At 36.3% G+C, this 144,179-nt stretch overlaps 1 pseudogene; it reads left to right on the forward strand.

Moving 5' to 3' along the window:
- Nucleotides 1-59,240: 59,240 nt before the first annotated feature.
- Nucleotides 59,241-94,859, forward strand: LOC122918617 (annotated as a pseudogene).
- The last annotated feature ends 49,320 nt before the right edge of the window (nt 94,860-144,179 follow it).

The following is a 144,179-nucleotide window of genomic DNA, read 5'->3' on the forward strand; positions in this document are numbered from 1 at the left end:
TTAAGCCTCTACCTTTGGTTCAGGTTATGATCTTGGGGTCCTAAGATCGAACCCCACATTGGGATCTCTGCTCAGTGGGGAGCCTGCTTCCCCCATCTCTCTCTGTCTGCCTCTCGGCCTACTGGTGATCTCTGTCAAATAAATAAGTAAAAATCTTTAAAAAAAATTTTTTTAAAAGTCATATGTGAGTGTAAAAAAAAATCTATCATCATTAGGCTATCATTAGGGTTAATTATATAACACCATTAAGATATCCAAAATAAAGCTATTCATTTTTATGGTGTTTACTGTATCTTGTCCAATTTCACAATAAAAAGATGCTTGCTTGAATCGTTAACACATTGCATAGAGTGAAAAACCTATCAATAATTTGTATCAGAGTAACAATATTAGATTCTTGAGAAGATCTTCAAGATCATCTCCTATGATCCCTTCTTTCACTGAGGTCCAAAAGGTGATACAGAATGGATTGGTTAATAAAAAACTAAGTTAGCAATATATTTATATAAATTTATTTACCAAATCCTATTATGTCTCACTCATCTGAGCTCTGGGGTATACTTAAACATATAAACCTTCTCCAAATGTCTTCCTAGACCATATTATCTAGCTCCTTTCTCCTAAACTTTTCTTAAATCCTCCTTTGCTTTGTTTCAGTGAGGAAAGTCTAGCTTACCACTTTGTCCTAAGTGAATGCAATATACTCATTACAAGTGTTTCAGCATAGGTAAGAATGTATAAAGACTTTCTACGGTATATTCTCTATATTGTTGAAGAAGTATTAACTATCTTCACAAGATTTTGGCAAGTTCATAGTTTTCTTAAACTCAAGACTCATCTGTTACAAAGAACTAGAATCATACGTAAGAGTTTTGAGAAATGAATGCATTGAGATTTTTTTGTTTCTGGCAGTGTGCATGTAGGGTGTGGGTTTGTGTGTATTTTCAATCTTTGAGTTAGAAGTATTTACGATTCACAATTTTTTTTAAAGATTTTTTAAAATTTATTTGTCAGAGAGAGGGAGAGAGAGTGAGCACAGGCAGACAGAATGGCAGGCAGAGGAAGAGGGAAAAGCAGGCTCCCTGCTGAGCAAGGAGCCCGATGTGGGACTCGATCCCAGGACGCTGGGATCATGACCTGAGCCAAAGGCAGCTGCTTAACCAACTGAGCCACCCAGGCGTCCCACGATTCACAATTTTTAAGATGCAGAATGCAGTACGTCTTCTGGCCTCCAGTCTACTCTGCCCCCATTCTCAGAAGGAAATACATACTTAGGTTTCAACTAGGGATATTCTTCCAGAGATCTTGTGAATATTTACGCATGCATACAATAAACACATATTTTCATTATCAGTGTTAATATACTACAGTGCCATTCTTCACTTTGCTATTTTTACTTAATATATCTTGGTGGTCTTTACAGAATAGTAAAGAGTCATTTTATTTATTTTATACTGTTGCATGGTACTCCATACAATCTGGCAATACCAGGACTTATTTAAAGCAGTCCCTAACTTATAAACAATTGGGTTTATAATCTTTCATTATTGCAATGAATAAACTTGTTTACTTTCATACCATGGATATATGAGTATGTCTACAAGATAAATTTTCAGACACTGATTTACTAATTTAAAGGATATAAGCAGTAATAATTTTGATAATGCCAAACTTTCTTCTGTGGGAGTTGCACAGTCTTATATTACCATATAGGTGAAAATGCTAGGTTCCTCATGTGCTCTTAAAACATCTTGTTATCAAATTTATATGATTTTGCCTACTTTATATATGAACATATGTTAATTTAGTCTTCTTAGATGGCCTTTACTTTATCGGGAATAAAGTTGAATAATTTCAGCTTTTTAAGAAATCTTTTTCTAGGAACTATCAATGCATACCCTTTACCCAATTTGCAATGGCTAGCTGGGTAGCTGTTTTCTTATTTTTAATACTGCTGAGCTGTTGACATTAAGGAAATTAATACTATTTCTGCTAATATGACTTGCAAATGACTTCTTTTTGAAGTCATTCTTTTTGCATATTTTGAATTTTCAGTTTCTATACCAGGCAAAAAAAAATTTTTTTTATATGATAGAATTTATCAGTGTTGTGGAACATAACAAATAGCATGGAGGACAAGGGGAGATGGAGAGGAGAAGGGAGTTGAGGGAAATTGGAAGGGGAGGTGAACCATGAGAGACTATGGACTCTGAAAAACAATCTGAGGGTTTTGAAGGGGTGGGGGATGGGAGGTTTGGGGATCCAGGTGGTGGGTATTGGAGAGGGCACGGATGGCATGGAGTACTGGGTGTGGTGCAAAAATAATGAATACTGCTATGCTGAAAAAATAAAAAATAAAAAAACAAAAAAAAAATGTTAAAAAAAAAGAATTTATCAGTGTTTTTTTGTATTCTGAATTTTGTATTTTTAAAGAAGCTTTTCCTAAGTCAAATACACTTACTCTATGGCTTCTTGTGTATTTTTATGGTGTCATATTTTAAAGTAAATATCTGATCCATTTAAAATTTATTCTGATGTAAGGTATGGGACAATTTTTTTTTCCTAGATGGCCACTGGCCAATCCCAATACGACTACTCTTTCATACTGATATGACTGTTCCTGTGGGAGATTTAAGAATGGAAATAGGTATTATTTCCAATATTTACCAATCTGTAGACTAATGTTACTTGTAAGGATTTGTCTTTTCCAGTTCTCTCATGCTAGAAAATCAACAAGAGACTACTTAATAGAAATGCAGGAAAAATGCTGTTTATGTGGGTGCACTGTCCTTTAGATCTAAGCAGCCATATCCAGGTCTATATCCACTTTTGGGAGCACTAGCGTACTCTGTAGCCATTTAAAAAAAAAAAAAAAAAGGAAATCAACAAAATACACCAAAAACATTCCACAACATCAGTTTTGTGTTAGTATTGTCATTTAAATTTTGTTTTATTCTCAAAGGCATGGTCTAAATGTTTCCATAAACCCAAACATTAAAAAAAGGTAAACTGTCCAATTATCATCTCTAACTGTTCAGGACCTGTAACTGCCAAAACCACCATATTAGTGAATTATAAAACTAATCTTGAAGCAATAAGTCTTTTGGAAAGCAGAGGACTTATATTATGCTGAAATAAAACCAACAACAACAAAAAAAATTCAGTGTTTGCAAGCAACTACAACTAAAATAATTGCTGAAAGGTTAATGGAGTAACAATGAAAGGTGCTTCTTGATTAGAGGAAGACATTTTCATTCCCTGCAAAAAATAAGGGTAAAAACACAATGTGTAAGCTATGCAAGCCAGCTATTTTGATAGCAAGCAAGGGAATTAAAATGCTTCCTGTGTTTAGACTCTTACAATACAGAACTCACAATGCCAAAATCATGGAGCGGGAAAGGCTTTTGTAGATTTTTTTACCCCTTTGAATCATTTCAAGATTCAGGCAGCATGATCTGGCAACTGGTGACAGAAATGTGCAATTAGCAAAGATCAGTCTACCATCATAATGAATAAAAGGACAAAGAACAGAAATTTTAGAAGTTAATACATTACTGCTAAAGTAAGTTCTGTTGAAGAAAATGTGTACAGCAGCATATTATCCATGGACTCAAGCAAGGTATGCTGTCATTTGAAATCATTAAGCATTTCTTCTTTTAACTAAAGAGAAAGGATAATAAAGCAGAATTTCTATAACTGATGTCTTACTACAGAGATCACTTTGGAAATTGGTTTCTAGCAGAAATACACATTTATATATTCCTGAACAACAGCTTAAGTGAAGACAAGTAGCTTTCTTCTGATGGCTACTTCATCAATAGAATCAGAGGAACTAGAAAGGTGAAGATGTGGTCCATATACACTATGGAATATTACGCCTCCATCAGAAAGGACGAATATCCAACTTTTGTAGCAACATGGACGGGACTGGAAGAGATTATGCTGAGTGAAATCAGTCAAGCAGAGAGAGTCAATTATCATATGGTTTCACTCATTTGTGGAGCATAACCAATAGCATGGAGGACAAGGGGCGTTAGAGAGGAGTAGGGAATTTGGGTAAATTGGAAGGGGAGGTGAACCATGAGAGACTATGGACTCTGAAAAACAGTCTGAGGGGTTTGAAGTGGCGGGGGGGTGGGAGGTTGGGGGTACTAGGTGGTGGGTATTATAGAGGGCACAGCTTGCATGGAGCACTGGGTGTGGTGAAAAAATAATGAATAATGTTTTTCTGAAAATAAATAAATTGGGGAGAAAAAAAAAAAAGAAAGGTGATTTTTCATCCTGCAGCATTTCACATTAAACAAGTAAATTGGTACCTTTGTGCTGCTGATTCTCTGATGGGTTCAAATTGATTTTTAAAATAAAAATATTTTCACCAGGACCATCTGAAGCTTGCACTTTAAGGTTTCCATACCAGAAAAGAACATCTGCAGGAGTTGGAGAAAAACACTCTCCAGAGAATAAGTCTGTGACTGACAGTGGAGCACTACTAAAACACAGAAAATATTTAGTTTTGTGAGGCTTTAAGAGAGCTCAGATGTAAATGAGTTTGCTTGTCTGGGTGTAGAAGTAATGAAGCATGGCTTTATCTTGTTTGGTATTCTTCCTTTTAAGAAAAAGATTATTCAGCTGGGAAATATCAGATACTGCTTTCTAAATTAATGATGTACTATCAGTATTTGATATTTGAATATCAAAATGAAATATCTTCATTTGGCAGTAAGTAAAATATCTGACACATAATAAGCTCTTAAGTTTTTAAAATTCAAGAAAATACATTACTATGAGATTTAATTTTATAGATTTTATTGTCACTCATTTTAAATATGGTCCTCATAGAAGCCAGGTTTTTTAAAGAAAGTCTTGCTGGCTTAAATATGGTATAATCACATACTTCCAGTCACTGAAGAGAAGCAAAGAACTAAAATTCTCTACAGACCATTTATAATCTGATCCCCCCCCTTTTTTTTAGAAGATCATAGAAGAAATCAAGTTGCTAAAATTCTTAAGGTTGTGAAGCCTACACATAATAGCAATCATGCAATAACATGACTAAATAAAGACCTATATAAAAAGTACAGCAGGTGTAATTTATCTACCTGCCACTGATTTTGCCTTTTAGGTGCTGGCAGCTTGGAGGGAGATTATAGAAGAAAAAGGCAGTCAGAGGGAAGAACGTCTGGCACAATAGGGGACTCAGCCACACTGATTTTCAGTTGAAGAAACAGACCTAGTATAAGAATAAGCAGTATATTGGCCAAAAAACTTCTATGACAGAAACAAAGCATGGGAATAAAGACAAATGACAAAGCAGTAACTGTTCAGGAAAGGATACCAGTTAGAGAGCCCCTCCTCTTGGACTCATGCCAGCTGGCATGGACAGTGTTTTCTTCTTATATGTGTATGTATGTGACATACATAAGGGCAAGCTGAAAGGTTGTGACCAAGAGATGGTATGCTAAGTGGAGGCAGCAAGAAGAACTGTTCAGGCAAGCTCTATGAACACATCTAAAACCAGGTGATAATCAAAGTGCCTTGGGCCTCTTCACTACCACTAGGAACCCTTCTGGGAAGCAGATGGAATTCACAGTCTGAACTATTTTCCATTGTGCTTAAGCTCCATATGTGTCCCTTTCCTCAAAGATAAAATATACACAGTTAAGAGAAAATGAAACCCCTAAAAAAATCCTTTGATCAGAGTCTCATTGTTGGGAGACTGTAACAACTTGCTTTCTATGTTTCCATGAGATAATAATACCCTGCCACTTAGGCTCCACCTGAGGCAAGAAGATAATGATTTCATGTCATATAAAACCAGATTCCTTGAGCTTCATGATGTCACCCAGCCTCACCAATTCAGAAGTTCTAAAAAAGTGGTTCCAATATGGTATTCCCAAAAGCTGTTGCCTCAAGGCTTTGCAGAGGGCCATAGAAAACCCTTTTATCTACCCATAAAATCAAATGAACTGTATAAGAACCTTCTAAGGAATTTCACTTCTACAGAGTTGAAAGCATCATGCAGGATATCCTAATGGTGCTTAATAGTGCTTTGGACTGGGAATACAACAAAATTGGACCTACACTGGAGAACAAAGAAAATCTTATTTTTAGAAGGCTCTATATCAATAGTTCTCCACTGTGGAAGCCACTGGAATCACACCCTGATGATCCCTCTCCCTCTATTTGCCTTTCTTTTCATGTTCACTTTTAGAACCACTACCCAAAACCATTATAATAAGAGACAAGAAAGCATCCAGAAAAAAAAAAAAAAAAGTCATTTTTAAAATCCTGGTCAGTGAGCAAGTACAGATTTACAACATGGATTTCAATTGTGAGGAACACTCCTTCGTATATATTCTTCAAGCAGGGATTCAAATTGCCTCCCCAAATTTAAAAGCATATAATGTTTTCAGTTGGTGATCAGTGGTGGGAAAGAGTGTGACAAGTTAAGGATTACTGAGTAATGAATACAGACATGTATCCACACCATCTCCATCTTCTCTCTAGACCACGGGGTAAAAGGTCCTTCCCAGCCCAAGATTCAGCCTTCCTCAGCTGATCTGATATTCTGTTCTTCCTTTTCCTTTCCTAATCTTTTCAAGATTTCTACTGGCTTTCGTTAGAGATTAGAATCATCTCCAAATCTCTTCCATCCTTAAATAAATAAATTCCTAGTTACTGTGTGTCACTGTAGCTCCTTAAAGTTTCCTCTTCTTTCCTTCACTTGTAAGTCTACTGAGAGACATTGACCCTCCATCTGCTCTTTTTTGCCTCTCCCTTATTGTTCAAACTATCAGAATCTGCCTTCTATTCGCAAAACCCTGTTTAAAATACAACAGACATTTCCCTACTGTCAGTACCAATAAACTCATTGACTCCCTTTCTTATTTGACCCCTTTGCTACATTTAATACTATCTCCCACTTATTCTTCATAAATTTCTCTTCTATTATCTTCTCCTAAAATCTCCTACCGATGACTCCCTACACATTGAGTTTATAAAATACCGACTATGAAATACAAGAGTGAGATTAAAAATACAAATTTTATCTCAGTCAGACCTTCAACCTGTAGTCATGTTAAAGAATGGACAGGTCAAAATCTGGCAAAACACCCAAATATGCCAAGCCATTTAATACCTGTGTCTGGAATACCCTTTCTCACTTGTCAGATGCACAGGTTTGGGAAGGTAAGTATGTGACCTCCCTTATTCCTGTTTGAATTGGGAAATTCAAATTTTTCAATTGAATTGAAAAATAGATACAATAGCAAGGCAGGTGATTATTCCTGATGATGTTTATTCTAGGCAAGCAGGTTAGGTCGACAGCAGTGGCAGGCTTACTTCCCCTGTATTAGTTATATTACTGGTACAGGAGAGTTATCTCAGCCCACGCTCTCAGAAGAAGCATGCAACATCCTAAACCTCCATCATAGAAAGAAGTATCTATAGCTCTTAGCACACTGTGTATTCAGTTATTTATTGGATTAATGAATATATTAATCTTAAATGGTCTACAACTCCCTTTATGGTACAGTACACAGATTAAAGATACCATTTTCTTAGAAGGATTGATAAATTTCCTTTACACCTTCAAAAAGTTCTTCAGTTATATCAAATTTGTAAATTGTGTTTGCTCTTATGGAAATTAAGTTCTGCTGACAGAAAAAAGAGTTTTAAAACAAAGTCACAGTAAGATGCTCTGTCATTCAAATTGCAAGGCCAACTAGATGGCACAGTCAAATTAGTGTCCCTCAAGGAAAGTTTATTTACAAGAGGACTTTTCACTAAGGGAACAGAGGATAAATTCAGGGCTACGAGCAAAGTGTTAACCACCTCTAGGCCTATACAGATGACTAGAAGGGAGAAAGGTTCCCAGGACCAGGCAGGATAGTCATAGAACATTTGGAGAATGTTCTCCAATTGTTCCAAATTTGGAACACATTTGGAGAAAAGCAGTAGCCTGCAGATGCATGACTAGGGGACCTCCAAAAAGCAACCAAGAGAATAAATACCCCAACCTGACTTTTCACCCTCACTTTGGTCTCCTGCCACCCCATGAACCAAATCCAAAGAGAGCTAAAAGCCTTGTTGATGTGTTCCCTTCAGTTCAACCTTCCAGAGCAGTGAGTAAGATGAAGGGTGGAAAGTACAACTAGCAGAGCAAAAAGATATCCAGCATAGCACAATGTAAAAAATTCCCAAGAAAAATGATGAAAACCACACAGTTAACTTTGTTCTTCCCTAGAAATATGCTATAACAAATAAGTAATTCATAACTCATCCAAATTAATGTCACCTCTTTTCAACTATTTCTTGAGTATTTATTGTGTAAAAGAAAAATACTGTCAGGGACAGAAAAATGAATGAGATGGGATCCCTCCTTCCAAGTAACTTACTACAGAACAATGTTGTTACATTGTAACAGTATAGCAAATGTTGTAACAAGTTAATGGATAAATCATTCCATGCCCAAACTGTTAAAATCCACTTGAATTTATTATGTTATCTGCCGAAACTAATGCATATACTTCCAATTTATAGCACCCATTCCTGTGCACCAGAATATTTTGATTAAATTCTGAAAAAATTTGGTCATATTTAAACAGTATACAATATTTCATAAGTAGCAAAACTAATTACCAATCAACTGGCAGAACTAGAGAAAAAAAGCCAAGAAAAAAAATCAAACTTAATTTACTAGTAGGAAGATACAAAGAAACATTATAATTTGTTTTATCACCATTTCCATAAATATCACATATACATGAAATAAAGAAAATTTAAACATTTTAATGTCTGTTAGCTTATAAACATAAAATAGCAACAAAACTCATTAAAAATTGCTGCTGTCCCTCGGAACAATTTGTTACTTAAACTGTAACCCCTGGAGGATTTTACTAGTTGCCAAGCACATTTAGATATGGCCTTAAAAAATACTGATACTGACAACAGGTGTTTGGGGAGAAGAACGATGTACGACCATGAAGCTGGGCAGCTGGGGATGCCTGGCTCACTCAGGGCGGAAGGCTGCCCCTTCATCGAAGCCAGGCTGCTGGGAACGCCCGGCCGCCCAGGGCAGAACGCCGCCTGCTTCAGGGAAGCCGAGCCCCCGGGGAACACCTGGTCAGCTCAGGGTGGAAAGAAAACTGAAAACCGCCTGCTTCCCTTTTTTTTTAACGCTCCTTTCTCTTCCCAGAAGTGCTCCTTGTTAGTTAGATGAGTCCTTTGAATGTGCTTGGTTAACTATAAACTTTATCCTCCTTCTTCCTTGCCTGTAAGACGGGATTAACGTTTGACCTTCATCAGTCCTTCTGTTGGCTATTGTTTTCTATCTAATAAAAGTGAGACTGTGGAGTTGCTCGTGGCAGCAGTCCTTTTCCACTGTTGGCCCCTGCTCCCAGTCTTTTGCAGCTGACTTGTTTGTGCCTAATTCTTCTCTCGTCGCCGACTGGAAGTGGCAAAAAATGTTTAATGTACTCATGTACACATTCTGTTATATCTAGTAAAAAAATACCCCAAAAAAGTAAATAAAACAAAACATTAAATAAAGCTTTACATGAAGACATAAAGCATATTGTCTGAGTACTTCGTATGTTAAAATAATATTATCAATAACCTGTTCCATTTTCTCAAAATGCAATTAATTTAAGGAAACCACTGTCTGGTTCTCAGAAATAGCCTGTAAATTATATCCACCCCTGCTAATGTCAAAGGAGGAGGCCTTATGTAAGTATTTCAGTTTCAACTTTGCTTTCATAAAAAAGTAATAAAGCCAACAAAATGAATTCTGGTGACAAAAATGAGTTTCAACAGTAAGTTTAAACTACAGAGGATCAAGAAAAGTTATCTGGACAGAGAAGTATGAACAAAATTCTGAGCATTGCCATTGATTTCCTGTCTTTCACAAACCCTTAAGCTAAGTGTTTTTAAGATTCTAAGATCAGACAAGGAAGAGCAGACATTCATAGGACCTTGAGTTCTATATCAATGTTATAAATTGCTAATTCAGAGTATATTCTCCCTCAAAAAATATGTTAGTAAGCGTTAGTCTAGTAATATTGTGGTGCTTAACCTTTCTATAACCAACAACTTCCACCATAGCAACCCACCTCAGATCCTTGCTGTCCTCCTGAATTAAACTAACTCCTGAGAATTAAAGGTACTTGAGAAGATGTGAGACAAACATATCAGTTTTAGAACAATTTCTATATTGTTTATGCTGATATTTGAAATTCCTTATGCTTCCGGACATTAAAATTCTTTCAAGAAAGTATGTAATAGCCATAGTTACAGTAATCTAATAAATGACTTGTCGAGTAACAATGTTTACTGAAGATTTAAGATCGTGACATGGAGAGGGGTTCATTAGTACATGATCTTGAATAAAAGAAATTTTATTTGATTCAGAAATTGAAAATATTATGCATAAAGGTAAAGGGTCAGAAAATACTTAGACCTGTAATGTGTGCATGCATGTTTGTATGTACACATATATACAGGTATAAGGTAATAATAATATGAACATGAATTCATTCATTTAATAATCATTTCATGGAACCCCTTTTCATACTACACTCTATGCTAGATAGGTACTAGCATACTGAACAGTAAATTCAATGGACAAGGTTCTTGACTTCTTGGAGCTTTGACTCCAGTGGGGAATACTTATAAATAAAAAGTAATTATGTCAGCATTACCTGCTAAGTGCTATGATGTGATATATTTGGGTCCTATAGCAGCAGCAGTTGGGACAGTCAGCAACACTGGGCTGGGATGTCCAGGTAAAACTTCTTGGGGAAGTGCAGTGGTGCTCATCCCTAAAGCTCCCAAAGGAACTAAATGAAAAGCAATGAAGGATAGTTTTTGAGGCTGAGGAAACAGAAAATATCAAGGACCTAGGATATAAGAACAGTATTTGTTTGGATTTCAAAGCATTTTAGCCTGACTAGTGCTTTGATTTAGCAGCATTGGTAGTAGGAAATATGAGAGTGGAAGGAGAAGCAGGTAAACTGGGCCAGGTCTGGTAGGCCTTGTGTCTGTTGAGGCTCCATGTATAGTAAAGAAAAGAAAGTGGAAAAAGCTTGCAACAGAGATAGTGGTAAGATATGTGAGAAAGCCATGCTCTCTGGAGTGCCATCGCCTCCCCTATAAGCTGATAGTGGGAGTCAATGATGTCTAGGAACATTATCCACTCTGACACTGAATCCATGAACCACTAAGATCTGGCAATAAAACCAATCTGTGAGGCAAAGAGATATCCCTACAAGGACAAGAATCTGATTATTGAATGAGCTCTTCACAGATATGTCAAATCAAATTTCCAAACATAGCAATCAACATCCTTTACCCACATGAGGTCCTCCTCCTAAACAAATGCATCAAGAACAGAAATCCAAGGGGAGAATTTTCAGCCCCATACAAATTAAGATATACATGAACAAACACAAGCTCCAGACAATCACTTCAGCCTTAGCCACTGAGGTAAAGAAATAAAGAGCTTAGATGACTGCATTTTTATCGTTATTTTTGTAGCAATGCCTTATAAATTATTTCTAGGGTTAAACTGGATACTAAGACTTTCAAGAAATGATTTAGGGAATGGCTTTAAGTTGAGAAAAAAAAAATCACATGAGGTGTGCAATTCTATTGCCAAGTTTAATCCCTTTGCTATCACATGGTTTGGGTATTTACTAAGCGTAGAGAATAAAGGGATAAAATGGCTTTTATGGCAAATGCATTCAGATACCATGTTGCAAATATATTTCTGTTATAATGGAAAAGGCCCCAAAACTCCCTCCTGTGGAAAAACAATGGGTTTGAGAATCAGGAAATACTAGTACTAGTTGTAATTTTGCAGCATGCAGGATGTGTGATGCTGGACGAGTCACTTGATTTGAGGATTAGTAGTCTCTTCAGCTATAAAAGAATGAAAATGCATCCAGCACTGGCATCAAGTTCATCATAGCCATGTTAATGAGCTTCCCTTAGGAGCATGGATGCTAAAGCTGTTTATAAAGTCTTAAGTGCTTTAGAAATCCAAGAAATCATTATAGACACTCTACACTTACATCTGAACAAATACTGAAGGTGTTTCTATTTCTGGTTGAACCATAGCTTAAGAATGCATGTGTTATCACAGGGAATATATAGGAAGAAAACACTAAAACTGAGTACAGGCTTCATAGTTCCTAGAATAATCAGAGAAAAATTGTTTCCTTTTTACGTACTTGAGCATGGTGACACACTCAATTCCAAATAGTAACCCTGAAAGGTACAACTGACCTTGTGGGGATGCTCTGAGCGCACCTCCCCATTTTATACTATGACTGGCATCTGTCTCAGCTAATAGCCCTGGGTACACTAGCCTACTGAAATCAGCACCCAGAAGCCTTTGAAAATTGTAAATGGTATAAAGGGAATTTTGGACCACATGCACTTGGAAAAATATCAAGTCATTTCAAGACTCAGTAATGTCTAAATACTTTAACCCAAAGCTCTTGTGTAGGTAGCAGAATAGTTTTTTGTATCTCTGAATAACCCCTCAAAAATATAACAAAAATAGATAACAAGATATCGAAACCAAAAAACTCATGGATAAATTTATACTTGGTAACAAAGTATCCCAACCTCCAAAATAAAAGCAAATAACCAACTCCTGACAGCCACAAAACCTACCTGGTACCATTGACATAGAAGGGAAAAAAAAGTCAAATCCAAGAGCCTGGAAAATCACCTGAGAACAGGAGGATACCATAATGTCAACCAGATTGGTATTTGCTGGAAAGCTCAGTGGCTAATGTGAGAACAACAGCTGACAATGGGGGTGATTAGATCTAAACCAGTAACAGATGAACATAGAGCCAAAGCTAAGTCTAAAAATGGCTCAAGCAGGATAAGCACTTCTGAACTCTCACCACTAACCATCCAAGAGCTCTCTTCCAAACAGGATCGTGCAAAAGAAGCAATTGGGAGTAGATTCAGAAATTAACTGGATAGGGACGGCAGAACATAAAAGCAGAAAAGGCCAAAAGCCAAGAAATATCAGAAAGATAACCCCCATATTTTAAAATATGCCACAAAAACAACAGAGCTGCAGACTCAGTAAAATTTTAAAAAACTGTATTGAACTAAATATACTTCTTTCTTAAAGTTCATGGAAGTCAGTTTTGCAGTAATATGATGGATAGGAAAAGATCGTGGTCACATCCTGGAAAAATTAAAAAGGGACAAGATTAAGTAACTGCCTTAAGACAACAAAAGCACCGTAGAAAGAAAAGTCCACAAAACCATTAAAACTATTTAAAAACAAGCTAAAGTATCAAGTGAATGATTCGAGACATAAACAAATTACAATTAGAAAGAAACACTACAGGGGCACCTGGGTGGTTCAATCCTTAAGCATCTGCCTTTGGCTGGGGTCATGATCACAGGGTCCTGGGATTGAGCCCCACATGGAGCTCCCTGCTAAGCAGGAAGCCTGCTTCTCCCTCTCCCACCTCCCTGCTTCTGTTCCCTCTCTTGCTGTCTCTTTCTCTGTCAAATAAATAAAATCTGAAAGAAAGAGAAAAAAAAGAGAAAGAACGAGACTACAGTAAGATGAGGGAACTCAGAATACACTGATTCAAAAGAACAATAATTTAAGAAACAGATTAAACTAAAAAGACAAAAACAAAAACATTTGTCTTAAAGGCTAAAAAGGAAGAAAATTTTTCAATAAAAGAAGTAGAAGAGTTAAAGGCTATGAAACAAGTGACAAAAATTGAAGACAAAAAATATGCATATAAAAATAGTTAAGTGTTTCTGAAGAGGAAAACTAAAGTAAAATAGGAGAAATACTAAAAATTGTAGCTCAAGAAAAAATTCCTAAAAGTATAAATGATCTAAAATTACATATTGAACAAGTGTTCCAAATAACTGACCAACAAGATCAACATCAAAATGTATACTAGTAGAACTGTTCAACTTTAAATATAAAGAAAAAGTCTGCAAATAATCTAGACAGAACAAGTAATTTAAAAGGGAAAGAAAAATAATCATCATTTTTCAGCATCTATGTTTCTATACCCTAAGAAAAAAGGGTAATATATTTAAGATAAACAAAGAAAGAGATAATATATCAAAGATTTTATAACCAGGAAAACTGAATTTCAATTACAAAGGCCACAGAAATAATCTTACCAATAGGCAAAGACTCACATACTATTCTTCCCATCAACTTCTTCTGAGGACTCTATTACAGAATAAAATTGTCACCCAAAATAACTACATAGCTTTCCAAACAAATTCTCATGGTCAACTGTAGAACTAATGCTAAATGGGGATTAAGAGGAAGGGACTATAATAAGAATGTGTGCTCTGACGATGTGGATATGGTACAACTATTTTTATAAGGAGGGAAGGATAGGGGAGAATAATGCAAAAATGATATTGAAAGTAGTTGTATAGTTATTATTCTGAATCTGTTTTATGTATAATAAGGGATAAAGAACTGATTTCTTAATGTGAATTGTGATTTTTGGACCACTATTAAATAATTCACTAAGCTATATATTAGTTTTATATCATTTTATCTACTTTATAACTTAAAAAGATTTTCAAAAATTCAACCCAATCATTTATATCTTCATGATTAATGATACACTGATAACTTAATTATAGAGAAAAAAATTTAAGATATTTCAATTATTTAATAAATGCAAGATAATTAGCCACTGACAAAAATATTCCTTCATATGTAACTAGAAAGTAAATTTATTTAAAATGAAAACTGTCTACTTCTTTTTTTCCTGAGTACAGTATTTTGCACATATGAAAAGAAAATCATGTGATTTTTAACAAAGTTCAAAGTTCAACAAAAGCAAAATTACATTTTTGGTTTCAAACTTCCAGGCCTTGTACTTGTGAAAACTTTCAACAAACTGCTTAATTCTTTTAAGGGATTAACTTCTCATTCAGAGTTAGTAAACTCAGTAAGTGACAACGCATCCACTAATTCAATTATTATTTAAGTGTTTGAAAACTTCTATTGGTATTTTACACTGGAAGTAGATTTTGAGACACAATCACAGGAAGAAGATATCACATAAGCTCTCATGAGGATTTAATTTAAAAAACAAAACAAACAAACAAAAACCTGCTGTACTTTTCACCAGGGTAGTAAGTGCACAACAGTATTTTCTTATCTCAAAATACTTCGAAGAAGTACAATGATATATCTAAATGGCCTAAAGTTTCCAAACATTCTTTGTGTGTGGTATATCAAAATCCAATAATGCAGACTTCTCGCCAAACTAAGCTTACTCTTCATACAATCCAGCAACCATGCTCGTTGGTATTTACCTGAAGGAGCTGAAAAACTAAATCTACACAGACACCTGCTCATGGGTATTTACAGCAGCTTTATTCACAATTGCCAAAACTTGGGAGCAACAAACATGTATTTCAGTAGGTAAATGGATAAACTCTGGTACATCTATAAAGTAGATTATTCATCACTAAAAAGAAATGAGCTATCAAGCCATGAAGACATTGAAGAATCTTAAATGCCTATTACTAAGCAAAAAAAGCCAACCCGAAAAGGCTATACACTATAGGATTCCAGCTCTATGACATTTTGGAAAAGGCAAAACTATGAAGACATTAAAAAGATCAGTCATTGCCAGTAGGTGGGAGTTATAGGGAGGAAGATAAATAGGGAGAACATGAAGTACTTTTAGAGTAGTAAAAATTCCCTGTATGATATTATAAGGATGAATCCAAGTCATTACACATTTGTCCAAACCAAATAAAACACCTAACAGCAACAGTGAACCATACTGTAAACTAGGGACTTTGGGTGGTTATAACACCAACAGTGAACCATACTGTAAACTAGGGACTTTGGGTGGTTACATGTCAGTGTGTAGGTCCATCCACTATAACAGATCTACAATTCTACTGAGGACTGTTGATAATAGGGGAGGCTATGTTATGTTTGGGGGCAGGGGATAAAGGAAAATAACTGTAGTGTCCTCTCAATTTTGCCATGACCTTTAAGAAAAAAAAATTTTTTAAATTGAATAATGTGACTTAGCAAAAATTTGAGTACAAGATTTGAGTCAATAGACTCTCAACTAAATTCTGTTTTTTTCCATTTGTATAACCCAGACCTGTTTCCTTATATATAAAATAAGGAGGTTTCCATTTATTTAAAGATCATAATACGGATTAAAGGAAATAATGAAATGTGAAGCATGTATCACAGCAAATAATATGTAGACATTAAAGTATTTTGAAACCATTAATAATGGCAGACATCACATTTTAAAGGATGGAAATGAGTTGTAATAGAAAGCTGGAAGACAAGGAAGTCTGGGTCCTTTTTCAGTATAGAAAAACCCTAAACAAGGTTAATGATCAAACATCTTAATAATATGATTAAGTTTACTAAAATAAAAATATTCAAAATGCTTTCATCAGTAAAATACAGTTTTTTTTCAATTCACTATTTTTATCATTAAAAAAACAGTCCTCTTTACAAAGATTTAACATCTTATTTGCAGTGACTCAGAAAAATCATGGTAAATTTTGACATGAGGACAGAACAGAGACAAAGTAAACATTGAATGTACATTAACCAAATTCTATGTTCTACAGAGAGAAATATCTATAGATCGTGTTAAATATATTTAACCTCACTTTAAAAAAAAATAAGCTGGGTAAAGTACTAAACTATAGAGTAGAAATAAGATGTCCAACAGAGTCTTAACCTGCCAATAACAAAAGAGCTATAAGAACTGTAATAAAAAGGAAAATACCAACAGACCCATAAAAAACAGGTAACTATCAAGACAGCTATGTAGAAAAAGTGGTACAGGTTTGGAGGGCAGATCAGTCCTTGTTTTTTTTTTTTTTTTTAAGATGTATTTATTTATTTATTTGACAGACAGAGATCACAAGTAGGCAGAGAGGCAGGCAGAGAGAGATGACGAAGCAGGCTCCCCGCTGAGTAGAGAGCCCGATGTAGGGCTCGACCCAGTACCCTGGGATCATGACCTGAGCCAAAGGCAGAGGCTTAACCCACTGAGCCACCCAGGCACCCCTCAGTCCTTGTTTTGAATCCTGTTTCCACCACTTTCTGTGTGACTTTAAGGAAACGATTTCAGTTCGAGATTTGGCTTCCTCACACATAAAATGAAAATTATAGGATATAAGCTTTACAACATTGCTATTAAGGTCTACTTGTAAAACTAATATTATATGTCAACTAATTAGAATTTAAATAAAAACTTGAAACAAAAAATAGTAATAAAAAACAGATTTATCAACATTCAAATAAAAGAACAAATGGGCTTGATTGAATACATCTGCACATTACAGGGGTTCAATAAACTGTAACTAAAATTGCCATTGTACTAAATAATGTTATCTTTCCAAAGAGGCATGAATGAATCACTCAGGTAATTCTAGGTACTTATGTAACTTCACAGTATGTTGCACATGGAGCAATTCATTCTAAAGGCCTGAATCCACAAAGAATGTTGTAAGAATTCTAGATGGGTTTTGTTCATTTCCTCAGTTGTTTTTTATTTCACTGATTTATGCCCCTATCTTTATTTTCTTCTATTCACTTTGGGTTTCAATTGCTTTCTTTCTCCAGTTTCTCAGATGGAGATTTACACCATTGCTTTCATACCCTTCTTTTTTGAATACAAGCTTTTAAAGCTTACCTTTTCTTCTAATCACTGTTGTAGTAGCATTCTACAAATTTTGGTATTTTGTCTCTCAATTAGAATTTAGTTGTATATATTTTAAGTTTCCTTTGTGATTTCTTCCTTGACCTATTTGTCGATTAGACTTTTTATTTAGAAAAACCCAAATGTTTTGTTAATTTGTTTTTATTACTAAGTTAATTTTCTTCTAAGTTAATTTTGTTATAGTCAGAGAACATATTCCACATGATTTCAATCTTTTCAAATGTATTGAGGCTGATTTGATGATCCAGTTTATGGCCTATATTGTTAAATACTCAGTGAGTTTGTAAGAAGAATGTGTACTCTGTAGTTGTCGAAGGTCGTGTTTTGTAAATTAGAAGTTAAGGTAGCTGACAGTGTTATTCAAATATTTTATAGACTGACTAATGTATTTGTTCAATTAATTATTAAGAGAGTCTCCAACTATTAAAGTCTCCAACTATTTTTTTTTTTTTAAAGTAGGCTCCATGCCCAGTATGGAACCCAGTGTGGGGCTTGACTTCACCACCCTGAAATCAAGACCTGAGCTGAAATCAAGAGTCAGATGCTTCAACAACTGAGTCCCCTAGGTGTCCCAGGTCTCCAACTACTTAATACTTCTCGCATCAGGTTGATTTTTTTTTTTTTTTTTTGGCTCCTTACTTTGGAAACTCTGTTAAGTACACATGTATGTACAGTTCAAATAAAAATAAAAGATAATCAGGAAGACCTCTGTCCTTCATTTGTCCCTTAAATTGTTTCAATAATTTTAAAGCAAATCTATTATGATGTAGCTCCCTTTATCTCGGGCAGTATACCTGGCTTAAGTCAACAGTCTGATTTAATCAAAGCACACAAGTACCTTTGCTTATTATTTATACAGCATGTATTTTCCATTCTTTTACTTTCCATTTGTCTGAGTCTTTGTATGTAAAAAACACAGACAACATAACCCTTTTTAGCCATTAATTAGAGTGTTTATTCCATTTACATTTGATATATTTTATAGGAAGCAAATAGGAAGATGCTTATTTGTCCATTGTGTTCTTTGGTCCCTTGTTGTCCCTCTTTTACTATTTTGTTTTGTTTTTTTAAGATTTTATTTATTTATTTGACAGAGAGAGATCACAAGTAGGCAGAGAGGCAGGCGGAGGGGGGGAAGGCAGGCTCCTTGGTGAGCAGAGAGCCCGATGTGGGGCTCGATTCCAGGACCTTAGGATCATGACCCGAGCTAAAGGCAGAGGCTTAACCCACTGAGCCACCCAGGTGCCCCCTGTTTTGTGTGTGTGTGTGTTTTATTTTGTTTTGTTGTCTTTTTAGATTAAGCAAAAATTTTAGTCTTCTATTTTACAATTTCAATTGGGTTTTTACCTATACTTAATTTTATTTACTTGTGTTTGCTTTCAGAATCATGGTATGTATCCCAAACTTAATAATTTTCGTAGAATTAAGAATACTATCACTTTATATAAAATGAAAACCTTAAAAATAGTCTATTTCTATTTAATGGCCTTCATTTGTGTTTCAGTACAAGGTTCTTGTGTAATTACCCCTAATTTACCATTTCTAGTTCTTCTCATTTTTTATGTACATTAAATTTTCAATCTAGTATCATTTCTTCTCATCCTGAAAAATTGTGTTCAGCATTTCTTTTATTACAGGTCTGTTGGTGAGGAATGATTTTAAAAATATTATCTAAGTAATTACCTTTTCATCCAAAAAAGTAACTATTTTACTATCATTTTTGGAGGATCTGTTCAGTAGATACAGGATTCAAAAGGGATGCTCTTTACTTTCCTCTCAGCACTTAAAAAATGTTAAATGTGCTCTGTTCTGTTCCTGTTTGGATGTCCTTCTTTTCATTGTAATCCTGCACATGATTCATAGCTCTTTCCCTCTGGGTGCTTTTAAGATTTTTCTCATGTATCAAATCATCACATTATACACTTTTAACTTATATAATGTTATATGTCAATTTGTATTTCAATAAAGCTGAAACGGGGGGAGATTTTTCTCCTTATATTTAGTCTTCAGCTGTTTGCTATCATATGCTTAGGTATGATTTTTCTTGTACTGATCATGCTTATATAGTTCCCAACCTGTGGCTTCTTTCTCAGTTAGAGGAATAAAGAATAAGCACTCTAAATATTCTTCATAACTTTTAGCCAACTCTTTAGTGCCAACCAGACCTGTCTGAAGTAAGTGAGAGGGACCATACTTAGCAGTGTCCAGGAACACATGAATTCAGTTTGTGTAACACCCATACACTCTCAGGTTTAAGCTAAGATGGGTTGAATGAAGTGTCAGGTAATACAAATAAGCTGTATGGTTTTACTTTTGAACTTTGCTTGTATCTTTCCATGCCCCAGTGGGGAGGAGGCGGCCCAGATGAAAAATCTGTTATAGAATTTACTATAAAGAAACACCTTAGTCTCTCTTGGATAATCGTTTTATTACTCACTAATAAGGCAGCCTGAAAGTTAATCCTCACAGCTAGATTATGTGTGTTATCAGTCTTGCCTTGGTAACAATTTTATTTTCATTTTTATTTTTCTTTAAAGATTTTATTTGCTTATTTGAGGGGGAGAAAGAGAGACAGACAGAGGGACAGGGACAGAGACAGAGAAAGAGGGGGAAGAGAAAGAGAAAAAGGAAGGAAGGAAGGAAAAGAAAGAAAGGAAAAATGAAAGGAAAAAAGAGAGGAAGGGAGGAAGGGAGACCCATCAAGATTCAGGAAAGACCATCCAGTCTACGGCCATACCACCCTGAACGCGCCCGATCTCGTCTGATCTCGGAAGCTAAGCAGGGTCGGGCCTGGTTAGTACTTGGATGGGAGGAAAGACCATCCATCCCAATATGTGGTATTTTTCCCAAGATAGTGACATTCAACCAGGAGTGAGTTTGCTCCCTAGGTAATACTTGGTAGTGTTTGGAGACATTTTTTATTGTCACAATTGAGAAGGCACTACTGGCATCTAACAGGAATGCTGATTAATATCCTACAGTGCACAGGACAGCCAAACAAAAGTTATTCATCCCAAAGTATCAAGAGCATCACTGTGGAAGAATGCTGTTTTAGGCTATTTCCATTATCTACTTGTCAGGCTATTTTGTTTTTATATCTGTAGACATAAATAGAATATCACCAGTCAGTACACAAATTGATAGCTGAAGGAATTAAGAGGCTGATTACTCTCCATTTTAGAAGCTAGGCCTATGTTTAAAATAATCAAATGTATACAGTTGCTGCTTTTTATTCTCTAAATATAGGACCCAACCTTTCTCTTTGTTTTGTTTTGTTTCGGGGCCGGGGAGGGGGGGGTTTGTTTTGGTTTGTTTCACCACGCTGTTAAGGGAGTTGTATTCAGTTTATGTGTGTTGAATAATATTACTGGACTGACTTGAATTCTGTCACTCCAAAACACAATGAATAATTCACTGAAGAAAAAACTTACAAGATATGAATTATGGTTAAAAATATCTAGGTACAGGGGCACCTGCATGGCTCAAATAGTTTAGCATCTGCCTTTGGCTCGGGTCATGATCTCCAGGTTCTGGGATGGAGCCCTATATCAGGCTCCTAGACCAGCAGAGAGTCTCCTTCTCCTTCTGATCCTCCTCCTACTTGAGCTTTCTCTCCTTCATATGAATAAACAAAATCTTTTTTAAAAATATGCAGGTACAACTGACTTCCAGGTATATATATTTGCATTCCTCTGATTGATCTTAACAGAATGGAAACATCTCATGCAAGTACAACAGGTGTTAATTTCCTTTACTGGTAACTCATTTGTGAGGGTTTGAGTACTTCTGGTTCAGAACCAAGAAACATTATCCAACTTACCAAAAGAAAATTGAAATCATTTCACTTGATCTTAGCCAAAAGGCCGAGAAGCAATATAATTGAAATCATTTCAGATTATTTTTATCATTTACATTTTTTGTGGTTATTATTTCCTTTAAACAAACCAAAAAAAAAAAAAAAAAGACTACTGACTCTAACTTCTTTAATTAACACATTCTTAAAAGGACGCAGAGTCGGGCTTTGAGCACTCCAGTGAGCTCAAGTTTAAGTGAATAACTAAATATATTTGCTCACACTATGTTTGGTCCTCTAGATAAATACACCTTATGAAAAATGTGTTTAATTTCATATGTTACTTCCAGAAGACTTGGCTAACGTCCTTACATAGTTGCGGTGGAAATAGGGTCCTGCTGAGAAATCATTCTTGAAGACAGAATGTGCTACTTCAGAATACTGGCTTGAAAACACCACTCATTTTTTAATTAACTTCTTAGAACAACATTTTATATAAATGGTTCAGTACATTTTCTCCCCAAATGGTAAAATAAACTGACTAGTGTTCTAATCACATGGTGCTAACAAGTCACAAGTTAAATCGAGTAACATCATCTTAATGCTGATCACAGAACCTCCATGAAATCTGGCTAATTAGGGAGTCTTGAACTTCTGAAGGCCATAGATTGAGTAAATAACAAAGGTTTAATTAATGCTACCCTCCTCAGACATTAAGTTAAAGAGAATTGACAGCTAGAAAATGTTGACCTCCTGATGGGCTTGAAATCTGGTAAGGTGCTAATTTATAAGTTTAAACTTTTCAAAGATTTTTCTTTGTGTTTACATTTATATTGCACACCTAAATAGACATTCAGCAATTTTAACATTGAACTATGTTCAATGTTCCCAGAAAAATTAGATTGCCTTTCAATACTGTACATGTAGCTCAAGCAAACTTGCTTCAAACTCTGCATCAAGGTTTTTTGTTTTAGGTTTTTAAAAGAACAAGTTGCTTGACAATTCTACCATAATGCTTCTTACAGAGCTTCTAGGTTGAAAGTGTTACCATGGTTTTAATGTATCACAATTATAGTCACCAACAGACCAGAACCATTAATGTCTTTTTTTTTTTTTTTTTTGCTTCAGTAATTCAAAGAAAGGTAAATATGGGTCTTTGTCAGTCAGCTACTCATTAACTGTGTGTGGGACATAATGATTCTTTGTCTGTAATATTAATATAAAATACCAAAATCTAAGCATGGTAACTTGAATAAAGGAAGGCCATAGAACCTCTGCTATAAGAATAGTGATGAAAACCTAAAACATTTGCGGTTCTATTTAGCTTGGGATATGTGGAAAGAGAAATGAGTATGTATGTATGTGTGCTTGAATAAAACAAAAAAATATGCTCTTTAAGCAGAATATAATAGCTATCCCCATCATCATAGCCTGAAATGATCTATTTTCCAAACACCTATTCTATTTAAAGGTAAATAAGTAATCCTATACCATTCTATATGGTTGCCTTGGAATTGCTACTAAAACCTTGCGCAATATTGTTAGTTAATATAATGTGGATTTTTCCCCCTATTACCTTGTAGGTCATTAAAGTTAAGCCTTATTTCTCCCCTATAAATTATTCCACACTTACAATATACATCCAATACATATATGATGACTGGTTCAATAAAACAAATAAACTGACTAACAGGCCATTTTTAAAGTGGTCCACATCTCAAAATGCTTTCATGCCTTTTTTCACTTTCCAGTAGCTGTTGTAGAGCTTTCTGTGAAGAACTAGGATGCTCCTAGAATCTAGGCTCTGGTAATGGTCCGGTTTATTCTACTTCCAGTATCATGTGACTTTGTACCACCACATCACTCAGGGTAATTGCCCCGTTCCAAAGATGATGCCATTTCACTGATTATGAGTAAGGATTTCAGTGTTTCTAATGCAATTTGGCAATGGCAGATGGATTTGAGACTTGAATATGCTGGCTTTCAAAAATCAATAAAGAGGATTTGATCGATCAGATATAGCCTTTATTTGGATTTCTATTATTCATGGGATGGGTATCCTCCAATTGCTTATTTCATGGCAAATATTGTTTTGATAAATATTGGATACTAATTAAGATATATTAGCTTGCTTAGTATTGGTTATAAGCCAGGGCATCTGGGAGGCTCAGCTGGTTAAGCATCTGCCTTTGGCTCAGATCATGATCCCAGGGTCCTGGGATGGAGCCCAGCATCAGGCTCCTTGCTCAGCAGGGAGCCTGCTTCTGCCTCTGCCTGCAGGTCCCCCTGCTTGTTCACTCTCTTGCTCACCCTCACATGCTCTCTTCTCTGTCAAATAAATAAAATCTTTAAAAGTACATATTGACTGTAACCCAATGGGGAAAGCCTTATTATTGTATCCATATCACAAATGAATTAACTGAGATAGAAAGAGGTATTCAGGTCACACAATTAGAAAGGGGTCGAAGCCAGTGGTTTTTGGTTTTATTTAACTCTGAGATGTGGGCATAGGTTTCCCTGAAAGTAAGTTACACATACTACCATTGCAGAAGAAAGTAAGCAATGCCTGCCAAATACCCCCAAGAAATATCTCCCTATCCCAAAAGTTTTATTTGTTCACTGTTTAAAATATTTATAGCATTTTAAAAATCCTGCTGACCCCAGTGAGTTATTGAAGGAAATCACTAAAACTGAGCATACCTGTTTGGAGGGAGGTAACAAGAGAGCTCTGATCACCTCTCCCCATTCTCAGTCACCCACCTGTGCCTTCAGATTTTGCCTCTAGATAGCAAACAAACCTTTCTAGGTCAGCACCCTCAAATAAAGTTAGCTCTGCAATATTAGGCAATATTATCAATACATAATATATGCCATGCAGTGCTTTGCATTCTTTTCATATTAAAGCAACTCAAAAGGTGATGATTAACAGTTCATGATGTATATGAATTCCTGCAATTCTTACAACAATCCTATAAAATGGCTATTAGCCACATATTCAGATGAAGATGCTAAGGCACAGAGAGGTCAAGCAAAGTTAGGCAGTCGGCAGGTTGACAGAACAGAAATTCAATCCCAAGGATTATGGTATCAAGACAGGCCTTTAACCAGTATGATAAACTGCCTCTCCTAAGCCCATTTTAGGCAGATGACTGAAAAATAGTGGTAGAAAATCTGACTAATAGTGTTGGGTAGAGAATGAAAGTGTGAACAGAATGATCCTTTAACTTAGTTTATTTCCAACCATTCCCATCCCTTCACCAATTTAAAGCAGTGCTAAGGTTTACCCAACCCAGAGTAGAGTACCATCCTTGACATGATTTTGCTCCACCACTGGAGCTCTTATGAACCTTCCACGTCTTTGTTTCTTCCTATTGACAGGTTCTTCAAGATTTAGCCTCCCTCTGGCTATTGTGTTTAGAATATGAGGTTCTAGGATGTAGTTATATAAGTCACAAGCCACTCATTGCAGATAAAATTGTGTGATGTAAGTCACTTGCAGTCATGGAACAAATCAATGTATTTAATGCTCACTCTGTAAAATCACTTGCATTTTTCTTATGTGTATATTGTACCTAATTTTTAGTACCCTACATAGTAGGATATTTGATTTAATCAAATATATTTTATTTAGGTTAAATATATTTGATTTTGGTTAAAACTATTTTACTTTAACTAACATACACGGATATTGGTTTAGAATTTTAATTAATTTTTCCTCTCAATAAACAAAAAGATTGGTTAAAACAAACAAAAAAAAATCTGTTTTTGTTTCTAATGTAGTTACCATTCTCCTCCTTGCCAGGCAACAAAGTGCAGTGGAAACAACAATGGAATTGGAAGTAAAAGTTTGGGACCTGGTGTTTCCAATTACCCAACAAATAATGAGAATCTATTATGGATGAAGGCACTATTAAAATTGCTAAAATCATAGCTAGGTTTAATAGGATAACCTTCCTGCTCTCTTGGAGCTTACATTTGAGGAATCACTACAATACACTAGCAAATAAGGAATAAGTAGTAAATGCTAGGAGAAAATAAACAGTATTGAGATTATTGATATAAGTGAGTGATAGGGAGGTTTTAGATTGTGTATCTCAGAAAGGCTCTCTGAATAACCAACAGTTGAACTGAGATCTGAACGCCAGGCAGGAGGTAGGAATTTAACATCTTCAGGAAAGAATTTCAGGGGAAGGATCTTTTATTCTATCAGAAAAAGGAAAAAAAAAAAAGACTACTTTAAACAAAAGACGGGTAGATGTTGGCTCAGATGAGCAGAGGTCAAAGAGGAATATAGTTCATGGCTGCCTATTCACTGTAGCTCTACAACCTTCTCAACTTGGTCTTCCTCTGTGAGACTACCTCAACTCTGAACTTGAGGCAAGAGAGCTAACAAAATCCTAGGCTTTGCATGGAATATCCAACAAAGAGATGGTCTCTTGACATTGCTTTATTTTAAGAGCAAGAATACGTTTCGAAGAAACTCCTGGCAAGCTTTTCCCACGTGCAACTGGACTGAATAAAGTCACTTGCTCATTCCTGACTCTGTCTCTATAACTGGAAATTTTTTCATTGCCTGGCATGGGCATGGCCACCTAGTTCAATGCCTTAACAAAAAATTGAGAACATCATCATTGGCTTTGACTACTCTGAATTTCCCCTACAGCAGGAGTTAATCCCAGAAACTGTGTGGCTAAAATGTAACCAGGCAGAGGTAAACACCTGAACAAGAAATAGGAAGCTATCATGGAAAGGCTAAAAATGAATGGAGACTACCCAGGAGGTCAACAGTATCCAGTATGAACAATTTGTGAAAAACTGTGGATGCATTAGAGGACAGAAAGATGGTTCAAAGTGTCAAGAGTGGTCAATAGGGAATGGAGAGTGATAGGAAGTGGGGTCTGGAGTAGACAAAAGCCAGTTCCTAAAAGGCAGTCAAAGATCATGGAGCAGAGTTCAAATTTTATTTAAAGTGTGGTGGACAGCCATCAGGATGTTTTAACAGCTGTAGAAGGATGGAGCTACAGTGTGATAGAAATAACGCTGGTACATCCTTGGGTCACTTAAGTGCAAATTTAGTTCCTCTTTTTAAATTCCATTTACCTTGTTTTAAAGCAATGATAACAAATACATCACCATTCCTTCAGAATCCTGATCCCATGTCCTCTCAGAGCCTTACCTCTCCAGACCAGAGCTACCATGAACTGCTCTTTCCCAAGGACTCCTGTGATGTTTCAGGTCCATAAAAAAAATCACTTCACTTTTCAAGTTTATAATTTTATCAAACTGGTATATGCATGTTTACTACATTACAATTTAAATGCATTAGCGTAGATGTTCAACCAGATATTAAGTGCAAGGCATACATGAAAGTTCCTAGCATGGTGTCTAGCACAAAGTAAATATTCATTGAATGTAAGTTTTCTTTCTTTGGGGTCCAGCCCTCTGCTTATACTTGCATTGTGCCTCTTTGCTTCCCTAAGAACTTTCCCTAGTAGGGAAAACAAGAAAGAGGCACTTAATCAGTCATTATCCAAAGAGCTGTATGCCTACTTAAATTATAGAAACTGGACAATTAGTAATGTTAAAAGAGGAAAAAGGAAAGGAAAGAAACTGTAAATGAAAAAATTTTCTGTTGTGTCATCATCTTGAAATCACTAGATTAGTAAACTCTTCACTATCACTTTGATTTTTTCCTGCAAGATCCTAGTAGAAAAGCTGAAAGAGCGAGCATATTGTCCAAAGTTTTCAGCATGAAGACGACAAAATAATCCACAGCAAAGAGTCACTATTTTAGCTTATTATTCAGAAATGCAATGCAAGTCAAAAAAAAAAAAAAAAAAAGGAGGGCAGAACAAAGTTCATGTGCTAAGGTATCTATCATCCAAACACAATACTGCACCTACTGTACATGGTCAGGGAGTTTAACATCTGACTTTGTCATACACTCCAGCAGAAACATCAGTAACCTAAACATTCTAGATTAAACAGTTCAGAGCCTGAATCACTTTAAGCCATGTAAAGCAATAAACCTTGAAGATAAAAGAGAAATAAAATGGCAGAGTTCGCTGAAAAGCTATGTGCAGACCATGTTTATCTTTGATTTACTGAACAAAGGGTAAATGCTAAAAGCCCCTTTTGTTACCCTTCTTTGGAAATATTAACACAGAGTTAGTAAGATCATAAACTGCCTGGTGTCAAGAAATAAACATTATCAATTTTCCTGACATTGCTGAATGCAATCTAAACTCAACTTAGGACAAATTTCAGGAGAAAATCTAACAATCACCACAGGGGGGAAAAAAAATCAGAATGTAATACAAATATGGCTTTATTGCTTTACAAGTTCAGGCAAGACTGAATACTCACAATTATGTAATATTTAAGCTTACTTTTATTTTCTGGGGTACCTCTACAAGCCATCAGTCATGAAAAATATTAAAGAGCACACATTTCAATACCACATAATTAAAATAAATGTGGGTTGTTATATTTTGCTTACTTTGCATTTGTGATTTATACATTTTCCTGAATACATAGTTAAGGGAATATATGCTCAGCAGGAGAAATAATATCACCACTGCATGCTCAACAAATCATCTACAGAAGTGTTGGATGCACTACCATTTACTTAGAGCAAATGGTTGTTTTTCTATAAACATATTATTTATGAGAGCATCAGATGCAATCTGCATGCTAATGTACCCTTGTATTTCACAGAACTACCCACATTTGTTTAGTGATTTTCTCTCTCTCCACAATAACAACCTCCCTCCACCCCCAATTAGTTCCATCCCCACATGGATCTCCACCATGCAAGCATCGGTCTTCGATATATCAAAAATATTTGAAAAACAGACATGGAGAAATAATTCAAATCACAAAGACAGAATATTCTAAGTCCTAAAAATCCCTTTCATTATTCAATCACTGAATTTCTACAAATAAATAGATCACCACTTTGTCATAATCTTAAAGGGCTCCAGTAGAGATCTATATTAAATAAGCAATTAAAACAGACCATACAAAGTATGCTGACAAACTTACACAATCAAGTTCAAAATAGTGAAAAGCTAAGTACAAGGATCCAGACTTTCTTACCTCAGAAAAAAAAAATCAAGATTCTGTTATTTATATTTGCCACTATTTGTATGAATATTATACCATCATATTTAGGTTTTCTCTTCACTCAAAGACATTTAACTCCTTTTTTCTTAAAAAATACATTTTTTCCTTCTTAGACTTGTCTTTAAGAAGAATGGCAGTGAGTACAGAGGTTGGCATTGTCACAAATCAATGGCTTCGTGCCACATTCGTGCCACTTATTACAAAGAGCACAACAATGTAATGGTGGTTTGAGGAAAGCAAGGCTTAACAAAAATTTACATAAAATAAATGACTTTGTAAAGGGCAAATATTCATTGCCTTAATACACTATTCTGAAATCCATTAAAGATTTTCATAAGCCAATGAAAATGTAAATGCAATATAACTTGAATTCTGATTACTAGAAAGCCTTTCATTGTCTGATAGCTTTGTGGATTTTATGTACAGTCATCTTTGTGTTTTAGTCCATCAAAACTGTTCCAATATGCTCATACATAAGCATACTAAAATTTATTTCCATAAATGTTTTAGTGATTACTCAGAATTGAGACCCTTAAGCAGTTTATTATCTAAGCTAAATTAACTGCAATAAATCATCAGTTTCTTGTGGTTTGTATACTTCCATGAGATCTGCTATGAACGGAATTTTGTGCTCCCCAAAATTCTTAGGTTAAAGCCTTAAATTTCAAGGTGACAGAATTGGGATATTGGCCTTTGGAAGACACTCAGGTTTAGTTAAGCCATGAGGGTGGGGTCCTCACAGTGCTATTAGTGCCTGTACAGAAGAGATATCAGAGAGGATGTGGTTTCTCTTTCTCTGATATGTGAGGACACAATGAAAAGGCCTTACGTAAAGCCCAGGAGGAGAGCTCTCACCAGAAACCAACCATGCTGGCATCCTAACCTTGGACTTCAAGTCTCCAGAACTGCTGTTTAAGCCATGCAGCTTATGTGTGGTATATTTGTTATAGCAGACCAAAAAGACTAACTCAAGAGCCCTATGGAACATAACTTCTCGAGAATACATAGGATTATCATAAAAAATATCAGTATTGGCTTCAACTCCTGTTCATTTTCACCCTTCAAAAGTTACCATTTTTAAGATGATTATAATTTATATGTATATGTACTATTTATACTTTCATAAGATTCGATAGAATTATGAAAAAATGTTTCTCACCTATTTCTAAACTAATAAGACATTTTAAACTATTATAAATCAAATATTGAACACTGTTATTTACCTTTAACATCAAAATTTATTTGATCCTATAAATCTCTCTCCTTTCCTTGGAAATTTTGTGATTACAAATTTTCCAAGGAAAGGAGTAATTTTTAAAGTTGATTTTAAAGACTTAAACAGAAATGTCCATATCTTTAGGTATAAACAAATTGACATTTTAAAACTACTTTAAAGAAACCACCCAACCAGATCGAATCAATAACCATCCTGGTTTACCTAGAATCCTCCTAGGTTTAGCACTTTAAAATCCCCATCCCAGAACACACTTCAGTCCAAGGCAAACCAGGATAGATGGTTAACCTAACAGTACATTACCTTGTCATTTTTACTGTTATGTCATTAAGTATCTGATTCTCATTTCCTAAGGACCCAAAGTAAATAGAAACTATCATAGTGTACAAATGTATATGTATGTGTGTATACATATGTGTATACATATGTATGTATACATATACATATATGTAAAAACCTGCAAAAGACTATAATTAACCTTTCTTCTACATAAATTTTATAATCCTACTACTAAAAAGGGACATTAGAAATGATTTCTGCTAGTACTCAAATTACAAGTAAGCTAACTATAGTTTAGAGAGATCAAAATCTGTGAATCATTTTAGTCCTCAAGGAACTTCCTAAAGATAGTCTAATTAAAAAAAAAAATTACAAAATTCTTGACAGCTAAAAGGTGATGAGAAAATTAAAAGGTAAGACACGATCATGTAAAAATTCAGTGTGATTATGAGTAGAATCTGACCAGGAATTATCTTTAACTTGGATAAACCTTATACTTCATACAGGGTAAATGACCAACAATTGCTAAGACATGAAAAAGAATAAAGAATGAATTGCAGGGGTGCCTGGGTGGCTCAGTGGGTTAAGCCGCTGCCTTCGGCCCAGGTCATGATCTCAGAGTCCTGGGATCGAGTCCCGCATCGGGCTCTCTGCTCAGCAGGGAGCCTGCTTCCCCCTTCTCTCTCTCTCTGCCTGCCTCTCTGCCTGCTTGTGATTTCTCTGTCTAATAAATAAATAAAATCTTTAAAAAAAAAAAAAGAATGAATTGCAAATTACATACCATAGAGTAAAGACAAGCAATTCAATAAGCCATAATTGCTTTAGGAACAAATAGTTTAATGGATTATCAATTTACGAGCTTGGAAAAAATGGAAGGACATACCCAAGGTCATTAACATGACTAAAATGGATACGAGTTGTAGAGGTTGGAGGAAATGTAAAGGAGGAGAAGAAAGTGTCTATTGATAAAAATGATGTAGGATATAATTCCCTTTATAAAAGATTCCATTTATGAGAGAGAAAGATGCCTCAAAGAATATGATCACCAAAATTTTAATGATCCCTATCTCAGGATAAAGAGATTACCTATGATCTTTATTTTCTTTCATACAGTATTTTAAAAATACACACAGAAGATGTGTTCTATACCCACTGATTTCTACACTTCAGAAAATTAAGGACTAGTGGATAAATTCTGTCTTGTTTTATATTATCTTAGGCAGAGTTTAAGGCATTAAAAAAATCCAGATTGGGGCGCCTGGGTGGCTCAGTGGGTTAAGCCGCTGCCTTCGGCTCAGGTCATGATCTCAGGGTCCTGGGATCGAGTCCCGCTTCGGGCTCTCTGCTCAGCAGGGAGCCTGCCTCCTCCTCTCTCTGCCTGCCTCTCTGCCTACTTGTGATCTCTCTCTGTCAAATAAATAAATAAAATCTTTTAAAAAAATAAAAAATAAAATAAAATAAATCCAGATTGGCTTTCATTAAAAATTTCCAGTTTGACAACTGGTTTATAAATTGGCATATTTGAAATAGAATCAACGTCAGTAATATTTTAAACACAAATCCTGGACATAAGGTATAAAAAATACGTTTAACAATTTTTTGCCTGAATTTGGAATTAACACACTACAATATTCTTATAAAATAATTAAAGAGGGGCACCTGGGTAGCTCAGTCAGTTAAACATCCAACTCTTGATTTCAGCTCAGGGCATGATCTCAGGATCCTGGGTCAAGCCCCACGTAGGACTCTGTGCTGAGGAGTCTCTCTCCCTTTCCCTCTGCCCTTCTTCCTGCCCATGCTCTCTCTCCCCCCTCTCTGAAATAAGAATCTTAAAAACTAATAACTGAAGAAAAAGTGACAAACACTTTAGTTTATACCCTCTAGTACATGTATGTAAAATACATATATGGAAGTATGTATGTATATATATAAATATATATATACACATATGTGTACACACAGAAATAAATGCATATTCTGTCTACTCTTGAAGAATGAGGGGGTTAAGGGCCCAACCCTCTGCATAGTCAAACCCTCACACCCAGTCAAAAATCTGTGCATAACTTTAACTTCCCCAAAGCTACTAATGCTCTACTGTTGACTGGAACCCCACCAACAACAAATAGTTAACTACCACAGATTTTTTAGGCCATATGTATTATATATTATAAGTAATATTATAATACAGTAAGCTAAAGACAAGTAAATGCTAAGAAAATCCAAAAAGAATGTACATTTACAGTATTATATGATATTTTTTTAATCCACATATAGGAGGATCCATGCAGTTTTCAAAATCTTGTTGTCTGAGGATCAACTGTATTTCCAATATCAAGTTACCTTAATTAAATGCATTCTATCTTTCAGGGATGGATAAAATGAAATTCTTCTACCTAAACTCTCTATGCCCAACAAACCAATTTGGTAATTAAACCATTTTATTTATGTCATGTTTATAGAGTCAAACAATTTTGACTTAGACTTTTAAATGCCATAATTTGCATGGCTGATTACTTCTTAAAAATATGCTCTATTTCCATAGAGATTTATAAAATTATTTAAGCCCTCAATAGTCACCATGGAGTTTAGCTGTCTTTACCACGGTGAGAATGGGACTGAGTCAAGCAAGCATTTGGACTGCAAAAGACCTAATTGGCTTTTTACTGAGCCTGCAAGGTAAATTTCTCCAACAGGATGCCATCTTCAAATTTATGAGGTTAAACTCAAACATTTGGAATTTGAAATCTGTCTTCTATGCCTTCCAGCACCACCTATTAAGTAGGAGTCGATGAATCAATCAGTGGAAAGAGCACCTGGGCAGCAGAGCAACATTCTATGCAATGCTTCAGTCCTTGAATAGCTCTGTTCTGCAGAGGGTGTTGAAGAGGCTGGAATCCAAACAGGCCCTATCAGTGCCATCTTTTTCCCCTGAGTTCTGAGCCAACTGAAAAATGTACATGGCAAACTAGAGTTGAAAATACCATCTGTGTCACTGGTAAAGGCTGAGTTGAAAAATATAACTTAATGCGAAAATTGACCAGGCCTGAGACTCCTTCCCCTCCAGGGACATACTACACAAGCAAAGCTTGAGTCTATAGAGCAAAACATTGTTTCCTCTTACCCAGAGTGGAGAGAGAAAAAATTTTTTTCGAAATCCCAATTCCTTTAAGACTATTGATAAGTTAGCTTCTGATAATTGATAAATGCCAATCAATGTTATTGCCTGCCAGCCAGATAATTCCATTAACTCCAACTGGAAAGAGTAGGGAGTATGTATAATAAAAGTCCAAGTATGTTTAGGAGAAATTCCTTCTCAGAGAAACCAAGAAAGTAGTACCTCATGACTCAATTCACAATTCATACACAGTGGAATTATGTCCTTCAAGGAAGATCCCATGATTCTACAGCACCACACACGAGCTTTACCAGGGAAATTTAGACGACAAGGAAAGGAAAGACCCCAGACCCCAATCCTACTACCACCTCACAGAGAATTGAACGAGGACCAGGGTTCTCTGCTGCACGGGCAGCATGCATTCACACTCCAGGGCAAGGAGCTCCACACACTGATCTCTCTTCTTATAGAGCAAACACTATGACAATCTTTCTGCAGTGCCAGCTATTTATAGGAGTTGACTGAGGAAAGCAGGCTGCCCACCACCTACAGACCATGTCTTCAGGTACAGCCTATACTGACAAGGAAACCACCAAGACTGTGGGATACTAAGTTTAGGTGCACGTTCTCCTGCAGGGTGCCCAATGTCCAAACTACCCAAAGTGGATTCACAGGTCATCACTTAAGAATGTCACTTGTCCTATCACAATTTCTCTTATTAAAATGGAAAAGAAAATTATCAAGTTTTCCTGCTATAATTTCCAGATAATCTGAAATAGAGGTGAGCACATGTGAATGTTTAAAACACACTGAAGGAACAACATTTAAAAGGAATGCTTCTTTAACAACTGCAGAAAGGAAAGGTAATGCCTTCTTTACATTGTATTTAGTTTCTGAATTTTTTACAAGGAATTTTCATAATATGTGAAGATAACTTAAGAACAATGAATTGGTAGATTCAATTCAGCTCTAACTCAATCAGCTGACAACTAACTAGGGGAAATGGGATAGTATGAGAGTACTCAAAAAGAAAGGAAACCAAGTTTAAAACACAAACCTTGAGCCTTTATGACAATCCTGAAATGGGAAGAGAAAAAGTTGGCACCTCTCCAAATAAAGTTCTAAAATGTACTCTAACAGGTGCTTCAAAAACAATGTATCTAACTCTAGAAGAGAAATCTCAAATAAATGGTGGACACTCATTGACTAACAATGAAGTCTCATTATTACTGTTCCATGGAAATACATTTTTATAGTGCTCTTCAATTAATTCTGTGGTCATTTATCACAGTGTAACAGCTGCCAAAGCAGGGTAACAGTTCAGTAAAATGTAGTCCTCATTCACTTTCACACAACAGTGAACTGTTTAGACTGTTACATAATCATAGTAATGCCATTCATACATCCTGTCAATTCCATCCGTTCAATTATGAAAACCAGAAAACCACAGAGCAGGGTGGCCCAGAAATAACAGTGCCACAGAGAGGAAATTAAAAGCAACTTCCGATGTCATTCTACCAACCCTTATTTTCGGTTTTTATTTTCCTTTTTCATTTTACTTTCATTGTCAGACATTTTCCTTCACTTTTTCTTCTCCCTCTTCCCTATTCATTTTATCTGTCAAGGACTCCAGAAGCACTGTTTGTGTTACAATGGTGAATTAGTAAGAAAAAGTGGATGGTATCAACATCCCTTTCACTACAACAAAAAAGAAGGCCTATAGGAGGGAACATGGAATAGTCACCAAGAGGGAGGATACAATAAAGTCTCAGAGTGGTAGACGATGACCCTGGGTCCATGGGTCAGTCCCTTCACTTCTACCAAGACTCTCTAATTCTATCGGCAGAGACAGGAGTTTAAAAAAAAAAGATCAAGCAAATATTGTGTAAACATTTTTAGCAGTCTTTCCTTACTTTAAACAAATAAATAAAACCAGGGCCCAAGGGTGCTCTATGGCTCAACCTACCTCTGCTCTGGGACAGGGTAATGTTTCAGAAGGAAGAGGGGCACAACATACAGGATTTTTTAACATTCTGGGTATGTAGACAAAAATCTCAAAACATAACCACTAATTTACTTTCTTATATCCTTGAAAAATGAGGACTTAGTATCTGAGTTCTTTTAACAACATGACCATGATAATTCTCAAAGAATTCTTAGTAAAATTTATATTTCTCGAACCAAAGATAATCATTAGTACTAAATTTGTTAAATGCTTCCTGATGTCATAAGAATTATGTACTCAATGATCTCTGTCCTGAGATTTAATTCAAGAATATTAAAAAGTTTCATATGGTTTATAACCATAAATTTACTAGTTACCAAAAGATAAATAAAACCAACAGCCTATACAGTGCATGCAGGAGCATTAGACAGCATTCAAGTGTTGACAGATTACTTGAACAATCTTAATTCAGTGAAATCCAACTATGGAATGATTTTATTGCCTTCAATAACCACCCTTTTGAATCTCCCTTTCCCACATCTTAAAATAACCTGAGCCAAAATCTACAAGGTTCCAATCCTACACAAATTTAAAACCAATTTCATCTCCATTACACTCCCCTCTCCTAACTCAAGCTCTTCGTACTTCTTCCTGCCTCCCTTTTCTGGTTCTAGCTTTTTCTTTGTTAAAGCAGAATGTAGAGCTTACAGAAAAATGCCAAAAACATCGTTACCTATCTTGTTCGGTCCTACTCCCCTTCCAGACGAAAACGTTCTCCCAGTCACGGGTGGGTGTCGAAACCCTCCTTTTATTAAAGAGAGCACAGGTGAATTCTATCGAGTGTCTCTTCAAGGATACCTCCCCACTGCATAGCCTTCTGAGATGAAACATCTACCCTGTTCAGTGCTTCCAATCCTGCCCTAAATGCCAGCAGCAGTGATCAAGCACACGTGGTTCCTTTGCATCAATAGCTTTGCGTATAATTCCACCACCTGGTGCCCTATACAATACAAGCACAGCTCCTCCCCGCAGCTCCCTGTCTCCTGGTAGTTGTTCTGTTTGCCCTGTTTACGTAACTTTAGAGTAGATCTGCAAGGCTGCCACAGGAACAGATATTGAATTTAAGATTGAGATACCAATGTCATCCTCCTCTGGGCACCACCAAGGTATTCCCTTTGACGCCATTTTTCCGAGTTTGTGAAGAGTTTTCTTAGTTTCTTGACAATGACGACAGAAAAGACACAGCACTCCTTGCTAGCTGGAGAACTCAACACCACAGTGAATATCCCTGAAGCCTATAACTTTTGCGGATATCTCCTGGGGATGATGATTGGAGTAGCAGGGCCAATTCAGCGGTCTCTTTTCACATGATTTTTAAATTGAGGCATAATTGAAGCATATTAGTTTTAGTTTTATACAAGATTTATACATTTAGTTTTATACAAGATTTGATACTTGTATATATTGTGAAATGATCGCCACCATAAGTCTAATTAATGTCCATCACCACACAGTTAAAAAAATATTTTTTCTTGTAATGAGAACTTTTTTTTTCAATTTATTTATTTTCAGAAAAACATTATTCATTATCTTTTCACCACACCCAGTGCTCCATGCAAGCCGTGCCCTCTATAATACCCACCACCTGGTACCCCAACCTCCCACCCACCCCCGCCACTTCAAACCCCTCAGATTGTTTTTCAGAGTCCATAGTCTCTCATGGTTCACCTCCCCTTCCAATTTACCCAAATTCCCTACTCCTCTCTAACGCCCCTTTTCCTCCATGCTATTTGTTATGCTCCACAAATAAGTGAAACCATATGATAATTGACTCTCTCTGTAATGAGAACTTTTAAGACCAACTCCCTTAGTGATCTTCAATTATGCAATACATTATTATTTAATTATAGTCACTATGCTATAGATTACATCTCCATCACTTTATTTTAAAATTGGGAGCTTGGGGGAGCCTGGGTGGCTCAGTGGGTTAAAGTCTCTGCCTTCGGCTCAGGTCATGATCCCAGAGTCCTGGGATCAAGCCCCACATGGGTCTCTCAGCTCAGCAGGGAGCCTGCCTCTCTGCCTACTTGTGATCTCAATCTCTCTCTGCCAAATAAATAAATAAATAAAATCTTTAAAAAAAAAATAAAACCTGGAAGTTTGTACCTTTTGGACACCTTCATCCATTTGTGTGATTTCATGTACAGTTAACCCTTGAACGATGGGTTCTAGGGGAACTGAGCTCTGCACAGTCAAAAATTCACACAGTTGTGGGTTTTTTTATTCATTTGACAGACATAGATCACAAGTGGGCAGAGAGGTAGGCAGAGAGAGAGAGGAGGAAGCAGGCTCCCCGCTGAGCAGAGAGCCCAATTCAGGGCTCAATCCCAGGACCCTGGGATCATGACCTGAGCCAAAGGCAGAGACTTAACCCACTGAGCCACCCAGGCGCCCCAAATTCACAGTTTTTGACTCCTCCAAAACTTAACTACTAACAGCCTACCATTTACCAGAAGCCTTATCAATAATACACATAGTCGATTAATACATATTTTGTTAGTTACATTTACTACATACTATATTCTTGCAATAAAGTGAGATAGAGAAAAGAAAATCTTAAGGAAAATATACTTACAATATTGTATACTGCACAGTATATTTATTGAAAAAAGTGCATCAATAAATGAACCTGCACATTTCAAATCTGTTGTTCAAGGGACAACTGCATATGTTTACAACTTGTATTTTGTCACTTGGTATTGTATGATAACGTCTCATGCCTTTAATGATTCTTACTCAACATTATTTGGCAAGGCTACATAGTACCACATGGAATGATTAATAAGGTAATTTATTTTTCTGTAATACAACTTGGGTATATGTAATATAATTTTTCCCACTTTTTTACTATTATGAATACCATAGTAATAAATATCCTGATAACTATATGAACACATCTTTGGACATTTTATGTGACCAAATAATTTTTGCTACTTTGATTTTATCAAAAGGTATGAATTTGGGGGAACTTCTAAGTATATTATGTCAGATTATGTTCAATGGTTATATACTCAGAAATACTGGGAATTACCAGTTTTTTAAAATATCTTGGGCAACTCATAACTCTGTACAATTATTCTCATAGGTAAAAATACTTTTACTAAGAAATAACCTGCATGAGGCCTGGGTAGCTCAGTCGGTTAAGTGACTGACTTTTGGTGTCAGCTGGGATTAGGATCTCATGGTTGTGAGATGGAGCCCCATGTCGTGCTCCAAGCTCAATGCAGAGTCGACTTGAGAGTCCCTCTGCCCCGCCCCTACTTGTGCCTGTGCACTCTCACTCTGTCTCACCTTTAGTTATCTTTTCAGTATTTGTATAGAAATATATCTGAAACAGTGTTTATCTCATTTTGAGGACGGTTATTTCTAAGTAGACATTCAAGTGATATTTTACTTTCCCATTTATTCTTATTGCTCTTCTAAATTATTTATGAAGAACATGTAGTGGGATTTTTTTTATAATGACCATTAGTCTTTTATGCATTTTTGCATATTACCAGTTTTTTAAATAGTTCATTGAAAATATCCCCACCATATGAAACCAGAGATTAAAATAATTAACAATAATTACAGCAATCATAGTAATAATTGGAGGGGGTACCCTGGGATAATTAAATAGCATTCAACTAAAAGTATCAACTCATTTTATTGTGAGTTACAACCAAATTGTCGGTTTCTAAGTACAGAGTTCCCTTAAGTACAAAATCTGTGCACATATAAAAACCCAGTCCAATTGCATTCAACAAGACAAAATAAAAACAGTTGAATTAATTGAAACAGCTATTTAATAAGGAAAAGAATGTTTATAGAGGTAAAACAAATCTCTCTTGGCCCTTTATGCTTTGAATAACCTAGCCAGCTTCAACTGTCCTCTTTGCCATTTGGCATTATATTTAGATTACTGTCAAAACATGGTACATTCTGAAACTGGGCTGTATATCCATGCCCTCTGTCAAGTAGCATGCTCATATCAAATGTTTGATTTCCAACTTCTCCTTGACTCACCCTTCTTTCTCCATAACATATATATCAAAAAGATAACCTGGAGGCAAGAAGATACCAGCCTAATCAACAGTTCCTCTTTTTAGCTGATGAATCAATTAAAGTTCCTATTTGCCAGCAACAGAACTTAATTCTAATTAAATTCTAATTCATTCTAATTAATTCTAGTTAAATTAAGCAAAAAAAAAATACACTAAAGCAAAAACTACAGTATTACAAGCATTTGGTGGATTGCGCCACTTCACTGATCAATAAAATAAAATACTCACTGGGGCCCAAGTCTGGAAGGCTAGATACAATTGGCCAGAACCCAGGGAGGCACAAGAGGCAGGAAAACAGGACATTGGAACAGCCTGATCCAGGATGATGTGGATTTTGCTGTTGAGATCAGTCATTTCTGACCATTTCCTCAGTCACTCTCCCAGCACTTATCCCTGGAGAGACAGATCCCTACGGGCCAAGCTTAAGTCATCTGACTGCCCCTTTGCTATCAGGATGAGAGCCTGCCACCTAGAAATAATTGACCACCACAAACAACCATAGTGGAAGAGGGGCAGTCTCCAAAAGAAAATGAGGGCACAATTAAAGATAGAAATAGCTGTTGAACAACCAACAACACAAATATTCACTGCATCTGACTGAATTTAGTGCCTATCATGCCTTCTTCCCTTGCCTCATACCGTAACTCTGAGACTAGATTTTTTCAAACTAAAGATTGCAACATATTTGTAAGTAATTAAATCAGTTTAGTGGATCATATCCATATGTTAAAAAGTAAAATTGAATGGAGCAGGAAATATCAGAAGGAATTGCATATAGAAAGTTTGTGAAACTTCTTTCAAATGTCAAAAACATTTGAAAAACTTTGTCCTAGTTCTTACCAGCATTCTATTTTTTATTACGTTCAGTTAGTCAACATATCATCATAACATCATTAGTTTTCGATGTAGTTTTCAATGATTCATTAGTTGCATATAATACCCAGTGCCACTGGGTATTTACATAGTGATCCGAAGGGGCACGTGCACCCAAATGTTTATAGCAGCAATGTCCACAATAGCCAAACTATGGAAAGAACCTAGATGTCCATCAACAGATGAATGGATAAAGAAGATGTGGTATACATATACAATGGAATACTATGCAGCCATCAAAAGAAATGAAATCTTGCCATTTGTGACAATGTGGATGGAACTAGAAGGTATTATGCTTAGCAAAATAAGTCAATCGGAGAAAGACAACTATCATATGATCTCCCTGATATGAGCAAGTGGAGATGCAACATGGGAGGCTTGGGGGGTAGGAAAAGACTAAATGAAACAATATGGGATCAGGAGGGAGACAAACCATAAGAGACTCTTAATGTCACAGAACAAACTGAGGGTGGCTGGGAGTGGGAGAGGGAGAGGGTGGTGGGGTTATGGACGTTGGGGAGGGTATGTGCTATAGTGAGTGCTGTGAGGTGTGTAAACCTGGCGATTCACAGACCTGTACCCCTGGGGCTAATAATACATTCTATGTTTATAAAAAAATTTTTTTTAATTATAAAAAAATAAAATAAAATAAAATTTAAAAATTAATAATAATACCCAGTGCCTATCACCACACATGCCCTCTTTAATACCCATCATCCAGCTACACCATCCCCCAACACCTTCCTTCTGTAACCCTCAGTTTGTTTCTAAAATCAGAGAGGAAGACAAACCATGGTAAGTGTACTTTCTTCTTAGATGCCTTCAAAACAAACAAAAAAAAATTCTCCATGTGAGCACATAGAACTGATAAAATTGACAAAGATATAAAATAGATATTTTATAAAATATGTAAAATTGCTTCTGATATTATTTCACTTATAAAAGCCATGGGCATGTTTTCCATAAGAGTCTTTCACTAAGCATGAAGTCATACAAAATAGTTTATCACAAAAATGAGGAAATGCTAATCTAGTGACAGCAACAATCCCCAAGGGGACAAGTAGCCAAAATGATGCCTCCAGGTGACACTGGAAAAGAACCAGAAATGGCACACTTGACAGCAAAAAGACAACTTTAATAAACCAATTTTATTTTGCTTTACCTCCATAATAAAATCAGAAGGCAATATTAACAGTTGAATTATTATAAACTGAACATATCAGTGCATTGCTACCCACAGCATTGCTCAATTTTTGTCACAGATGGCACATGTAGAAAACAATGCTATTTGTATCACACAGGGAGATAACCCAGTGAGATAACTGACTCCATAACCCCTATCACTGTAGGCTGCCCAGGACTGAGGAAACAAGTACTCTCGTCCATCCATAAAGAATTCTCAAACACAGAGATTAGAAATTTTTGTGCTAATTTAATGAAAATAGAACTGTTCTTTAGCAGTATCCCAAGTTGACACACATTAGCTTCCATGTGCCAAACAAAATTAATAAATTTTAGTTGAATATCTACTATGTGCAAGTCTCTATGTTTAATGATTAAATCAAATGTTATCTCAGTAAACCTAAAAAGAAAAAAAAGTCAGTAAGTAGATTTGAATACCAGGCTAAATATGAACATTCTCGTAAAGGATCAAAGTGCAGAAACTTCCAAGACAATTTTGGAAGATGATATTAGGAAAGTGGTTCAGTCTAAATTCATTTTTTCTTTGCATGGGGTGGAAGGAATGAGTTGATCTAAAGAATTTATTGAGTGACTTCCATAATTTTTTACTAAAGGGTAAAAAAAAAAAGGACAGAAAATTAGTTGATCATGGTGCTTCAGGCGATGAAATTTCCAGAGCTTTGGGAAGGAGAGAAAGTGAAGAGAAGGGAACAAGGCTATGGTAGGTGTGAAAAAGTAAGGGCTTCAAAGACAGTAATGAAAAAGGAATGAAGATGCAAAAGATATAACAAGGGACAGAACAATACAACTTTATGACTAATTAGGTATAGTTATGGACAGATAAAAGAAGCAAAAAGAAAAATGTTAAGATGTGTATAGTTTTCTGATCAAGATCTTAGAAATATGTGACAAAATTATCAAAGTAAATTTGAAAAATAAATGACAAATCAGATTTTAGACATTCTGAGTTTAGGTGACAGGATAGTCAAGAGTAATTAAAAAATGTTCTAAAATTTGAGAGAGAGTTTATTTGCAAATATATATATGAATTACATATTTGAATATATGAGTTATATATTTGAAATTATAAATATGAATGAGAGTTCCAAGAGAAACAATGTTTAGAAAGTCAAATTATACAAAGTCCTAAAGACAATATATTAAAATGGAAAAGTATGGGGGCACCTGGGTAACTCAGTCAGTTAAGCATCTGCCTTCTATTCAGGTGATGATTCCAAGGTCCTGGGATCCAGTGTCTGTCAGGCTCTCTGCCCTCTCCCTCCATCCCCCTCCACTTGTTGCTTGGTCTTTCTGTCTCTCTTTGTCTCTCTGCCTCTCTCACTCTTTCAAATAAGTAAATAAAACTTTGAAAAAAATAAAATCTTTAATAAAATAAAATAGAAAACTATATATGGGTTCAACAACATGCTATATAAAAATGTTTTTCCTACATATCTCTTCCAACTGACCACAGATTATGTAATAAAAACAACATTTAGCAAATATTTAAATGCCTACTGTGGCAACATTGGAACATACTGTAGAAAACAAGTTTAGCGTGGTTCAGGGCCTCATGGAGATTACAACATACCAAGGAAAACTGGTATAAACAAAATCACAGGCAAATAAATATATAATTGTTAACTAGGAATAAATACTGTAAATGCAAAATTAATATGTTATAAAATATTGTCAAGTAAGTCATAAACCTGCTTTGTACTAAATTCATGATCTTAAAATATTCACGGAACTATATTACATATTTAATATTCAATATTGACCTTAATTAAAGAGTTAATTTACATTCAAAATTTTAGCTGCACAACTATTTTATTATACTAAGAAATTTACAATTCACATGCACAGATAAGCAAGGCTGGGTTCGGGGTTCCTTTCTAGAGTACTATAACTGTCTTATCTCCCATTCTTAAAGCCTATCTGTTCCACAATATATGCCAGTTTCCTCTCAAAACATTCCTTTAAAAAATAAAAGCCAATTCCATATATATATATATAAATAATATAGATCTTCACAAATACATAAGATTCTCATATTCCATTTTATCAAGATGAGGCAGGAATGAGTTATCTTCCTTTCAAAATTTGTTATTTATTGATTAGGGAACAGAAGGAAAAAAGACCTCTCTAATCTTACAGAATTGACATAATTCTTTCAGAAACAAATAGTAGATTAGATATAGTGGGTAAGATCTTGGAGTTTAATAAAACCAAATTTCTAAACTAATTAAAATTTTAATAGAACAATCTAGGAAATCATATGCCTAAGACAGACTTTTTTAAAGATTTATTTATTTATTTATTTATTTGACACAGAGAGACGATCACAAGTAGGCAGAGGCAGGCAGAGGGAGAGGGGAAGCAGGCTCCCTACTGAGCAGAGAGCCTGATGCTAGGCTTGATACCAGGACCCTGAGACCATGACTTGAGCAGAAGGCAGAGGCTTTAACCCACCAACCCACCCTGGCACCCCCTAAGACAGATTTCTTTTCATAAATAGGGTCACCCCTCATCAATATTAGCCTCAATTAAAAGGGGGTACATGACACAATAGTGCCATGTTTGACTTTTATATTAGGTTACAATTTCCATAACACACTATTTTTTTTTAAGATTTTATTTATTTGTTTGACAAAGAGATAGAGACCGTGAGAGAGGGAACACGAGCAGGGGGAGTGGGAGATAGAGAAGCAGGCTTCCTGCTGAGTAGGAAGCCCAATGTGGGGCTCGATCCCAGGACCCTGGGATCTTGGCCCTAGCTGAAGGCAGACACTTAACAACTGAGCCACCTGAGCGCCCCGTAACACACTAATTAAATGGTGTCATAAAGCAACCATTGTTGCTGAACACAGTTCATTGTAGATTCTGAGAGAATAATTCTACCTTCTCAAGTTGCTCTTCTGAAGTCCTGGATGAACCACTTTTGACAGACGGACGTTACATGTGTTAAAGTCATAAAGAAGGTGACAAAGAGGGACGCCTGGGTGGCGCAGTTGGTTGGACGACTGCCTTTGGCTCAGGGCGTGATCCTGGAGTCCCGGGATCGAGTCCCACATCAGGCTCCCAGCTCCATGGGGAGTCTGCTTCGCTCTCTGACCTTCTCCTCGCTCATGCTCTGTCTCACTGTCTCTCTCTCTCAAATAAATAAATAAAAAAATCTTTAAAAAAAAACAAATAAAAAAAGAAGGTGACAAAGAGTTGGAAACACTGAAGGATAGGCAAGTCTATTAAAATCATTCATTTTTGACTGTTCTAATCAAGATAGCCATGTGTTTTATTTGATTCGGTGGCCTGTCAAGTTTCTATAAAATAAATGTTATTCAATTTATTAAGTAATAGGGATCTCTGCATTATTCAGTAGTTTCTATTTTTCTCATTGATTTTAAGTATTATGTTTTAAGTTTTTTAAATGTGAGTTTTTAGTCTGTTAAAGTTTTCAGGTTCAGTATTTGAGGGATGAAATTGTTTCTTCCCCTATAGATTTTTTTTTTTTTTTAGCTAACATCTTCTGTGATAGCCTTCAATATATGTGTCTATGAAGTCTTTCTAAAAGCACACTGACACTGATACCACCATACCACCATTTCTTGGTTAGTTCTGATGGTAGATTTACAATCGATAACATCTCTTTTCTGAAAATAACCCAGTGGAGACATAAGCCAAAAAAGTTAAAACATTTGGGTAATTTCTCTATTTAACTCAGAAGATTTAAAAAAAACTCAGCTAACAATATACTTACATGCTGAATAACAGAGGTATTAGGTTTGCAGTAGCAGAAATTTTAAATCTCCTGGTATATCACTTTTCGGCAAAATTTAATACTAACCCTATAAAAAAATTTAGTGTGACATATTTGAATTTACTTTATCTTAAGATAAAAAGGGACTGGGAAAGTTTTCTTTGTTGAAAAAACAGAAATGTTTCAATATCTTCACTTCTCACAAAAGTAGTGTACAAATGAATGAAAAAATTTTCTCCTGCAACATACCTTCCTTAAAATGAACTATATTCAGGCCGCCTGGGTGGCTCAGTGGGTTAAGCCTCTGCGTTCGGCTCAGGTCATGATCTCAGGGTCCTGGGATGGAGGCCTGCCCTGCATCAGGCTCTCTGCTCAGCAGCGAGCCTACTTCCCCTTCCCTCTCTCTGCCTGCCTCTATGCCTACTTGTGATCTCTGTTAAATAAATAAATAAAATCTTTAAAAAAAAATTGAACTACATTTTAAAGCACCCTCTTGTTATCCCATAGCTAACTGGTTTGCATGAAAATGACAAATAAAAGATCTAGAATTACTATGGCAATTTATATTCTGGAATGTTAACCTCATTATGAAAATTAAAACTATCTCAAATAATATCATTTTATATCTCATCTTTTTTTTAAAGATTTTATTTATTTATTTGACAGACAGAGATCACAAGTAGTCAGAGAGGTAGGCAGAGAGAGAGAGAGAGAAAGGAGGAAGCAGGCTCCCTGCTGAGCAGAGAGCCCGATGCGGGGCTCGATCCCAGGACCCTGGGATCATGACCTGAGCCGAAGGCAGAGGCTTTAACCCACTGAGCCACCCAGGTGCCCCTATATCTCATCTTTTTAATCATCAAAGGAACAGTCTTTTAATCAGAACAGCATGAAAATCCCAACTCATCATCTTCCTCCAAACACAAAGTGTTTTTCTTTATGTCTGAAAATAAAGTCTATTTGCATCCACATCTTATAAATCATTTTCACATAATATATATTGTCATATATTCATCTTTAACACAAATAACAGTTCAAATACTAACTGGACAAAGTAACCATTTTTCTGGGAAAAAAAGGGTCCAAATTCAATCTATGTTTGAATTTATATTAATCTTTAATCAAAACTAAGCGTCTCTGACCCCTTGCAATTTGAATTTAAGAAGTTAAGATAAAAAATATCCATCACTGGGGTGCCTGGGTGGCTCAGTCATTAAGAGTCTGCCTTTGGCTCGGGTTGTGGTTCCAGGGTCTTGGGATCGAGTCCCACATCTGGCTCCCTGCTCTGGGGGAACACTGCTTCTCCTCCCACTCCCCCTGCTTGTGTTCCCTCTCTCGCTGTGTCTCTCTGTCAAATAAATAGATAAAATCTTTTAAAAAAATATCCATCACTGACTTCAAAAATATAAACCATTGCAATCACTCATTTTTATCCTCTTGAGCAAATGTACCATCTCAGATCTAATTTTCTGCAAATCTGTGAGAAGGAACTAAATATGGTATTATCTGTCTTGGGACTATTTATCTATCTATTAGAATTTTTTCATTAGAGGTAAGGCTGGGGTAGCATTTCACCAATGCAATGGTAATTCTATTTAGGAGGAATGCCCAGTCTGGTCTGTCAGCAGAAAAATAATATGGGAGACTTAAAAATTTAAACCCAAAACTTCCCAGTTCATCTTCACAGGTAGCAAAGGTGAAGATCATGGGTTCTCTTTCTTTGTTTTACCCCCAAATTCCTTGAAACTGCTCTGGTTGTTCTGAATATATCTATGCCTTTGAACAGCAGCCAGACTCTTCTCTGCAGGTTAAAAAGAAGCTTTATTTGAGACAAAGAAGTGTACCTACGGATTCCCCTTCCCTCTGTCCCTAGCTGTACTCCAAAAACACACACAGATGCCAGCGTGTTCAAACAGGGGATTCAAAATTACTATGAACAAGAAAGGAGAAAAATCTAATTTCCTGTCCAGGCCACACACTACTCAGAAATCCTAAGGTTACTCCATCTATCAGAATGAAGAGGAATCAAATACCAAAAGAGCCTTAATGTTAGACGTGAAGACCAACTGCTTCGTATTACTGAAGAATACTTAAGCTCAAAAGTGTAAAGTGATGTGTCCAAGGTCGCCAAAGTTCCTGTCCAGTGTTAACTTCTTTCACTGACATGACACTGGGACCATTAACCAAGTAAATTCTTTCTGAGTCAGTGTTCTGCCCATGCCCAGCTGAAAGCTGCAGCCTACCTTGTTCTTTTTCACTTTGGGCCTTAGTGCCTGCCATTCTTTTTCCTGCCATGGGCTCTTCCTAAGGCTCCTCCTCAGTCCCATTATTTCTCCTCAGGGACATCTTGCCAGACCACCCTAACTAAAACCACCCCCCCCTTCCTCCTGGCATACAGTTATCAAAATAGAAAATTATCTTATTCACTTCTTTGCTCAGTTACTGTCTCTCTTCTCCACTAGAACATAAGTTCTATGAGCCAGAGACCATAATTATTTTTCTTTACTACACTAGAGGGTATAGAGTTCGTCAAGACAAAAACAAAGACAAATGAGCCAAATTTCTACATACCATGAACCCATGATCTAATGAGAGAAACAACTATTTGAGTAAATAAATCTTTAAAAAGGCAGAACTTAATAAAAATGAGTAAAAAAATACATATATCATGTAAAAGAAGGGATAAAGTAAATAATTACAGAGCCAACGTTTCCTGTGAGGAGGTGGAATTTTTTTAGCTTGGGTAGGGCTTGGCTTTAACAGTTTCCAAAAAAAGAAAACTTTCCAGGAAAGGGAGTATCTTGACCAAAACTTTGGAAGAGTCAGGTGTTACATTTGGGAAACAGACGGCTGAAGCATGAGAAATGGAGAGAATTGAGGGTAAGCACAGAATAAGATAAGGACATTTCAAATCCCTTAACTATGTTCCTTTCTCCAGTTCATTCTACCATTCCCTTCAGTTTCACTTCCTCACCAGCACAGATATCAAGACATCACTTCAAGCCCTCGCTCTCAAAGAATTTCACATTCGGCTTTCTATTTTGCCTCCTCTTTGAAACCAAAATTTTAGTCCAACCTTATGTCTACTCTTTTTATACCTGAGGTGGCAAAAATCAGCTGCCAAGCAGATCTGTACCCCTGCCTAAGTATTCCATGCTTTCCCGTATGCCTTCTCACACCCTTTAAGATATTTACCTAGAACATTTCTTTCTTTTTTTTTTTTAAAGATTTTATGTATTTATTTGACAGGCAGAGATCACAAGTAGGCAGAGAGAGAGGAGGAAGCAGGCTCCCCACCAAGCAGAGAGCCCGTCGCAGGGCTCGATCCCAGGACCCTGAGATCACGATCTCAGGTCGTGATCTCAGGGTCTTGAGATCAAGCTCTGCATTGGGCTCTCTGCTCAATATGGAGCCCCCTTCCCTCTCTCTGCCTACTTGTGATCTCTCTGTGTCAAATAAATAAATAAAATCTTAAACACACACACACACACACACACACACACACACAAAACAGGTGTTTCCTGAAGGAACATTTTACTCTGTTTGCCTCAAGTATTTGTCAACAGGCTGCAGGTTATAAGGATATTTAATTTTATCTATGTTTCCTTCTGCCTTTGTTCCCCACATCAGTGAAAGATAGATTCAGTTTAAATATGGGGTATAAAAGCCTCAGTAGAATGTTCGGTATATGGTTCTGGATATCAGAAGATATACAAATTCACAAAATTTGTATGATTAGAACTTGTCTAATACCCCTTCCTCACCTCTATTTTAGCTTTTGAAACTGATATGAAGGCAAATATTTCAGCCCAACACAACTGGCTCCAATTTCAGAATCATCTACTTCTGTTGACGTCATGGGAATAATAACATTTCTAGCGAAGAGACTATACAATGAAATTTTGCAAGGCGCTCTGGGTTTAATTCCTCTATTTATTTCTATAATCTTTTTATAACACCTACTCAATGCTAGGGACCATGTTGGACTCAGAGGTGACAAAGACTAATGATAATACTATAAATATTCACACATTTACTATTAGCCAGGAATTCATATAGCATCCTGTACATATTAACCCATATAGTTTTCACAAACACACTTTGAGGTTGAGAGACAGAGTGGCGAAGTAGCTTGTGTAAGGTCACCAAGCAAGGTAGCAGTAGATGAGAATCTAAACCCAAGCAGTCTGCCTTTGGACAGACTCTTGACTACTATGCTGCATTGCCTATTCAGACACGGTTCCTCTTCTAAGAAACGTTAGAGTCTAGAATATGGAAGTACATGCATCAGTTTAAATAAAATTAAGTCAGTGAGGAAATAAAAGCTTGGAGTACGAATGAGGAAAGAGAGGGAGAGAGGAGAGATCAAATCCTTTGGAATTCTCAAGTTTTTGTCTCATTATTATGGTTTTCCTTATAACACTGACAGTCTGGTTGTGGAGGGAGTTCAAGGAATTCACTGAGTCTTCTGAATCCACACCTTCCAATGGCTTTCTACAGGCGTCAGTCACGGCACCAAAATACACTTCATAATCAGCGAGTAGTCAGTGCCGAGCCCACCACCAGATTCCAAAATGTTTACACATAGAAGCAACGAGAAAAATTTCTGAGAGAGACAGAAAATGGATCGGAGATAAAGAATTTGTTAAGAGAATGCCAAAGACAAAAATTAAATTTCCCTAGCTTTTCATTAGGCAGTTTGTAGCACAACATCCACTTACTCACTTTGCATCTCTTCCAAAGGTTATTAGGTACTGAGCACTTCATTATATTGTATTATATACATTAATTATATATATGTAATATATTAATATATTTTATCTATTGTATATATAGTCTGAGCTTTGCTATCACATTACTAAATAAATTTAGTTGTTTTCAGTCTTTAGTCTAAAAAGTAAGGATAAGAGATAAGGTGGGAGTTTTCTATAAAAGAAGATATGACCAAACAATAGAATATTCAATAGAATTTTCTCCTTTGGGTATGCAAGGAAGGGACTGCAAGGCCTTCACAGTGCTCTGTCATTTCTTCTCTGCTTGCCCTATCTAAAGGAAACGTCCTTGCATTATATTCGGAGAGAAAGAAACCAAGCATGATTTAATGCTTTGGGTTTGACAACAATATTCAATGAAGCAATTTGTATGATTTAGAGAGATAGGATTTCTTCTCACAGAAATTGCATATGCTTAAAAATAATTTTATGATATAGTATAGTTGTTTAAAAACTGGCATAGATATCATGCTTAAACAAATCATCATTGCTTCCAGAAAGGAAAGGAGTAGTTTAAGCATCATAAATATTAAAAGAACAAAATGATATTTTTTTAAAATCAGGGAAAAATTTACTGAGGCTTGAATATGAATAGAAAACCACCTGCATTTTCAGTAAATTATAAAAAATCAATCTATTCAATTTTAGGTTTAAATATTTGAAATAATCATTATGCATATAACACATGCTAATACAATTCAATCCAGTTATGACATTATAAATCCAATATACATTCATAACATTTAAATTATATATACAAATATTTTGAATAAGAATCAGGTTTATCCAAATATCCTTCAAATGCCTAGAATTCTATGAGCAACACTGGTACAGGCATCATTGCAAATAGTGTGTATCTTGAATATATGCCATCCATGGTTCTTGCTTTTTTTTCTTTAATAAAAGTCAGTCAGTCTAATTTTAGGTTTAAATATTTGAAATAATCACTAAAATCACTATGTAATTTGTAGGCTAATGTAATTCCCTATCAATCGGTCTAAAATACTGTGTAATATGGGGCCCCTCAGTGGTGCAATTGGTTGGGCATGTAACTCTTGGTTTCCACTCAGGTTGAGATCAGGGTCCTAGGATTGAGCCCTGCACTGGGGTCTGCACTCAGCACAAAGTCAGACCCTCTCCCTCTGCCCTTATCCCTTCATGTGTTTGCTCTCTCTCTCTCTCTCTCTCCCTCTCAAATAAAATAAATGAATCTTTCAAAATAAATAAATAAAATACTGTATAATATGAAACACTAAAATAATTTCCAAGATTCAACAGAAAAAGAAACAAAACTACATATCATTATTTTTTAAAGTTGACAGTTCAAAAATTGTTCATTGATTTTTAGAGGGAAGGCACCTTTGAGACTTACAGATGTCTCTGTATCTAAACAGCTATACTTTTCTGAAAATCTTAATTGTTTTAGAAACTATTTACAGAGAGGAAATGTAATAGCCCTGTTTACAGAGGTGAAATGAAGCTACAGATCTTCATTCACAGGAAATAGGAAATAGGAAAATACAAAAACCAATCACCTCACTATCATGTTATTCTACATACTAAGTAAAAAAAAAAAATCAAAAGCACAACATCTGTAAACAATGAGTTACTGAAAATGGCACCTATGTCTGTTAATTTATATACTAGTCAATGAGTTATGCCAATCATTTCACACATCACCAGAGAAAAGACCTTGCTCTAAAAAGGAGGAGGGGGGGTACAAGCTATTTTAGCCTCTGTAGTGACCTATAAAACAAAAAGGGTGTTTATGACAGCCAAAAACATTTCACATACTTCCAGACATAGCAACTTCCTGCATTTATAATACCTTCCTTCTTTTAATACTATACTACTTTAAGAATTATTGTATCTAATGTTCTTAAATGTATTATGAGATTACAGTCTACCAGTACATGGCAAAGCACCTCATTTGGTTTGAGGTAAAAAGAGAAAACACCCATCCTCCAGCACCACAATGGTGATTCCTCAACCATCTTCAAGAAAATTCTCTTCCAATACCTCAAAAACTTCACTCTCTTGGAGGGTGGAAAAATGTGATCACTAAACACGGGGGGAAATTCATAATCTTTAATATATTCAGAATAGGTGGTTTAACAATTCAATTTGAGTTATTTAAGTATTTGGTAGCTCTTGTTTTGCTCTTGAAATCTGTAACCTCAGTGAAAAACTGAGAATTTTATTTTAACTTGTATCATGTTTACATGCTTTTTATATCTGGGTGTGAATGCACAAACAGTAAGAAATAAGAAGTTCCAGGATGAAACTCAGAGAAATCAACGCTTCAGGCTCAAATGGCAAGAGAAAGTAGATAAGATAAAAGGAACCAGAGGGATTTACTCCATGAAAATCAAGAGTGGAGAGAAATTTGGGGGGAAAGCATTGAGAGTGTTTTGATTCCGAGTGGAATAGGGTAAAGAATGGGAAGATCTGATACAAGATCATTGCTTGGGAAAGTAGGAGACCAGGTCATCTTTGAGAGTTAAGGTGATGAGACACTCACTAGACAGGGTCAATTGCTGATGCATTTATAGTAGCATTTCATGGTTCATGTATTCAGCCATTGGTCTTACATTCCCTCTCTGCTTCTCCTTCTGACGTAGGTGATATTCATCTATTGAAAAATTTCCATTTCTAACTCATACATCCCATTAGGAAGCAAACTCAAAAACTAAGTGGGTTTTTTTTTTAATTGTGTTATGTTAGTCACCATACAATATATCCTTAGTTTTTGATGTAGTGAAAAACTAAGCTTTGATCATCCCTTCAGAACTGCTTTCTTCCCAGCCTTCCCTGTGGCAGTAACTGATATCTCCACAATTCTAGCTGCTCATGCCAGAAACCCAAAGTGATCCTCAGAAATTGCCCTTCTATCAGCTCCCCATGGCCAATCAGTTATCAGTTCCTATGGATTCTACCCCCAAGGGGCAACTCAAATACACCTATCTCTCCCTCCCGCTGGTGTCACTCTTTCTCTAACGTACCTTGAACTCCTTACCACATGATCCACTTCCGGCCTGGGCTCTTTTCAGTCCTTTTTTTACACTACAGTTAGATGATATTTTAAAGTATTGAACTTAAAATCATGACTCTGCATCAAGCCCTTAATCATTCCTCACTGCACTTGGAATAAAACCCAAATGCTTTCACAAAGCTTATGAACCCTGCAAGATTTGACTCCTGCCTAGCTCTTCAGTACACTCCCTTTGCCTTTTTCCTTTATTCTAGCAAAACAGGACTTCTCAGTTCCTTTGAAAGTACAAAGTCTCTCCTGTCTCAGCACCTTCACACTTGCCCTTTACCTTGCCTGGGTGTTCATCCCCCCTCTTCAACTAACTTTAATTTACCACTCAGGATTAATCACCACTTCTTCAAAAGAGCTGGCTCTGCCCCAACACTCTTCAATGTAAATTCCCTAGTAATAATCTCTACTGATATGTTTTAATTTTCCTTTATGGGACTTACCATGATTCATATCTGTGCATTTATTTGGATGTTCATGTGTTTTGTAACTAACACGCATACTAGATTGTAAATTCTTTTAAGGTCAGGGAATACATTACTCTGTTCAGTGCTTTATCTTCAGTGCCTAGGACACTACCTGACATAGGCATTAAAAGGAACTCACAACTGTTTTATTGTCTAAGGTTGAATTAAGTAAATAAACTTTAAAAATAAAATAAAAACCTTAGAAGAAAATTTTTTTTTTTAATTTGACAGAAAGAGAGATCACAAGTAGACAGGGAGACAGGCAGAGAGAAGGGAGAAGCAGGCCCCCTGCTGAGCAGAGAGCCCAATGTGGGGCTCGATCCCAGGACCCTGAGATCACGACCTGAGCTGAAGGCAGAGGCTTAACCCACTGAGCCACCCAGGTGCCCCCCTTAGAAGAAACTTTTAACTCAAGTTATGCCATAGCATTTGTCATGAGAGCCAAGTGGGATAATTACCTAGTGAAGAGCTTCATAGTGGCACAGCCTTAGGGCAAGGAATTCATTTAATTAGTCTCCATAAGCCGCTCTTACCAGCACCTTCTCCTTAATCTGAAAAGACCAGTTTTCTCTTATTAAATACTGTAATAAATTCTCTCACATTGGGAAGCTGCCTGTGTTGGGGACCCCCTGTGGCCAAGGAAGTTCCCACCATTGCAAGATGGTGCCTGGCCAGGTGCCAAAACAGACCTCCACGTAAACAAGTCAATATCAGCGGCAGCCCATGTGGGGGAGGAAAAGCAGACCCTGGATAGACTAACTAGGGGAAGCCTAGCAGCAGGTCTGTGATTGGATGTCTTGAGAATATGTCTTCTGATAGGGTGCCCTACTGCATATAAGCAAGCGTGGTATGAGAATAGAAAAAGAAAGCAACATTAACAAGAGACCAGGCTACTTGTCGTTCTTGCGGGTCGAGAGCGACAAATGGTGCCGAAACCCGGGAGATATTAAGAAAAATAGGAAAACCTTGCAAGGGAGAAGTCCGCAGGTAAGCGGGGTAAAACCACGACAAAGGTGGTGGGAAACTTGTACAAGTCCGCAATAAGAAGCGGGGCGGCCATAGAGCTGGGATTTCACAAGTCCGCAATAAGAAGCGGGCAGCCACAGAGCCGGGATTTTACAAGTCCGCAATAAGAAGCGGGGCGGCCATAGAGCCGGGATTTCACAAGTCTGCAATAAGAAGCGGGGCGGCCTTAGAGCCGGGATTTAGGGGCGAGTATACGCTGAACAACCATTAGGTTGGGATTCTAATTATGGGATCTGAACTGTCAAAGTCGAGGTTAGAGGGTGCCCTAAAGGACCTTCTAAAGGCCAATGGCATGCCGTTAAAAACGAGAACTGCTAGGATATTCTTGAATACAGTTGAGACCCTGGCGCCTTGGTTTCTGGACGAGGGCTTGCTAAATATTCCCCAATGGGACCATTTAGGCGAAGATTTTTTTTTTTTTTTAAAGATTTTATTTTTTTTTGACAGAGAGAAATCACAAGTAGGCAGAGAGGCAGGCAGAGAGAGAGAGGGGAGGAAGCAGGCTCCCCGTGGAGCAGAGAGCCCGATGCGGGGCTCGATCCCAGGACCCTGGGATCATGACTGGAGCCAAAGGCAGAGGCTTTAACCCACTGATAGGCGAGGATTTTAAGAAGAGGGATAAGAACAAACCATTGCCGCCGGGAACGTTAGTTATATGGACTCTAGTCAGAGGGTGCCTGGGAGGACGTAAGCCGAGATGTAACTCAGCTATTCAGGAGGGCGCTGAGGCACTTGAGGAAGTGAAAGAAGAACGCTCATTTCGAGCTTCGGAAAGTAGCAGTTCTAGCGAAGGGGAAGAAGAAATATCGGGGGGGGGGAGCTAGAGCGGAAGTTCAAAGTAAAACTAGGCCCTCCCTGTTCAGCAGTGACCCCTAATGCTCCGCCTCCCTACAATCCCCTGACGGAGGAGATGACATGTAAATGTCATCCCTCTGCCAATGAGGATTGGAAGACCGCATGGAGGGGGGCCAATAGCAGTTCAATGTTCCCAGTTCAAGAGGACCAAAATCATCAACGATATCACCAGCCCTTGGACTTTAAATTAGTTAAACAATTAAAGGAAGCGGTCATGCAGCATGGCCCTCAGACAGCATTTACTATTTCTCTAGTGGAGTCCATAGCAGGCATGAATTTAATCCCCGAAGATTGGGGGAATTTAGCAAGGGCAGCCCTCTCTGGAGGGCAATATTTGGTCTGGAAGACAGCATGGCAAGAGTATTCCCAGGATGTTGCACAGCATAATGCCACGGCAGGCAATCCACAATGGAATCTGGATATGCTTATGGGCATGGCGCCATACGCTGGTAAACATAACCAACTGCAATACAACACTGCTGTATATATGCAGATTGCAGCTGCCGCTACTAAAGCATGGAAGACCCTCCAGGGCAGTGGGGACTTGCAGGGTCAACTATCTAAGGTGATACAAGGACCAAATGAAGCATATGCTGATTTTGTTGCAAGATTGATGCAAACAGCTGGGAGAATATTTGGGGATGTTGACACAGCCATGCCTTTAATTAAACAACTGGCCTATGAGCAAGCCAATAAATGGTATAAATGGGCCATTAGGCCATGGAAAGCTAAAGATTTAAGCACATACATCAAGGTATGCAGGGATATTAATGACAGCATTATTCAAGGACAAGTACTTGCTTCAGCCCTTACTCAAGGCCCCGATCCTGTATTAATCTGGAGCAGAGGCTCCGTTTGTGTTTTCCCACAGGACAAAGAAGTGCCGATTTGGATTCCAGAGAGATTGGTCCAGAAAGCCCCTGAGAACGAAGATGAGGACAGAGGAAGCTGTAATCCTCCTACTGTCGTGAGGGACTCTGATATTCCTAATTCCCCTGACGGCGACACATGAATTATGGGCTATTCTGAAAGCTTGGCCCTATCCTTTACCCTTAACTAATTCTTCCTTTATTTTCCGCCTGTTCTTTACCACCAATCAAACCCTAGGCTTAGCTGAAATACTGAGTGTTGGTTGTATTGTTCCTTTTTCTGCGCTCTGTGTTACCCCTGTAAAATTCTCTAGCCTTAGTCCGATTAGCAATTCCTCCCGACTGCTCTTCTGATATTTACAAGGCACCTGGTCTGAAGACTTTCAAAATTTTACACAGAGCCTTCTTGCTGAGATCACTAAGGTTAATAGTACTTGTGTATGGCCCGAATCATTTCCAGACATACTAAATGCACTCGGCAATGTTTCTAACTTTACTAAACAATGGGCTGGAACAATTGGTCTGCTTGTCCTTCTCCTCATTGGCATGCTACTTCTCACTAAGAAAATATATCAGTGGAGACGACAACATCAGGAGCAAAAGCGAGCCCTAGTACAAGCTCTGCTGGCGATCGAAGCTGGAACATCCCCCCAAATATAGTTAAGCATGCTGGATTGGTAGTCAAAGACGGGTAAGATCAGTAGAGAAACATACCAACATAAGACAGGACAGAGATCATCGATATCTTGTGTCTGATGACGGGTAAGGATGTTTTCTGCTACTGACAACCTAAGACAGGCACGATCCCTGCCATAAAACAAAAAAGGGGGAGATGTTGGGGACCCCTGTGGCCAAGGAAGTTCCCACCATTGCAAGATGGTGCCTGGCCAGGTGCCAAAACAGACCTCCACGTAAACAAGTCAATATCAGCGGCAGCCTATGTGGGGGAGGAAAAGCAGACCCTGGATAGACTAACTAGGGGAAGCCTAGCAGCAGGTCTGTGATTGGATGTCTTGAGAATATGTCTTCTGATAGGGTGCCCTACTGCATATAAGCATGCGTGGTATGAGAATAGAAAAAGAAAGCAACATTAACAAGAGACCAGGCTACTTGTCGTTCTTGCGGGTCGAGAGCAACATGCCTGCTAAGAAGATATCAATTCTCTTAGTAATTATTACAATCTCTATTTGTACCTATAGTTAGAATGGATATTTGTACCTATAATTAGAGTGGACACCAGCAAACGTCAGGAAAGGCTGGTTGTATATATTCTGAAAGAGTTGCAAGAATTTTCTAGCATATTTGGGTAGAAAACCAAAAAACATGTTCGAATATGGATTCTCAATATTTTAGACTAAGGTAAATAGAATATAACACTGTGTTAAATTTGAGTTTCTTATATATTTAAACATGCAATGAACATATAACCTTGCAGTTCCACATCTAAAATAATTTATCAAAAGAAATAAAAATTTATGTTTGTGAATATTCCCAATTTGGGAAATTCCCATATTTCTTACACGAATCTAGCACCTGGTACACAGCTACTGATTTGACAATTCTTTTTTCTCTACCAATTTTAGAGTAAGATTAGACATAGTTCATTCTCACCCAAAATGGGCAAATAATATAATATTGAAACAGACCCACATACTTATAAATGAATGTTTACAACATTATTCAGAAAATCCAAAAGCTAGGGGCACCTGGGTGGCTCAGTGGGTTAAGCCTCTGCTTTCGGCTTGGGTCATGATCTCGGGGTCCTGGGATCGAGCCCCGCATCGGGCTCTCTGCTCAGCAGTAAGCCTGCTTCCCTCTCTCTCTCTGCCTGCCTCTCTACCTACTTGTGATCTCTCTCTCTCTCTCTGTCAAATGAATGAATAAAATCTTTAAAAAAAAAAAAAAAAAGAAAGAAAGAAAGAAAAAGAAAATCCAAAAGCTAGAAATAATTCAAATGTCCACCAACTAGTGAATGGCTACACCAGTTCTGGTATATTCACACAGTGGAACATTACTCAGCAATAAGAAGGAAAAAACAAAATAAAAACACAAAATTATGCTGAGTGAGAGAAGCCTAACCAAAAAACAAAACACAACATAAACAAAAAATATATTATATGATTCCATTTAAATCGAATCTGAGAACAGGAAAAACTAACCTGTAGTGATAGAAATACTACCTGTAGTTGTCTAGGGCAGGGAGTTGGGGAGATTAACTACAAAGGGCACAAGAGAAATTTCCTGATTGGGCTGGTTGCATAGTCATAGACATTTGTCAAAAGTCATTTATTTGTAGATTAAAACGAGGGAATTTTGTTGTTTATAAACTATAACTTAATAGAATTACTTTTTTAAATTAAATTGGTTCATTTTATTGATATAGATCCACTTACTAGAGATTCTGGATTTTAATGTGTTAGCTCAAATAGCTGAGAAATGGCTTTAACAACTTTCTTGGTTGATTGATGAAAATAAGTAAAAATTAATCATGGCCTATAAATTAAGTCAAAATGCCAGATATTCTAGCATAATGTCACTTATTCCTCAGTTTCTGGATATATCATTGAAATATACATACTCATCAATTGGCTGAAATCACCCCTCACATGGAAACTGGAGAAAGAGTTATTATGTCAGAAAAAGCAAAATGGAAGCTCCTGGAACTTCCTTTTCCCATCAGGCTTGAAAACAAAACACGATACCCCATATCTGAATAAGCTGATTATATTAGTGCCACCATCAAAGACTTGAAAAATGCAAAGTGGTGACTTTTGTTACTTAATTTGCTATTTTGTCTGTGCAGACGGCAGACAGATCTGGGAGACTAAAACTTGATCAGGCGTTAACTCCAGTTGTAGCTCTAAGATACTACTGGAATTTCTTACACAAATCTAGCACCTGGTACACAGCTACTGATTTGACAATTCTTCTTTCTCTACCAATTTTAGAGTAAGATTAGATGCAGTTCATTCTCACCCCAAATGGGCAAATAAAATAATATTGAAACAGACGCACAAATACAGAGAAAAAAACTGATGGTTGCCAGAGGGGTAGGGATGGGGACATGAGCAAAATGGATGAAGGGGAGTGGGAGGTATAGGCTTGCAGTTATGGAATGAATTAAGTCACAGGGATTAAAGGCATACCACCGGGAATAGAGGCAATGGTGTTATAACAGTGTCACACGGTAACAATGGTAGCCCAACTTGTGGGGAGCATAGCATAAGGTATAGACTTGTTGAATCACTGTGTTTTACACCTGAAAGTAATGTTACACTGTATGTCAACTATACTTCAGTTAAAAATTTTTTTCAAATACACTTGTATTGTCTCATCTCAAGGCTATCTCACTTCTCATGCTCTCTAATTTAGTCTTCAGAGATCTTAATCACATTGGCATCTCACCGAAAATCTGGTCCATTAATTGATGATATCATGCTGATTGGAACAGATAAGCAAAAAGTAGCAAGTAAGACACAAACATGCCACAAGACGGGAAATAAGCCCATGAAAACTCAGAGTGTCACTATGAAGTTTCTAGGGGTCTGCTGGTCTGAGGCATGCCTGGAAATCAAGTAAAAGACCAGTTGTTGCCCTGCACTGATTATTGCTATAAATGAGTCAACCAGGATCTACAGTACTCGTTTGATTTTATAATCATGTAACATATTAGAGTGTCCAGCTCCAATCCATGGGCTGAGTAACCCACAGGCTGCCACATTTCAGTGACGCTCAGAGAAAGGGAAGATTCTATAGCAGGTGCAGGGCCCTGTACAAGATGTCCTGCTACTTGGGCCTTATGACTCTGAAGATTTAACGGTACTCAGAGTGGCAAAAATACACTATGTAGAAATTCTGACAGGACTGAAAAGCATAAGATTTTTAGAGCAAAGACATATCTTCTTCTGTAATGAGTCCTCCACTTTTGAGATGGATTTTACAACTATTGCCCTGAGATGGATCATGCGATTGTAGGAATCAGTAGCTCCCTTTCTGAAAACACCAAGAGACTTTTACCCTCTGTTACTCCAACTCTGATACTTAAGCTATGACTTTGCAAACTACTTTTTCAAGATTGCCTCATTAGCAGCCTTCCCACTGCATTATCTCAATAGGACACTGCTGGGGGAAAATACTGAGTGTGAAGTTCAAACATTTATATGTCATTTACAATGGGAAAATATTTAGGAATGCAATTTTAATTCAAAGTTTGGGTTCACAAAAGTTACTCCTTCATCAGTGTTCCCATGAGCATACCTTGGGAGACAAGGTATAGTAATTTTTAATGAGAAGATATTAAATTAAAATTTAAAATTAAATATTTTAAATCCAGATAATGTTGTGCTTTCTTGCGGGTGATAAGTGTATGCTCAAGAAATAAACCAGTGTCACTGGCTTTGCATACTTTAAACATAAACTTTGTTTGTCTCCCTGACACAAACCTTCAAAAGATTTGTCATAATTCAGCCCACATTCTGTTAAAGATCTACCAGATTCCAGAGACAACTAAAATATGTGCCCTAGACAACCACATACACAGAGTGTTTCATAACCAAATTTAAAAGCATAAGCTTGAATTATTAAGTCACCCAAGGTACTAATGTTTCTGTGAGAGTGTCAAAATTAGCAAATCATTGTAACATTCCTTTTGAGACTGATTACATAGCCTCACATAATTCATCACACTAGCGCTTTAGAGAATCTGTAGAGTCAGTCTGTGGGACCTTTGTTCTGGGTCTAGATTGAAGTTTGGTGTTTGCCTTGTGGCATGCAGGTGTCTCTACAACTTACTAGGTTTGGTCCTAAGGGCATTCCTGTGAAAAAAAACAAAGGTTAGGAAAAGATATGGTAAACACTGAGTAATAAAAGGAAGTTAATTACACCAGGTGAAAGGCCACTGAATTCTATTTTAGCACCTGCAAAAGTATGCCAATATTTATACAACATTCTCCTGGGATTTATGGGAGATGTCAGTTTTTAAGACACTCTACCTTTCCTTTATTTTTACTTCCAGCCATCTGTAGGCAATATATATAGAAAGGGGATGATCTGGCAAAGTATGAAACACAAAAACTGTAAGACTTTGAGCCTTGTATAACAAAATATAAAAACAAAGATCAAAGCCACAAAGGCACACTGGATGATTGTTTGGTTTTTTTAAAAGAACAGCCCAAAGCAAGGAAAAAAATTCCCCAACTTCTAAACAATCAGAGAGTATCAGCAAAACATAAACAAGAGCATGTTTATCTTATACCTACCACAGAATCTCCTTGAGTCTTTCCTGTTTAAGCCTTTAGCCAGCTGGACACACAGTAAACTGGGCAGCCTGCTTTAATTTACTTAGAATGAGAGATTATTTTGAAGATCTGTTAGTACTTTTTATGAAGTCAAATCCAAGAAAACAAACTCACATGTGTAAATGTATAAATCTAGAAAAATTAGATATACAATATGATGAAAATGAGTTCCACAGGAAAACAAAAAAATTTTTTCTAACCAAGATAGATCCTAATACTGATAATTGAACTTATCTTTGAAGAGAAAAACCTCACTGTATAATGATACTTTTATATTATTGCTGGGCTTTTTCTTCCCTGAACTAAATGGGTACCAGATATGATACATATTGTTACTGAGTAGCAAGGTAGGGTTCTCACTTCTACACAGCCAGATGTGAAAACAGCTAATTTTCTACTTTTTCTGCACTATCTTGTAAAAGTAAGTAATATTTTTATCTTATATTCTTAGATGAAATTTATAAATCTAGCTTGAAAAAGCCTCTTTCCTTTAATTCTGTAACAGAAACTTTGAAAGGTTGCTTGGTAGCCCCAGAAGCCCAAAGTGATTAATATATCTTTATCATACTAACCATGGTGCTCACTCTATTCCAAACTGTTTAATAAAAAGAAAATTTGAACAGAAAACATACAAATGTGACTTAAGGACAGAAAAGTAAACAATTTAATATATCATTTTAAAATTCAATGATCATTGCTTTTTGTTGCTGGCCACGACTAAAGACACTTTGAAGCCCAAGTTCATCTTTAAATAAATCTAAGATTGATAGTAAAATGCATCCTTAAAGGTATATGTTATGTGCTATGGAGAGAGAGAATAAATTTTTTAAAAAGTGACTTTTAGGTTCTTTTCCTTTCCATTGTAACTGCTATAATCTAACTTGAGCTTATATCATTACACAAATCTGTTGATTTTATTAGGTCTGTTGCTAAAATTTGTGAAGCCTGAACCAAGAATACAAATAAAACCCATACACTATCTATGTAAGTATATAATAGTCATATATCAAGCTAACATATTATTAAATAAAATATGTACTTTACTGCTACCTTGAAAAATATATTTGATAACGATCAGATAAGCCACACTTGAATTTAGAATTTTTGGATTCCTCAAAGTTCTGCACCAGAAATTGAAGGCATAGAAAGAGCTCATTCCAAACACCTGGTTTCCAGCACACAGCCTCATCCAGCAACCCCCTATCAGCAGCTCCAAACTGCACCATAAAGTGCCCTGTGTAGACACGTTAGCCTGTGTGTCTTCGTTCTGTCCCTTCATGCCAACAGCAAATAGCATCACTCTTTAGACATACGAATGTGAATAAAGCAACAAGGCCCACCCTCGGAAAAAGGTGGACCCATTTTTACCCTCCGACAAGTTGGAATAATATGTGAGGGTCTCTTAAAAGACTATGAAGATAAAATTCAGGAGGAGTATGAGCAAATCCTCAATACCAAACTAGCAGAACAATATGAATCTTTTGTGAAATTCACACATGATCAGATTATGCGACGATATGGGACAAGGCCAACAAGCTATGTGTTCTGAAGCTTTCTTGCATATCTGGTACCAGGTTTGACCTCAAGAGATGGCTGCTGTACACTTTTTGCAACTGGTTTGATATCACATTTCAGCTCCAACTTTGCATCCTGAGAACACTTAAACATTTCTGCAGGTCCATTTTATACAATTTGAAAGACCTTAAAACTTTCCAGCGTCCTGGGATCGAGTCCCACATCGGGCTCCTTGCTCGGCAGGGAGCCTGCTTCTCCTTCTGCCTCTGACTGCCATTCTGTCTGCCTGTGCTTGCTCTCTCACCCTCTCTCTCTCATAAATAAATAAAATCTTTAAAAAAAAAAAAAACTTTCTGGTTGCCACAAGCATATCTTTCTTTTCTGCTCATCCTTGTCCCCTTGAGTTAAAGGTCGTGGCAGGCCTTAAAATGTGTTTGGGGCCATTTGAACAGAGAAGTTGGGGTTCTAGGCACCCAAAGGCAAGGGATTAGGCTGTAGATGGATCCAACCCCTGGCCCAATGGAGGGATCACAGATGGAGGACAGTCTAAAGCACAGGACCCAGGGATAGGGAACTTCTTTGCCCTGGTCTGTTGGTGATAATGGATTTCCCCCACACACTGTTATCTTTAATTTACTCTACCTGTATATGTCACACTCAAAATTGCATTCATTACCAGTTCATGATTACATCTTCACTTTTTTCTGAATTCCCTAACATGGCAATAGAAGTGTTACAATACACCCATTTGTTTAAACTAGAAACCTTAGGGTCATCTTAAACTCTTCTTTCAACACTTTGTTCCAATCCTCTATTTTTTTAGCTAAAACATCTCTAACATCCATAAGCTCCTTTCCACTCAAATTGCCATTGTACCAGATTAAAATGTCATTATTTTGCCACATTATACCAATACCCTCCTAAATGGTTTTCCTGCCCATTATTTTGCCACATTATACCAATACCCTCCTAAATGGTTTTCCTGCCCACGTCATGTCCTAGCCCAGTTCATTCCCTGCTTTTTAAAAAGAATTTTCATTTATCTGACAGAGGAAGACACAGCAAGAGAGAGAACACAGGTAGGGAGAGTGGGAGAAGGAGAAGCAGGCTTCCCACCAAGCAAGGAGCCCGATGCAGGGCTCTGACGCCAGGACCCTGGGATCATGACCTGACCAGAAGACAGACACTTAACAACTGCCCCTGCTCTTTTTAAAGCACAACTGTAATCATCATTGTTATCTTCAAAAACTTTCATGCTTTTTTCAATACGGCCCCAACCTCATCAGCAATCATTCTTCCTGGACCCATCTTGCCTTTCTCTTTAGTCACACCAGGACGCTCATCATTCTCAGAATATTATATGCCTCTTCACTTCTTATTCTTTTCTCATGTTATTTCTTGTTATCTGGGATGCCTTTCTCCAGTTCCGATGCTTATGAACTCTTCCTCATCCTCCAAACAATTCAAATGTCCCTACAGATATTATAGATCTCTTTGAGCCTCAGGCAAATTTAATAATTAATTTTACCCTCATCTGTGTCCTGATTAAATTTTGTCTACCTTTCTTACAGCATTTATCAAATTAGCATAATGCATTTTGAGCTTAGCTGAATGGCAGAAGTGATTGTTCAATTTATATTAATTGCTCTTGGTTTGGATATCCTCAAAAACAAACCCTGATATAAGGGTTTGTGCGCACATAGCTCATTTGAAAAGCACAGAAATCACAGATACAGAGTACAGAAGTGAAACAAGAAAAGCAAAAGAAAACAGCAAATAAAATTCACATCGTGGAGCCAGATAACCCTGGAGAAACTTGAACTTAGGACATGAGTCCTCCCAAACCATGGGACAGCTATAGTACCCTAGTTCCCATTGGCAATGCCTAAACGCCTGGCCCAGAAGTGTTAATTCCCCCTGTATTTTGACCAGCTTTAGAATCAGAGTTGCTTTCCCTTTTTGAAAAAAATTCTCAGCCAAAGAAACACAGACACTAGCAGTTGGAAGTTGTGGTCCTTGTCAAATACTCTGAAAGTCCAAATCTACAATCTTATTGTCTTTGTGCCATGGTATGTAATAAATAGGGTCCTTCTACCATCACCAATCTGTTCATAATCTCCAGCTACACTAACATTGCCTGAAAGCCACCAACACATTAATCACTATAAAATTTCTACTTTATTTAATCTTCACAGCACTAAGAGGAACCTATTTTTAGAACCATTTTATAGGAGAAATGAATGATCATAGAATTTAATTTATAGACTTTGAGTCAGAAAATTTGGACCATAGAGTTAAGGAGATCCAGAAAAGGCATTTGAATCCAACTATTTTTCAAATGCTTTTCAAATACTTAATAAAAAGATCTGGAAGAACTAAACTGACTATTCCAGCTTTTGTATGTCATCTGTTTAGATTTAATTTAGAGTCAAAATGCTGATTAAAATTGGCATATTTTATTATTTCTCTTATTTTTAAAAAGAAATTTTACATTTAATCCAAATTTGTCGGGGCACCTGGGTGGCTCAGTGGTTTAAGCCTCTGCCTTCGGCTCGGGTCATGATCTCAGGGTCCTGGGATCAAGCCCCACATCGGGCTCTCTGATCAGCAGGGAGCCTGTTTCCCCCTCTGTCTCTGCCTGCCTCTCTGCCTACTTGTGATCTCTCTCTGTCTATCAAATAAATAAATAAAAATATTTTAAAAAATAAAAAAATAAAAAATAAATCAATGTTAGGGACACCTGGGTGACTTAGTTGGTTAAGTGTCTGCCTTTGGCTCAGGTCATGATCCCAGGGTCCTGGGATCAAGCCCCACATTGGGCTCCCTCCTCCTCGGGGAGTCTGCTTCTCTCTCTCCCTGTGCCTGACACTCTCCCTGCTTGTACTCTCTCAATCTCTCTCTTTCTCTCTCTCTCTCTCTCTGTAATAAATAAATAAAATCTTTAAAAAACTAAAATTAAAATTAATAAAAATCAATGATAAAAGGAATATAGTGCCATACTAAAGCAAAAATACCAAATTTTTATTATGAAATACTATAAAAGTTCTAAATATATGTCATCATTAGAAATATTAATGGAGGGTGCCTGAGTGGCTCAGTTGGTTAAATGACTGCTTTTACCTCAGGTCATGATCTTAGAGTCCCAGGATTAAGCCCCACATGGGACTCCCTGCTCAGCAGGGAGTCTACTTCTCCCTCTGACCCTTCCTGCTCTCGTGCTCTTTCTCTCTCTCTCTCAAATAAATAAAATCTTTAAAAAAGAAAGGAAGAAAGAGAGAAATATTAACGGTTATTTAACTCTAAAAACTGTAACTTAATGAATTCTCTCTCTTTTTTTTAAGATTTTATTTATTTGACAGAGAGAGACACAGCGAGAGAGGGAACACAAGCAGGGGGAGTGGGAGAGGGAGAAGTAGGCTTCCCACTGAGCAGCGATGCTGATATGGGGCTTGATCCCAGGACCCTGGATCATGACATGAACCAAAGGCAGACACTTGAGAACTGAGCCACCCAGGCACCCCAATGAATTCTTTAAAAAAAAATAAAATAAATAAACATAAATAAATAAATGCATACTTTTGCAGAGTTTATCCATGAAAACTATCTAAAAGTTTGGAACAAATATTTTTTTCAATTGTAATAAAAATTCTGGTCACCGTACATTTGAGTGATACTTTCCATTCCTCCAAATTTTACAATTTGCCTCCAAACTTTTTGAAAGCAGGTAGAATATAAAACTTTAAAATAAGGATTTCAATGTCTACAGTACAAGCACAGTAGCATTCCCATATTATACTATAATCATTAGGTCAATCCAGTTAATCAATCCCCCCCAAAAAGGAGAGGAATTCTTTAAAGTATTTAGATATAGTATTTTGTTTCATCAATCAAAATGTTCTATAAATATTATTAAGAGCTGATATGCAGTGGAACAAATGGGAAATCATCTTAATGATCTAAAAAAAATCAACTGTTTTGCTGAAAAGTTTAGCAGAAAATTAGTGTCAATTCAGTTTTCATTTAAAATAATGCAAAGTAAGTTTTTGTGATTCTTAGAGATTCCTGTAAAAAGCTTACATTATGGGATTTTTTCCAATTTTTTAAAGAAAATTTTAAGATAAAACCAGAAATGGTCTTATTTCAATATTTACTCATCAGGGTGGGTTTAGAATTTATACTGAGTGATTTCTTCCTTATCAACCTCAATAAATATCTTAGCCCTGATTTCTCTAAAACAAAACAAAACAATATCAAAACCAAAAACAAAACCAAGAACAACAATAAAAAAATGTGACTTTGTCACCTAGCAAAGACCACCAAACAGAATATATTTTTTTAAGATTTTATTTATTTATTTGACAGAGAGAGATCACAAGTAGGCAGAGAGGTGGGCAGAGAGAGAGGAGGAAGCAGGCTCCCTGCTGAGCAGACAGCCTGATGCGGGGCTCCATCCCAGGACTCGGAGACCATGACCCGAGCCAAAGGCAGAGGCCTAACCCACGGAGCCACACAGATGCCCCCAAACATAATATTAAACCAAAAGCTCTATATGTTTAGAAATACCTGGAAAAGGTTAATTTGTGTTATCCTCCAACAGGAGAAAAAATGTAATTACTCTTGGTTTCAGCTCAGGTCATCATCTCAGGGTCGTGAGCTTGAGCCCCACATCGGGCTCCATGCTGAGCCCAGAGTCTGCTAAGACTCCTCTCTCTCTGCCCCTTTCCCTGCTCACTTTCTTTCTCTCTCTCTAAAAATAAATAAATAAATCTTTTTTAAAAATTAAAAAAATATATATGGGAAAGAATAACTTTTTGAAAAAAAGGAAAGGGAGAAGACCAGTGAAAGTTAAATCATATATTTCCAATTAAATTATATATGTTTTTTAAGGATTTTTTTATTTATATATCTGATAGAGAGAGAGATAGCAACAGAGGGAACACAAGCAGGAGGAGTGGGAGAGGGAGAAGCAGGCTTCCCGCCGAACAGGGAGCCCGATGTGGGGATCAATCCCAGGACCTGGGATCATGACCTGAGCTAAAAGCAGATCCCCAAAGACTGAGCCACCCAGGTGCCCAGCAACTAAATTATATTTTAAAGGCTTTCTCATTGTATAGCTATGTAAGCTGTGGTACATTCTAAAACATCCATAAAATGACTTCTATCTCATTTGTATTCTGCATTTGTAAATTCTGTCTCAAGTAAAATAAGCAATTGGGTGCAACATTTGCAAACTTTCATAAACACTGTCTTAATTACTCTGCACTCCTGAATCCTTCTGTTTGGATTCAAGGCAGTGATGTCAAACATTATGAGAGTGTTTATTACTTTGGAGTGGGATGGGACACTTATGTGGTACATCTGTGTATTTTAGGAGACTGCACAATATAATCCAAACACACACAAGATTAAGGTAATTTCAATTTTAGACTAGATTAACACAAAATGAATGTTGGGTTTCAGTAAGTCTAACACTTCACAGCATTTTAGCTTAATTAAAAAATATTTTATAATTAAAAATATATATATTTTATAATTCCAAATAGCCTCTGAACTTACCCTGTTTCCAACCATGATAACAAACCAAAAAATATGTTAGCAATACTATTCAACCCTTTATGAGGACGAATTCTTAGAATAGAATGAATTGATATTAATCAGTTTTAGTTCTAGCCTTTTTTTTACTCTCTAATCTGTTCATTTATTCAACAAATGTTTATAAAGTTTCTTCTATTGGCAGCCCTTAGACTAGGTACTCATAACACAAAATATAATTATAAATAAGTACCTCCTCATAAGGAATGCCAGCTGGTGAATTTATCCCCCTTTCCTTTATATATTTGATTGATTGATTGATTGAGCATATATATCCATACATACATATGTATATATATGATTTACTAGTTTTATGCATAGAATGGAGTCCAACACTGGGCTTCAATTCAGGACCCTGAGATCCAGACCTGAGCTGATATCAAGAAGTATCCGCTTCACTGACTGAGCCATCCAGGAGCCCCTATCCTCCTGTCTTTGAAAAGAAATACCCAACTAGTTTGAAATAGGAAAGAGTTAATATATAGCACAAAATCCTGCAAGTAAATCCTCTTTAACTTTCATGGGACTCTTCCTCTCAGACATTAAATTTCATGCCAATTTACCGAATTTTGACTTCATTTCATTTCAGTACATCTCACTCACATTACCACATCCAAAACAGTCCCATTTCTAGAATTACAAGGATAATTTTTTCTGGTTCAAATATCACATTATTTCAAAAAAAATATATCACATTATTTCATTCTCTCACTACCTTTTTTTCATTACAAGTGTCATTTCACATCCTCAAAATCTTCCAGTCCTTTAATCTCTTTGTTTTTTTACACCATCATTGTTTTTTGGTTTTGTTTTTGTTTTTTAATTTCCTTCCCTGACAAGCCTGGTGTCTATGATCTATCAATTCCCATTACTACCTTCCACTCCATCCTAACCTAAGTAAATTCAAAGGCCTGTACTTTCTATTCCCTATAGCTAGGGTCCTGGGTATTGCATGACAAAAATCACACTACCCTATTGATTTGTTTCATGAGAAGTCAGGGTCTCCAAAGTCATCAATCAGGGATAACAAATTTTGTAACTGTCCCTGGTCAGACACCTGTCATTTTCCTCAGATTAAGATATTTATAAATGTATTTAAATCCCATAATGCAAGGTCATTATCACTTACCACCTTACCATTTAAAAAAAATTAATCACCTCGGCAAGTATCCTTCACTTGAAATTTCTTACCTTTATCTATATTTCAGCCCATCTTCTATTCAAGCTAAGTAAATCTTCAACCTCTCCTTACAGATTGTGCTTCACTAATTTCATACTTTCTCTGCTATCTTTTACTTTTCTATTCTTTACCTCATATCAAATCCCATTTTACAAAACTTTTTCTTGACTTATAGCTGACTCTTTTCCTCTCACTTTCTGTAGTCTTTTCAGATCATTCTACTAGTAGTTTTCTCTATTGTTTCCATTCCCAATCCATGCCCACATGCTTTCAGCCGATTTCCAATGGCACTACTTACTAATGGCCTTCTAGTCTCCGAATTAAAGTGAGATATTCTGTCAGTACACAATTTGATATTTCTGTCATAACTGAGGTTAGTAACCACTGCTGAAACTCTCCTCTTCCCTGATATTTATGAACCCAACTACTTTCTGATTTTTCATCCTTCTTTTTAGACCGCTCCTCAAAAGAGTCCTTCTGGGGTCCATCTCCTTCACCCACTTTGCTGTAAGTCTGTGCTCCTTTTGGTTCTTTCCACTCATCTCAGGCTAGATATTCCATGTGGTGGATTTCAATCACATCCGTGGTTTCATCTGGCACATAAATTCTGATGACCCCCAAACCACATAACCATTTCAGATCCCCATTTTCCTGTTAAGCAGCAGACTTATATATGTTATGCCTAATGGCTAAATAAGCTTCAAATACTGAATATTATCTATTAAGTACTCATCATGCAATTACTGCTTAGCATAGGCACTGTTCTAAATGTTTTAATACATAAATTTATTTATTCTTCACAATAATTCTAAGCAAGTACCATCATTATCTCTGTTTATAGATGAGAAAACTGAGACTAAATGCGTTCACCCAAGGTCATAAAGCTTATAAATGAGAAAGCAATCTTAACTACTATACTACATTGTCTCTAGAGGTCCTGCAGATACTCAGAGCCAAAAATATTTAAACTTTAGGGAGACTTCCTTACTTATCTCCATCTGTTTGGATACCCTGCTTCTGTGTTTCCATGACCCCCTACTAGTACACTTCTGTCATTGTTTTTGTTTTCTACTTTTCTATCCATTTTACCAGATTATTAGTTGCTTAAGATCATGCCTTTTATTCCTGAACACATAAAACCTAGCTTCACATACAATATGATTTAATTTTGTTAGTTGAATAAATTAGTTAAAAATATGTACCATGATATGTTTTCATCATTTGTTTCACCAGCCTCTATAAAAATTTTTTTAAAGATTTTATTTATTTATTTGAGAAACAGAGAGCATGAGGAGGTGGAGGGCAGAGGGAGAGGAAGAAGCAGACTCCCACTGAGCAGAGAGCCCAATGTGGGACTTGATTCCAAGACCCTGGGATCATGACCTGAGCTGAAGGCAGATGCTTAACTGACTGAGCCACCCAGGTGCCCCAGAAATTTTCGTATTATAATATGAAAAAGAACCAAAATAGCTCTCTTTTTCATTTTCCTCCTCAAGATAAACCCCTAGAAAATAAGACAGGTTTTGCTTGTTTGTTTTGGCCATAGATTAAAATCTACCTTTCAGTTCAATTGATTTAAAACTTTTGATATGCCAAATTTCAAAACTGTATTTCCAACACCCCCATGTTTTAGTTTAAAAAGTTATGTGATGATGCAACATGGGGGCTTAAGTGGGTAGGAGAAGAATCCATGAAACAAGATGGGATAGGGAGGGAGACAAACCATAAGTGACTCTTAATCTCACGAAACAAACTGTGGGTTGCTGGGGGTGGGGGGTTGGGAGAAGGGGGGTAGGGTTATGGACATTGGGGAGGGTATGTGCTTTTGGGTAAATTGGAAGGGGAGATGAACCATGAGAGACTATGGACTCTGAAAAACAATCTGAGGGGTTTGAAGTGGCGGGGGGGTGGGAGGCTGGGGTACCAGGTGGTGGGTATTATAGAGGGCACAGCTTGCATGGAGCACTGGGTGTGGTGAAAAAATAATGAATACTGTTTTTCTGAAAATAAATAAATTGGGGAAAAAAAAAGTTATGTGAGTGTAAGGACACATATATTGCACATGTAGGAAAGAAAGTTGAATGGCAATTCATCTAATTGGCAATGGTAATGATTTCTGGGGAGTAGGACTGGAAGAAGTTTATTTCCTACATTATAAATATTCATGCCATTTTTATTTTCCATAAGGCACATATATTCCTCCTATTTTAAATTTATGAATATTTTTGTATCAAAAATAAATCTTAATGAAAAGCAGAATGCCTATTTGTAGAAAGCAAAAGTATTTCATAGTAGAATCTCACCATAACATTATGAGTATAATGAGATTCTCCTCTTAATAAGCAATTAAACTTGCTAACAGAGGTCCAAGACGAATCCACTGTATATCAAATTCTATGAAAATGCCATAGGCTTCAAATGCATTTATTAAATTTCTGAAAAGATTACTTCTTTTGACCCATTGCTCAAACACATGAACACTCAAACAATAACTGAAGCTAATGTTATAATCCTTTTTTGAGGGGGGGGGGATCATTTAAAAACTCTTAGGGAAAAGCCTCCTGAGAGTTCTTCCCAGCAATTTCCAGAGAACTTATTTTTAAATCCAAACAGTGGTTTAGGATTTCAAATCAGTAACAATATATGCTTAGGTGGAAAAAATAAAATATATTTCAAACTAAATATTTCGAAATCAGTTTCATGTTTACTCATCAATTCTTCAGTTTTGAACTCTATGTTTTCCATGAAACAGTTGACAGTTTTGCTTTTGGCATTAAATAACATGGGATTAGTCTGCCTAAGGGACCATCTGTTGCTCTATGCCCTGTCATGACAATTCTGGGGTCTTCAGAACTTCACCCCATGGTTAAGGGGGAAAGAAGGGCATTTTCTGTCAGGAGCCTAAGCCTCAAAATGTTATCCATTCCAGACAAATCAACAGATGGCTCTGACATATGCCAAACTAGATAGGATGGTTTTGTTTCACTATCTGTGATCATTACTTGATGTTTTAGCTAATGGGAATGTAAGGTTTTTTTCTTTGTTTACTTGTTTTTATTTCATTTGGCTGTGTCCTACAATATAGATACATTATTAAATGCCTCAAGGGCTTTTCTCCATTTTATTTTATGAGTTACTGCTGATATTCCTAATCAAGCTATAAGTAAAAATGAAGTCCAATTTATTATTTATTAACTAATTTTAGCAATCCGCAATATTTATATCATTTTAGAGTCACCAAAAAAAAAAGTTATCTTCCATCTCAACTTCAAAGTCCTTTTGTTAAAGCTCTCAAAAAGCTCGAGATAATATGGTAAGTATACGCAATGAGGTTGTTACAAGTAAGGATAAACAAATTCATGCTGAGTTAGTAAGGGAAGGTTAAAGAAACCTTTCCAACAGTCAAGAGTGTTCCACTAAATTGCAAAATAATTTTGTGACATATATGGCAGAAAGGAATGCGCTGAAAGCTATTCCTGGGTCTACCCCAGAATTCCTTCTCTTTTAAGAAAAATCAAATATAGTTAGTTAAACTAAGAGTACGTTTTTTGTTTTATACTAATTTTTTATCTATGTGTAATTACTTCATTGCTTCAGAATATAAACCAACTAGTAGTACTTTATTGATCAGACTCCTAATTATCCATGGTGTGTAAGACACAACTCATAGATCATTGGCCATGGTGGTATGGAAAGGGAACCATGGTCTAAAACTTCACAGAAGGAACGACCAAGAAGAAGGGATCACCTTCTAAGATGCAAAAGAAGACCCAATATGAAAGAGATAAATATACTCATCTCCAAATGTGGCAAGCTTTAAAGATTTCCTATAAACATATTTACAGATGAGATCAAAATGACCCCAGACCTTGAGGGAGTAGCCCAGGCTGTCTCTAGGAATCTATCACCTTAACAAATATGCCTTTCAACTTCAACTTAAGCCAACTGATCAATGCAAAGAGGGAATTAAGCAGTTACTAATATTACTATAATGTGTCTGAGATCATTGTTGTCTTGTTAAAATAGAAAAGCTGCAGAATCTAGGGAAAAAATGAGTAAAGAAAAAAAAAGTTTATGTCTACCATGGTCCATATATCTAAGAGATACATACTTGCTTTCCCCAGAGAAACTGTTCAGCTACTAAATAGCTATATTCAATACCATAAATCACTTCTTTCAAGCTCTCCCCTAGGGTGAATGAAACATCCCCCTAAATCGTAACAAACCTTTTGCTCTTATTTTTCAGAGCATCCTTCCAATTGCCAATTTTGTTTTCCAACTTCCTTCACATCTAGAAGGTCATGTCTTAGTTATAAGATACAAGTGTATCTCCATAACAAATTAATGTTAGCCCTGCAACTTATAAAACCTTCTCCGATGAGTTCAGGTAATATGAATTGACTGATTCAACCAGGCCCATGGAGAAACAACATTATTTTCTGATTTTCTGAACTTGAAATCTTACATCATGAAAGGTAGCCCAAAAGACCCTTCCTCCACTCCAGGATCTGTGTTTTCATGTTATTTCTTATTGCCATTGTGCATCCAAAAGTCACCAATGCAGAGGTCACCTCTCTGCAAGCTCAAACATTATTAGAGGACTTAAAATGTTAGTTATTTGTGCTGTAACAGAATGATTAGTCTATCATGGATATTCAAGCACCATGAAAACATCAACAAGAAAAAGATATATTTTACTGAAGGAATAAGAGACGCTTCATAAAGGAATCAGCTAGTCAGTCAAAGAATTTTTTTCAGGTAATGTAGCATTGAACTGAGATTTGAATTTTGACAGAGTGGCAGGAAAAAAAATAATGCCAAGCTAAAATAAAAAGAAAACCATGAGTGAAGCGTTGCCTATGCTTAAGTAATTCAGAGATTCAAACTTAACTGATACTATGATGCATAACAGGAGAAGAGGCTATAAAGATAAGTTGGGTTTGAATCCTAGTCCAGACCTGGCTTTCTTTGTATACCAAGCTGAGGACTTTATTTTTTAAGTACCTGGAAGAGGAATCTGAGCAGAGATACTACATGCTGGGTCTTCTCTATGCAAAGATCACTCTAGCGGTCAGTAGGAAGAACAGATTTTGTATAGATAAGATAAGACAGAAAGCAGTACAATCAGTGATGAACCTACTTTAAGAATTGAAATGAAAAGAAAAAAAAAGAATTGAAATGAAAGTTAATAAGTACCTGGACTAGCAGAATGACAATATAATAAAAAAGAGGGCAAGAGATAGGTCATTATTAAATCTAATTAATAACTCAATTGTTTTTACTTTGATGTGTCTTGTGTATTCAAATCTTGATATTAATTACAACATTGAAGACTGGTCACAAAGAACTAGAAGAGAATATCAATCTGAGATAATTTGATAGTGTGTGTATATTTCATAAAATCCATTTATTGCAAAACTTAGAAGTAAAAGAAAAACTTGCCATTGTGGGTTCAACCATGTAGCAGGTCAGTAATATCACCTGGTTTATAGAGATGTAACTTCAACAACATTGATTTGATTCCATCTCTTGATTGAGAAAGTTAGCGACATAATTGAATTTCTAGTCATCTGGAACGGAGGGACAGGAAGAACTAAATGTGGTCAATATAAAGACTGTACTGCTGTTTAATTATCATCCAGGTTGCCTTCTCAGGGATGTTGAAGAATCTTTCTTTAACAGAGGAGGTGAAATGAGAGCGCCACAGCTTCCTAGGAAGATCCAGGAAGATCCACTCATTCACTTACTCCTTCACTCACCTGGCCAATATTTAGTGAGCATTCACTATATGCCAGATAGAGTATTAGACAAATAGAAATAAATAAAACAGAAATAAAATAGAAATAAAGGAGATAAAGTTGTTCCCTTCACGGGAGCTCATATTCTAATAAGGGCACTGGCCAAGAGAGGTTAAAGCAACTGGATAATGTGTTACAACAGAATACAGGGCAGTCACCTGGATGTCAGAAAAGGGAGGACGGGAGAGGGTAGTCAGAAATTTTGCCCAGAAAAAGGAATATCTAAGTCCTAATGAATGAGAAGTGATAATTAAAGAATAATAATATGTACTCACATTTAAATATTAGGACTTTATATTTCTTATACTTGAGCTGTTTTCTCTAAAAGTTTAATACAAGTATATAGTTAAAGATATCTTAATTTTTCTTTTAATGTTTTAGCAAAGAAATACCTCATTATTTCTAAATTTCTAAATTTACTGTTTAATCAAAATTTGGTAAAACTAAATACTATTGTAACATTGCATTCTTTTTTAAAATTTAATTTCATTTTATTTTTTTCAGTGTTCCAAAATTCATTGTTTATGCACCACACCAGTGCTCCATACAATACATGCCCTCCATAATACCCACCACCAGGCTCACCCCACCCCGTTACCCCCTCCAAAACCCTCGGTTTGTTTCTGGGATAAAGATGAAAACATCAGCCTTTTCTAGAATATACTGGTAAATTATAAGAAAAGACTACCATACAGAAAGCCACATACTCCCTAGCCCTCTCGTCTTGGCTCCTAAAGTTTATCATGGGCCATTGTTTTCTGGATGGCTATTCAGGAACAAAGGTGTATTTAATTGAGACTGTTGATATGGAAATTTTCCATAATCAAAATTCTAGTGTTAAAATACTTCTATAGACCCTATGGACCATGTAACCAAACCTCCCATTTTTTTGCATCTGAAGGTAAATTGAGGCTCTGAGCATTTAAGTGGCCCACAAGTTTATGCATTAAGCTTTTTCAAGAAATAGAAATAAAATCCAAATCTCCTCAAAATATAATTTTCTTTGCACTTTTGTAATTTGCTGATATAATTAGCTTTTATTTTTTGATACAACTGTTGACCAAAATTTGGCATAGTTCAGATATTGCCTGAATTGCCTCATTCTATAGATCCCATCTTGAAGGAAATTATCACCTAACTTGCCAAATACCTGTCATTCCAGCATCCTCTGTCCTACAAATCCAGTTTGTTATCATGCCCTGTTAATTACTTTTAAATACGTTTCAGTATGTTCCCTCCTCATTATCCTTCCTGCTGTTGATCTAACTGGAGCAGTTACCATGTCCAACTCTGATTACTTTAATAATTTTCCAACCTTTATTCTCTCCTTAAATCTAACATGTACTTGCACTAGAAAAAACTTTTAAGACAGTAGTTCTGATCATTATCTGTCAGTTTGAAGTCCTCCAATGGCTGACTGCTGCCATGGGACAAAGTCCAATAGTACCAGATACTACATGATCTGGCCCCCAACCATATTTCCCACCATAACCCCCTGGCACCCTGTAAGCAGTTTCTTATAGGTGAAATGCTGTGTCTTGCCTTTTTGCATATTTTATCTCCTTAGAATGCCTTCCTCCTCCTTACCATGTAGCTAACTTAGTCTCACCTTTCAAGATATCCTCAAGTGCAGTCTTCTCTGGGGAGTCTTTACTGACTTTCCTCCAACACCTGGAGGTGTTAGATGCCTCATTTTTAAGTTCTCAAAACATTTGGGGCATAAATCAATCACAGCATTTACCCAACTGCAGTATAACTGTAAATATACATGTCTATTGAACTTCTTAAGGGTAAGAGCCAACTTTCATCTCTGCACCACTGAAGCCTAGCACAATAATTAAAACAAAACTTGTACACAATAAATACTTGTTGAATAAAAGAAGCAATGATTAAAACTGAATAAATGAAAGAATGAATAAGTGAATGAACATCTATAATGCAAATGTAACAGAAAACATATTTTTAAATATAATTTTAGAGACAGGGACCAAAGAATTGATTTTGTTACACAAGCCTGATAAAAGAAATATGCAATTTTTTTAAAGATTTTATTTATTATTTGACAGACAGAGATCACAAATAGGCAGAGAGGCAGGCAGAGAGAGAGGAGGAAGCAGGCTCCCTGCTGAGCAGAGAGCCTCATTCCGGGCTCAATGCCAGGACCCTGGGATCATGACCTGAGCCGAAGGCAGAGCCACCACGCACCCCAAGAAATATGCAATTTTTGAGTCTATGTATTACCTACTGCAAAATGGAAGTATATTTATAGATTAGAAATATCTTGTGGGAACATGTTTTGTAGTAAAACTTCACCTGCATTTTAACTGCTTTGATTTTTAAGCTAAAAGGTCTTTTGAGGATGCCTAAGTTTTCTGTACAAAATTGTTGAGGTTTTTTTTTTTTATTTTTTTAAGTGGAAGGATTCCAATCATTTTATTTTTTATTTTTTTAATTTTATTTCATTTTCTCAGTGTTCCAAGATTCATTGCTTATGCACCATACCCAGTGCTCCATGAATACGTGCCCTCCTTAATTCCCACCACCAGGTTCACACATCTCCTCACCCCCTCCCCTCCAAAACCCTCAGTTTATTTCTCAGAATCCACAGTCTCTCATGTTTCATCCCCCCCTCCGATTTCCCCCAATTCACTTTTCCTTTCCTTCTCCTAATGTCCTCCATGTTATTGTTGAGTTTTTAAATTCCTGGTCATGAGATTTTTCTTCTGCCTTTTTGATCAACTAATGAGGTAGTCTTCCTGTCTTCTGTGATAGCTTCTGTTGGTCGTCATCAGTATAAGTGCTGCAAAATTTGGGTGCAGTGGTCTGAACTAAATCTAAATACTATTAAGAGTACAAATGCAATGGACAAGAGTACATATCAAAAGAAAAAGGTATGTCCCTCCCCATTTCAAACTCTGGTTAAATGCCACCACAAGTCTTCCTTTGATCTTTTCTGTGACCTTTTCAAACACTAATTATTTTTTTAATGATCTATGAATTCAAATACATGTTTGTCTTGCTCTTCCTATGATGCATTACTGGGTATTAGCAAAGCAAAATAAATCTGATATTGAAGGTTTAATTGCACAGCTTTTGCATACACTTTTAATAGGCAATGTAAAACCTTCTCAGCAGGTGCACTATGAGATGAAGTGATTTTTCATGAATAATTCATTATTTTTTTTAAAAGCACTTCTGCTAAGATACAATTTGCAATAATGTTTTTCAAGAGAGATCAGTGAAAATCTGAAGCTGTCATTGCCAATTTGTTTTAGTTCAGATTAAAAGGTCACCCAGTTGACACAATGGAAACTAGAAATGCCCTTTTGTGTTTTTTTATGTCAACATGGTACACCTCATATTTTCTATCTAAAATATTTTTGAGACCTGAAACATAAGGAATTTTATACTACTCAACAAAAATTACTTAGAAAAAATAAAATTTTATAAAAATTCCCAATAAATTAATTTCATTAGGATTCTCTAACAAGGTGATCATCTCAGAATCCCCTGCTGTAAAATATCTGGGAGAATTTATTAAAAATGCCATCTTACTCTATTGTGGACCAGAAAGTCTATGACTCAAATTATGGCCCTATACAGACTTTCATTTAAAATGTCATTTTTTTTTTCCTCAGAGATAGATGAAAGCATCCTATAATACTATTTTTAATCCAAGATTATTGTATATGGTATATGGAAGACAGGAAGATAACCTCATTTTTTAAGATAAAAAACTGGGGGCACCTGGGTGGCTCAGTGGGTTAAGCCTCTGCCTTTGGCTCAGGTCATGATCTCAGGGTCCTGGGATCAAGCCCCACATCTGGCTCTCTGCGCAGCAGGGAGCCTGCTCCCCTCTCTCTCTGCTTGCTTCCCCCTCTCTCTGCCTGCTTTTCTGCCTACTTGTGATCTCTCTCTCTGTCAAATAAATAAATAAAATCTTTTAAAAAAATAAGATAAAAAACTGATAACATGAAAGGTTAAAAGTCAGAGAAAACTAAGCTAAGAGATAAGACCAAAATTCAGGAATAAAACAACTTTATTAAGTGTTATTATTGCCCAGGACAATAAAAACACTATTCCTATGGGCATTTTTTTCTTCATACAAAGTACATTTGCATTATAGGTAATAGATATTATGCTACAGGTCTATATGCAATAAGGAATATAGCTTATTTTAGAGTTAAGAGACAAAATAGAGCAGAATAGAAGACATGTTATGGATACATATATTCTGACATATTTATCCCCCCAAATAAAATTTGGATATACCATATTCCTTATTGCATATAGCATATATCATGGGATCAGTTACTTATAATTTATATATGCTTTGTATGATGAAAACACCCAAAAAAATAAAATTTGGATAGACTATATTCTTTATAAATATTACACTGTATTTCTTATCCAACACAAGAATATTTTTTCTTAAAAATATTTTATATTGGCACCTTTCATCTTGACCATTATTTAAAAACATTTAAAACATTATCTAAACCTTAATGGTTTTTGGCTCAGCATAACATTTCGATATAGGTGACAGATCCAAAAAGGTGAAGAGCATTTTCTAGGTTTTCAAGAGAGAAACAACAGACCTTTGCTTTTGACAGGATTTAAAAAAAAGAAGAAGAAGAAGTAAACTGTTAGAACTGGTTCAGAAATGATGTTTGCTGCAACTTCACCTGATTGGCTTGATTAGGCAAGAAATCCTATGACTTGGAAAAGTTCTCAGAAGTTCTGCTGTTCTAGGGGTTGGGAGGTTGAAGTGGTTGCTGACCCTGATACTGGTGGAAGCAGCAGGGATTAAAACCAGATGTTTGGGGGCACCTGGGTGGCTCAGTGGGTTAAGCCGCTGCCTTCGGCTCGGGTCATGATCTCAGGGTCCTGGGATCAAGTCCCGCATTGGGCTCTCTGCTCAGCGGGGAGCCTGCTTCCTCTTCTCTCCCTCCCTCTGCCTGCCTCTCTGCCTACTTGTGATCTCTCTGTCTGTCAAATAAATAAATAAAATCTAAAAAAAAAAAAAAAAACAGATGTTTTAACCCAAGTTCTGAATTAATTTCCTGTCATCAGCAACCTCAGATTGTTGTGGTTATCTCTGTCCTCCAGGAAGCATTTCCTCCTCAGCTACCTTTGTCACCAGCTAGACCCCAAAACCTGTCCTTTACTGTCCACCTTCTTCTACTCACTAATCTTTGTATTATATTTTTCCTTAAGCTCTTATTTTCTGGTTTACTTCTTAATTCAGACAAGTGACACCTGAAACCACCCCTCAGGTGAAAGTGACTGCCCTGACGAGACCTCCTTCTGGCACAGACCACCCAGACCATTTGAGCTAAACCTCCCACTCGTGCCTGTACTGATGGACAATGGCGTGCATGACCTCTGGAATGATCAACAATTACCTTTACCTCATTCTAATACTAAACCCTGCCCAAGGAGGATCCTTGTCCTCATTTACATAGCACACATTGTACATCTAGGTCTGTTTCCTTAAGGTACATGTGTGACCTTATGCCCGCCTCTACGTATCATGCCAAGGCTTCCCTATCTAAAAATTTATCTTTACCCTACACAAAAGGTACTCATTCATCCTCCCCCAGGGAGTCACTGTGTTGAAAGCTATTCCCAGTGATCACCTTATTTGCCTTATTCAATGTAGTTGACTTTGTGGGACAACTCTACCCAGTGTATCTCTTTCACCAAGAAGCAAACTGATGTTGGCTTGGTTATACCTTCAGTATCAGGTTCTCTATTTGATTACTTTGCTTTACCATTCACTTCTCTTATAACCTCAGAAAGAGAGGGTGCTTTTCCAACACTGACTCCCAACCTCTCTGTCCCACTTTTGGGGTACATGAAAGGTGACAAAAATAAACTATGATTTGGAAGCAGGAGCTAAAGAAGGCCCCATGCCTTGTTTTCTAATATCTTCTATTCTGCTCCAGGGTACTTTCTCCTATGTTTGATTCTTAAGATGCATACAAGAAAACAAAACCAACCACTCAAAAAAATATTTGTTAGATCCTCAACTTCCTGTTCATTTACTTCTCTTTTTACCCTTCCTACATTCAGACTCCTTGTTAAGAAAGCTTTAAGGCTGAGCAAAAGACATAAAACTCAACAATAAGTAAATAACCCAATTAAAAAATTATGCAGAGGATCTAACTAGAGAAAATATACAGATGGCAGATAGGCATATGAAAAGAAACTCAACTATGGTCAATGGTCAACGCTCAAAGTCCAGAATCTCATCATTAAAATCAGGTCTATATATGGATGGACCCCTCAGATGCAGTAACTTTTTTTTTTCCATTTTGAGAATTAAACATGCTTAATTTCCAAATCTGAAAGATGAAAATATATTATTAACTTCAAGGTAAAACCTCCTTTCTTTCTGTCATTAGCAAATCTCTGTACATGGTAGATGATGTGAGATAGATAGATAAACAAATATGTATATGTTTATTTATATAAAAAATATAGATTTTTTTTTAAGAGAGAAGGAGATATTTCAGGATAGCTTAATAGATAATCACCAGGTTCACTGACTAAATTTGACAAATTTCTTTATTAAATGTTTACTTGAATCCAAAAGACTGAACACCCCCTCCCCCCAAAAAAAATCAGGTTAGCTGGTAGTTTAGAACTCAGATGCTTGATTAATATAATTTTTCTCTGTCCTATTTTTGTGTGTAAAGGTGATAACTGTGGCCATTTTCAACTAATATTAAGGAATTTTTTAAAAGATATTTTATCATGCTCCCTAAAGTAGTTGAAACTCTTTAATCCACAAATGGTAGAAGCTTACTTTAAACTAGTATAAGTACAAATGCAATGTCCATGTAACTGGGAACTGTAAGAGTAGATCTGGATTCATATGAAATGGGACCTCAAATAACACTATCAGACCCTCTAGCTACCCTCTCTCCCTGGGCTCAGAACCACTTCTGTGAGTGTTAGTAAACTCTCTTTTCTAGGTACATACCAACTCATCAAATGACCACAAGCAAGGAGAGATCTCTGCCCTTTGAAAGGGAAAATACAAAACTCCAGAGAAGGCCTCTGGTCCATCTTGGCCACTACCTGTTCCTGGGCTGATCCTCGAGCAAGAGGTAGTGTACTGTCATCACAAACTCACCAGAAAGGGAATGGAGAAGGGTCAGTCCCCTAAAGGAAATCCTGTGGTTACCATGTTACAAGAGAAGGAAGGAAAGAACTTTGGGACAGACTGAAAAAATGGTTTCACTATAATGTCTAATTTTACATCTAAATCAATTAACGTGAGTTATCTAGCCATTCCTAAAAAGGTACAAAGAAATCAGTATCTGAATTCAGGCCACTAGTCTACTCTTGAAAATTAATAATCTTTTTTTAATTTTTTTATTTTTTATAAACATATATTTTTTATCCCCAGGTTTACACACTTCGCAGCACTCACCATAGCACATACCCTCCCCAATGTCCATAACCCCACTCCCCTTCTCCCATCCCCCCTCCCCACAGCAACCCTCAGTCTGTTTTTTGAGATTGAGTCTTTTATGGTTTGTCTCCCTCCCAATCCCATCTTCTTTCATTTTTTCTTTTCCTACCCCCCAACCCTCCCCCTACATTGCATCTCCACTTCCTCATATCAGGGAGATCATATAATAGTTACCTTTCTCTAATTGACTTATTTCATTAAGCATAATACCCTCTAGTTCCATTCACGTCTTCGCAAATGGCAAGATTTCATTTCTTTTGATGGCTGCATAGGATTCCATTGTGTATATATACCACCTCTTCTTTATCCATTCATCTGTTGATGGACATCTAGGTTCTTTCCATAGTTTGGCTATTGTAGACATTGCTGCTATAAACATTCGGGTGCACGTGCCCCTTCGGATCACTACGTTTGTACCTTTAGGGTAAATACCCAGTAGTGCAATTGCTGGGTCGTAGGGTAGTTCTATTTTCAACATCTTGAGGAACCTCCATGCTGTTTTCCAGAGTGGTTGCACCAGCTTGCATTCCCACCAACAGTGTAGGAGGGTTCCCCTTTCTCCGCATCCTCGCCAGCATCTGTCATTTCCTGACTTGTTAATTTAATTTAATTTAATTTAATTTAATTTATTTATTTTTTTTTATTTGTCAGAGAGAGAGGGAGAGAGAGCGAGCACAGGCAGACAGAGAGGCAGGCAGAGGCAGAGGGAGAAGTAGGCTCCCTGCCGAGCAAGGAGCCCGATGTGGGACTCGATCCCAGAACGCTGGGATCATGACCCGAGCTGAAGGCAGCTGCTTAACCAACTGAGCCACCCAGGCATCCCCTGACTTGTTAATTTTAACCATTCTGACTGGTGTGAGGTGGTATCTCATTGTGGTTTTGATTTGTATTTCCCTGATGCTGAGTGATATGGAGCACTTTTTCATGTGTCTGTTGGCCATCTGGATGTCTTCCTTGCAGAAAAGTCTATTCATGTCTTCTTCTTACTTCTTGATTGGATTATTTGTTCTTTGGGTGTTGAGTTTGCTAAGTTCTTTAAAGATTTTGGACACTAGTCCTTTATCTGATATGTCATTTGCAAATATCTTCTCCCATTCTGTCAGTTGTCTTTTGGCTTTGTTAACTGTTTCCTTTGGTGTGAAAAAGCTTTTGATCTTGATAAAATCCCAATAGTTCATTTTTGCCCTTGCTTCCCTTGCCTTTGACGATGTTCCTAGGAAGATGTTGCTGCGGCTGAGGTCAAAGAGGTTGCTGCCTGTGTTCTCCTCAAGGATTTTGATGGATTCCTTTCTCACATTGAGGTCCTTCATCCATTTTGAGTCTATTTTAATAATCTTGATAGTCAATCATATTCATTACGTATTTTAACTTTCAATACTTGGGTATTCAATGATTCAAACTTGACTAGAAGAATATATGTATTTGCTTTTTGTCTGAACAGATTTGTACATTATATTTGAGTACATTGGTGTATACAATAATGTTAAAATGTTTTTTAGGTACAAATCAAATTTAAAAGTTCTTCAGTATAACTTTGCCAATGAAAACATAATATATGCAAACATAGCATGTTTAAATAAGTAATCTTTGTCCAGTAAGAAGTTTATACTACTGACATGTTGACATGTTTTTTTATTTTGAATTCTATTTTTTTAACTTTTCTTTTTAAATTCAATTAATTAACATATGCTATCTTATTAGTTTGAGGAGTACAGGTCAGTGATTCATCAGTCTTATACAATACCCAGTGCTCATTACATCATGTACCCTCCTTCATGCCCATCACCCAGTTACCCCATCCCTCCACCAACCCTCAGTTTGTTTTCTAAGATTAAGAGTTTTTTATGGGGGGCGCCTAGGTGGCTCAGTGGGTTAAAGCCTCTGCCTTCAGCTCAGGTCATGGTCCCAGGGTCCTGGGATCGAGCCCCACATCAGACTCTCTGCTCAATGGGGAGCCTGCTTCCTCTTCTCTCTCTGCCTATCTCCTATGCCTATTTGTAATCTCTGTCTGTCAAAAAAATAAAAATCTTTAAAAAATAAGAGTTTTTTTGGTTTGTCTCCCTCTCTGATTTCATCTTGTTTTATTTTTTTCCTCTCTTCCCCTATGAGCCTCTGTTTTGTTTCTTAAATCCCACACAGATCACATGGTAATTGTCTTCCTCTGATTGACTTATTTCGCTTAGCAAATACCCTTTAATTCTATTCACATTTTTTTTGTTTTCAAATTACACACAGATATGAGAAAAGAGGAAAAACTGAATAACATTTAAGATAAACTCACTTGTAACTACCACCCAGATCATAAAAATAGAATTTTGCAAGCCACTCAGAAGCCCCTTCATGTGACGCATCACCATAACAAGTCCCTCTTTCCCCTAAATATTATCATTATCCTGACATTTATAACAATTACTTCCTTCAATTTCATTGTATTTTTATCATCTAAGTATTAATTAATTAAATAAGGAAACCATCAGATCAAAATGACTCTAATGCTAAGACCTATGAAACCAAAACGCCTAACCATGCAAATGTCTCACAGTTATGAAATTGAAACCTAAAGACAGCCAGTCACAAACAACCAACTAGACTTTAAGCTATAGCCATTCAATAATTTTCTCACTTTGCTTCCACCTTTTCTCTATAAAAGGTGCTCATCCCAACACCTATTGATGGATTTTTCCTAACCACTTCCAGTTAGGCGCTGCCCAATTGGAATGGATTTTTGATCAAATAAACTCTTAAAATTTTTAATATGCCTCAATTTATCTTTTAACAGTAGGTATCCCTAGACACCATAGTTTAATCTTAGCCCCCTTTTAAAATTTTGCTTTGTCTTTTAAGTATTTTTTTTAATTTATAGGTTCATCCTTCACCCTTTCTGCCCTTAGTTTATCTATCAAAAAACCTGGGGCATTTAGCCTGTAGAATATCCCAGCAGTTTCCCTTAGCAGTTTACTTCTCTTAAGACTATTCTTTCAGCTCCCTCAGTGATCCCACAAGGTATCTAACAACCTGAATAAATCCTTTTCTGTTTAAACTAGCTAGAGTGAGTTCAAGTGCCTATAGCTAAGAACCCTGAACACAATGAGAATAACATTTTTATTACAAAGTTAATTTCACATATATAATTTTATACATAATTGAAGTCAAATGTAGGATGAAGATAAAAGTTACCTGTGAAAGAATGCTTATTGAAATTTTTATTGCCCTAGGCAAAAAAACAAACCCATATCATGAGGAATAGTGTTTCAGCTTCTTAAAGCCATGTATACATTAAGATGGTAAATATTTCTAAAGGCTTTTATCACTTATTACAACTTCATATGGAAATCTCTGTCACTGGGATTCAAATAGGTAAATATGTGTGTTAATGTAAATGAAAACTTCTAGGCAGAGAAACATGTCTTGAGAGACTTGTGGAAAAATTTAGGTATATTTCCAACAAAATCCAAATTAGCTATATCATTTTTTAAATTTTTTATTTATTATTAACATATATTATTAGCCCCTGGGGTACAGGTCTGTGAATCGGTAGGATTTTATCCTTAATAAGCATAAACAATGCACATGATACTCCTAAAAACAAGAGGTAATCATTTATCTTCACATTCAGGTTGAAATTCTTATATAATTTAAATAGAACAAAAACAAAAAACTCAAAACATGGACAACATCCTTAACAAAAAGCGAAGTCTATAAGTAAAAGTGACTTTAAGTGTAACTACTATTAGACGGAGGGTAGGAAAGACTAACCAAGCTGTAGAATTATGATTTAAAGGGACCCAGGAAACAGCAGCTAAGATTATTTACAAACATTGACTGTCATCACTATAACCCAATACCTTTACTGACTACCTTATTCTCTAAGTACAAAAGAAAAAATCTGAGAGGAGAAAAGCTGGATAATAATTTAATAAACTTACCACATATTTTATATGTTTTCCATTTTACCAGGCAAAGGTCCAGCAAGAAGCATAATTACTGTTTTAGTGAAATGTATCTTTGGCATCACCCAGAGTGGCTAAAAGCTCTCCAGTAACAGTGCCTAATAAAAAGATAAGAAAATAGTGCCAACATACATAATAAGAATATATAGGTCATAATATCATGATGACAGAGATATTAGCAGAGATAATGCTAAAAATCTATACCTTACATACATTATAAATTAATATAAAGTGTGACTTATTCAAAAATACCTAGCTCAGAACAAATCACTGTCTGTATTCCAAGCATTTCCTTATCGGTTATGTTTACTTAATACCAAAATTCATTTACACTCCAGCATGTATCTATAGGGCACTAAAAGACAACGGCCTACAGCAGGAATGGCAAGTGTGTGGCAGGCTCGGTGGTGTTTGTACCAGTCCTACATTCATATCAGATATTTCTAACTGATCATAGTACACTCAACTGAGCCCCTAAGCAAAGATTCAGATTCTTTTGGGGCACCTGGGTGGCTCAGTGGGTTAAAACCTCTGCCTTCGGCTCAGGTCCTGATCTCAGGGTCCTGGGATCGAGCCCCACATCGGGCTTTCTGCTCAGCAGAGAGCCTGCTTCCTCCTCTCTCTCTGCCTGCCTCTCTGACTACATGTGACCACTCTCTCTCTCTCTCTCTGTCAAATAAATAAAAAATATCTTTAAAAAAAAAAAAGATTCAGATTCTTTCTTAACTCAGTGTTCTAAGTAGCTACTATTAATTAAACAAACACAGGAGATCCTTGAGATAAAATCTATTTGCCCTCCCTGGCCTGGAGTAAATAGGCAAGAAAATAAGCTTGTATTGTTCAGCAAAAGATAAGTCCAAAAATGGTCAGTAATAAACAATAACAATATGCATCATTGATAATTTCTAAGACCAATGCTTTTTAATGGGAAAAGTTATTAACTGAGATTTGAAAAGTCATTTCTTCAAGTGATATGATAGTCAAATAATTTCAATGCTTTTCAAGCCTTATTGTCTAATCTTCTATACTACAGAGTTTTTATATCCATTCTTATAAAAGTAATATTCCATAAAATGTAATACACTGTGAATACCCTTTACAATGCATGTTTCTGAAGAAAGCACATGTGTAAAATAGACTAACCATGTTGCATCATATTTTGACATGTAAATGTATACTTCTTTGGAAATATAAATTCAACTTAAAAAAATTACCGAGTTTCTACTATTGGCAATAAAGCTGTAGAGATTACGGGTAGTGATTCAAAACACGTGCTCTGGAATCCTAATGCTTGGAGTGAAATCCTGATCCCACCACTCACTAGCTGTGTGGTCTTGGAGCAAGTTACTTCTCCAAGTCTGGATTTCCCCATCTAGAAAATGTGGTAAAAATAATACCTATGTCACTCTAAGTTGTGTAGACAAAAGAGCTATGATTTTGCAACAAAACTGTAGCATCTACCTCTAGTAAACACTCAACAATTTCCGGAATCATTGTTATTGTTGTTCTTGTTATTATTATAAAAGTTACTATCACTATTATTACACAAAGACCAATAGGATTCATTTATTATTTGGCTCCTGCTTCAAGAGTCTGGAAGCATGGAGTAGGAGAGTAGGTGGAAATTGAGAGATGGGAGGAAGAAATAGAATATGTATCAGAATTATACTGCTATAATATATAACAATAATATTGGAATATTGATACAAAAAATGGCTCTGCCAATTCAACCTGGACTGTAAGAATTAGGAAAATAGGCAAAAGGATTATGAAAGTCCTCACTGAGAAGATAAAGTTTGGGAAAGACCTGGAAAGATGCACATGATTTCAGCAGAGGATCCACATGAGTAGAGCCAGAAAGAAAGCAGAAGAAAAGTTTGGGAGGAAAGAGCCAAGATAACAATAGCAAGTAGGGAAAAGTGTAAAAATATAATTTAAAAGGCATACTGAACCATATTTTGAAGGGCCAAGAATGTTGTGCTGGATTGAATTTTTTTATTGAAATGTAATTAACATACAATTTTTCTTTAGCTTTAGGCATACAGCATATTGATTCAACAATTCTATACATTACTGTAATGTTATTATAATATTATTGACTGAATTCCCCACTCTGGACTTTTAATCTCCATGGAAATTAAGTTACAGACTCAGCATGTAATCTGGACCTAGAAGTCTATTATAATACTAAGACATAATCAAGTGCCTTTGTGAGACAATGATGACCCCACCTCCAAAATTTAAGAGGCCAGTCAAGTGTACCTTATTATTTCTTTACTTCAAATTATTAAAAAATATTATTTTAATTTACATTTTATAATTACAGAGAGTCTTGTAAAATTTAATTTTATTTCAGAATTTTCACAATGATACTCAAATCTGCTTTATCCCTCTCTAATAATAACCAATAAATACAGGCTCTGTAAAAAAGTTTTGCAAAATTGATATTTTAAGCATATTAAAAATACCTGGGTAATAACCTATATTAATAGAAACATCTTAAATACCAAAAGACAATCTCTAAATACTTATTATAAAAGTAATTATTGAGCTGTAACTTCTATATTCAGCTAAAAAGCAATGGGTGTGGCTTTAGCATGACTACAAAATGGGTGAATAACTTCTCACTAAACAAGTTTATTTAAGGAAATAAGGTACACATATTTTTAAAAAATACCATGTTAAATGGTAAAATAAAGATGAAAGTAGAGGAAGCTAATTTTTTTCTTTTTTGAGAGCTACATAATATACACCTTGTAGCTCATTGAATCTACCCACCAGCCCTGGTTTTGCAAGAAGTCACAATCATCTTTGCTCTTGATAGAAAAGAAGTTTAAGGCTGGGCTAAGGAGCTAAAGTTCCAATGCTAGTGTTGCCCCCTTAGAAGTCTTGTGATCTTGGGGGCGCCTGGGTGGCTCAGTGGGTTAAGCCACTGCCTTCCGCTCAGGTCATGATCTCAGGGTCTTGGGATCGAGCCCCGCATCGGGCTCTCTGCTCAGCGGGGAGCCTGCTTCCTCCTCTCTCTCTGCCTGCTTGTGATCTCTCTCTGTCAAAAAATGAATAAAATCTTTAAAAAAAAAAAAAAAAGAAGTCTTGTGATCTTGGGCAGATGACTAAACCTCTAAGTCTCTATTTCTTCATCTGTCAAACTGGGAAAGTAATAGAATTTAATAAGCAGAGATGTTGTGAAGAGCAACTAAGGAAGTACGTGTGAAATAATAATGCCCTATGAGAACATTTATACAAAGTGCTCTCTAAGGAAACCTAGTCCTAGAAGATTATGACCAGAAAGTTTCTATAGACTCATGCTTGAAAAATCCTATGTATGATTTCTACATAAACTGTTCTATCGTTTGATAGGTAATCTCCCAAAATTTATAAGTAGAAAAAATTAGAAGTACAATGTTTAATAAAACAGGGAGATATCTTCAAACCCAAAATACAATGTAAGAAGAAAATAGACCTATAATGCATTTAGCAAAGTGGTCACTGTTATACCTCAGAGGTTTCCAAAGATAATACTTGGAAGAAATTTGTTCCACAGATCCATGATGATGTTCATAGTTCAAACTCAGAGGTGATAAAATTAAACAAGTTGGGGAGGAGTGAATGAAAACAGGAAGTTTGATGGAAAGTCTAAAAAGGAAACATTAAATATTGAGGCCCCTACCATTAGCTCCCTAACTCTAAGTGAATAATTGTAACCACCACCACTGACCATCCTGAGAAACCAGCCTTCTCTGTACCTGTTGAACGAGAGATTCAGAGACACCAGGCACCACAGTGGATATCTGGGTAGGGGAGCAGGGTGGCAGAGGGGGAAGAAGAATGAAATATGGGGAATACGGGGTTCCAATACAGCATAACAACTGCCTGAAAAAGAAAAACCGAAATAGCATATTCAAGTTTAAATATATATCTCAAAATCATAAATTGAGGATAGTATGATTACATAATTTTAAAATATGGAGGTAAATATTTAAAAATAGCTAAGAGTTGAAAGTGGAACCAACAGGGAAGACTGTTTTGATGATTAAAAGAGATACAGCAGGAGACTGCATTCTTAAGTTGTAATCTTTTTAATACTATTATTACACTTTATTAAGTACTGTTCCATGTATTTTATTCTTATTTAGAAAGTTTTTGAAGATAAGGGGCAGATTACAGGAATCCCTAACCAACACCCTTACTCTATAGCCTTCAGACATTAAAAATTTGGTAAAGTGCACTTTTATTTTCTTTCTTTTTTTTTAGTTAAGTATAACTGACATATAACATTCTATTACTTTCAGGTATACATCATAATTATTTGATATCTGTATATATTGTGAAATAATCGCCACAATAAGCCTAGTTAACATACACCACCATACGTAGTTACAAAAAATTGGGGGATATGTGATAAGGACTTCTAAGATCTACTCTATTGGCAACTTTCAAATATACAATAAAGTATTATTAATTTTAGTCACCACATTGTACATTATATCCTCACGACTTATTTAATTTTTAACTGGAATTTCGTTCTTTTTGACCTCTTTTACGTATTTCACCACTGCCACCACCCCACCCCCGCCACCCTCGGGCCTCTGGCAGCCACCAATCTCTTCTCTCCATCTATGAGCTTGGTTTTTGTACTTTTGGGTTTATTTAAATCCCACATATAGCACTTTTCTTTTCTTATGTGACCTATAGGCACTTTAAAGGACTTCCAATTTAAAATCAGAAAAATACAAACTATTTTAAATATCAAAGAACTCTTTTATGATGGCTGACATTTGAACACCCATATCCTCCACATTTTATGTACCCACTGTCTTAGTGATGACATCCAGGTTTATCTGTCCCTGCCCAGATAATAGACATCCAGGGTGCTTCCAGCTCGCCTCCACAAACATTTCCACAAAGAATATCCCTTCAGTTCTCCTTAGATATATACTCAGAAGTAGAATGGTTGAGTCTACACTCACGCTTCTTCTAAATAAGTCATGCTACATTGTTCTCCACTAACACCAGGAGTGCAATAGAATTCTTACACCTTCAGGTCTCAGCTGCTAGTATCCATCTTTCTAATGTCTGCTGGTCTAGTGATTTAAAGTCATAGCTTCAGTGTTTCTTTAATTAGCATTTCTTATGTTACTCATTATTATGACCATCTTATCACAGGCCTCTTAATTTTCTAAGTTTGTTCTTCTTTAAGTTTTGTGTCAATCTATTTTTACCTTTTCCTGGGGTGTATTTTTCTAGTTGATTTGCAAGAGTCACTTGCATATTTTAAATATTAAACCTCAGTTATTATTGGATTTTGCAAGTAGCTTTCTACTTCCAATCAGTGACTGTTGTCCAAGGAGTCCCTAATTGAACAGAATATTTAATTTCAGGCAATGTTATCATTCCCATTTTTTTGTTTTGTTTTGTTTTTTGACAGACAGAGATCACAAGTAGGCAAAAAGGCAGGCAGAGAGAGAGGAAGAGGCAGGCTCCCTGCTGAGCAGAGAACCCGATGCGGGGCTCTATCTTAGGACCCTGGGATCATGACCTGAGCCAAAGGCAGAAGCTTTAACCCACTGAGCCACCCAGGTGCCCCTCATTCCCGGTTTTTAAGTTTAAGAAATCTTCTAAGTTCTTGTCACAGACTATGGAATTGTAAGCAGTGGTTAGAAGCTACATTAGATGTATAATTAACAACATGAACAATCTCAAAAAGGAAGACTCAATTTTAAAAGAAAGAAAATGAAAAATATAAGATAATACTACTTACATTAATTGAGAATATATTCATATAGAACAATATGCTTGGGGGGAACATATTCAAAATTAAAATACATAGATTAAAAACATTTAGTATTCAAAGAGGGGGAAATGAAAGTGATGTATGAGAGAAAAAAGAGAAAGAAGGAAAGAGAGAAAGCTTTGAAGAGACCAATGAGAAAGATAAGCCATGGACTGAAAAATAGCGTTAGTTCAATTCACTGCACCTAAATTTCAAAATAAAGTTGATCAACCTAAATGAAATCCAGAAGTCTGACCAATAGCTACATCAGGAGGCACCTGGGGGCTCTGTCAATTAGCCCAAGCATCTGCCTTCAGCTTGGGTTATGTTCCCAGGATCCTGGGATGGAGCCCATCAGGCTCCCCACTCAGTAGGGAGTCTGCTTCTCCTTCAGACCCTCCCCTCTCTCATACACTGTTTCTCTCTCTCTCTCAAATAAGTAAAATCTAAAAATTAGTTAATTAAAAACTACATCAGTACAGAGGACCAACTCTACCTAAGGATAGAGATAAAAATGAGGGTTAATAATTACTAGAATCAGAACTGAACATTTGTTTTCAAACAGATTACGTTTTTATCACTATGTGAACACAGATTTCCTTTAGGTGAGCTTTTTAGAATTTTTTTTCTTTGCTTAGGATTTTGAAGAACTACATAATAATTGAATTAGTAGTTCTTAATCCTCTAAGTTTGAAGGACTGGTGAAATTCCAAAATTAAATATTTATAGGTCTGACCAAGTGTTACAGACATTTTATTTGGTCAAATAAGTATATCTTATAAATCTATGCCAACCACCACCTATAATTACCATAATTTCTAAGTAACAGGATTATGGAAATTCATAACAGTAAGAGCATAATCTCAAAATAGAGACTACTTCATTAATCATATAATCATATTTCTTAAATCATACAATCTCAAAATAGAGGATATTTCTTAAATGTATGATTAGGGGAAGTAGGACTATGAAACAGTAGGACTACGAAAGTGTCCTGTTTTGCTGTATTATGAACTAGTGAAAATGTATTATGGTAGAATGACATTTAAGAAATACTGAATTAGAAAATATCCATAAAATCACACACTCCAGGAATGCAATTCTACATTATAGTCATAGAAAGAAAGAAGATGTAGCTTGTTTCTGTATTAAGGGTTATGCAAAATCCAAAATGTATGCTAAAAATAAATGCTATACTATCACTAATACTTAAGTAAGCTAATCATTAACTTTGAATATGTTAAAGCAATATAAAATAATTTTCAATTAATATCTTAATATTTGATCTTCAAAAAAATCTTCTGAAATAAGACTTGTCAATATTCTGCTATTCTGAATTGTTCTTTAAAAATACCAGCAAAAGGGGCGCCTGGGTGGCTCAGTGGGTTAAAGCCTCTGCCTTCAGCTGGGGTCATGATCCCAGAATCCTGGGATTGAGCCCCACATCAGGCTCTCTGCTCAGTGGGGAGCCTACTTCCCTCTCTCTCTCTGCCTGCCTCGCTGCCTACTTGTGACCTCTATCAAATAAGTAAATAAAATCTTAAAAAAAAAATACCAGCAAAATTTCTAGAAAATGGGGCTCTGGGTGTGGGGCTACAATGCCAGGAATGTCTGGGGCCCAGCTAGCTGAGATGCATACTCCGCTGCACCAGGGTTGGGGGGTGGGGGCAGTCTGGTCTCTGCAATACCTGAGGCTGGCTGTGTTCTGAAAGGGCTGGGCAGTTGGACCAGACCATCAAGTACTACTCCCTGGAAAATATCCAGAAGCACAACCACAGCAAAAGCACTTGGCTGATCCTGTACCATAAGGTGTATGATTTGACCAAGCTTTCAGAGGAGCACCCTGGTGGGGAAGAAGTCTTAAGGGAACAAGCTGGAGAGGATGCGACTGAAAATTTTTGAGGATGTCGGGCCCATTACAGATGTTCAAGAAATGTCCAATCATACACCACTCATCCAGATGACAGATCAAGGATAACCAAGCCTCCAGAAACTCTCATTACTACTTGTTTCTAATTCCAGGAGGTGGACCAACTGGGTGATCCCAGCCATCTCAGCGCTGCTGGTAGCCTTGTTGTTTCACCTCTACACAGTTCAAGACTAAACACATTCTCGGAAGCCAATGAAAGACAAGACTGCTTTGGAGCAGGGAGAAAGAAGCCAATGTTAACTGTTTCAACTGACAGAAACCGTCCCCTGAAAGATAATTTTGTTTATTTTCTAATTGCATACTATGTTTTACCATTTAATTCTTTAAAGATTACTTTTGTTGTTCAAGTGAATTGCTGGGAAAATGCAGTTGAACTACTTACAAAAACATCCATCCGATGGTACTTAGATGGCAATAAGAATTTATAGTCTTTAACCCATAGTCGTTGACTCATGGCCAGCCAGAGGCAAGGTTTACCGGGTATCAGGACTTAATGAAATGTGTTGATTAATTCCTGTTTAGTTTCCATGATTATGTATAGTTAAAAAAAAATAACCCAGGTATATAACCTTAGTTTTTTAGAACACAAACAGGTGTGCAACTATACACAACATAACAGGTCAAACTTTAATGTTTATATTTATGTACCTTTGCTAGATGAATGCCACACAAAGTAAATTAAGTTTGTAAAATCAAAAAGCGTAGAAACCAACTTGAAGGTATTTCTATAAACACAATTATTTCTTAAATACAATGGAGAGAGTTAGAGGATTGACTTTATTAATTTGGGGGGCCTCAATTTTTATTTAAATTCTAGTTAGTTAATATGTGGTATAATACTGGTTTCAGGAGTAGAATTTAGTGAATAATTACTTTCACGTAGCACACAGTGCTCAATACAAATGCCCTCCTTAATACCCATCACCCATTTAGCCCAACTGCCTCCCACCAGCAACTCTATTCTCCATAGTTAAAAGTCTCTTATGGTTTGCTTCCCTCTCTATTTTTTTCCCTTCCCCTGTGTTCATCTGTTTTTTTTTTCTTAAATTCCACGTATGAGTGAAATCAAATGGTATTTGTCTCTCTCTGACTTATGAAAATAATTTTAATACATCTATATCCCTTTTCTCCTATATTAAAAACAAACCAAAAAAGAACTCTTCTGGGGCACCTGTGTGGCTCAGTTGGTTAAGTCGCTGCCTTCCACTCAGGTGATGATCCCAGTGTCCTGGGATTAAGCCCCATGTCAGGCTCCCTCCTCAGCAGAGAGCCTGCTTCTTCCTCTCTCTCTGCCTATAGCTCTGCCTACTTGTGCTCTCTCTTCATCTCTCTGTCAAATAAATAAATAAAATCTTTTAAAAAAAGAACTCTTCTGTTCTTTCTACTGTTGAACTCCTAGAATGTGCCTTTTTATTCATCAACTATTTTCTAATATTCTATAACTACATAATTTACTTATTGTAGGCATGATCTTTTAAAAATATATCTGCCTTTCAAAATGTATTTTTTTTAATTTTTTATTTTTATAAACATATATTTTTATCCCCAGGGGTACAGGTCTGTGAATCGCCAGGTTTACACACTTCACAGCACTCACCAAAGAACATACCCTCCCCAATTTCCATAACCCCATCCCCCATCTCCAAACCCCCCCCCCCAACAACCCTCAGTTTGTTTTGTGAGATTAAGAGTCACTTATGGTCTGATTCTCTCCCAATCCCATCTTGTTTCATTTATTCTTCTCCTACCCACTTAAGCCCCCATGTTGCATCACCACTTCCTCATATCAGGGAGATCATATAATAGTTGTCTTTCTCTGCTTGACTTATTTCGCTAAGCATGATATGCTCTAGTTCCATCCATGTTGTCGCAAATGGCAAGATTTCATTTCTTTTGATGGCTGCATAGGATTCCATTGTGTATATATACCACCTCTTCTTTATCCATTCATCTGTTGATGGACATCTAGGTTCTTTCCATAGTTTGGCTATTGTGAACATTGCTGCTATAAACATTCGAGTGCACGTGCCCCTTCGGATCACTACGTTTGTATCTTTAGGGTAAATACCCAGTAGTGCAATTGCTGGGTCATAGGGCAGTTCTATTTTCAACATCTTGAGGAACCTCCATGCTGTTTTCCAGAGTGGTTGCACCAGCTTGCATTCCCACCAACAGTGTAGGAGGGTTCCCCTTTCTCCACATCCTCGCCAGCATCTGTCATTTCCTGACCTGTTGATTTTAGCCATTCTGACTGGTGTGAGGTGATATCTCATTGTGGTTTTGATTTGTATTTCCCTGATGCTGAGTGATATGGAGCACTTTTTCATGTGTCTGTTGGCCATCTGGATGTCTTCTTTGCAGAAACGTCTGTTCATGTCCTCTGCCCATTTCTTGATTGGATTATTTGTTCTTTGGTTGTTGAGTTTGCTAAGTTCTTTATAGATTTTGGACACTAGTCCTTTATCTGATATGTCATTTGCAAATATCTTCTCCCATTCTGTCAGCTGTCTTTTGATTTTGTTAACTGTTTCCTTTGCTGTGCAAAATCTTTTGATCTTGATGAAATCCCAATAGTTCATTTTTACCCTTGCTTCCCTTGCCTTTGGCGATATTCCTAGGAAGATGTTGCTGCAGCTGAGGTCGAAGAGGTTGCTGCCTGTGTTCTCCTCAAGGATTTGGATGGATTCCTTTCTCACATTGAGGTCCTTCATCCATTTTGAGTCTATTTTTGTGTGTGGTGTAAGGAAATGAACCAATTTTCCCAACACCATTTATTGAAGAGGCTGTCTTTTTTCCATTAGACATTCTTTCCTGCTTTGTCAATGATGAGTTGACCATAGAGTTGAGGGTCTATTTCTGGGCTCTCTATTCTGTTCCATTGATCTGTGTGTCTGTTTTTGTGCCAGTACCATGCTGTCTTGATGATGACAGCTTTGTAATAGAGCTTGAAGTCCAGAATTCTGATGCCACCAACTTTGGCTTTCTTTTTCAATATCCCTTTGGCTATTCGAGGTCTTTTCTGGTTCCATATAAATTTTAGAATTATTTGTTCCATTTCTTTGAAAAAGATGGATGGTACTTTGATAGGAATTGCATTAAATGTGTAGATTGCTTTAGGTAGCATAGACATTTTCACAATATTTATTCTTCCAATCCAGGAGCATGGAACATTTTTCCATTTCTTTGTGTCTTCCTCAATTTCCTTCATGAGTACTTTATAGTTTTCTGAGTATAGATTCTTAGCCTCTTTGGTTAGGTTTATTCCTAGGTATCTGATGGTTTGGGATGCAATTGTAAATGGGATTGACTCCTTAATATCTCTTTCTTCTGTCTTGATGTTGGTGTAGAGAAATGCAACTGATTTCTGTGCATTGATCTTATATCCTGACACTTTACTGAATTCTTGTACAAGTTCTAGCAGTTTTGGAGTGGAGTCTTTTGGGTTTTCCACATAGAGTATCATATCATCTGCGAAGAGTGATAATTTGACTTCTTCTTTGCCGATTTGGATGCCTTTAATTTCCTTTTGTTGTCTGATTGCTGAGGCTAGGACTTCTAGTACTATGTTGAATAGCAGTGGTGATAATGGACATCCCTGCCGTGTTCCTGACCTTAGTGGAAAAGCTTTCAGTTTTTCTCCATTGAGAATGATATTTGCAGTGGGTTTTTCATAGATGGCTTTGATGATATTGAGGTATGTGCCCTCTATCCCTACACTTTGAAGGGTTTTGATCAGGAAGGGATGCTGTACTTTGTCAAATGCTTTTTCAGCAACTATTGAGAGTATCATATGGTTCTTGTTCTTTCTTTTATTGATGTGTTGTATCACATTGACTGATTTGCGGATGTTGAACCAACCTTGCAGCCCTGGGATAAATCCCAGGTGAATAATCCTTTTAATGTACTGTTGAATCCTATTGGCTAGTATTTTGGTGAGAATTTTCGCATCTGTGTTCATCAAGGATATTGGTCTATAGCTCTCTTTTTTGATGGGATCCTTGTCTGGTTTTGGGATCAAGGTGATGCTGGCCTCATAAAATGAATTTGGAAGTTTTCCTTCCATTTCTATTTTTTGGAAGAGTTTCAGGAGAATAGGAATTAGTTCTTTAAATGTTTGGTAGAATTCCCCGGGAAGCCGTCTGGCCCTGGGCTTTAGTTTGTTTGGAGATTTTTAATGACTGTTTCAATCTCCTTACTGGTTATGGTTCTGTTCAGGCTTTCTATTTCTTCCTGGTTCAGTTGTGTTTATATGTTCAGTTTATATGTTTCTAGGAATGCATCCATTTCTTCCAGATTGTCAAATTTGTTGGCGTAGAGTTGCTCATAGTATGTTCTTATAATAGTTTGTATTTCTTTGGTATTAGTTGTGATTTCTCCTCTTTCATGATTTTATTTATTTGGGTCCTTTCTCTTTTCTTTTTGATAAGTCTGGCCAGGGGTTTATCAATTTTATTAATTCTTTCAAAGAACCAGCTCCTAGTTTCGTTGATTTGTTCTATTGTTTTTTTGGTTTCTATTTCATTAATTTCTGCTCTGATCTTTACAATTTCTCTTCTACTGCTGGGTATAGGGTTTCTTTCTTGTTCTTTCTCCAGCTCCTTTAGGTGTAGGGTTAGGTTGTGTACTTGAGACCTTTCTTGTTTCTTGAGAAAGGCTTGTACTGCTATATATTTTCCTCTCAGGACTGCCTTTGTTGTGTCCCAAAGATTTTGAACCGTTGTATTTTCATTTTCATTTGTTTCCATGATTTTTTTCAATTCTTCTTTAATTTCCCTGTTGACCCATTCATTCTTTAGAAGGATGCTGTTTAGTCTCCATGTATTTGGGTTCTTTCCAAACCTCCTCTTGTGGTTGAGTTCTAGCTTCAGAGCATTGCGGTCTGAAAATATGCAGGGAATGATCCCAATCTTTTGATACCGGTTGAGTTCTGATTTAGGACTGAGGATGTGATCTATTCTGGAGAATGTTCCATGTGCACTAGAGAAGAATGTGTATTCTGTTGCTTTCGGATGAAATGTTCTGAATATATCTGTGATGTCCATCTGGTCCAGTGTGTCATTTAAGGCCTTTATTTCCTTGTTTATCTTTTGCTTGGATGATCTACATTTCAGTGAGGGGAGTGTTAAAGTCCCCTACTATTATTGTATTATTGTTGATGTGTTTTTTTGATTTTGTTATTAATTGGTTTATATAGTTGGCTGCTCCCATGTTGGGGGCAGAGATATTTAAAATTGTTAGATCTTCTTGTTGGACAGACCTTTTGAGTATGATATAGTGTCCTTCCTCATCTCTTATTATAGTCTTTGGCTTAAAATCTAATTGATCTGATATAAGGATTGCCACTCCTGCTTTCTTCTGATGTCCATTAGCACGGTAAATTCTTTTCAACCCCCTCACTTTAAATCTGGAGGTGTCTTCGTGCTTAAAATGAGTTTCTTGAAGGCAACATATAGATGGGTTTTGTTTCTTTATCCATTCTGATACCCTGTGTCTGTTGATTGGGGCATTTAGCCCATTAACATTCAGGGTAACTATTGAGAGATATGAATTTAGTGCCATTGTATTGCCTGTAAGGTGACTGTTACTGTATATTGTCTCTGTTCCTTTCTTATCTACCACTTGTAGGCTCTCTCTTTGCCTAGAGGACCCCTTTCAGTATTTCCTGTAGAGCTGGTTTGGTGTTTGCAAATTCTTTCAGTTTTTGTTTGTCCTGGAAGCTTTTAATCTCTCCTTCTATTTTCAATGATAGCCTAGCCGGATATATTATTCTTGGCTGCATGTTTTTCTCGTTTAGTGCTCTGAATATATCTTTCTGGCCTACCAGGTCTCTGTGGATAAGTCAGCTGCCAATCTAATATTTTTACCATTGTATATTACAGACTTCTTTTCCCGGGCTGCTTTCAGGATTTTCTCTTCACCAAGGCTTGTAAATTTTACTATTAGGTGACGGGGTGTGGGCCTATTCTTATTGATTTTGAGGGGCGTTCTCTGAACCTCCTGAATTTTGATGCTCGTTCCCTTTGCCATATTGGGGAAATTCTCCCCAATAATTCTCTCCAGTATACCTTCTGCTCCCCTCTCCCTTTCTTCTTCTTCTGGAATCCAAATTATTCTAATGTTGTTTCATCTTATGGTGTCACTTATCTCTCGAATTCTCCCCTCGTGGTCCAGTAGCTGTTTGTCCCTCTTTTGCTCAGCTTCTTTATTCTCTGTCATTTGGTCTTCTATATCGCTAATTCTTTCTTCTGCCTCATTTATCCTAGCAGTGAGAGCCTCCATTTTTGATTGCACCTCATTAATAGCTTTTTTTTATTTCAACTTGGTTAGATTTTAGTTCTTTTATTTCTCCAGAAAGGGCTTTTATATCTCCGGAGAGGGTTTCTCTAATATCTTCCATGCCTTTTTCTAGCTCAGCTAGAACCTTGAGAATTGTCATTCTGAACTCTAGATCTGACATATTACCAATGTCTATATTGATTAGGTCCCTAGCCTTCGGTACTGCCTCTTGTTCTTTTTTTTGTGGTGAATTTTTCCACCTTGTCATTTTGTCCAGCTAAGAGTATATGAAGGAGCAAGTAAAATACTAAAAGGGTGGCAACAACCCCAGGAAAATATGCTTTAAGCAAATCAGAAGAGATCCCAAATTGTGACTGGGGAGAAAGGGGATAAAAAGAGGTTCAAAAAGAAAGAAAAAGAAAAAAAAAGAATTAAAAAAAAGAAAATGAATAAATAAAAGTATAAAAAAGAAAATATATATATATTAGATAAACTAGTTTAAAAACAGTAAAAAAGAAAAGGGTAAAAGTTTAAAAAAAAATTTAGCAGAAGAAGAGAAAAATTAAATTAACTGCAAGACTAAAAAATCACAGGGAGAAAGCCATGAGTTCCATGCTTTGCTTTCTCCTCCTCTGGAATTCTGCTGCTCTCCTTGGTATTGAAACTGCACTCCTTGGTAGGTGAACTTGGTCTTGGCAGGATTTCTTGTTGATCTTCTGGGGGAGGGGCCTGTTGTAATGATTCTCAAGTGTCTTTGCCCCAGGCGGAATTGCACTGCCCTTACCAGGGGCCAGGCTGAGTAATCCACTCGGGTTTGCTTTCAGGAGCTTTTGTTCCCTGAGCGCTTTCCGTAGAGTTCCGGAGGACGGGAATATAAATGGCGGCCTCCTGGTCTCCAGCCCGGAGGAGCCAGGAGCCCGGGGCCCCACTACCCAGTGCGCCCCCAGAGAACAGCGCCCAGTAACTCCCAATTGCCTGACCTCTGGCCGCGCTCCGAGCTCACCGAGCCTGTGGCCAGTTCAAGGTAACACCGAGCTGCGAGCTTACTGTTGGCTCTGTCTCTGTAGCTGGCTTCCCAGTTCCGATACCCGCAAGCTCTGCAACACTCAGACATCCCCGATCCTTCTGTGACCCTGCGGGACCTGAGGCCACGCTGACCCCGCGTGGGCTTTGCCCCAGTTTAGCCTCTGGAGCGATGTCCTTCAGCGGAACAGACTTTTAAAAGTCCTGATTTTGTGCTCCGTTGCCCCGCCGCTTGCCGGGAGCTGGCCCCTCCCCCCGGGGTCTGTCTTCCCGTCGCTTTGGATTCACTTCTCCACCAGTCCTACCTTTCAGAAAGTGGTTGTTTTTCTGTTTCCAGAATTGCTGTTCTTCTCTTCGATCTGCCGATGGATTTGCAGGTGTTTGCAATCTTTAGATAAGCTATCTAGCTGATCTCCTGCTAGCTGAAGTAGTGTCAGCCTGCTACTTCTCCGCCATCTTGACTCCTCCTCCTCAAAATGTATTTTTAAAAAATCTTTAGAAAATGGAATGATCATAAGGTTATTCATCTTTTATAATCTGAGTAATCAATGATAGCTTGATAACATTAAAATCTGCTGACTTATTCTTAGACAAAATTGACCATTTACTTTGTGCTTTAATGTATTGAAGATGATAAATCCCACTGAGAACCTAATCTATTTAGCTCCCATTGTGTCCTAAATAAGGATGAGCTAGATTTTCTTAATTTCCCATTCATATCCAAAAGGAAAAAAGTCATTTAAATGGTACTCATAGGCTTTCTGTTTAAAAAATAAATAAATAAAATAAAAAATTGTTAATGTAAGTTACAAAAAATTAAAAACAACTTTTCAAATATAAATATATTGCTGAAGTCTCATTTCTAGCCAGCATAATCATTAAATAACCATTAAGGACAAACTTTATGATAATTTTTTAAGATAATTGGCATATAGATAAACAGATGACAGAGAGAGAGAGAAATAGATACAACACTTTAGGTATATGTATGAATAACTGAATTTGTGCTAATATTGAATTTTGGCAATTTAAAAAAATAAGTTAATGCTTAAATTCACATTCAAAACTTATTTGAAAAAACTATTTTTATTAAAGATTTGAGACACCAACAAACTTTCCACTTCAGTTTTACACTTGATCTTAGCCAAAAGGCCGAGAAGCAATTCCACTTCAATTTTAAATGTTCAAAAATTCCACGTAAAAGTGAAGCTGTCAGAAAAATTATGCAATTCAATTGTCAACACAGAACAGAATTTTTCTTCTACTTTATATTTCAGAAGTCTTCTTACAAAGTTGAGTTTTATAGGTGACCTACATTTTGCAGTCACCCCAGTCTGACTTCTCACAATACAGAATAAAAGTGTTAGTCTCATATTTGAGCACTTTATATTCAATATTTATAAGATGAAAGAAATAGACTGACTAGTGTATCTGGCTTGAAAGGAGTGTTAGCTCAAAGAAAGCATTTTATAAAAATCATGGTATTACATCACTTTGAGTTCCATTTTAACAGGAACTAGTTACTGGGGCACAAGGAATTCTGAATATACTCTGATCCTTATCACATCATGTCTCACCTACAATTGCTTCCCATTTAGCCTTTATTCATAAATATTTGCCTTCTGTCTACATTCAACATACATCTACAGTAACCGGAATGAGTGATGAAATGCAAACCAGATGTGCTTCCTCAGCTTAGAAGTTTTCAGTGATTCCCCATTATCCTTAATTAAGGTAAACCTAAAATTATCCACATGGACTGTAAGACCATGTGATCTTGCCCCATCTCTTTCTCAAGCTTCATCCCAAGCTGCACACCTTCTCATTTCCACATCCCATCCACATTGGCCTTCCTTCACTCCTCATCCTTGCCCCTTCTCATTCCTGTGTCTTGCCCATCTGTTCCTCCTGCCTGTAGTGTTCTCCTCTCTGCTCCTCTTTCATCAAGCTAACTCCCAGCCATGCTCATCTCAAGCTGCATTTCCTCAGGATGATTTTTCCCAATCTATGTAAGCCCCCTGTTGTAAACTCTCAGATTTTTCTGCAGTTCTCCATCATGGTAACTACCATCCTTGCAATTTCTTTTCTGATTTCCACCTGGTCAACAAAATAATGATTGCAAAAGGGCAAGGATTATGTCTATCATGTTCACTGTTGCTTATCCTAGTACCTTCCATGGAGTAGCCAGATGTTTGATGAATATATGAAAAATCAATTAAAAAAATGGAAGGAACTGATATTTCAAAGCATAGCTAAGAATTTATATAGTAAATGAAAGGGTAGGAGAAAAAATAGAATTAGTTTGTTTTAATGAATTTTATTTTAAACATAAACAAAAGGAAGGAATAACAAAGATAGAAGCAGAAATAAGTAAAATATTAAAAGATAAAGAAAATTAAGAACACCAAAGTTGTCTCTTTAATAAATTGATAATGTCCTAACAAGACCAATTAAGTATATTACCAACATCAAAAATGAAACAAAGATATTATTACAGATAATACAGCCTTTGAAATGTTAATAAGAAGATGCTTGAAAAATTTTATGCTGATAAAATGGGCACATCTGGAGAATGGATAAATATATTTTGTTATGTTGACATTATGGATATATTACATGATATGTAGCAATATAGAGAGGAATGTACTATTGATACAACATTATATTGAATGACAGAGACTGTCACAAAAGAAAATACAGTATCTATTTCCATTTATACAAAATCTATAAACAGGCAAAAGTAGTTAATGGAGATAAATAAAAGAATTATGGTTGTCATTTGGGGCTGGTATTGACTGGAAAAGAAAATGGGGAAAATTTTTAAGACACTCTTCTTCAACTTAGTGCTGTGAAAGAATCAAGTCTCACATAAAATTATCTGAGTGACTATTGTTCTAGTTCTCCTGATATTAGGAGATGCACAATGACAACCTAGATGCACAAGAGGTAAGTTAATTCATTAAAAATAGTATACGCCATCACCTTTAGGGTTTAATTCTCTCCTACAGCCCCAGTTGAGAACTATCTGGGGCCCTACATTCCCATACCGTAATCACTAGTAACCACTGTAACCGCTAGTACATGTGGTCATACAAATTAAATTTAAAATACTTCAAATTATATTAAAAATTCAGTTCCTGAGGCAGACTACTACATCTCAAATGCTCAAAAATCACATGTGTGTAGTGGCTACTACTTTGGCAGCACAGATACAGGACATTATCACCATCTCAGAAAGTTCTGTTGGATAGTGCTGGTCTATGGTGGGGTGATGGTTATTTGGGTTCTTACAATTGTCAAAGTTTATTAACTATAAAATTAATATCCATACATTTAACTGTATGTCTATTTTATTACCAAATAAAACATTTTTAAACTGGTAAATATAGTTTTAAATCATATGAGAATAAGATTTAAAATTCAATGATAGTAATGTGCTATTGTTCCACGAATCATGGAAAACAATCCATTTTCTTATTTTCTTTTATCAGTTTTCATAATATAACAAATCTAATGAACTACAGCATTTCATATGATTTCCAATCTTGAGTAATCACTTTCCATGAAAAGGGCAATTTGGAAACGTATATCTGAGCTTGAGTTCATTCTGCAATATAATTAATACCCCCAGGGCTGGTCAGATTTGTATTACATTCATTTCACCCAATTTGTCTGTAAAGGATTACAAGACCAGAGTATATTGTGGCAATACGTGGACTAAATACTTAATATTCAAGATAGGATTTAACACAGCACAGTTGGTAAAAAGCATCACTACCACTACATATAACAAAATATCTTCTATTAAATATATCATCATTTTTCATAAAGCCAGACTTCATATTATAAAACCACAAGACACTATTAATTGGACTCTAAAATGAACTTGCTAAATAAGTATTTCAATGGGTTAACATAAAAAAGAATATACAGATTTCAAAGGCATTGGTTTAAACCAAAATGTCTTAGAAGCAAAAATCAAAGTCACCAATGGTTGTTCTCAGTCAGTAAGTATCCAACTTAAAGTAAAATGTGATATTCATTCAAAATAAACAAGCAAAAACAGGAAAATGAAAGAAAAAATGTCTCTGTCTCTGGGATTATCCTACAGTTTATTTCCTATCAAGACCATATTCACCTTAAAAAAAAATCCCTGTCATACAAAATTTAATAGCTTAATTACTGTCCATGGTCTAAGCACATGTACAGACATACGATTTGGTGCCCATATGTCTAAGTCTGCCTTAAGACTCCAGAGGTGCCATTAATATTGTAAAGATTAGTTCTAATTTATATAGCTCAGACACAGTAGGCTCAAGTGAGCGCATACTGTCTCACAAGAGCCTACTACACACATCTCTTCCCTTATATCATCTATCAAGAAATTCAGTAGATGCTACTACTTTCAAGATATATCCAGAATTCAACTACTTGGCACACTGTCACTGTTACTGCCCTGGACCAAGCTACTAACAGCTCTCCCTTGCTCTTCCTTGTTCTTGAGTCCCGACTAGAAGGACATTCTAGCCCCCTGCTGTCTATTCTCAGAATAGCAGCTCCAGAGACATCGTTCATGTCACTGCTTTGCCCAAAACCTTGATCTCATTCCTAGGAAAAGTCAAAGTCCCTGCAATGGCCCATTCATCTCTTTCCACTCTGAACACAATTTTAGTAACTTCTCCTCTCACCATTTCTACTCCAGCCACACTGGCTTCTTGGATATGCCAGCACTCCCACTTCAGTGCCCTTGCATGAACTGTCTTCATGTTTAGAATGCTCTGCCCCTAATATCTTAAGCTACCTCTTGCACTTCTTCAAGCCTTTGCTCAACTGTCAGCTTCATAATAAGCCCAGCTCTGATCACACTATTCCAAATTGCAACGCCCTCTTTATCCACCATCCCTTCCCACATCCCAGCATTTCCACTCCCCTTTACCCTACTCTACTTTTCTCTTTCTTCACAAAGCGCTTAAAAACTTCCAACATATTTTATTACTTGCCTATTTCGTGTAAAGAAAGGTAAACAATTCCTAAATACTTTATGAAGGAAAAGGCTTTTGTCTACTTTGTGCACTCACATATCCTAAGCCTCTAGAATAATGCTTGAGACATTATAGATGCTCAAGAAATGTTTGTTAATGGATAAACTAATGGCTAATTAAAACTCTAGAGAATACCGAATGGCTTCATAATTTCTCCCTTGATTTTAAAATATGACAACATGATAACTGGCTCTGAAAGATACCCAATGTGTTGTGGGTCTGAAAACATTTGAAATTGTTTAATCATAGCTATGATTCTGTTCTGTAAACTAAAGTCTGTCAGAAATCTAATGCCAGAATTGTTAGGGGAATTTTCTTTCCCACTGCATCACTTTCAAGAGAAGGTTGAATCATTTCCTGAGACCATGAAGGCTATAAATACACAACCTGCTTTTTAACTGGTAAAGAGACTCTAGGTTTGTGAAAAGGTTTTAAGCAGATTTTAGGGACACAAGGGCTAAACCTCTGGGGCCGGATCTAACCTCTGGTTTACAGGAGTAAAGAAACAAATAATTGAAGCACCCGGTGAGATTTTATGCTTGACTGCTACACTATTTTATACCTACACATAAACTACTTTCCATTTTCTCTACTGGATACTAACAAAGTATAAATAACAATTCAAAATTTAGAAGTGTAAAATTTTTATACCAAAAAACCAGTAGAATTAGTGTACTTTGTATTGTTTAACAGTGTAGGTAGGGATGAGAAAAATTATATCATTATCTCTGAATATTACAATCCCAAAGTTTTACAAAATGGTTAAAAATTATATGGAAATGATCATATGTAGTGAAGCAAATTTCTAAAATCCCTTCTAGACTCAATTGTTTACATCTTCCAGAGCCATGGAGAGATGTAAACTAACAAATAGCTTACCTCTGTTTTAAAAAAAGGTGTTGCAAAGCTATGTATACTTAACATATGCTTAAAAAGCTTACAGCTCATTACTATCAGTGACAACCATTACTCCCAGCTTTAGCACAAATTAAAGGAATAGAAAGAATTTTTATACTATCATGAGTGCCTGAATGGGAAGAGGTAAAAGAAGAACAAATACAAGGGGATACTAACTTCTCCACGCTTCTGGAGGGTAAGGAGGTGTTTGTTTTTGTTTGTTGCCATTACTCGGAAAGGAAAAGTAATGATGCTTCAACCACATTTTTATCTGCCAACTTTTGAGAGAAATATGTAAAGTAAGTGGTGCAATAAAGAGTTTTGGTTCCTGCTGGCATGGCTGATAACCACAGCTATCAGCATTGCATGGTGACACAAGAAATAGACTAACTGTAGCAAAATGGTCATCATCTCTACCCAGCCCATCCAAATATAGCTCAACAGGCACAGTTCTCATTGGCAAGATAAGCAGCCTTGGAGTACACGTGACCACAAGATATAATGGGACCACAGACTTTAAAGTGAATCTTTACTGGTTTAAAAGTTCAAATTGGAAGCAAGTCAGCTAAAGAGGAAGTATCATTAAGCAATAATGCATATAAATAGCATTGTTCGATTATTAATTAACTCCTTAGATATTTATTAAATTTTCTTGTTGCTCTATATCGTAGCTAGGAAGAACTTAGACTTCTCCTGGCTCTAGAACTCTTGTTTCACTGTGAGCAAAATATTTAGGTACAACATATGGAAGTTTTCCAGTTTTGCTATATTTTTCAATTAAGTAACAGATATTTTGTGACTGTCAACACTTTGCTAGACACATGGTGAGAATACAACAATAAAGAAGATAGGTAATGCCTGGGGTACATTGCAGAGCATAAACACATAAACATGTGGCCCTCGATCTAGGACCAGATGGGTCAATGTGTATGTTCATGGCTTTCTAGACCAAAAAAAAAAAAAAAAAAAAAAAGGAAACAAAACAAAACAAAAAACAAGAGTATATTTAAAGTCTGTACTACTATGAAAGCAGAGCTCTGAAAAGTAAACACCTTAAAGTTTTGCCATAAAACCTTAAAACAAAAAGTGAGGGAAAAGCAGGTAAAAATACCCACTGCATGTTATACTCAGTGCCTCAGGATGATATTTATCTCCACAGTAAATTTCAATTAAATCTCATTTTCTGCAATTTATACTCTTCCACCAAAACATCAAATAATATAACTTAGGAATTCATTGTTCAAACATACTTGTAAATGTGTGTAAATGTATAAATACAAAGATGTTTATTAAAATGATATTTTAAATATAATTAAAATAAAAATATTTAATTTCTATTAATATTTTTATTAATATAAAAATATTTTATAAATATAATTTTTAAATAAGATAAATAACTTAATACCTAAAATATGGGTTTAGTAAATAATTGTTTTATAATGGGATATTAGATAGCTATTAAAAACAATGTGTCTAATTCATATATACACAAAGGACAGTGCCTTGAAATTTTGGAGGTTTTTTTTTTAAGATTTGATTGATTGATTGATTTTATTTGAGAGAGAGTGAGCAAGAGAGAGCGCACACAGTGGGAGAGGGAGAAGCAAACTACCTGCTGAGCAGAGAGTTATACACATGCCCATCCCAAGGACCTCAAGATCATGACCTGAGCCAAAGGCACACATTTAACTGACGGAGCCACCTGGACACCCCAGTGCCTTGAAGTTCTGTTAAGTGAAAAAAAACAAGAAGCAAATGATATTTATAGTTACAATACATTTGTGTTTTTTAAGTATATGCATATAAATATTTATATACAAATAAATGAAGTCTAGAAAGTCAGACTTTGAACAGTGCAACAGTTTCAGATTTGTATACTTGGTGTACTATTAAAACAGTGAAGTGAACATGCATTGCTTTTCTAATAAAAGATAATTTTTCATTAGGTAGGTCTCTCTATTCTTTAGCCACCTAATTATGAAGAAATGGCTTGAGATCCTAGTAAAATGAACTTAGAAAAACACCAATTCTAGAACAACACCAAACAGGAAAGACAGAAATAGTATCTTTCTTGACACAAACTTGCCCTCATAGGCCTGTGTCCTAAATGTCACACAGATACATATTTGCAACGCACCCACACACACCAGCATGGCATTGCCAGTCTGAAAGCACAGGTTGGCCTCTCATCCCAATAAACAGAGAAACTGGTTCCCAACTTATAAGAACTAATCAGGCAGGGGTGCCTGGGTGGCTCAGTGGGTTAAAGCCTCTGCCTTCAGCTCAGGTCATGATCCCAGGGTCCTTGATCGAGCCCCACATCAGGCTCCCTGCTCAGCGGGGAACCTACTTCTCCCTCTCTCACTCCCCCCGCTTGTGTTCCCTCTCTTGTTGTCTCTCTCTCTCTCTGTCAAATAAATAAATAAATAAATAAGTCTTTTAAAAAATTAAAAACTAATCAGGTAGTGCCTTTAGCAGAAAATTGATGTCATCTCCCACTATGAGACTGAGAATCATGACGGTACCACAAAATCTAGGCATTCACTGTAGCCTGAAGTCTGGTCAAGAATTTGACATCATTTTACCTCTTGTAACTCCCTTGCCAATGACTATGAGGACTGAGGTGGTGAGGGGGATGGAAGTCTTTCAGTTTGGGGGAAATTATTAAAATGGTCTTCATAAAGAAACTGGTTGGAATCACCAGTTCAAAAACTAAATCTCTGGTGATCTCACCAACCCAGAATCAGTCTCTCACTTCCCTTCATTGGGTCAAACACCTAACTCATAATAGTAAAAAGACAAAAGAGAATGACTGAGTACACCAGTTCACAGGGTTATAACTTAGAGTCTACCTTTGGTCAGTCTGAAGAATAGATGTATGTGGGTCACCTTTTTCGGTGACAAATGATTGAGAGTTTTATTTTTGCCTTCAATATGACTATTTTTTTTTTTAAAAGGGCACTTGGGTGGCTCAGTTGGTTGGGCGATTGCCTTCATCTCAGGTCATGATCCCGGAGTCCCAGGATCGAGTCCTGAATTGGGCTCCCAGCTCCATAGGGAGTCTGCTTCTCCCTCTGACCTTCTCGCCTTTCATGCTCTCTCTCACTGTCTCTCTCTCAAATAAATAATAAAATAAATTAAAAATCTGAAAAAAAAAAAAGTAAACCTATATTATCTGGTGAGGGGGACTCAAGTCAAATACTAAGACCAGGACTTAATTCCTAAGCAGTCAGTCTGGTGCCAGTAAAGGAGGTCTACGTTTCTCAATATGAGATCCCAAATAGATTGATGGATTGTGAATAAATAGATGGATTCAGCTTTCAATTCTGCAAGAAAAACATCAAAATTGTTTTCATAAATCCATAACATTCTCATTTACTTAGCTGTTATTTATTTAACAAATATTTATTGAGCAACTATTCTGTGTCAAGACTATTCTATACCGACGAGAAACCTCTCTCACTTTCAAAGCGAGTGTTAATCAAGCAATATGTAAACAAACAGCTGTGAAGGGGATCTTGTCACCACCCCACACACACACACATGGATTTTGTTCTTCTTAAGACTGGACTACCCCAGAGTGTAGTACTTGGATCTATTTTCTTTTCTATCCACACTCACTTCTAGGGTTTATTTCTCTAGTCTTGTGTCTTTTTGAACTTCAGACTGATATATCTATTAACATTTTCCCTTGATATGTAGTAGACATCCCTCACTTGACAAATACAATACCAAGTATCCAACTTCTCTCTCAGACCTGAATCTCCATGCATCCCTCAAAAACCTGGACATCCTTGATATTCCCCTCACTCTCTGTCATTCAGCCATCCAGCCAGCATCCCACAACCAATCTTTTAAAATAGCTTGTTTCTCTACCTATAAAACAAATCCAAAATCAAACTACTTCTTACCACCTCTACTGCTACAGTTCTTACTTCAAGCTATCCCCTTTCTACCTATTCCTCTTTCACTGATCTCTTTGCTTCTACCATTGCTCCCCTCTGCCTTAGAGCAGACAGAGACAAGTTAACACTTAAGTCAGATAAAACCACTCCTTTGCTCAAAAGCCTCCTCTCCCCAAATGAGGCAAATCAGTGTTCCTCAAATATGGTAGTTCTGCCTTCACCTTCGGTTGATTGCACTCTATTCCCTCTACCTGAAATGTTCCTTCCCTAAATAACAGCATGATTAATTCTCATCTCTCAAATATTTGCTCAAATGACAGCTTCTTTTTTTTTGTAGTACTTTTTCAGTGCATTTTTTTTTAATTTTTTTTCCAGTATAGTTAACACAGTGTTACATTAGTTCCATGTAGACAGTATACTTTTTTGTTTTTTTTTTTATTTTATATTTTCAGTTTTCCAAGATTCATTGTTTATGCACCACACCCAGTGCTCCATGTGATATGTGCCCTCCTTAATACCCCCCACCAGGCTCCCCTCCAAAACCCTCAATTTGTTTATTAGAGTCCATAGTCTTTCATGGTTCATCTCCCCCTCCGATTTCCCCCAACTCAGTTCTCCTCTCCTTCACCCAATGTCCTCCATGTTATTCCTTATGCTCCACAAGTAAGTGAAACCATATGATAATTGACTCTCTGCCTGACTTACTTCACTCAGCATAATCTCCTCCAGTCCCATCCATTTTGATACAAAATTTGGATATTCATCCTTTCTGATGGAGGCATAATTCTCCATTGTATATATGGACCATATCTTCTTTATCCATTCATCTGTTGAAGGGCATCTTGGCTCTTTCCACAGTTTGGCAACTGTTGCCATTGCTGCTATGAACATTGGAGTATAGATGGCCCTTCTTTTCACTACATCTGTATCTTTGGGGTAAATACCCAGTAGTGCAAATGCAGGCCATAGGGTAGCTCTATTTTTCATTTCTTAAGGAATCTCCACACTGTTTTCCAAAGTGGCTGCACCAACTTGCATTCTCACCAACAGTCTATAGAGGGTTCCCCTTTCTCCACATCCTCTCCAACACTTGTTGTTTACTGAAATGACAGCTTCTTTTCTTTTTTTTAATAATTTTTAAAAGATCTTATTTATTTATTTGACAGAGAGAGAGAGAGAGAGACTGCAAATAGGCAGAGAGGTAGGCGGGGTGGGGGGGGAGCAGGCTCCCCACTGAGCAGGGAGCCCAATGTGGGGCTCGATCCCAGGACCCTGAGATCATGACCTGAGCTGAAGGCAGAGGCTTAACCCACTGAGCCACCCAGGCACCCTGAAATTACAGCTTCTTAATGAGGTCTATCCTGAATAGCCTTTTAAAAATTGCCATATATGCCCTATTACTTCACTTTACCCTTTTTTTATATGTTTTTCTATAGCAGTTATCACCTTCTAACTTGCTGTATACAACTATGTTGATTACCTGTCTTGCACTACTAGAAAATCAGCTCCGTGCAGGTGGGTATTTTTATCTCTTTTGTTTATCCAGGTATCTACAATAGCACCTGATACATAATAAACACCCAAAGATTATTTGTTGAATGAATATATTAAGTAATAAATTATCCTCTCTTCCAAAACTAATTTCTTTACTGGATTATTTTATCTACAAACTAAAATGGCAAGGGGTTTTGAATTTTTGCTCTAAATGTGTTGGAAAATCTTTGAAGTATTTTAAATATGGGTGTGCCATGAGCTAATCTAAATTTTAAATAGATTACTCTTGCTTCTTTATAGAGATGAGATTATAAATTGACTAGAGTAGGAACAGGAAGATGAAGTTCAGAAGCCATTACTTTATTTTTTAAAAAAAATATTTTATTTATTTATTTGACACAGAGAGAGATCACAAGTAGGCAGAGAGGCAAGCAGAGAGAGTGGGAGGAAGCAGGCTCCCTGCCAAGCAGAGAGCCCAATGCGGGGCTCGATCCCAGGACCCCAAGATCACAACCCAAGCCAAAGGCAGAGGCCTTAACCCACTGAGCTACCCAGGTGCCCCCAGAAGCCATTATTAAATAAGCAGCAGAATTACATGCATAAAATCCAAAATGATTTAGAAAACATATTGACAAAAGTTACAGCATAACAAATTTGACTAGTTGCTTTATTGGTGTTTAATATCATACCATGTCTTTAACCATGCTTAGCAATAGTGATACCACAACATTAACACTTCTATTTGGCCACTGATCACAGTAAATGAACATATGACCTCAGCTACAATCCTCTGTATATTTCTCACCAGAAAACAAATATATTCCAGATAGATACAACTAAAAATAGGGCACATTTTATTCTCATAGTTACTGATAACAAAATGTTTTCTCATATTTGTGGTTGGCATGTTCTATGCTTATATGCCATACTCCATTTAAGCAGGAAAAAAAAATCTCCATTTAATGAAATGATCATCTAAAATTTCCAAGCTTCTTTTTTCTTAAGATTTTATTTATTTATTTGAGAGAGAGAGAGAGCATGAGCTGGGCGTGAGGGGAGAGGAGCAGAGGGAAAGGGAGAAAGAAGCAGACTAGACTCCCCACTGAGCAGGGAAGCCAGATGCAGGGCTTGATCCCAAGACCCTAAGATCAGGACCTGAGCAAAAGGCAGATGCTTAACCAACTGAGCCACCTAGGTGCCCCTAAAATTTCCAAGCTTTCAAAATGCTGAAAATACAGGAAATGGACAAAGCATATTACATTTTATTTCATGATAACAATTCATGAATCTACTCCCTCAGAAGGAATGAGTAAATACATTACACATTTACCTTAGGGCTGCTTTATCAGTCAGTCTCAACACTTACTTTATTTAAACATAAAATTTCAGGGTGCCTGGTGACTCAGTTGGTTAAGTGCCTGCCTTCAGCTCAGGTCATGATCCCAGAGTTGAGGCGGCTCCCTGATCAGTGGGGAGACTGCTTCTCCCTTTGCCCCTCTCCCCTGCTCATGCTCTCTTCTTCACTCACTCTCACTCTCTCTCTCTCAAAATACACAAATAAAATCTTTTTAAAAAATAATACAATTTAAAAATAATGATAATAAATAAAAATAAAAATCCAGGATGGAGACATTATTTTAAAAATGAAATTCTACCTTTTCCAAACTTATCTTTAAAAATGAAAAGTCTTTAATGTTGCTATAGCTGATGTTAGAGAAATTGCTGCCTTTGTTCTCTTCTAAGATTTTGATCGTTTCAGGTCTCACATTTAGGTCTTTAGTCTGTTTTGGTTTTATTTTTGTGTTCGGTGTAAGAAAATGGTCCCATTTAATTTACTTTTGCATGTAGCTGTCGAATTTTCCAAATGGCATTTGTTGAAGAGAGTTTTCCCATTGCATATTCTTGCCTCTTTTGTCAAAGATTAATTGACCACATAATCACAGGCTTGTTTCTGGGCATTCTATTCTATTCTATTGATCTATGTGTCTCTTTTTGTGGCAGTGCCATAATATTTTAATTACTACAGCTTTGTGGGATAACTTGAAATGTGGTATTATGATACCTCCAGATTTGTTTTTCTTTTTCAAGACTGTTTTAGCTGTTCAGGGCTTTTGTGGTTCCATACAAATTTTAAGATTATTTATTCTAATTCTGCAAAAAATGCTGTCAGTATTTTGATAGGCATTGCATTAAATCTGTAGATTGCTTTGGGTAGTATGAACATTTTAACAATATTTGTTCTCCCAATTCATGACCATGAAGTATCTTTCCATTTGTTTGTGTCATCTTCAATTTTTTTTGTCAGTGTTTTATAGTTTATTAAGCATAAATCTATCACCTCTTTGGTTAGGTTTATTCCTAGGTATCTTATTGTTTTTCATACAGTTATAAATGGGAATGCTTTCTTAATTTCTCTTTCTGTTGCTCCACTACTAGTGTATAGAAATGCAGCAGATTTCTGTATGTTAACTGCTTATCATCTTGCAACCTTCCTGAATTTATGTATCAGTTCTAGTCATTTTTTGGGAAGCCTTCAGTGTTTTCTATATAAACTATCATGTCATCTGCTAACATGAAAGTATTATTTTTTCCACACCAATTTGGGTGACTTTTATTCTTTTTTCTTGTATGCTTGCTCTGACTAAGACATTAAGTACTATGTTGAATAAAAGTGGTAAAGGTGGACATCCTTGTCTTGTTCCTGATGTTGGGGGAAAGTTCTCAATTTTTTGCCATTGAGTATGATGTTGGCTCTGTGTTTTTAATAAATGGCCTTTATTATATTGAGGTACATTTCCTCTAAACCTACTTTGTGTAGGGTTTTTATTGTGAATGGATTTGTACTTTGTCAAATGCTTTTTCTGCATCTATTGAAATGATCATTTCATTTCATTGATTCATGATTCATGATAAATCACATTCATGATAAATCACATTCATGATAAATCACATGTTTTCATCATATTTATCGATTTGTGAGTATTGGTTTATCATGTTCATCGATTTGTGAATACTGAACTTCTCCTGCATCCCGGGAATGTATCCCATATGATCGTGGTAAATGATTTTTTCTGTGTATGGTTGGATTCACTTTGCTAATATTTTGTTACAGATTTTTGTATCTATGTTCATCAGAGACACTGGCCTATACTTCTCTTTTTTGGTAGTCTTTGTCTTGTTTTGGTATCAGGGTAATACAGGTCTCATAAAATGAAGTTGAGAACTTTTTTTCCTCCTCTATGTTTTTGGAATAATTTGAGAAGAATAGGTCTTAACTCTACTTTAAATGTTTGGTAGAAGGGCACCTGGGTGGCTCAGTCAGTTAAGCATCTTACTTTGGCTCAGGTCATGATCTCAGGGTTTGGGGATTAAGCCCCACATTGAGTTCCACATAGAGCCCTGTTTTGGACTCCACACTAAACAGGGAGTCTACTTTCCCCTCTCCATCTGCCCCCATTTGTGCACTCACTCTCTCTCTCTTTCTCTCTCTCAAATAAATCTTTATAAATAAATAAATAATTTAAAAAATAAATGTTGGTAGAATTTACCTGTGAAGCCATCTAGCCCTGGAATGTTGTTTGTTAAGAGTTTGTCATTTACTGATTCAACTTCTTATGTCTCCTGAGGCAAGAGAAATGAAAGCAAAAATAAACTGTTGGGAGCATGTCAAAATTAAAAGTTTCTGCACAGCACAGGAAACTAAAAGACAATCTAAGGAATGGGAGAAGATATTTATTTGCAAGTCAAATAGCTGATAAAGGGTTAGTATCCAAAATATATAAAAAATTTATACAATTCAACACCCAAAAAGCTAATGATCCAATTTAAAAATAGGCAGAAGATATGAACAGATATGCCTCCAGAAAAGACATATGGATGGCCAACAGACATAAGAAAAGATGCTCAGCATCACTGACCATCAAGAAAATGCAAATCAAAACTACAATATCACCTCACACCTGTCAGGTTAGCTAAAATAAAAAAACATGAGAAACAACAAATGTCAGCAAGGATGTGGAGAAAAAGGAGTCCTTGTGCATTGTTGATGGGAATGCAAATTCAAGTTTGCAGGTTCCTCAAAAAAATTAAAAATATAACTACTCTATGATCCAATAATTCCACTACTGGGTAGCCATCCCAAAGAATACAAAAACACTAATTCAAAAGAAAATACATATCCCTATGTTTATTGCAGCTTTATTTACAATAGCCAAATTATGGAAGCAGCCCAAGTATCTGTTGACAGATGAACAGATAAAGAATAGTGGTACATGTGCACACACACACACACACACAGACACACACAGGAATATTATTCGGCTGTACAAAAGAATGAACTCTTGCCATTTTCAACAACATGGATGGAGCTAGAGACTACAATGTTAAATGAAACAAGTCAGTCAGAGGAAGACCACGTACCATGATTTCACTCCTGTGGAATTTAGGAGACAAAACAAAGGGTTAAAAAAGAGAGAGAGAGAGAGAGAGAGAGAGAGACAAAGAAACAAACTCTTAAAGAGAACTGTTGATTACCAGAACAAAGGTGGATGGGGGAAATGGGTGAAATAGGTGTTGGGGATTTCACTATATTGTATATCTGAAACTAATATAACACTGTATGTTATGTTAATTAAAATTTAAAAAAATTTAAATTTAAAAAAAAACTTTATAAACACATAAAGTCTTTAAATGCAAAAACAAGAGTAAAAAATCAATGCATTTTTAAGTTTCTTCCTTATTTTAACTTTTATTCAGATTGCAGACTTGAATAGGCATTTTAACATTTTTAATGATTCTGGCATAAAATGATCACTATCATTTCTTTCACAATTGCTAATTATAAAATGATGGTAGGGAATAATATGTACACAGAGAATGTGAATTATTCTACTATTTCAGTATCAAAGCATTTCCACAGAATGCTAGAGGGAGAGAAGGGTTTCACACATTATTGTGTATATTGTGTATTTTTCCTCATTCATTTATTTCATTGACCTATACTCAAAACCAATGGCAAGAGAAAACAAAGGCAAAAAAACAGCCCTAGGGACATAGACAGTTTTAAAATAAAACCTCTGCATGGTCTTTAGATATGACAGGAACTTTCAAGTTGCAAACACACAGAGAATAAGGAAACACTTCCTGAATTACTGTATTATTTAGCTGGCAGATACACATATGCCTGCCTAATTCACCTGAGCAAAGTACGCAGAATACCTGGAAGGAAAGGTTGATAGGAGCCTGCTGTAAAGGAAGTATTCCACAGAGGAGACCCAACTGGGATATAAAAAATTTAAGGTGAAATCTGAATATTGTTATGTGATTAAAGTTATTCTTTGATTAAAAAATAAGTCGTCATATAAATCGTACATACTAGAAAAATGTTGAAAGTATATACGTCATTATCTGCCATAATTTACATAGATGTGGGTGGTAATATCACTTTTTTTAAAATTTTTTTTAATTTTTTATTTATTTGACAGAGAGAGACACAGTGAGAGAGGGAACACAAGCAGGAGAGTGTGGTTGGGAGAGGCAGGCTTCCCACGGAGCAGAAAGCCTGATGCAGGGCTGATCCCAGAATGCTGGGATCATGACCAGAGCCAAAGGCAGAAGCTCAACGACTGAGCCACTCAGGCACCCCTTAATATCATGTTTTAATTAAGCTAGTTTAATATGGATAAAAATGCAACCAAGCTATGGTTTCAGATTTTTTTAGCCTATGCATCTAGAATTCCTTTATACAATAAGAGTTTCCATTGAAACTTTTGGAGGTCAGAAGGGAGTTAACCTAAAATCTTTTCTACAACAAAAAAACTTTGTCGGGTGCTTATTTTTGTGACTTTGTTTTCTGTTTCTGTTTATAAAAATTCATTATGCAACAATTTTTCTGGAAAAGGTAAGATGCACTTTCAAAAGAGGCACAACATTAGGAAATACATTTCTACATTTAGGATTCTTGTCCTGACTAACTCTTGTCCATCTTGGAACAAAATAACATTCTTGCTGTCTCTTGTCTGAATTTTACAAAGTGACCTTATTAATCCCCCTGATTTTGATCTTTTATCCTTCCAATTCATATTTCGTAGTATCCTTCTATACCAGTTCACTCACAATAATCAAAAAGTATTAAAGTTTTGCTCCCCAATGATGCCAAATTTCACTGAGCCTCATTCTGAATGAATCTGATTGCCTTGAAAATATTGGGGGGAAATGAGTTCATCACCACAGCCATGAGATTAGCAGGAAATGAATACATGAAAAGAAAACAAGAAGTCTATAGGATTATTAACAAATGTATATTTAAAAGAAAAAATATAAACTAAAATAAATGTGCTTTCTAGGTCATCAACTATTATTCATACATACTCCACAAAGTACACAATGTGTAGCCCTGAAGTAAAGCATCAATATCAAGCATTCCCAGAGCTAATCAATCTATACTAGGCTTGCCTCCAATTAAAAGGAAACTGTTAGAGAAAGGTTGCATTATCTGAAATCTATGCTGGTATGTGTTTCCCCCTCCACAGGGAAATATTTTATCTTAAAATAGCTTAGTAAACCCGATTAAAATCAAGATGACTTAATAAAATTGTTGCTACATAAATATATGATTCTATCCATTTTATCATTTATTACTGAGTAGTCCATTTTCTATTTGATTTTTTTCCTTTCTAAGTGAAAAAGATGTATATCAACCAGTGTATACCTGCACTTTACCCAGTAATTACCTCAATATTTATTTTCATTCAGAAAGGAAGATTAAACAAAAAAATGCCATCTTAGCTATACTTCTAAATGAAACGAAACAATTTAATGGGGACCTTTCTTTCTCTGTAGATCACAATGTCATTTCAAAGAGAATGCTATGGAAAATAAAAAACAGTCTGTGTGGTTTAACAGAAACTTCAATTTGTTAATTATGTTAAAATTAATTTCCTTATAGTGATACTGGAGTGTTTTTATACATATTTTAACCATCCAGCTAAGTAGAAATTATTCAACTCAAAAAGTGATAATCATTTTAAAAGAGCTGGTTCTTTCTAAATAATGTCTGATTCCAATCATTTCACACCAAAATCTACAAAGATAGTGTGATTCATGTGTTTCTTCTATCTTATCCATTTACTCCTTTACCCACACCCACATTCAGTTGAGGTATATAATAAGCCTTAACTCTTTTTATGAAATCTCTCTCCTTTCTAATACACTTCACCCTGAGGTTTAATTAAATATCAAGAATGTCTTGTATTGAACAAATCTGCTACAGGCTGATTATATCCTCCTCCCCAAATTCATATGTTAAAACCTAACCCCCAATATGATGGTATTTAGAGGTAGGGCCGTTGGGGACAATTAGATCAGGAGGGTGGAACAATGGGATAGATACCCTTATAATGTAGGTTCAGACTGCTCCTTGGTCCCTGCCATGATTTGAGGAAAGAGTGAGAAGATGGCATTGCGTGAATCAGAAAGTGGTCTCTCACCAGACACCAAATCTTCTGACACCTTGATCTTGGAATTCCAGCCTCCAGAATTGTGAGAGATAAATTTCTGCTGTTTAAAAGCCATCCAGTCTAAGCTGTTCTGTTATGGCCATCAGACTTAGACAATATTCCCATGTTCAAATCAAGTTCTCTGTTCCTCAATATCTTTAAAACAAAAGCTTAAATTTCATATCAAGTCATACAAATCCTATGGAAATTTACTCCAACTTAGTTTCCAGTCATCTATTCCTCTCACTAAATCTCTGAACTTCAATCAGGCCCGATAGATCATTTCCCAAACACATCCTTGGCTGTTTCTATCTCAGCATATTTGTACAGTGCTTTCATTTGTATAATATGCCTGGCTGTTTTTATCTGTAATGTAATATACTCTAGCCCATTTAAGCCTTTGGAGAACCTATTCATCTTTCACAGCCAAACTAAAATGCCACCTGTCCTAAGAAGGATAACCCAATCTGGATTAGTCTTTCCTTCCATGTTACCAAACCATTTTGTTTATCATATTCTGCTTCTCTAAATCCATACCTTACTCAAACTTTGTTTTGCAATAAAAACAATCCAGTACTTTAAAAAAATAAAAATAAAAAAAAGCACACACACACATTTGTGATTTAATTATGCATACTGGCAATGGTTCATAGAATCTTAAAAAAAAAAAATAGTGTCCAACCAAAATCTTGGTGAAACAAAGCCTGATGATTCTAATAAAAATACAACCCTCAGTTCTTGTTTTTATGACATTCCATAGCAAAAGCCTAATAGAAAGTTAATTTGATTCTATTTCAAGTTTAACTTAAAAATTGGATTTAAGTAAGTATAAAAATATATACACATGTAATACACATATTTAAGTATTGAACAAACACAAGTGGTAATAAAAATGCAGTCTATCTTTTTGTTTCCTATCACTCCTTTACTTTCTAAAAATATTTTCTTAAAATTTTCCAACACATTTAAAAGTAGAGAGAGAAGTATAATGAACTCCCATATATTTACCACCCATATTCAGTGGTTATCAAGATTTTGTAAGGCTTGCTTTGGCTATTCTTTTTTCTTTCCTTTCAAAATGTATTCAGTGAAAGTAGCATGCCTGTGTCTGGATGAAACTATAGCAGACCCCTGGAGTCTTCAGCTCATTCTTAAGCAATGGACAGTTTCGCAGTTGCAAACAATCTTAGCATGTCTCAATTCAGAAAATAGAAGGTCAGTTCAAGGTTTTATTCAATTGAACCTAAGATCTCCCCTTCCCTGGCTCTGTTCTTTTCAGAGCCAGAAGTACAGAAGGGGATGGTCCTTTTCTTCCCACCCCTCCCCCACCCCATTCCCAGTCCACCTACATTCCCAGGTGGACAACTACTTTTGCAGTCCCTCTTTGGTAGCAAATGGAAAGAGAAATGAATATCACTTTAGTCAGTCTATAGGAGCATTCCTGTATGTCTTGACTGGACAAACTCTCAAAGTAGGGCCTGATCCCAATAAGCAGCACTCCCCAGGCTTGATTCTCAAAGCAGTTTGTCATCCCAGCCTGATCTCTCAGGTTTCCAGGCAGTCAAACCCCAGAACACCAGTTATCGGAGTGACATTTTCAGCTTTCCATCTAGGCTTTTGAAAAGATACTCTTCTAAAAGTTAGGAGTTAGAATTCATCTCATTCTCCAGAGACAGGACTTAAAAGAAGGCATCGTCTATCTATTAAAAAATCCCATTCTTTCTCTTCCACTCACTCACAGGTGACTTTCAGCAAAGTAGTTCAAGAGTCAAGAAATATTTCTCTTCAATATCACAGATTGTTTCATCTCACTTTCTAATTCACACCTATTGTATAAGATACCTAATTGAAACTTTCATTTTAATTTTCTTTAATTTCATTTAATTCCTTTAATTTCATTTTAATTTCATTCAATTTAAATATCTTGTCACAAACACACACAAAAACACAAACACATTAACTGTGTTTTATTTAACTGTGGATTAACTGTGAATGTGGTCATCCTTAGTTTACATCATCCAGAGAAGACTACAATTCATTTTCTTGAAGGAAAACTATTAGAAAAGATTGAATTTATGCACAATGTAGATACTGATAGAAAGCTCCTTGAAGGATATAGAATTCCATGATAAACTGAAATGAATTCCAGTCATATTTAGTAATTATTAATGTTCCTACATAATCTGTTTTGCCTAGTTAAGAACATTTAATGAATAACATTTATATTGGCTCAGTACCATCAGTATATTGGGTTTTATAGTGAACATACAGAAGACTAAGTCCCATTCTTGTGTCTATTTAATAAATATTGACTTCTTGCTTAGGAATCTGACAAGATTTATTGACATGGCAATTTCATAGTTTCTGAGAAAGATTAAAATTTTTATTGGGCCCCCAAACTAGAAGGTAATGTCAATACTGGTCTTGGTTACATGCATTTTTCATGACATTCATTCAAACACAAATGGAGGTTTCCATAAAACTGTTAGTCCTGTTTCTTTTTTCACATAATTAGGAGGGACAGAGCCATTCAAACATTCCTTTTCAAATCAGGAATGAACAAAGGACCCCCAAGTCTAGATGCAATGCCGAATCCAATAACAGTGCACCTGAAATTAGCCAGGCCTCTCAAAAGAGCAAGAGTGAGAAAAGGAAGGCACATCAGTAGTCCAGTCGCTGGACAGCCAAGTGAGAATAGGAACCATCACTGTCTGGCCCACTCTTACATTACTGAGGAGGAAAACACTAAATTGACTTGCATTTGATTCTCATCTAAGAAATAATAAAGGATACTACTAAGAAATTTTGTTTGTTTTTAATCTCCCACTTAACATAGAACAAAAGGGAAAAAATCTAAGAAAGCCTTGAAATATAATGTCAAACAATAACCAAAAACTGATTGTCAAGAGAAAATAAGGGTCCAAAGGTGAGTATAACTAAAAATAATGGAGTCACCCTGGGCTTTTGCTTATTTGTTTGAGATGATATATGCAGTTTTTACATGGTGCCCAGCGCCTATTAAGTATTTAATAAATGAAAACAGTTATTAGTATCACTTATATTGTTATAACTAATTTCTAGCAAAGAGATATTTACAAAGCAAATCTTCTTGATAAAGGCATGACAAGCAAGAATGCTCAGAGAAGAAATGACTTTTCCTCATTGAAACAGTTTTTACAGTGTCCTCTTATTGAAAGGGAAGGGAAAAATGTGGACAAATAGTATGATGAGAACAATACATTATGTATATAATATAAACTGGGATTAAGCTGGAAATAATCTGGCAATTCATTATTTAATAATTAGAGGCTTCACCAATGCCAGTACCAGATACTAAGTAATATATACACGATTCATATATATAAAATATGGTGTATATCACATATAAATTTCATACATATATTACATATATAAAAGTTTGATTTTGTATGCTCCAGACTTCCATAACATTCAACCCAGAAACTAAAAAAGAAATAATTATTATGTAGTCAGCAATTCCATCATGGCCTTATCAGAAAGATAAAGTCTTACAGACATCTTCAAAGCAAGTAGTTTGATCCTCCTAAGTTACCAAAGCAACAGGTATTTTTATGTACTCTAACAAAATAATGACTTACCCGGTACAGAGTAACTACTCAGTAAATATTTGTTAAAATATTGAATAAGCCATAGGAATAACATAATTGCATTTTGTCAATGATCAGCAAATATATTCTTTTTTGAAAGGAATAATTCTGTTCAAACATAAAAGCTGTAAAGCCAATCAATGAGAAGATCCTAATAGAGTTTCTAGAAGACACTAACCTTGAGAATGCAGATGGTATTTAGCTCTGGTTTGTTTTGTATATGAGCAGAAGAATTAAAACAACTTTAAGAAACTCTCCAGTGAGAACACTGTTGGCTCATTTCCTTCTCACTGAATCAAGTCTTAATTCATGCTGTCACTAAGATTACTTTTTGTATTGTGTTTTGAAACTTTTACATAAATGATTCCAGGAACGGTGACATGGTTAAATGGTTAATCCTGTAAACTACTCAAATAAGACAACACCCTAGAAAAACACAGCTAGTGAAAAAGGTCACTTTCATTCAGTTCACTATCTGTGTGTGAGCCCTAGGAAAAATACAGGCAAATTGTAGGTGTTTGGGGGAAAATGCTATTTGCTTACAAAGGTATTTTTCAAATGATAAGTCAGATGTTATAATTAAAAATTTTATTCAAAATTCTGTCATTTACTCACTTGAAAAATTCATATGAAATCTAGGTTGCCATTTTCTACAAATAAAATAAGGTTAACATTTGCCTATGTCAGTGTGACATATCAAAATTTAGTAATCCTCAGAATATGACAATGTAAGTATATATAATTTAACTTCAAGAATACATTAGCAAGTAATAGAGAGCAATTTAAAGTCTAAATGGAGGTTTCAGGTTTAGATAAATGAAAAGAATCAAGCTTATTTTTTCTTCAAAAATATCTTTAATGGCTTTAGTCAGGTCAAATCCATTTCATATAGATAATCTAACATTTAAGTCATAGAGTTCATAATTTTGGCCTGAAAAAAATAGAAATTTGAATCTGAAGAGCATATTCCTTTTCTGGAACAACTGCTTCTAAGTCTATTCCAAGAGAATGACAAATACACAAAGATCAGATAAAAAATTTGAAGATCTTTACAAAACAACACATATCCAATATTATTTTCTCCTACTAAAAAGAAATTTAGAAACTAAGTCATAAGAATAAAATTCCTTACACTTGAATTTCACCTAGGAGAAATTATATCAGAATCTCCAGAAGAGGGAAAAGGGGGTTATTTTGAAAATATTTTCTAGGTGATGCTGATAAATTCTCCAACCAATCAGCTGATAAATCCAACCAACCAATCTCATAATCCCAATAATGATAATAATACTCTTTTCATATTTCATTTGAGTATCAGGTATTTCCATCTCAATGCTTTGTCATGGTCTTAAAATATACATATTAAACTATTTTCTTCTTTTCCATTGTTAGTCTATTCCTTTTCATATAATTCATATAAACTTTACCAGACCAGCAAACTTCCTCAAAGACACCTTCCCCCCGAATACATTTCATGAACTGGCATGTCCTTTCAATTCTCTCTCTAAAATTCCTCTCAAATCTGACTGCCCTTCTGGACTCTATATTTACTTAAAATTGCTTCATTATCTCTCAGTGAGACTGATTCAATAGTCTCCTAACTGCTACTCCTGCCCACACCTACTTCTAATCTGCTCCCAAATTCTCCCAGAATTACCTTTATTAGAAAAAAATTGTTATACAATCACGTCTCTTCTTTTAAAAACTTCTTCAGATCACTATGGTCTTTTTAAGAAAAGGTTTCAAAATCTTTAGCATGTCACATATTGTTCTTCAAGATTTGGCCCCACACTATAGCATCAACTTCTACTTCCCCAAATCCTTATACTTAGGAATCCTACTGAACTTCTCACAGATCCACCTACAAATTCTTTAATTCTTGAGTCATTATACATGCTATTTTCTCTGTATGGAAGAGTGTTTTCCGGAAAATTCCTACACCTTCTTCAAATCCAATTCAATTTTTATTTCCTCTGAGAAATATTCCCCAGTTCCTTCAGGATGGGACACTTAGCAGAATGTCCACTGAAACAAGGAATTTCACTATGGAAAAAGACATGAGATTGTAGAGACAGGAGATTTAAAATTCAAGAGAAGCAAAAGGAATTCCTAAGAAAATGATGAAAGGAACTTCCTGGAAAACATTTATGCAGCAAGTTGGGAGAACAACCAACAACCTAGTAAGCAGAAAGATGAACATTGTCGGAAGCAAAGGAAAGGGCATGATAACTTTCCAGGTGTTATGACCTACTGAGGAGAATTTGACAGTTTTTTTAGAGAATTTGTTAGAGACCATGATCAGTGAGCCAATTGTTGCCTCTAAGATAAATTAAAACCTGTATAAGAATGAGAATGTGATCAATTTCTATGTGACTGACTGCTGAACAATAATTGCTAGTGAAAGTAGTATAATCTCTAAACATTGAATAAGTCAAATTTTGTGATATATTTAAATAGGGTAAATTTTCTATGAGTTTAACCCTCATCTTCCATAAGGAGATTAGATAATAATTAAGTCTGAAAAATCAAGAAGTAAACATATAAACTTATTTTTTAGGTATATGGAGGCAAAAGTAAAAAGAAATAGTAAAAGTGTTGAAATTTCTTGCTCTTAGAATAAACGAAGGCCTGTGTTCCTCAACTACCGGGGGATCAGTCACATCGTGTTCCTTGTGAGTGGTGCCCAAGGCCTGACAGGAAAAAATAAGGAGGGACTGGATGCCCAGGGTTCAATACAACTGAAGGTAGTATGACCATAGTAGAGTATATAGATCCAGATATTAGAGAAACTGTAAAGCAAAAACAATTAATAAAATTAGAAGAAACAAAATTATGGCAACGGCTGCTTTAAAAAAAATTTTTTTTTGTATGAGTGATCAGAAAGTAGGATGAAAATAATCTGATAGCTTTCAAGCAAAGAATATGAATTATAAACTAGACTTTTTTTTAAAAAAATTATTTATTTATTTTGACAGATGGAGATCACAAGTAGGCAGAGAGGCAGGCAGAGAGAGAGAAGGGGAAGCAGGCTCCCTGCTGAGCAGAGAACCCAATGTGGGGCCCGATCCCAGGACCCTTAGACCATGACCTGAGCTGAAGGCAGAGGCTTTAACACACTGAGCCACCCAGGTACCCCTAAACTAGACTTTTTATAAAATTAAGACATTTATGATACACAGATGACAGAGGTAATGTGCCAAAATAAGTTATCCCTCTCTAATGTTCATTTTATTTAGTCATTTTAATAAAATGAGAAGTTTAAAGTCAGAAATTTAGTTTTGTTTTAACAAAATATAGCATAATAAAATAGGGAATTTTCAAAGCACTGAAAAGGGATATTTTTTTGAAATCGACTACAGTATTCTCTAATTCTAAAAGAAAATTTATAAATATTTTTAAGTTATAACATGTATAAATATATATAACTATATATCATAACTATGAGCAACTCTCTAATGTACCTAAATTTTAATAAATAATTTTTAAAATCTGGTTTTCTTCACATGTTTTCATTTTCTCTATATAAAGTTAAAGAGAATCATGGGTAAAGTGTTATAGCTATAATGCAAGTTCAGCCAAGTTAGCACAAAAATCATATCATCATTATTATGATAAAGCACAAATAGTCATTCAGAAAATGTAATATTAGTTCATTCAACACATTTTGAGAGCACATTATGTAGCAGGTCTACTCCAGGTACAAGAATACAGCACTGACTAAAAGAGAAAAATACCTGCCTTCTTAAAGCTTACACTATAGTCAAAAAACAGAAATAACAGTAATAATAAAAAAAAGAGGATGTCTAATTCACTACAGCAACAAAAACTATAAAGTACTAACAATAAACAAAAAAATTATAAGAAGTCTATAGAGAAAATTGTGAAACATAATTGAAAAATATAACTCCTAAATAAATGGGGAACTATACCATGTTCATACATTGAAACAGTATCATAAAGGTGTCCATTGTTCTATAAATAATATAACTAAAATTAAAATACAGTAATTGGGGGAAAATGCTCTTAAAATTCATGTGGAAGATTTGAAATGGCTAAAAAATAAAAACTGTTTTAAAAACAAGGGAGTGGGCCAAAAGAAACCAAGCTTTCTAGTCACAAAAACATAAAGGGTTTCATTGGTCAAGGATAGCAAAGTAAATCAATAGAGTAGAATAGAAAGCCCCATGTTAGGTATAGAGATTAATTAGAAATAAAATCTTAAAAAGTGTGTGTGTGTGTGTGTGTGTGTGTGTGTATAGTTTACATTAGAGACTCAAACTATAAGATACCCAAATTTAAGTAAAAGGTTTGTGAAGCTTGTATAGAGAAGATAATCTTTCCTGAAATGTTAGAGATATACTATTGTCCTAAAGATGTTTGTTATCCCCCATTTAATGTTAGTTTTATTGAAATGTCAATCACAATACCAAAGGTGTTTTTGTGTAAAACAAATTGATTTTAAAATATATTTGGATGAAAAAAAACAAATATTCCATTTGGAAGAACAAGGAGGAGACCTAGCTTAGAAGATGTTAATGTCACAAAGCTATAGTAATCGTGTTAGGATGAAATTAGTACCATAGAATATTAGCAGACTTCCATATACACAGAAAGTTGTTAAGTGACAGAAATGAAATCACAATATGGAGAAAGAATAAATTATTCCACAAATGGATAAATATAATAGAAAATTTGTCTTATAGCATGGTAGTGGCATAAAAACAGACACATAGATCAGTGGAACAGAGTAGAGAGCCCAGATATGGACCCTCAACTCTATGGTCAAATAATCTTCGACAAAGCAGGAAAAAATATACAATGGAAAAAAGACAGTCTCTTCAATAAATGGTGCTGGGAAATTTGGACAGCTATGTGTAGAATGAAACTTGACCATTCTCTTACATCATACACAAAGATAAACTCAAAATGGATAAAAGACCTCAACATGAGGCAGGAATCCATCAGATTCCTAGAGGAGAACATAGGCAGTAACCTCTTCGACATCAGCCACAACAACATCTTTCAAGATATGTCTTGAAAAGGAAACAAAAGCGAAAATGAATTTTTGGGACTTCACCAAGATCAAAAGCTTCTGCACAGAAAAGGAAACAGTCAAAACAAAGAGGCAACCCACAGAATGGGAGAAGATATTTGAAAATGACAGTATAGACAACAGGCTGATATCCAGGATCTATAAAGATCTGTTCAAACTCAACACACCTGAAACAGATAATCAAATCAAAAAAACAGACACTTGTCCAAAAAAGGACATACAAATGGCTAACAGACACATGAAAAAATGTTTATCATCACTAGCCATCAGGGAGATTCAAATCAAAACCACATTGAGATACCACCTGACACCAGTTACAATGGCAAAAATTAACAAGACAGTAAACAACAAGTGTTGGAGAGGATGTGGAGAAAGGGGAACCTCTTACACTGTTGGTGGGAATGCAAGTTGGTGCGGTCACTTTGGAAAACAGTGTGGACATTCCTTAAGAAATTAAAAATAGAGCTACCCTATGACCCTGTAATTTCATTACTGGGTATTTACCCCAAATATACAGATGTAATGAAAAGAAGGGCCACCTGTACCTCAATGTTCATAGCAGCAACGACCACAGTTGCCAAACTGTAGAAAGAGCCAAGACGCCCTTCAATAGATGAATGGATAAAGAAGATATGGTCCATATATACAATGGAGTATTGTGCCTCCATCAGAAAGGATGAATACCCAACTTTTGTATCAACATGGATAGGACTGGAGGAGATTATGCTGAGTCAAATAAGTCAAGCAGAGAGAGTCAATTATCATATGGTTTCACTTACTTGTGGAGTATAGGGTATAACACAGAGGACACTGGGTGAAGGAGAGGAGAAGTGAGTTGGGGGAAATCGGAGGGGAAGACAAACCATGAGAGAGTGTGGACTCTGAGAAACAAACTGAGAGTTTGGGAGGGGAGCAGATGGGGGGGGTTGGGTGAGCCTGGTGGTGGGTATTAAGGAGGGCACATATTGCATGGAGTACTCGGTGAGGTGTGTAAACAATGAATTTTGGAACACACACAAAAAAATAAATTAAATTTTTAAAAAATTACAAATTTGTGCATAACAGACATTATTAAAAAAAAATACTAAGTCTACCTGCTGAGAAAGAGCATTTAAAATGCACACTGTCTTTAAATCCTTAGCATGCAGGAAAGTTGAAATATGCCCGCAAATCAACATAATAGACAATCCTATGAGGAAATGAGCAGTTGTAAAGGAAGTATGAATGGCCAATAAACAAAAGAAAAATGTACTCCCACAAATCAACATAATAGACAATCCTATGAGAAAATGAGCAGATGTAAAGAAATCAGAAGAAGAAATCTGAATGGCCAATAAACAAAAGAAAAAATGTTCATATTCACCAGTGTTCAGAGGAATACAAAGGAAAATAATTCATCAGATTGACAACAACAAAAAATTTTAAGTCTCCTAATACCAAGTGCTGGTGAGGATATGAAGCAACAGAAACTTTCATAGTCTGCCAGTACAAGTAAATATTTTTTTAATTACTTTGGAGAGAAATTTGATATTATCTAGTAATGTTAAAAATGTTCATTACCCACAACTCATATATTCTAATTCTAGGTTTAGAAACTAGGAAAACTGTCACAAAGGATATAATGAAACATGTATAAGAAAAATCTTAGCATTGTGCATTCGTATTGCCTTTACAAACTTAGCTTAGTTCACTTGAAAAGTTTAAATCTAGATATCCCAATTCGATAAGTGGATGAAATTCACTAAGATGAAACTTTCAAACTTCTAAAATAGGTACACCGTTCCATTTGAGGCATAATAAGAGACTGTTGTTAAGAAATATACAAGGTAAAAAATGAAATCTACATACATCAAGTTAAGATTAGTGAGATTTTAAATTTAGCAACACATACTTTTGTCTTAGTGTTTGAGTTTCTAATAACAAATTCTTAGAAGCTTTATGTAATTAAATTTTAAAGGAAAAATATTGAGTAAAGATGTTAAATTCTCCAGGTAATTTTTTAGGAAGAAATATTAACTGTGTAAATATATATATATATTATATACATTATATATAGATTATAACATATATTATATACTATGTATATATGTATTATATATTATATACTATGTATTTATTATAAATTATTAATCTATATGGATTTATAAATTTATAGATTTTTATAAGTAAATAATTTATGATATAAATTTATAAATTAATTTATTCATATATTTCTATAAATAGAAATTTTTATATTTATTATGCATAATCTATTATGTATTATATGTTATATAATATATATTTATTATATCATACATAATCTATATGTATTATATATTATATTATATATAATTTTAAGTTCACTGGAGGCAAAACCTTTGTTTTAATTGTCAACAACATATGAATTTCACACAAATATAAATATTATTATTGAGAACAATAAATTCCATAACTTCTTAATAGTCACATTTGTATTTCAAGAAAAAAAAGCTTTTCAAGCTTAGCAATAAAAAAATTAAATCTTTTTTAGCTTAGAGCAATATATGACTGAAAACATGCCATGAAAAATATGTCATGAAAGCAGAAAAATATGACAAATACTGATAATAATACACAGAATGATAATATACAAGAAAAGGTTTAAGATGTAGTGTTTAATATATTTTTAGAGCTAGATTAAGAAATGACTTGACTTCACATCAAATTAACATGATGCTTTTCCTTCAGAGTTTATTCTATAAATTATTTTTGCTTCCAGATAAATATGCTCTTTTTAAAAAGAAATGAGCAAAAGAGATAATATTACTAGTTCTAGCACACTTAAATAATGTTTTCATACATTTCCCAAGTCAAAATATTGGGGGACTATTTTTTGCTCACAAAATTAAAGTTGAAAATTCATAAGTTATGTCAAACCAATACTATATATTAGCTACTTTCAGCAATTTATTTCAATTCAGCTCTCAAACTATATGGAAAAAAAATATTCTAATATTTAAAAACCCCAAATTCAAAAAAGTTCCCTAAAGTATGGTTCCAAGAATGTAATATGAGCTACTTGATGCCAATAGTGATAATACGTTTAGAAAAATATAAACAAGAATAAGGGACACTTGGGTGGCTCAGTCAGTTAAGCGTCTGCCTTCAGCTCAGGTCATGATCCCAGGGTCCTAGGATGGAGCCTGGAGTCAGGCTCCCTGCTCAGCTATGAGTCAGCCTCTCCCTCTCCCTCTTCCTTTCCCTCTGCCTGGCCCCTCCCTCCCCACTCCTGATCCCTTGATCTCTCTCAAATAAATAAATAAAAACTTTTTTTTAAAGAAAAATATAAACAGGAGTTAATAAAGATTTTAATAGTTTTGATAATTAAATATTAACTTTAAATTAAATAAAGTTCTCAAAATAAAATTGATCAGAACCTTAATCACTATAGCCAGCAAGTGAAAAAAGCTTCAAATTACATCATAAACTGTCAAAATTATTTACTCCAGTACAAAAATATTGTCAACAGACATGACTAAATGATGTATAACTCTTGAAAAGGAAATTAATTAAAAGAAGATTTAAGAGACAAAAACTCATCTCAATTAAGTAACATGCTATTTGCCTCCACTATTCAAAATATTTGTCTATTTCACTTTCTTTTTTTTAAAGGTTTACTTATTTATTTGCAAGAGAGAGAAAGAGAGTGCAAGAGAAAGAGAGCACGAAGGGGTAAGGGCAGAGGAAGAAGCAGACCTCCCCCGCTAAGCAGGGAGCCACATACTGGGCTCAATCACAGGACTCCAGGACTGTGACTTGAGCAGAAGGCAGATGCCTAATCTACTAAACCACCCAGGCACTCCTCTATTTCACTTTCTTAATCCACAAACGAGCTCAGGGCCCTCTTAATTTTAGATTAGTGAGGTTAGTCTGCTTATGGAACATGGAATATAGTTGCTAGTACCTCCTTATCATCTCTCAGCTATTCCAAAAGAGAACTGATAAACCATTTGAGATACCATTTTCTTCTTAGCTATCCACCAACCACCTAGAGGGCCTTTTTTCTCTCTCCTTGGAATTAACTTTTTTAAAAAAGATAAGGTATTTATTTGAGAGAGAGAGAAAGCAGAAATGGAGGGTCAGAGGAAGAGGGAGAGAGAATCTCAAGCAGAATCACACTGAGCATGGAGGCTGACAATGTGAGACTGATTCCCTGACCCTCAGATCAGGAGCTGAGCTAAACTAAGAGTCTGAAAGGAAACTACTGAGCCATCCAGATACACCTCCTTGGAATTAACATTTTAAATGAATTTAAAATGAACAACTTTAGTGTGGGTCTCTCACTTCAAATGGTCGATAGGCATTTACCATCTTATTCTTTTAAGGGCATAAGGCATTTAAACTTTATCTCACTTTAAAATCATTAAGCAAACTAAAATTTCAGTTTAAAAATTTTCAAAGGATTTATTTCATCATGCATGCATTTTTGGTAAGTTAAACTTTAACCAAAAAGTCCAACAATCTTACTGAGACAAGTCTCAAAGTTTAGTTTAGGAGATTGTATAAAAATGCTGTATCCCATCAATTTTACAAGGACTTTTTTCACATTTTAACAATTCAAAACTAGAATGAGACTTTCAAAATAGGGTACGTCATGGTTTATTTCATAATGCTTTTTTTCCTTGCATGTACATAAATTAATAGTGAAATTTATAATCCATAGCATCTTAGATTTAATCAAAGAATCCATGAAACAAGATGGGATAGGGAGGGAGACAAACCATAAGTGACTCTTAATCTCACCAAACAAACTGTGGGTTGCTGGGGGGAGGGGAGTTGGGAGAAGGGGGGTAGGGTTATGGACATTGGGGAGGGTATGTGCTTTTGGGTAAATTGGAAGGGGAGATGAACCATGAGAGACTATGGACTCTGAAAAACAATCTGAGGGGTTTGAAGTGGCGGGTGGGTGGGAGGTTGGGGTACCAGGTGGTGGGTATTATAGAGGGCACAGCTTGCATGGAGCACTGGGTGTGGTGAAAAAATAATGAATACTGTTTTTCTGAAAATAAATAAATTGGGAAAAAAAAATACTAAAAAAAAAAAAACAAATATAGTAGTTTTAAGCATCTTTATATTTCTCTATTCTTTTTATAAGAAAAGTTTATTTCAAAAATAAAACCCTAGCCTCATAATCTCAGTAGAGAAAAGAAGTAACTGACAGTTTCTTTGCAGTTTACTTTGTAGGCCCTAATACATTTCAACACTTCATTATTTCAGATCAGGCAATAGGAACTTCACAAGTTGGGTTTCTCTAGCCAATTAAGAATCTCTGTCTACTTGTGATTTCTCTCTGTCAAATAAATAAATAAAAAAAAAAAGAATCTCTTTTCGTAAAATAGGTGGAGAGTCCATTAACAGCATAATGTATACTTTCAGATGTCAAGCTAGTAACTACAAAACAATGTTTTCTAAGTAATTCAATTAGAAAGAGAATAAATTTCAATATGATAGTCTTTGTTTTGCTTTAGATAAAACTTGGCTTTTAAGTTCCTTTCTGAATGTTTCCAAAAACGACAAAACGTTGATGACAAACCTATGTTAAGTAAAAACTATATATTTGAGGTGGCTTAAGTCAGTTGAGTTAAAAATTAAATAAGAACAATTTAATATGTTTTAGAAATAGAAGCTTGCAAGACCTGACTAAACAATTTTCTATGATTGGTTGTATAAAATTTACATCTTTAACAGGCATGTATACATAGCTCCACTCTAAAAAACTCAAGTAAAAAAGCTTTGGAAACCACATCTCCCTGAAAAGTGGGATCCATCTGGGGCTAGGCAAACAAGGTGGAATTTCATCCCCACTTAGGTACAATTACTGTTATAATTCTTCACTGAAAAGTGGAACAATAGAAATAGTTACTTTAAAAAATCAAAATACTGGTTATGGACATTGGGGAGGGTATGTGCTTTTGGGTAAATTGGAAGGGGAGATGAACCATGAGAGACTATGGACTCTGAAAAACAATCTGAGGGGTTTGCAGTGGCGGGGGGGTGGGAGGTTGGGGTACCAGGTGGTGGGTATTATAGAGGGCACAGCTTGCATGGAGCACTGGGTGTGGTGAAAAAATAATGAATACTGTTTTTCTGAAAATAAATTGAAAAAAAAAAAAAGAAAGAAAGAAATAACTGAAAAAAAAATAAAATAAAAAAAAAGAAAAAAAAAATCAAAATACTGGGACACTGGGTGGCTCAATCGGTTAAGCATTTGCCTTCAGCTCAGGTCATGATCCCAGAGTCCTGCATCAGGCTTACTGCTCAGTGGGGAGATGGCTTCTCCCTCTGGCTCTGCCCCCTCACCCTGCTTATGCTCCTTCTCTCTCTCTTTTGCTCTCTCTCTCTGACAATAAATAAATAAAATCTTTTTTAAAAAAAATCAAAATACTGCAGGGGCACCAGGGTGGCTCAGTCCGTTGAGCATCCAACTTTTGATTTCAGCTCAGGTTGTGATCTCAGGGTGGTGATCCGAAGTCCAGCACTGGACTCCCAGCTCAGTGGGGAGTGTGCTTGAGATTCTTTCTCCCCACCCTCGGCACCTTCCCCTCCAAGATAAGTAAGTAAATCTTTTAAAAAAAGGTTTTTTTTAAGTAAGGTAATGTTGAAAAGATTGTGATCCTATGAACAGTAGAAAAGCCTGCCCAGATGCTCATATCTCTTATCCTCTATTTCATAACATTCTCTTATCACGAAAGATTCCCCATTAAGGGTCATGAAGGATAAGTGCATCTTCTTTTTAAAGTATTGATAATAAACTCATTTGGTTTCATTGTTGCATTCCTTTAAAGAGTTTTAGGATGTGAAATAAGTAGGTAGAGGTATTTTTGAACTTACAAAATGACATCATCTTTTCCAAAATTTCTTTTTTATAAGGAAGTCTCAGGAAATTCATAATATAGGCACCTGTATTCTTAAAAACTTTTGCAGTGGAGGGGCACCTGGGTGGTTCAGTGTGTTAAGCCTCTGCCTTTGGCTCAGGTCATGGTCTCAGGGTCCTGGGATCCAGCCCCGAATCGGGCTCTCTGCTCAGCTGGGAGCCTGCTTCTCTCTCTCTCTGCTTGCCTCTCTGCCTACTTGTGGTCTCTGTCCATCAAAAAAATAAAATAAAATAAATCTCTTAAAAAATTTTTAAAAAAAACTTTTGCATTGATTTCCCAGCTCAACTTAAAATGTAGAGAAATAAATTAGAAAAACAACCTAATATTATTGTAGCTAATACACTCCGCACACATAGCTAGTGCCAGATTTTCCACTGATTTGACAAATACATTTCATTTCCATTAATGTAGAAAGGGCCAGCATCTCTCTTTTTTTAAAAAAAAAAAGATTTTATTTATTTATTTGACAGAGATCACAAGTAGGCAGAGAGGCAGGCAGAGACAGAGAAAGGGAAGCAGACTCCCTGCTGAGCAGGGAACCTGATGCGGGGCTCGATCCCAGGACCCTGGGATCATGACCCAAGCCGAAGGCAAAGGCTTTACCCCACTGAGCCACCCAGGCGCCCCAGGGCCAGCATCTCTTAAAGTATACAGAATTTGGAAGAAATTGAAAGAATAAAAGTTTTCAACCTTTTCCTGCACTTACCATTTTAATGCAGTCCTAGTTAAAGTCAGACATGATTTAGGGTGGGAGAAACTAAATATTTTGGATCAAAGGATTTCAAACATGTAAATATCCTCTTAATGAAGAAAAATTATATATTATAAAATAAACATATGAATTTTCTCCTGGTCATGATTAAACAAGAATTTGGCTGTCATGGTAATAAAGTATGGAAAAACAAGATGAAGCATTTGGCAGTTAGAAGGAGTGAGTACTCCATGTAAAATAAAGTCATTCTTCCAGTTTGTCCAGTACTGAATAGAACTCCACTTTTCAGAAGAAAGCAAGCTGGAGAATGTTCTGACACAGGGATAAGAAAGATCAAATGGTGGGACGCCTGGGTGGCTCAGTTGGTTGGACGACTGCCTTCGGCTCAGGGCGTGATCCTGGAGTCCCAGGATCGAGTCCCACATCAGGCTCCCAGCTCCATGGGGAGTCTGCTTTGTTCTCTGACCTTCTCCTCGCTCATGCTCTCTCTCACTGTCTCTCTCTCTCAAATAAATAAATAAAATCTTTAAAAAAAAAAAAAAAAGAAAGATCAAATGGTTCAATACCCCAGGAAATAGGATAAAATAGCTGTTTCTGTTCAGTGATAAATGAATATAAAGAGGTTATATTCAACACACACTTTATATGAATGACTTGAATAAGACATTTGGAAAACATGTCATTGAACTACATATTCTTCACAACAAGTAACATTTTTAAAAAGTAAGCAGAAGGATGCTAAAGTTTAATGACACATTTCCATTTACTGTAAAGGAAGAGGGTAATGGAATTTTCTGTGTATCTATTTGGAAAGTAAAACCTACTTAAAAGTAAGAGCATCTTGGGGCACACAGATGGCTAAGTCAGTTGAGCATCCAACTCTTGATATGGGCTCAAGTCATAACCTCAGTGCTGTGAGATCTGGCACCACATGGAGCTCCACACTGATCATGGAGGCTGCTCTCTCTACCTCTTTCTAAAAATAAATAAATAAAATCTTAAAAAAAATATATGTAAGAGCATCTTACAAATTGTAAGACATAAATGACATAGGATATAAATAACACTAATTTTTAAGTTTTATTTATGAGAGTTTTTATTCAGTAACCACATGATAACTGATGATTCATCTTACTCTAAAATAGATTGATTTCTAGATCTGTTTCTTTCTTCTCCATTTATGTCACATATGGCATGCTTTGGCTAAAATAATTTTACTGGAAGAATTTTATCTATATAAGTTGTAATTTGTATTTAACTCATAGGCTAAATTCAGTCATACAGAGAGAATATTTAGAGGGGGACCGGAAAATATATTAGATTAAATCACACAATTTTTTCCATGCGGTGTTTTTAAATTTTCTATGTTACTAGCATATTGAATCATGAAAAGTGTTTTTCTATTTCTAAACTGCTTACTAAGTGTATTAATGAACATTGTAGAAGCTGGAAAAGTTTAGTTTTGGGAAATGCAGAACTTCCTTGCAACAAGTTCAGAAAAGTTTGTAAGATCTTAGTTGAGATAATGTATAATAATAAATGTACAATATCTTAACGAAGATATCTGGGTTGTTGTCTAAGTTACCAATGAGAAAGAACTTGCAATAATCTTTATATTTAGAAGACTCTTTTAGTCTCCTAGGGGGAATATGTTTTCATGGAGAGGGCTCTGTTACTTTGTGGTTAAAAGCAGGAGTCAAAGAGTTAGGCGTCAAATCCTGGACTCACTTCTTCCCAGAAAATTTAATGTTTTTGAACTTCAAATGTGTTGGCTACAAAATAGAGGAATAGAAAGTTCCCCATATTTTTGTGAGAATTAAATGAGATAATGCACATAATTCACTTAGCATAGTACTTAGTATATATAGTAAACAATAATTAGTGGTAGCTAATAATCATTTACAATGAAGTAATTATACATTGATAAGGCTATAATGAATACTTTTTCCATGCTGTCAATTTTTTCTTATTTTATTAAAGTACAACAAACTATAATAATATTGTTAACTATATAATTTATTGATATGCTTACATGAGAAGAGCTGCACTTTCCCCTCTACTCAGCTTTACTAGCTTTACTAGTCAGGTAAAGCTTCACAAAGAATTTGATCTTGGAGTTGAGAGCTAAGAGAGGAAACCAGACAAGTAACAGGAACTGTGTGAGTTAAGACATAGAAGTAGAGAGGCAAACATTTTCACAGAACAGTGAGTGAAAAACCAATTTAACTGAAAAGACCAATAAAACTATGTTTGGTGGTATAATGTTGAATAAATGAAGTAATGCTGGGTAAGTTATAAATAATGTTGGCTACATGAAAAGAATTGATGGAGATCCTTGCATTAAATCACACATAGAGATCAGGTTTTTCTAGGGAACCCAAATGAAAGTAGCCATAGTCTTGTCTTCATGTTCATGATGAAAATAGTACTGAAAGATAAATATTCTGATGGTGGGATACAGATTTCATCAGAAAAGGAAACAAACTGGAATAAAGGAGAGAGACCAGCAAGGCTCTGTGCTATCCACTTTATCAGCCACTAGTTATATGCAGTTATTAGCACTGGAAATGTACTAGTCTAACTTGAGATGTGCTCTAAGAATAAAATATGTACTGGATTATGAAGACTAGGAAAATTATATTAAAAATCTCATTATGTTAATCACATTTTGAAATGTTATTTTAGATATATTGGGATAAATAAAATATACTAATAAATTTCACCTTTTCATGTTTTTGCTGCTACTAGACAATTTAAAATTATATATGTTGGAGAGTCTGGGTGGCTCAGTCAAGCTGGTGGTTAAGCATCTGACTCGTGATTTTTACTTATATCATGAACTCAGGGTTGTGAGATCAAGCCCACTGTTGGGGTCTGCACTCAGTGGGGAGTCTGCTTGAGAGTCTCTCTCTCTCCCTCACTCCATTCCTTGTCCCAGCACGTTGTCTCTAACTCTCTTTTTGAAAAAAAAATAAATCTTTTTTAAAAATTATGTATGTGTCCCATATTTCTTTAGAGAATTAGACGTTTATTGCAAACATGCATCAGTGAAAAGACAGAATTGTGGACTAGTGTGGTAACTGTGCATATGGTACAAAATGAAAGGAAATATTACAAACAGAAGAACTGATTTTTCAGTGGATAAAGAGAGAGATGATAAACTCAAGGATCTGAGATTGAGTGACCAGTAGAAAGTGACTGGTAGAAAGAAGTTCATGGGTGGAAAATTGATGTGAAAAAAATATGATTTAGTTTTAGACATGCTGAGTTTGAGATGGTGGTAGGATATGCAAAAGGAGAGAAAGTAAGGAGAACACAAAAGAGAAAGACACTTAATATAGAAAGAAAGACAAGTAAATAATTTCAGTAAAATTATGAAGAGCCAGAATATAAAGGGTTGAGCAATAAACAAAAGCAATGGATTTTACATCACTCTTTTCAGAGATTGTCACCAAATTGAAAATAAGAAAATTAGGATGAGGGCAAAGAGTGAGCATTGTCAAGAAAATGATTTCAGTTTGGGTTTGGGTTTCCAAGAGGGAATGGAATCCACATGCTTATCTTTTCATCTGGTCTGTCAGTTAATCAGTCTTTCAAAAACCACATGATACAACAGTTTCTGTATGTCAGGCACCCAAGTCATTCAAGCTTCATGATGGAAGTTGGAAGACACATAAAGAAAGAAATGGTAATGGAAAAAGAGGGTCAAATAAGTGGAATACACAAAGGCGCAAAAATAACCCAACCTTTTAGGGGAAGTGCAAACAGCTGGGGTGGTTGAAGCAAGGATGGATGGGTAAGAAGGAGGAGAGACCAGACTAGGGAATAACTCAACTGCAGTGAAAATGGCTGCACTTGGGGTACCTGGGTGGCTCAGTCAGTTAGATGTCCACCTTCAGTTCAGGTCATGATCCCAGAGTCCTGGGATCGAGTCCTGCATCAGGATCCCTGCTTGGCGGGGAGTCTGTCTCTGCCTCCCCCTCTGCCCCCTCTCCCAGCTCGTGCTTGTTCTCTCACTCTCTCTGTCTCAAATAAATAAATAAAATCTTTTTTTAAAAAAATGGCTGCACTTCATTCTCAGGATCAGCATGAGCCCTTAAAGAGTTTTAAATAAGGAATGACATGACCAGGCCTGTACTTTTTTAGTGGCTTTGCCAAAAGATTGTAGAAAAGACTGGAGAAGACAGAAAGCAGAAATACCGGTTAGGAAACTATCACAGCCCTCCTCATGCTAGGCTAATGAATGCCTTAATTTGCCTTGGGAGGAGTTTCTTCCCAGTCAGAACTTCATCAGCTTGCTCTAGACAATCGTGGTCATTTCCTTACTCTCTATAAGTCAAAAGGATGCAGAAAAGGTTTGGATATATAAAGAAACTGGGCCATGGAGTGACCCTAGCCATATCAAACCAGCCCCTTGAGTCAGATTCTTTAACTTTAAAGAATGTGATGAAGCAGGCAGAGGATCCACAAACCAAGTCATTTTGAAAACTACTTTAGGTGGACCCAGAATCCTATCCATGAATTTCAATTCAATTCAGAAACTATATAAATACTAGTATCTATATGGCTATAACTTAGAGCATAGGGTGGGAAAGGAGTGGTAAAAGATAAATGAGAGGGGCGTCTGGGTGGCTCAGTGGGTTAAAGCCTCTGCCTTCAGCTCAGGTCATGATCCCAGGGTCCTGGGATCGAGCCCCACATCAGGCTCTCTGCTCAGCAGGGAGCGTGCTTCCTCCTCTCTCTCTCTCTCTGCCTGCCTCTCTGCCTACTTGTGATCTCTGTCTGCCAAATAAATAAATAAAATCTTTAAAAAATATATATATAAATGAGAGATTGCATAGATGTTTGTAATGAATTTGGGCTTCAGCCCAAGGGAAGCAAGAGCCACTAAAAGGGTTTTAAGAAGAATGACGTCATCAAATTCTCATTTCACTATATAGCAAAACTGGGAAACTTACCGAGAGAGAATCAATTTGGATATTTTTGGCATAAGCCAAGAGAGAGATCAGCTCTCTGGCCTAAACTGGCAGCAATGGAGGTAAAAGGAATATGGATATTTGTGAAAATACTTAGAAGGTAGAGATAAGCAGGCTCTTGTGACTGATAGGAAATGAAGGAGTCAAGAGCCTAGGAGATGGGGCACCTGGGTGGCTCAGTGGGTTAAGCCTCTGCCTTCAGTGCAGGTCATGATCTCAGGGTTCTGGAATCAAGCCCTGCGTCGGGCTCTCTGCTAAGCAGGGAGCCTGCTTCTCCCTCTCTATCTGCCTGCCTCTCTGCATACTTGTGATCTCTCTCTCTGTCAAATAAATAAAAATCTTTAAAAAAAAAAAAAAAGAGTCTAAGAGATGCCCAGATTTCTGACTTGGCCAGAGGAGATGACATGTTCAGTAAGACAGGAAATGCAGGAGTGGAGTAGGTTGGGAGTAATGAAAAGGGGGTGAACTCAGTTATGATTATTTTGAGATTGTAATGTCTGTGGATCATCAACGGGGGAAAAAAAATCCAGCAGGTAATCTGATATTTGGGTCAAATGTTCAGTGGGTTCTAGACTGAAGATAATTATTTTGGAGTAAGCATGGAGGTGGTAACGGCTGCCATGACCTCAGTGAATGAGGTCATACAGGAAGAGTATACAGAATTAGAAGAAAAACGAACATAAGAAAGAAGATTAAAGAAAGGAAAAGGCAGAAGGAAGGGAAAAGGAGACAAAGAATAAGCTACCATATAAGAGGAAAACAGAAAGAACATGGTACCAAAAAAAAAAAAAAAAGAAGAAGAAGTATTTTGAAAAGGATACTGTTTGCAAAGAGTCAACAGTATCAAATGCTACTGAAAGGTGAAGTAAATAAGGATTGAAAAGTGTCCACTGGACTCTAATTATAGGTACCTTAGGTTGAATGAACTTGTCCCATAGTTTGCTGATGTTCTGCTTGTTTTCTTTTTATTCTATCATTTCTCTATTTTTGTTTTAATCATTTCAATGATTTCAAGTTGACAAATTTTTTTCTGCTGAATGTCTAATCTGTTGTTAATCCCATCTGTGAGAGTTAATTTTACATGTTAACTTTGCTAGGCCATGGTGTTGAGTTGTCTGGTGAAACACCAGTGTAGATATTGTTGTGAAGATATTTTTTAGATGTGATTAACGTTTAAATTTTTAGGCTTTGGTGGGGGGACAAGATGGCGGGGTACAAGGAAGAGGCGTCTTTTCAGCTGGTACCCCAAAGTGAGCTGATTACCTACCAAAGAACTCCGATCACCCATGAAATCAGCCTGAGATCAGAATTATACACGTCTGGATCTCTACAGGGGCAGAAGACGCCAGTGAGCAGGTAAAGCGGAATGGGAATGGCGGACTGATATCAGAAGATAAACAAAAGGGGGAGGGAGCCACCAGAGGCGACCGGTGGGAAAGTAATACCCCAATACGAGCGAGAGTGCCCTGCGTCTGGGGACCAGCATTAACTTGGAGACTGGTTGAAAGCACTCCAAAAGAGCAAAGGATTGCGGGGGGAAATTGTGGGAATCAGGGCAGCTAGGGACAGGGGCTTAAGTCCCCGGTCCCAGACGGCCTCCCCGGTGCGGAGGCAGAGAGAGTGCGGCGGAGAAACCAGCTCCTGGTCCCTAAGCCACCAGCGCGCCCCAGAGTGCGTGGGTTCCGGCTCCTGTGAGGGGATGGGAGCTGCGCCGGTCTGCAGAACGCGTGCTAGCCCTACCACAAAGCTTGAGATGTGCGCGCACGTCCCTCGAGCTCTCCTGGGTTACTAAGGCCCGGGGGCGCTTCTTGACCTGCGCCATTGTTTCAAAGTCTAAGCCGCGCACGCACGAAACTCTTCCCCGGACAGAGGCGCGCAAAAGCCCAGTCTGCGGCTTACGGACCAGCGCCCCGTTCTCAGTGCCCCAGACGCGCGCCCGACCCACAGCCGCCTCTGAAAAGAGGTGCGCGCAAGCCGGGCACTCCCAGCCCGGGCCGGCGGCAAAATCTCAGTGTGCGATCGCTGCTTGGAACCTCTCTGGCGGTCAGGAGCTCCCAGACAGCCGCCACTGCCTTGGCTTTGGGGACGAGCAAAAGATCCT

Source organism: Neovison vison, chromosome 1 (genome assembly GCF_020171115.1).
Source record: "Neovison vison isolate M4711 chromosome 1, ASM_NN_V1, whole genome shotgun sequence".
NCBI classification, from domain to species: domain Eukaryota; kingdom Metazoa; phylum Chordata; class Mammalia; order Carnivora; family Mustelidae; genus Neogale; species Neogale vison.